General features: G+C 37.9%; 1 protein-coding gene across 1 annotated transcript; it reads left to right on the forward strand.

The window, feature by feature from the left end:
- The first annotated feature begins 56,197 nt into the window (after positions 1-56,197).
- Positions 56,198-121,551, forward strand: mmp2 (matrix metallopeptidase 2). Its single transcript, XM_039762925.1, has 13 exons — positions 56,198-56,953; positions 59,346-59,572; positions 61,551-61,699; positions 64,203-64,331; positions 64,972-65,145; positions 74,995-75,168; positions 86,193-86,366; positions 91,157-91,312; positions 93,028-93,154; positions 110,098-110,234; positions 113,093-113,252; positions 118,259-118,368; positions 120,804-121,551. Exons 1-13 carry the CDS (start codon positions 56,792-56,794, stop codon positions 120,905-120,907), a joined length of 1,983 nt encoding a protein of 660 aa, XP_039618859.1. The 5' UTR covers positions 56,198-56,791; the 3' UTR covers positions 120,908-121,551.
- The last annotated feature ends 345 nt before the right edge of the window (positions 121,552-121,896 follow it).

Raw genomic sequence — 121,896 nt, forward strand, 5'->3', positions numbered from 1 at the left:
GCCCAAAGGATTTTATAGTATAGAAAATAAAGGTCAATATATACCATTTGATAAAACAAATATGGATCATACATACAAAAATAGTATTGGCAAAGAAAATGAAAACAAAGCAGATACTATATACAGTATAGAGGGTGTTCAAACTGCATATAGATAATGACCAAGAGCATAATTCAGATTCAGGACACAATTTCTACACAGCAGCATCCTTACCTATTGTTTCACCTAACATACTCTAATTCCACACATTCACAAATCTTTTAAGAAAATGACCTAAAAATTTTCACAAATTTTGATTTAATTTTTTTTTAGAATAATGTAAGGAGATAAATACAGTGATCCCTCTCTATGTCGCGCTTCGACTTTTGCGGCTTCACTCCATCGCGGATTTTAAATGTAAGCATATCTAAATATATATCACGGATTTTTCACTGGTTCGCGGATTTCTGCGGACAGTGGGTCTTTTAATTTATGGTACATGCTTCCTCAGTTTGTTTGCCCAGTTGATTTTATATAAGGGATGCTATTGGCGGATGGCTTAGAAGCTACCCAATCAGAGCATGTATTACGTATTAACTAAAACTCCTCAATGATATACGATATGCTTCCTGCGCGGTGCTTGATTGTTTGCTTTTCTATGTCTTTCTCACTCTCTCTGCCTGACGGAGGGGGTGTGAGCAGAGGGGCTGTTTGCACAGAGGCTGTTTGCCTAGAGGATACAGACGCTCCTCTACAAAATGCCGCTTTATCACGGTGCTTCAGCATACTTAAAAGCACAAAAGCACGTATTGATTTTTTGATTGTTTGTTTTTCTTAGCGAGCGCTCTCTCTCTCTCTCTCTGAAATTCTCTGCTCCTGACAGCGCTCCTTTGAAGAGGAAAATATGTTTGCATTCTTTTAATTGTGAGAAAGAACTGTCATCTCTGTCTTGTCATGGAGTACAGTTTAAACTTTTGACTAAAGGGTGTTATTTCATGTCAGAGGGCTCTAATAATGTTAACAGTGTGGGAGAGTTTATAAGGGCTTAAAATATATAAAAATAACCATACAAACATATGGTTTCTACTTTGCGGATTTTCATCTATCGCGGGGGGTTCTGGAACGCAACCCCCACTATCGAGGAAGGATTACTGTATTCAATTCTTCCAAAAACAACAACTTTTGGCTGTCATGTCTCAGTCCAGGTTCCTACTCTGGCTGGGGTTCATATTTATGTTTTATGTCTGCTTTTGATTCTTTTAATTTTTATTAATACTACTTTTATTGTGCGTTACTTTTTGTTGTTGTCTATATATGTAGTCTGTCTGTGTTATGTTCCATGTGTTTTGTGGGTGGTTCCCCCAAGAGGTGGGGCCACCTGCCAATCACTGCTAGTAACTGCCCTCTACCTCTAAAATCTGGAGGGTCTCCCGCCAGTTCTCTCTGGTTCATTTCAGACCTGCCTGGAACTGGTGAGTTTATTTGTGCTTTGTTTTTGGTGTTTTGGTAAATTACTGGATTTTCAACCCGCTTCGTTTGTTTTTGACCTTACTCTGGATCCTGCATTGGGGCCTTGTTCACATGGATTGCCTTTTGTGCTTTACAGAGCTTGCACCAGCAAAACTAGGATGTCATCGAAGACCAGAGCTTCAGCATTTTCTTCTGAATTAATTTCAATTACAGTTTCATTGCCTCCCTGGATTAAAGCTTTTCTCCAGAAGCACGTCTTTTTGTCTCATCATGGGTTGTGTTTAAAAAGCCAACGCTATTGTATATCTGCATATGTGCAACAGAGCTAATCAAATACAAAGCAAAAGGAAGTGTGATTTTTAGTGCATACTGAGGTGCTGTTGTTCAGAATATGATATAAGGAGAAGGATTAATAAAGGATGGTGTTAATAACTTTTACTGTTTCCAGTTGATAGGCATTTATTTAAGTTGAGTATAGGATGAGGTGGTTATAATTGCATACTTTGATGCCAATGCAGCATCATGATTTGTAAAAATCTTAAATCAACATCAAATGAATCAACTTTGGATCATCTTTCTAACATTTTTATACTGATACTGGTGCTGTCTCCTACAATAATACATAGACCTGCAGCAATTTATCTCTGTGAACCACACACACCCAATCACAGGCCCCCAGTTGCAGAGACTTTTCACAGTCCCTGGTACTAGGGTGTTGTACTGTGTTAGCCATTATGGATGTGGTGAGAAGTCAAGCAAAATTACCCCTTTTATTGGCTAACTAAAAAGATTACAATATGCAAGCTTTTGAGGCTAATCAGGCCCCTTCTGTGTAATTTATAATTGTAATTGATTACAAACTGCATGAAGATGGGGGCTCAGTTGCCTCAAAAGCTTGCATATTGTAATCTTTCTAGTTAGCCAATAAAAGGGATCATTTAGCTTAACTTCTCATCACAGTCCATGGCTAATTCTAAATGTTTTTGTCCTGTTTCATCAGGAATTGGCTAAGGCCCTGTGCTTTGCCCATTCTTTTGCAAATTATTAGAGTCACTAAGTAAATGAATGCACCTGTCTTTGGGATTCATGAGGGAAAACAGAATGCCCAGCAAAAACAGAAGCATTCATAAGAAAAACATACCAGCTCTGTAAAGACAATGACACATAAGGTGATATTGAAATAGTGGAATTTCACAGTTCAGAATGATAAACGAATTTAAACGTTTTTTTGTTTGTTTTTCACTTTTTTTCACACAAAATTTGGAGAATCAGATGATGTCCAAAAAGTTAATGCTGAGTCTAATTAAACTGATACCCTAAATGTTGCTTTAATGAAGTGAAACTACAATTAGGAAAAGGACCATAGAGACACATCTAAAACTAACTTTCAGAACCTAGCAAACACATAATGTTATAAACAGCCCAGACTGGAGTGAGCAAACACTTACTGTTTCAACTGAGCTGAAGGTGAATATTTAATATAAAGCACAACACCTTTTGACTTCTTATGTATTTGACGACCAAAGTGATTTAGCATCTGCTGGCGCTGCAGTCAGTCAGTGGTATCTTCAAACAATACGTAGCTTTTCACTCCAACAGTGTCTCTCTGTTTTACTTATTCTGTATATTAAGGTGTGATTTACCTTCTGTTGTTGATCTTAGCCATTTTGTATCATCTTTGCATATAATACGCTACCATGGCTGTTCATTTGTCTGTCCAGGATTTAAAATCACCTGTAGCTCGCAAACAGTTTGACCTATTGACCTGAAATTTGGTACACATATACTATGTGATATCTGCTATCTGCTTTTGGGGTAATGATTGACCTCCAAGGTTACTCCTCATTTGATTTTTATGTTATTATAAATCAACTTTCGGCAGTGGCCAGCAGGGCGGCCATGCGGTGCATGCGTATGGGCGCCATTCTCATCCCTACTACCTTCATTGTCACTTCCCGTACCTCTTCATATCTTAAATCATTCTTGAGGCAGATTGAACACTTAAGTGCCAGGTTAAGTGAAAAAGTAAAGAAAACATACTAAGTAATTGCAACACAAACAATGACTTCATCAGTTTTAACACGAAAAGATGCCAAGGTGCTCTGGACTATAGCAGATACATTCTGCAGTGCAATCAATAATGTGTGGGAAAAATCTCTTTGGAAGGACATGACCTGTTTTGACAGAGAAGGAGTGATACCAACAATGGCAAGAATACAGAGAGTAGTAGGGTTGCAGCACACTACCCAAGACTGGAAAATGACGGCAGATCTGGGAGAACAATTAAAGTTCCCTTCAAATATCGAAGAGACATCTCCTAGGCCTGACATAGTCTTCTGGTCAGATTCAACAAGGTACATTCTCATAGTCAAGTTTATAGTACAATGGGAAATACAGATGTAAAAGGGCAATATATGAAGACCTCAGCAGCAACTGACATTCTGAAGGCTGGGAATTGAAGTGTGGGAGGTGTGGTGTTGGGGTTTTGCAGGAAAGTCTCTCTGCAAGGTCTTTGCCACACTCGACATTACAGGACTAATGAAGGGAAGAGATATCAGCATCATCATGGAAAGAGCCGAGAAAGCATCACAATGACTTTGGATGAATAGAGCAGATCTCTAGATTGGGTCTAGGGCACATGTTGGGCAGTGGGTAAAATTTTCTCAATATGTTAAGTGGAAGCATTGTGATATGAACTGAGGAGACAACATTTATAGTAAATTCTTGGAGGACAGTACCAAAAATTCATAAGGCCTTTCATTCCCATGGAAGTGATCTCTGTGACTTTCCCAGAGGGAGTTCCTTCATGCAGGCATTAAAGACCCCTTCTAGCCAGTCTATATTATAGCTTAGAACTGGGAGTTGAGAGTCAACACGAAGGGCTGAGGCAATTATAAAAAGAGAGGCTGGTAAATAGGAAGCGTTGTGGTGGTTTACTGGAGGTAAAAGCATATTTATGTGGTGGAAAAATGGAACAGTCAGCCTATGTGCTAGCTAGGAAGCACTAAATGTTAAGGTAGGCCTGAAAAGTCATCATAACATATCATTTTCAAACTCACTCGATACGGTTCAGTGCTGTGTAAGGCCAGACCCTTCACTATCAGCATAGAGCGTCAGGCAGTAACTCTCTCTGGACTGGGTGGTAGTCGATTGCAAGGCCAACATACACACATGCACAAGGAGGATTTAAAGTTACCAGTTAGCCCAGCCTGTATATTTGAGGATATTTTTGGGAGGTTGGAGATTGTGGGTCCCTTACAGGTACTGGGTGAACGTGTAAAATCCACACAGAAAACAACCAGTTCAATAATCTGAACTCAGGTGCTGAAACCATGAGGCACCTGTGGTAATAACTATTATCCTGTCATTGTAGCACCAGGTCTTTTTGATTGTCCTGATTGTTCATAATCTTATGTATAAACTGACTTTCTTATTTGTATCTTTTGCTTTCTTTGTTTTCATTCAGGGTTAGTAAAGAGCACCCCCTAAAGTTCACAAATGCTAAAGCAGAAAACATTAAACTAGAGGAGTGCTGTGTGTGGAGGATGCATCCGTCTATTTTCTCTTCTGTTATGTACCATGTAATAAAATACAATCATTTAACAGCAGAAAGCCTGAGTGATTTTGTATTAATTATCTTTTCTATCTGATACTATACTTTTTTATTATTGCATCACAGTGATGGTAGGATCTCATATGTATTACTGTTAAATGACAATTCTTTTATGACTTTGTAAATGTTGAGTATTTTTCCTGTGAATCATTGCCTTCCAGTACTTATGAGTGCTCCACATCCTAGTGAAAGGTGAGCAACAGCCAAGGAAATACTTAAGTTACTATATGTGGGCAATGGACAACGTGCTTCTGAGTCTGACTATAAAGATATTTTTCTGTTCAATTATTAATACATAGTTAATTTTACAAACAATTAGGATAATTAGACATCCTTCCATTTAGTGTTGAATAATTCCTAAAGACAGTTTTGGATTGAAATGTCTTTCATAATGTATACATTTTTATTGTAAACAAAATAATATAAGTATGTGTTTGAAGGTAAAGATTTTCCTACTTTATGAGTAAAAAAGACAACTTTCTATAATTACTATAAAGAAACCTTCTCAATCAAATGTATTTCTTAATCCAATTCAGGGAGATAATGCTTATCCTGGGAGGACTGACCACAAGGCAGGAACCAACAATGGACGGGATGCCAGTATTTTGCAGGGCACACTCACGTTCACACAGGGAAAATTTAAGTTCTCCAATCTAAAATGCATACCTTTGGGATATGTAAGCTTGGTATGGACATTGCTCAGGCTGAGCCTTGAACCCTGACTAAAATGCTGTGAGGCAGAACTGCTAAATATACCAACATGCTCTCCAACATCTTCATTAGTCTTTACTCTATGCAATTACAACTCTAGTAGAAAACATCCCATAAGAATTTCTGTAAATACCACAGGATTCTTGTTGTTTGTTATAATAGCTCTATTTTCTTCTTCTTCTGTAAAGTATGAATTTCCCCATGGGAACAAATAAAGTTCTATCTATCTATCTATCTATCTATCTATCTGGCCAAAGGTATGTGGAAATCCCTCCAAATTACATGAGTACAGTTGTTTCATTGTTAACAGATGCATAAAATGAAGCACAAAGCCTTGGAATCCCCAATGACACACATTTGCAGTATAAGGGATTGTACTGAAGAGAACAGTGATTATAAACATGGCACTGTCATAGGATGCCACCTTTGCCACAAATCAATACATAAAAGGTCAACTGTGAGTGCCATTATTGTGAAGTAGAAGTGTTTAGGAGCAACAACAGCTCAGAAGTGGTTGACCACACAAACTCACAAAGCAAGGCCACCCAGTTCTAAAGCAGGTAAAAATGACCTATCATCTGTAGAATCACTCACAACTGAGGTTCTAACCTCTGGAAGCAGCATCAACATAACTGTGCAAATGTGTTTCTATGGCCAAGCAGACACCTACACAAGCCAAAGATCATCTTGTGCAATGCCAAGCATTGGCTGGAGTTGCATAAAGCAGGCCACCATTGAACTCTGGAGCAGTGGGAGCGTGTTCTCTAGAGTGATGAATCACACTTTACTGTCTGGCTGTCTGATGGACAAATCAGGGTTTGGTGGCTGCTAGGAGAACACTACTTCATGGACTTCATAGTATCTACTTTAATGTTTCATGGGGGATGGATGATGGTTTTGGGCTGATTATCATGGTTTGGGCCAGGCTCCTTGGTTCCAGTGAAGGGTATTGCTAATGCTATAGCATAGAAAGATATTTTACGCAATTGTGTGGTTCCAACTTTGTAGTAACAATTTGTGAAAGGTAATTTCTGTTCCAGCATGACCTTGCACCTGTGCACAAAGGCAGATCCAAAAAGACATGTAGGAAACCTAGTGGTTAGCACAGAGCCCTGACATAAACACTGTTGAGCAACTTTGTGGTGAATTGAGAGCCAGGTTTCCATGTCCAATATCAGTACCTATAACCCCACTAAATGCTTGTTTTAGCTAAATAGGCACAAATTCCCCCACACACACTCCAAATTTTGTGGAAAGCCTTTCCAGTATAGTGGGCTGGGGTTGAGTGTTGGGCATATTAATGCCCATCGTTTCTGAATGTGATATCCAACATCAGGTGTGATGATCAAGTGTCCACAGACTTTAGGCCATATAGTGTATCTTACAGTTAGATAATGGTGGGATTTGTATGTGAGATGTAATGGAGATGTAGGCCCACCTCAGACTTTACTACAGCATGAACTGTAACATGTAAAAAAGGAAGGAAAAGAAAAAAGAAAAACAAACTTGAACTGAGGTATTATAATTATATAATGAAACCTGCTGCCAGGGGAACATTCTTGAATAATTAACTTAATTTTCTTTTGTTTCTATGTGTTTCTAAGTTTTTTACATTTCCATTTCTTATTATATTTATCATTATTGCACTGATGTCATGACATTGCTGTGTTCTGAATTTGTTTTCCTATGAGTGCTGTCATTTTCTGTGTTTATTTGTTTCTATGGGCATTCATAAACTGTGACATCATTATATAAAGGATAACGATGCACATGTCACAGCATTCAAATTTAAATATGATAGAGGAAATACTTCTCAAATGACTAGTGCTTGAGCAATTAACAAAAAAATGCATTTAGGGAAAGATTTAACTTTTGACTTTTGCTTTCTTTTTGACTTTGATTATGTCCTTAAAAGATTTTGGTGAATGATTTTAAAAATTCTGTTGCTGCACCTTAAACCTCTGCAACACTTTATCTGTAAATCTGAGCAATAGGACATACTTGTGACCCCCTTGAATGTGACATACAATACAATACTGTACAATTTATTTAATCACACAAGAAGTGCCACAATGGGCTTTAAAAGGCCCTGCCTCTTGACAGCCCCCCAGCCTTGACTCTCTAAGAAGACAAGGAAAAACTCCCAAAAAACCTTGCAGGGAAAAAATGGAAGAAACCTTGGGAAACGCAGTTCAAAGAGAGACCCCTTTCCAGGTAGGTTAGGCGTGCAGTGGGTGTCAAAAAGAAGGGGGGCAGTACAATACAATACACAGAACAGAACACAAGTAATCCTCAATGCAGTATAAAAATAAAAATATTACAAGTATGGAGCAGAATTTAACAGTAGATGATATCACATAATATGACTTGGATTTGTTTAGAGTCCTGGAGACCTCAACCATCAAGCTGCCTCCCCCATTTGGCCATTCCACAGGTGATATAGCACTAATCTGGTGAAAGGACCCCTCTTTCCCACGATTCCTGTGATCCTCCATCAGGGATGACTTTACCTTAGGCAGGCAAAACAACTTGGCAGGTGGGTCGTGGCACCAAGTGCCACATTTGAGTACCAAGAAGAGAAACAGAATAGGTGAGGGTTAGTAACAAGTTCTAACTATCATGTTACTTATGTTTTAGTGCTAATGACTAACAACAGAGATGCAGTCTGTACAGTCAATCAGCAGCTCTAGTCAGGGTGTACTAAACTGATTTGAAAGTTCAGACTGAAGGGGCATCTCTTATAGTAGCAGGCAGACCATTCCACAGTTTAGGGGCATCTCCAATGTGTCATCACAGAAATACTGAAACATGCACACCAGTCAGGAAGCATAACCCAGAGCTGAGAGTTTGACTGCCGCAGTCATCAGTCTTTTGTTAAATGCAGCCAGCACTCCATGAGTATAGTCGATCTATTGTACTAGCTAGGCCTAAGGGCTAAAGCTTTTTCACTGTAAGTTTATTTTTGTATGTAAAAAGAAAACTTGGTGTTCTGCACAGTTGAGTTCCTGGTGTCCAGTCAGCTCACCAAATCAGATATCAATAGATAGACTTTGTATCTCACTATCATTGTGAAATGGCTGTTTATTAAAACAGGCCTAATGTAGAGAACATCTGTTTCGATTTATGAACCTCTGTTTACAGAATATGCCTACATCCCTTCTTTCTTTTTCATCTGACATTCTAGCCCTTACTTTCCTCTTTCTTCGTGCTTCTCGTTGCCTTTCTTTGTCAGACAGTCCAGCCCTGTATTGGACAACGTGATGCAAAGACATACGCAACAAGATTTATTATTTTATGCCAGCCACTTGCTTTTTGTTCATAGGACATTCTGACCCTCTTGTGGATGCTGGATGATATTATGCCCATGGACGGCAGACAGATGGATGTTTATCAATTTATCTATAGAGAGATAAGTCCACTATATCATCATGCATGGCATATGTGTATTATGTAAATGTAAGTTATTAAGTGAATGTGTCAAAAGTTTATGGTAGATCAGAGAGCTATATCATAAAAATGTTTAAAATTATTTCTTTCTTAGCCAAATCTATTTCAGCAATATGATCTATTTAAAACCACTGTCGGCTCACCTTTGCAGAATTTGTGCAAGAAGAACTTTGTCTCCAGCAATGTGGTAAATTTCATTTGAGCTGTGTTTTTTTATTCTCCTAGGCACTTTGGGTATAATGCATGCCTGTCATCTGCTCTGTTGTCAGTCCAGCATGTTTGATTTTACAGTTCAGTGGTGCCTGTCTAGACTGACCTGTCTGTGGGCACCTTGGATTGCATTCCCTGCAACACAATCCAGATCTACTGTCTCTCCAAAATTGCATGTAAGTTAATGGCACAGGCATAGACAATATAAAACAAAAGCATAAATCACAAGTCTCATTATAGCAAGATTATTATGTAGTCCTGTTGTATCTGTTATTATAAAATAAACTTCAAAAAGCAAATATTTGTCATGAATTAGTAGCCCTAGTTTATTATCAATCTGAAGAAAATAAGATAAAATATAATGGTTTTGCTATTTTGTAATAATTACTGAAACATTCATGTATCTTTAATAGAATTACAAAGACAAGAGGCCTTCCTTAATGACAAGATGATCCCTGTGTTAGAGAACTGGCCTAGAAGTGGCCTGCATTTTATCCTGAAATAAATATTTCAAAAATAAACAAATGCAGTTCTTTATGAGCAAGCCAAGGATTCCATAACATGAACTGTCATGAAGGATCTGGTTTCAGGTTTGTCAGGATGAGTGGAGTAAGGGAAGGACTGGTCCTCCAATGAAGTGTGACAGATAGAGGACACTGTCGTCCCCTTGAACCCTCAGAACAGACGCCACACACCAGGTAAAAGTACAATTATTAAATTTATTCGGACAATACAGTGCACAAAGCACCCTCCACTCCACAATACTCATAAACAATACAATAATAGTAACAATAATCAATCCTCCATACCCAGACACGTTGTTCCCTTCCTCCCAACTCAGCTCCCCCATCTGGGATCTCCCACAGTCCTTTATAGCCCTCGACCCTGAAGTGTTTCTCTCTCTCTGTCCATGTGACTGGCAACACTTCCAGGTCAGATAAAAACTCCTTTTCTTCAACCCGGAAGTACATCATTTCTTCGGTCCACGTGACTGGGACATACTTTCGGGCTGTAGGGAAAATAGTCCTTCATCCTCCCTGCAGCGTCCTCTGGCGGCCCCCATGGTATCCAGCAGGGCTGTGGATAAACACTCCATTGTCCATGATTCCCTGCTGGCATTCGGGGCACCTCCATGCTACAGGGAGGGCTCCATCTTGCAGCCTGGGGGTATTGGCCGGGATGAATGGCCGGCCATATACCACAGAAGCAACTGTTATGTTACAGCCAGGGTGTGTTCTCTAGCTTGTATTTATTTTCATGTTTTGTACCTTTATTGCTTATTTTAAAGTCTTTTTTCTAATGTAAATTAGCTATTTATGTATTATTAACTATTTTCAAATATGAGGAAATAGGGTCACAAAAAGGTTTGGAGCAGCCACCCGTTTAATTTTTCCTGGCTGTGGGAGTACATTGTGTACAGATATGTGTCCAAAACAAAACTGACTTAAGGAGGTAAAGATGGTGGTTTGAAGGGAGAACAGAGGAAGTGAGATCATCAGGGCCAGAACCGGAAGTGAGATCATCAGGGTTGGAACCGGAAGACCCATCATTGGGTCCAGATACGCTTCTTCATTGGAAAGAAACACTACTTTTCCCTGATGGCAACATGAATTAGATGATCTACAAGTCTCCGACTTAAAGTTTAAAGCCGAACTATATCTAAATATTCTGTCATATTACTGATGTCCATATATTTGATCTCTTTTCACTTTTCCATTATTTCACTGAGTAATAATTTCCATTTGTTAGCACTACTGCGATCTTTACTATCAGTTTTTTCAGACATTTGAATTTTAGTATTTTCGTCTCGTGAGACCTGAAATTTCTCTTGCAGGAGTTGAAATTTTTTCCAAGAGTCTCGTTCCAGGATTTCCTTTTATATATTCTATATATCACTCTAAAGCAACAAGTAAACAATTTGTAACTATGTATGTATTGTCACACATGTGTGTCCAGGGGTCCCCTGACAAGCTCGACTGAGGTAAGCACTACCTCCCTGAAGCTATCAGTATCCTCTCCTTTTTCCACAGCCCCAGGAAGCTGCCAAATGAGAGCACACACACCCAGCTTTGATGTCCACAACAAGCACTGCACCTTCCATTCATTTTGGCATAAAAAGTGGTGACATAAATAGGTGACATTTCAGAACCGATTAGGACCCAAGCACAATATAACTGAGAGAACAAAAGATGTAGAGATGACACTTGGCTGACTTGGCATCAGCCTCTTTTCTGTTGTGCCTCCCACAAATCATTTGGTTTTTTTATTGAACATTTATGTTCCAGTTACACAGGGTTACTGATATCTTAACATTTCTCTCTGCTGCCCACAGCCTCTTCGCCACCAGTCACGGTATAATTAGATATTTATATAAACCTTTACTTTGAAAATTATTTTTCATGTCAGTCCTTGAAACAATTTATGTTTACCACTAGACAGAGAAATATTACACTTTCTACAATAGATTGAGGTTTTTATGTGGCAATTCATACATCTTCAACTGCCTTCTGTTGCAGTTCCTCCATAAAGGTTTATATGTTTTTATTTATTTATTCTTTTTTGTTGTTATTTTTTTTTATTCTTGCATTTCACACCTGAAATAAACTAAATATGATACCTTTTCATACCATTTTCTTGCAGTTCTGGGTCATGGAGTGAAGTCAATGCATTTTCTGGCAGCCTTGGGACCTTAGTTAGTCTAATGGAGTCAAGGACCCCTTTAAGAATCTGATGAAAGATAATGGACCCCTCCCCTACTTTATTTATCGAGATTTGATTGTCTCAATCATTTATCAAATTCACAAAGTATTATTAAACTTTAAAGTAAATAATCTAAAAAAAAACTCATTTTTTATGCAAAAAGTAATGGCCACTCATTATAATTACGAAATACAATCCTCTTGAGCAAATTATCACAGATCTAGTACTACTACGTTTTCTACTATCATTACTACTACATCTACTCTAAATCAACAGTACTGGGCTGAACACTGAATATAAATGTTAATTCTTATCTGACTCTCACGGACCCCCTGAAACCCATCCATGGACCCCCACGGACTTCAGGTTAAGAACCCCTGGTCTAAAGTATGGTGTGGTCATCCTGTTTATAAATGTATGTTTTTCATTTAGACATGGCTGTTGCATTTTTAGAGTCGCAACCGTACTGCTACCTTTCGTCACATTTTATGTGAAATATGTTGAATTTTTTGTAATATAAATTATCAGACTCTTACATTAACACATTTGAAACTTTGAAATTATGAAAAAGTACACAAATACTGTTAATGATATTTAAATAACAGAAAAGATGCCCTTTTAAGTTTGTTTGTCCACTTATTGTAATTGTCTTATTTCAACAACTTAGAAAATGTACACAGCAGAGTAACTTAGTAAACTGATTTGGAAGCTGGAGCATTTTCTGTTATTTATTTGTTTCATCAAAGACACCATATTTTTTTTTGTTTTTAAATATTTTGTCACAGTGGTATGTGTGACATGTGACAGAGGTTTGCTGAGCCTGCCATGCCGCAGCTTGTGTAGGCAGCATATGCAGACAGAAGCTCTGCTGCCATTTCAGTTGTTCGTGCTGACTACTGACGATCTATTTTGCCAACAGCAACAGGAACAGCTATCGATACTGTAAGCTAATCAGTAATTGAAATTGTGCAGAATGTTTTTCTGTCTGTTTTAAGGATAGGTGACATGCAAGACAGAGAGTTACTTTGAGCAGAAAAGATTGTAATCTTTGCTGATCCACCCATTTTCTAAACCCTATTTGAGCCTATCCCGTTAAACAACGGGCAGGAACATCTGTTGGATGGTGCATCTGAACACACACACAGTTTAATTTAGAATCACTAGTTCACCTAGCATATATGTCTTTGGACTGGAGGAAGAAACCGAAGCACCCAGAAAACTAACATGCAAACAGCATACAGGGAACACCTGGGCCACAATCCCTGGACTCCTTATTAAAAGGCAACAGCACTACCACTGTGCCACCATGGAACATTTTCAATGAGTATTAAATTATTTACATTAACTGTGGCCTTCAAAAATTAATGAAAAAATACCCATCATCTCAGACTTATTTTAGTACCATAGCGCATCTGTAGGCCCTCCTGATCACCTTTTAAACTCTGTCCATGCCCCCAGGTTTTTTGCTTTTATTCAGGGGGCTTATAAAATTATAAAGTGTTTTCAAGGACAGCACAGCGGAGCTGGAATTCCTGCCAGGATAGGTCCCCCAGCCCATCACCTGGCTGGGAGGCCAGGAGAAAGTAACGGCACAAGACATCCTGTCTTTACCATGAAGTTGTCAGGAGGAGCCAAAAATATGTGTAGTGCGTCAAGATCCTGGCAGAAGTGGATAAAGGACCCTTACTCCTCTAGGAGGACAACATAATGCAGCGGTTGTGGGAAACTCCATACCCTTGACGGCAGCATCCCTGGGCCCTGGTACCCAAATGGACACCCACAGGGCATGCTGGGAACTGTAGTGTCATGGAGCAGCCCAGTTGGGATCCATGGGTGCCATCAGGGGGTGCGGCAGGGACTTATGACCCAGCTTTCGGGGAGTTTTGTTTCACCTGGACGTGCTTCCAACAGGATATGCCCTAGCACTGGAAGTACTCCCGGGTCTTGGATAAAAGGAGTTACTCTGCCTCACCTATTTCGAGTCGGGTGGAAGAAGGACAAACGCCTGGGAGAAGTGGAGGAGAAGGAAAGAAGAGAAAAAGGATTGTGCTTGTGCTTGTCTTAAGGTTATTTTACCCAAAAGAATCCTTTGTTATAGTAATTTATTATAATAAACCTTCGATTTAAACCCGGGACTTGTGTCTGTGCAGTTGTGTCTGGGGTTTAAGGAGCTGCACTGTCCTCTAGTGGTCACACTAAGTAGCACAGTGGCATTCCTAAAATTCTGGACTAAAATTCTAAGTGTCTTTGACACCTTTCACTTAAAATAATTAATCAAAATCTTATCTGTATACAAAAGCATTTATAAACAAGGTACAATTTTCTTTAACAAAAGAAAAGGAATAAAGTGTCTTTGTGTAAGTCACAGCTTAACTCACATTTTAAACATCAGACGTTCTGTTCCTTTCTCCAACAACTGTGCATATTTCACTTTGCATCTGCTACTCTGTTACACTTGTACACTCAGAAGCAAATGAAATAACTTTATTATGTTTCCACAGTTGTCAACTACAGATATTGATGCTAAATGGGATGCGTATTTCTAGGCGACTGGACCCTGGTACGCCAGTGGATACTCAATGAAGATGGCGTTTCAATTTGCTCCAGGCAGATGCCAGCTCACATGTGCAGACAAGTTCAAGGAAACTGCAGTGAGCAGTTGTTATAAGGCACCAAATGTGTTCATTTCCTCACCACCTTTTGTACGAAGCAAAATAAACCATTTAGTTGCTTGACATGTGCTACCAATAAGTGGCATAATTAATGTCAGAGCAGCGGGATACCAAGAGAGGAAATTCAGGAGCAATCACACTTGCACACCCACACATGCATACATACACACACATACATACACTCACACAGAAAAAAGAGAAATCTTAGGGGGGCTTCTTAGGTTCAAAGTTACTTGGAGGAAACAGCCCAGACATGCTGGATTCTGGAACCTGCTTTTCTTTCATAAAAAATATCGATAACACTACTTCCATTTTAATGAAAGCCAAATCACGTGGAGAGGAAGACTGAGCACATTTGTGTAAAGCCAATGGGGTATTTCCACCCTTTCAACATAACTGCTGCCTTTGTAGTTTCAAGGGGCTCATACTGTTCTCCGTCAGTAGTGCAGCAACTTTGGAAGAATTTAATCTATCTTTTTTTAGAGGAAAAAAAAATCACAAAAACAGAGCAAAGAAAATTTCCAGGGAGTGCTGCCCATAGCTTTGGATGCTGAAGAGCAAAACCCCTTCAGAATTCAAATGAGAATAGTGTAATTGGTTTATTTAATTTGTTCAGCTATGACTGCTGCTAACTTTCTCTGATCGGTCCATTAATAACAGCCTAACCCTCCTGAGCCACTGTTAACACTTTGTGGCCATTTGCATAAAGTTAACTGAAGTTACAGCAGAGATCAAGACTGACCATAACCCCAGAGGGCCTGGTGTACATTAACAAGGCAGGCATACTACTGACTTGTCCAGAATGTACAGTAGTTTGGTATCCACTGGCGGCAACAAGTAAGAAAACTGGTAGGAAAGCAGCCTACTGGGACAAGGCCATGGGTCAGTCAAACAGGCAGACAACAGGTCGTAACCCCAATTCAGAAAATGAAGCACCTAATTCAGACAAGACACAATGTTGGAATAATGTTAGGACAAGAGATCCCACAATGAATCACATCACTGATAACCGTGTGTAAAAATGGTAAACATCATGGTGTCACCCATGCAGGTCTGTCATGATCATGAACATTTTATTGCAAATTAATTTTTGTAAAAATAATTGCAGTTAACAATTTGTCTTTTTCAATTTTTTACTCAATGTAATGTAAGTAGGACAAGTCAATTCCATAAATTTGTTTAATATGGACAAGCCACCAACTCAACAGGCTGAGGTTTCTAACTTTCCATTATAGCTGGAAAGACACCTACTGGTTCATTGGTACAAAAGATAAAGGAGCATGGATGGAACAAAGTATATCGAAAGACACAAAAACTAAAAATTCAAGTGTAGCCGGTTGATATGTGAGGTGTCAAATGTGCAGCATCCATTCTCCTGTTCTTCTCTCTCTTCCTCCAGTTCTACCCTGTTATGCTGGAGTTTCCTATTTAATTGTTATTTGTATTTTTCTTTTCCTGTGTGCGTTTTTCTATCATAGAATTGTTGATTATGGAGTAAGTTTTTAGGTTTGACTTTTGTTTGGCTTTATTAAAATAATATTATTCCGTTTTATCACCATGTTTTACTCTAACAGTCATTGCCATATATTTATATATTTCCCAGAATCATATGGCATGTGATGTCATCTAAGCGATGGGATGAAAAGTCATTGCAAATGCACTGTGCCTATCTGAAATTGCAAAACAAATCTGTGCTTCTTTTTAACATAATCTATGACCAAATGGCTACATTTCTGTTACTGTTCATTAAATCAACCGAGTCTAAAGTCCCCAAGTAACCAGAAGTAGATGGCTTTGCCTTTTATTTTGGTAATCATTTATCAGTTCTAGAAATTGGAAGACATAGATGAAAAAATTCATTAAAACTAGGGGGCTCTGCCCCCTGCTCACTTCGCTCACCAACCCCAATGTGGGTGCTACGCACTAGCCGCTTTGCAGATCTGCCGCTCAGGTAAGGTGAAGCGGATGTACAATTTAAACAGATTGTTATTTTCATGAGAATTGTTACATATGTATAATTGAACTAAGTATGTTATATTATAGCGAGTAATTAACCATAGAAAAAAAGAGTAAAACGTAATAAATTGAAAGAAAAGTATGTTTCATGTTGCGTTAGAGGTATTCGTTGCGTTATACATTTTTTGGCTTTGAAATTAACACGCAAATACATTTTAAACTTACACTTTTACTGTAAAACTTCAGTAAAAACAATTTTTTGAATTAAATTTTCATCAATATCACATTGAATTTTGCTTCCATGTTTGGACTTACATCGTGACAACGCAACATATAACTGCCCGTGAGTGAATATCATTTTTTACTCTCTAATAAATAAACTGACTTTTTCAAATGTTTGTCCCTGGGATTTGTTAATTGTCATAGCAAAAGCTATTCTAAAGGGAAACTGTAAACGTTTTAATACGAATGACATATCAAGTTCTCCTTTGGTGCCTAATGTTATCTGCAGAAGATGTACTACATTTCCTTTCTTTTCGCCTGTTAAAATTTTACATGTCAGAATTGTTCGACCAATTTTGAACACAACTAATCTTGTCCTATTGCATAGCCCATCACTCAGACATAAATTACACAATAACATTACGATACATCCTTCTATCAACAGTAATTCGGCCGGTGTTAACAGTTGTAGATATTCTACGGGATATTGTAAGTTGATGTTTTCATCTTGTGCACCATCACCACCAACTGTTTCAGCATAGTCCAGGGGTCTTCAATCACGGTCCTGGAGAGCCGCAGTGGCTGCAGGTTTTTGCTCCAACCCAGTTGCTTAATAAAAAGCACTTATTGCTAAAGTAACACTTCTGCTTCACTTTAGTGATTTTGAGCCCTTATTGCTTAATTTTGTCTTAAACAGCTATTTTAATTGCTCCTTATTATCAATAACATGCAAATGACAAGAGAGAGCAGCATTTCTCCATTTAGCTTATTTACATTTACACCTGTGTGTATTTATCTGCACTATTGGGTTTAATTAAATACTGGAAGAAAAATGAAGAGAAAAAAGTGAAGGACTGAGAATTACTCGTCCATTTTAGCCTTCAGATCATTTGCATGATACAAAGGGAAAGAAAATCTAGGATATGAGAATGACCTGACATTGCAGAGTTAATTAATTTCATAGCTTGTTTGTGCTTTATTGGCAATTGGCTTTCTAATTAAGCAACCAGGTCAGAACAAAAACCTGCAGCCACTGCGGCTCTCCAGGACTGGGATTGAGGACCCCTGGCATAGTCTATTGATATGCATTGACCAATTTTCTGTGTAATCGATCGTCAATTTTTTCATAAATTTGTTTGACTTCATTGTTTCTCTGTGCTAGGATTGCCTTGTGTACTCATTTCTTCTGTTGATAACCCTTCGGGATGAAATTGTTCATTAAGCTTTGGACATAAAAAGTCTTCTTTTATTGGGAAATTAAAGTGAGGAAGACGTAAATATTTATAAGAGCCGAGAGCGCAGGAACTGTGTCTGACAAAAGCATTCACACGAATGAGAGGTGTGTGTGGCCCATGGGCATGTTTGAAAATGGTTGTGAGGAGGACAGGACTTGAAACAATCTCTTGGCAATAATCTTGTCTCACAGGACTTGAAAATATCTCTTGGAAATAGTTTTGTCTCGTCTCAAGATTTTCTTTTATAATAGAGAGACATTATTTTTTTAATTACCTCAACCCATATAATTCAGTATTAATATCAAGGCACAGGAGACAATCCAGAAATGAGTGCCAGTCTATCACAGTGAGTCTGTCCATATCATTAAATGTGACATCTTAATTAACTACTGTATTCCTATATTATATCATAAAAACAAGATAAAACGGTTTGTGGCATAAAATGTCATGTTATTTTCTAACCCACTTATTCCAGCCCAGGGTCGTACTGGGGGCTACAGCCTATCCCAGCTAGTATAAGGCACAAAGCAGGAACAATCCCTGGATAGGGTGCCAGTCCATCACAAGGCAGTTTGTGCAATGAAATGAAGCACAGTATTAAGCATGTAATGAAATGTAGATGGTTCTCAGTTCTATTTAAGCCAAACTAAATGAAGTGACTTAACTCTTGAGGTTTGTTTCTATTTTTTGTTTTACGTTTTCTAATAATGTTGATCAGTGAAATACACCAAAGCATTTTTTTCGCAGCGAATTTGCTAAGTTCACTGGTGACCGTGTGCGCTGAACGTTTCCTTGAAATTGCACAATGCAACCAGTTTTGGCAAGCTTTTTTTCCAGTGACCCGTGATACTCTGCATGTCCAGTGTGACATCGCAGAACTGTAGCAGCCAATGTTGTATGGGAAAGGGTATTTAACGCTGATCCCTTGCATCACAGGCTCAGAGTCTTCCAGTAGAAGCAAGTCCTAAGCTGCAGAACAGAGAGCAGAGGCTTATACCCAGATGCGGTCAATGTGCAACTCTTCCTCTTTCACACCCTCCAGTACCCAACCTGTTAGAGTAAAGTGCCAGTCTTCCATCAAACAGCCTAAAGCAAACAACACCAGCAATGAACCAAATCTGAACAAGGTACTCGTCCATCGGAATCAGAATCCGAATCAGGATTCAGTTTATTGGCCAGGTACACTAATGTATACTAGGAATTTGTCTTGATAGTATTGGTGTAACATACAAGCACAACACAGAATACAAAAGATAAATAGAAGAAGATAAAACATCCATCCATCCATTTTCTAACCCGCTGAATCCAAATACAGGGTCACGGGGGTCTGCTGGAGCCAATCCCAGCCAACACAGGGCACAAGGCAGGAACCAATCCTGGGCAGGGTGCCAACCCACCGCAGGACACACACAAACACACCAATCACACACTAGGGCCAATTTAGAATCGCCAATCCACCCACCCTGCATGTCTTTGGATTGCGGGAGGAAACCCACGCAGACACGGGGAGAACATGCAAACTCCACGCAGGGAGGACCCGGGAAGCGAACCTGGGTCTCCTAACTGCGAGGCAGCAGCGCTACCACTGCGCCACCGTGCCACCCAAGATAAAGTATAAAATGATAAAATATGATGCAGCATACAAGGGCAATGCAAAAAATAAAGGGATAGTAGGATTAAAATATCCAGGCAGTCTAGTGTGCGGGTATACATGGATACTGAGTAAAAGGTCTGACCTGAATAATAAGAATAACTGCACATGGATTAAAACTCTTTAGGTGATGTGTTGTTTTAGCTTTCACTGCACGAAGACATTTGTTGGAGGGAAGTCTTTGGAATAGGTGTTGCCCTGGGTGAGTCAGATCAGTAATGATCTCTGCAGGTCCTGGACTCATACAGGACTTGAATGTGAGATAAGGTACAGCCTATGATCTTTTCACAGGCTCTGATGATGTGCTGTAGATTGGCCTTAGTCTGAACATAGGCAGTGCCAAACAGACAGTTATAGACGAGGTCAGAAAGGATTTGATGATGGCTGTGTAGAATTGGACCAATATTGCTTGAAGAAGACTGAATTTCCTCGGCTGATGGAAAAAGAACATTCTCTGAAGGGCTTTCTTAATAAAACATGTGATGTTATGGTCCCACTTATGGTTTTGTGACAACACAGTCCCCAAAAATGTAAAACATAAAAGATTCTGTCATACCAACATCTGAGCCATTTATAAAAAGTGATAGGTGAGCAGGCAACTGTTTCCAGAAATCAATGATCATCTTCTGAGTTTTTGGAATGTTAAGGACCAAATTATTATGGCTGTACCGCAATGCCAGACTTTCTACCTCTTGTCTGTATGTGGACTCATCATTGTTTGAAATGAGGCCTATTAGTGTGATGTCATCTGCATATTTAAGAAGTCTGACAGACAAATCGCCAGAGGTAGAGTAATTTGTATGAAGTGAGAAGTGTAGTGGGGAAAGGACACATCTCTGCGACACACCAGTACTAAGGGTACATGGTAGGACTCCATCATGAGGACACACATAGAGCTCATTTAGCATCACAAATTAACCTTGGATTTGAACTAAGGCTACTGCCAAATAAAGTAGCAGCACAAAGAACTGTGCCACCATGAATATTTTCTTTTTACCAAATCCAGGATCAACAGTGAAAATCTACTTTACCTCTGCCAGTGTCAGAAGAAGAAGAAGGACAACAACATTTATTTCTTTAGCTCATTTTCATACATACAATGTAGCTCAAAGTGCTGTACTAGATGTCAAAGAGAAAGTTACAAGAAAAGAAAAACAAGTAAGATTAGGCAAGAATATTAATGAACAAGTGACAAAGAAAAAACAAATCTGTATGATGGTATACAACAGATACAGTATGTAACTAGTAGGAGAGTAGCATCCTTATATACAATATACAAGTCTCTAAAGATAAATCCAATGATAAGATCAGATGGCTGGGAGAACAAAAAAAAAACTCTGGTTAAGCTGGAGAAAAAAGCAAAATCTGTAGGGGTTCCAAGGTCAAAAGATTGTCCGCCCCTGCTGGACATTCCACCAAAAATAAATGTTCTGAAGTCATCCCTGTATGTTTCCAGCCTTCATATGAGAGGATTTGATGAAGTCTGTCTTGTGGAAAGCTGGACCACCTACCTTCATTCCAGTATCATAGGTGGCTGCACGATACCTTGTTCAGGTGGTGGTGGTGCCACAAAAATGTGTCACTATGCTCCTCTCCAAATTGACTCATTATGGTTGAGTTTGTACGGGTAGACTTTGCAAGTGGCTGGAATCCTATTTAGGCTTAGTTCAAGCCTTCACCAGATGCAGCCAAGATATGCTTTAAATTCATAAAACCCTGAATTGGAAAAAGTAAGTTAAAAAATTAATGGAATGATGAAAATGGGAAGTCCAACAATACAGCCTATCGGGCAATGCTGCACTTTGGGACAGATTCACAAGGCCCTGAAGTGGAAAAAGAAAGCCCATTAAAATGAGTCCTAAAAATGGCAAGTCTAATAAGGTACAATCCAATAGAACCCAAAGAGTCATTCCAAACCAACAAGTGTACATTAATAGGATGAGCTGAATGTAACAAAAACAGCATCAACAATTAGACAATTTATTTTTAAGGCCTTATTTTTAATCTGTTCAGTTGCACACACAAAGACAGTGCTCACAGGGTAATAAAATCTGCCAAAATTAACAGAAACCAACCCACCAGATATTTATAGCATTAACCATAAATGTCGAAGCCACATGTGTTATCCCCACCAATCAAAATACAATAATGGTCTACTTACATGACCAATGAAGAAATAAGTTCTCATCTGCTTACAGCAGCTGGAGGCTGAACGGAGACCAACAGTTTATTGAATTTAAATAGGTGCATGTTAATGGGAACTAAATTGGACAGAACAAACCAAGGAATCTTTTTTGAAATGTTATTTTTACATGTGTTCTTGCTTACACACATGCAAGAGAAGAAAACAAAAGAACCAAAAAAAGTAAAATAGTATATTTGTCCATAATCAGATGTGCCAATTTAACCCTGGAATTTTGGTCTGCCACATTGTGCCTAAGAGTCCCAGCATTTACTGAAGGTAAGCTGAGGGTGTATTACCCAAAACAAATGTACAATATTAAAAAAAAAAAAAACAGTCTTGCTCATAGTCCTACTGTTTTCACAAACTCCAGAATAATAAATCTTGCATTCATGACTTTTTATGTCTCTTTCAAAAACATCCTCCCACTGTTGCATTTTGAAAAGTGCCCTGCAGGTTCAAATGGCTAAGCTAATGGAAGTGTAAATGGATTCAGTAAACAAGTCTGTCTCCAGCCATCCATCCATCTATTTTCTTACTTGCTTATTCAGTTCTCAGTTACTGTCAGCTTTCCCATGATTGATACATGACTCTAAATCTGTTTTTATTCAAATGATTAGACAAGATTGGTTTATAAAAACAGGCCTGTCAAAATGTACTTTTATTTTAATGCCCATTAATATCTGAATACTTGTGTTATCTTTTCTCATAGCAGTCAGTGCTGTAAGGAGAGCAGCATGGTGACACAGTGGTGACTGTAAAAGTGGTGACGTTATAAGGCAGGTTAACATATTTCAATTGTATAATCTGTTTTTCATTTCTGCCCATCCACCAGTTTTCCAACTTATTTAGTCCATTACAAGCCCATGAACAACCATAACCAACCACGGAAGACCATATTTATATACACATTATTATCAGCCTTGTCCAAATTCCTTCAGAATATGTAAGGAAGCTGGAATACCATGAGAAAACACAGACAGACACATGGATAGTGTGCGGACAGTGACCAGACCTGGACTAAACTTTGTGCTACACTTTTACTTTTCCATCTCAACTCACTTTAATGTACTTACTGTATATGTTTCAAGAAAGCTGAAACTAATCTTGGTCACTAAAAATGTTAGCCAACACAGTGTCCACCTGCCTAAAAATATGGCAGATCTATTCCAAGCTGTGTATATATAAATTGTGTATAGTACACAGTACACGATAGACAAATTAATGTACCCAAAACTAGCGTGTTTATCTCAAGAAATGGACCAGAATGTACCTTTACTTGGAAAATTATTACGAACACTTGTACACCTGCTTGTCCATGCCATTATCTAATCAGCCAATCATGTGGCAGCAGTGCAATGCAAAAAATCATTCATATGCAAGACAGAAGATAATGATGATGATCACATCAAACACTAGAATGGAGGAAGAAAAAGTCACCTCAGTGATTTTGACTGTGGAATAATTGTTGGTGCCATGGAGCACCTGGAACACACCCGGGTGCATTATGAAAGGGGCTGCCTCACTCCATTCGAGGAGGCGGAGTCGGGAGGTAGAAGACAGAGCTTGTGGAAGAGGAATGGAGGTGGCAGAAGAGAAGGAGAAAGAAAGGACTGAGTATCTGTGAGCTGTACTTGTGGTGATTTATGCAGTGTGTGTGTGCTGTAAAACAGAGCAGAAATTAAAAGCATGTGTTTGGACTTCCGTGTGTCCTGGTGTCTGTCTGTAGTCAGGCTAGTTTACCACAATATATATATATATATCTACACAGCAGAACCTCGGGTCACGACCAGAATTCCTTCCAAAACTCTGGTCACAACCCGATTTGGTCGTGACCCGAATTAATTTACCCCATAGGATTGTATGTAAATACAATTAATCTGTTCGGACCGTATTAACTGTATGTAAATATATTTTTTTTAAAGATTTTTAAGCACAAAAATAGTTAATTACACCATAGAATGCACAGTGTAATAGTAAACTAAATGTAAAAACATTAAATAACACTGAGAAAACCTTGAACAGAGAAAACTAACATTGCAAGAGTTCGCGCTACAGCCTTACGAACCGCTCACTGTAAACACTTTTTTTTAATGAGTTTTAAGCACAGGGAAAAATAAACATTTTAAAAATCCTTAATTTATAAAAAAACTAACCATAAACAGCCAAGAACACCAACCTTGCATGAGTCGAGTTCTGGCATAAAGGAAGTGAGGAGGAATTGGGTGGAGAAGAGATTACAGTTTTGAGGTAAAGTCCCTCTGCGTGATGCATGTCTGACCGAGAACAATGTACTGTACAGGGAGAGACTGAACACGTGCATAAATCACCGGCACGTACAAACCAGAAGGGAAATGAAACAGAGCACAAAGAGTTCACAGCGAATGCACAGAGAGAGACTGAACACATGCAGAAACCATCGGCACATACGAACCAGAAGGGAAACTGGCTTGTTCGTCACCCGAGTGTGTGGTTGTAAACAGATGCAAAAGTTTGGCAAACTTTTTGGCCATAACTCGATTTGTACGTGTTCTAAGACGTTCGTGACCCAAAGTTCCACTGTATATGTATATCTGTCTGACTGTCTGTATGTCTGTCTGCTTTTCACAAGATAACTACTTAATGGATTTACTTTGGGTTTTTTTCTATAATTTGACCTCAGTGATTTTGACTGTGGAGTAATTGTTGATGCCAGATGTGCTGGTTTGAGTATTTTTTGTAACTGCTGATTTCCTGAGAGTTTCATGCACATCAGTTTCTAGAATTTACTAAGAATGGTGTGACAAACAAAATTGATTGATGTGAGATGTTAGAGGAGAATAGACAGCCCAGTTTGATCAGACAGAAGAGCTATGTTAACTCAGATAACCACTCAGAACAACTGCCATGAGCAGAAAAACATCTAAGAATGCGCACCACACCTTGGGCATGATGGGCTACAACAGCAGAAGACCACATCTGCTTCCACTGCTGTCAGCCAAGAACAGAAATCTGAGGCTTCAGTGGACACAGACTCGTCAGAACTGGAAAGGTGAAGACCGGAAAACATACCCTGGTCTGATAAATCTCAATCTCTGCTGAAGCACACAGATGGTAGGCTCAGGATTTGATGACAAAGGCATAAATCCATACACCCAACCTACCTTGTGTTAACAGTCAAGGCTGGTGGTGGTGGTGTAATGGCGGGGAAAATGTTTTTTTAGCAAACTATGGACATGCTAATACCAATCAATCATTACCTGAATGCCAGAGCCTATTTGAGCATTGTTGCTGACCGGGTGCATCCCTTCATGCCACAATTTACCCATCATCTAATGGCTACTTCAAGCATGATAATGCACTATGTCATCTTAAACTGGTTTTGTGAACATAACAGTGACTTCATTGTGCTTCAGTGGCCTTCCCAGTCACCGGATCTGAACCTTTCAGATGTGGTAGAATGAGAGATTTGCAGCATAAATGTGCAGATGACAAATCTGGGCCAGACATCATCATGGACCAGAATCTCAAAGGAATGTGTCCAACATCTTGTGCAATCCATGCCACGAATAACTGATGCCATTTTGAGAGCAAATGTAGACTCTTCCCAATATTAGTATAGCTGCTCAGTGACTGTATGACAATTTTTTCATACATCTACTCAGAAAAATATTTGGGTGCAGACAAGCTAATGGGACACAAAAAATGGAAAACCAAAATGAAGGGCGCAATGAAAGACTTCTCAGGAAATTTTCAGAAAAAGACTCAAGGCAGAGAAATTCTTTCATAGCAGAGAGCAGTTGCAGTGTGTTAAATGAAGTGAATTCCAGCACGTCTGCCGGTGAAATCCTAACCCACATTTTCACATGCTGTATAATGCCATCCGAAACTGCACATTTTCTCAATGTAATAGTTATCTTTGTGATTATATGTTACAAATTGCTCCTTACTATTATAAAAGATTTCATGCAGGTGGCAAATCAAGGAGGGAGATTAAAGGGCAAAATGATTTGAATCACTTTCTAAATAACATTTAAACACCATCCGTGCAAACATCCCAATTTATAAGCCTTGAAATATATCATTATTGGGATAATACCATAGATGAATTACTTTGCATACACTTCCAGTCAGGGGGTGACCCAGCAATATCCAAGATGACACCTCTCTGAAGCCTGAAGAATTCGTTTTCATTTTCCAACTCAGCTCGTCTAATCAACATGCCTTATTGTGACAAAGAGTTCATTGTTGCTGTTCAAATTGCTATTACCACCAAGCCCAGCGATTAAGAAAAGAGAGCCAGAGTCAGCGAACAGGAACTTCAGCCTGGTAACATGAAATTTAAAATGAAGTACATAAATTAAATGTATCATTATATAGGGAAATTAATAACATTGACAAATCACATTGTCATTTTTTACAACCATTAAAAATGTGATTGCAACAGGCCTAAAATATGAATTAAGTTAATTGCACATTTTGCACGATGCTTCTACAAGACATGTTATAATAAACCATGAGAACAACAAATAGCATTTCTAGGTATGTAATATAAAGTTACAGTGCAGTAATGCAACTGAACATCTGAGGGAAAAGCATTGGAATTATCTTACATTATTACATTTTTCATTAATTTTTGAAGTACTGTAAAAGTACTACACACATGCTAAATTATCTCTGCTGCACATTAACAACATACATCAACTATTTTATTCTACTGAATGTGTTTTAAGTGGTAGTTAGTGCTACTGCCTGACAGTCCTGGGTGCACAACCTGCTCTGTGGTGCTGCCTGTGAGGAGTTTTCATTTTTTCCCTGTGTCTGTGTGGGGTTTTATCTGGGTGTTCTCGTGTTTATTGGAAATGCTAAAGATGCAGGGGTTAGGCTAATGGAAAACTCTAAAATGGCAAATAATGAGTGAGGGTGAGTTTACTCTGCAATGGACTGTTGGTTCTCAACATTGGTTCTCAATGCTGTCAAGAGAGTCATATGGCCTCCCAACAACCCAGAACTGGATAAGCAGGCCACATAATGAATTACAGAATTTTAATATTAAAAAGCAATTTTCCTCACATGTTGGATATTAAAAGTAATATTCCTAACACGTGGATGATGCTATCAGTCAATGCAGATTGATGCTACCACTGTCTCCTGGATAACTGACTACATAACTGGTGGACTGTTATTTGGTGTGGCTTAACATCTGTGTTTTGGACTGGGTCATGAGAGGCAAACGGGTTCCACGGAGAATTGTACTGCCTCCCTTCCTGTTTACTTCTAAAGTCTGTACACTTACACTTACACTTTGTACACAAAGTTAGATGCAATACTGAATCAGCTCAGTTACAGCAATTTTCTGGGGACACCACCTAAGTTGGGTGTATCAGTGGTGGACAGGAGAATGAATACAGGGTACTAGTGAAGGACTTTGTTGGATGGTGGAAAAACAAGCACTTGCAGCTCAACATCAAAAAGACAAAGGAGATAATCATTGACTTCAGGAAGGTCAAGCCTACTCTGCCCCCAGTTCTCTCTGATGTTGAAGATGTAGAGGTGGTGAAGACATAAAATACCTCAGGATGCATCTGAACGACAAGCTTGAGTGGAATACCAGCACAGAGGCTGTATACAGGAAGGGTCAGAGTCACCTCTGTTTTATGAGTAGGCTGAGGTCATTTGGTCCATGACGGCTACTCTTATATGTTTTCTACCAGTCTGTAGTGGCCAGTGTCATTTTTTTATGTGATAGTGGGCTGGGAAAATTGCATTAGCACAACTGATGCCAACAGACTAAATAAACTGTTTCAGTCTTGGGAGTCTGGCCAGAGGTCACTCAGAATGCTGCTTACTATCCTGGAGAATACCTCTCAGCCCCTGTATGAGGTTTTGGCTAAACAGAGGAGCACCTTCAGTAGTAGACTAAGGCAACTGCGGTGCTCCAAGGAGAGCTATGTGAGATTGTTTCTCCTCTCACGTATCAGGCTCTATAAAGAGTCACCTCTCGGAAGAGGTGGTCTTGTTCCCTGTGTGCTGAATGGTACTGAACTGATCTAGCAGACATCTTAACAGATAATGACGCTATGTCCAATATTGTGTGCCAATGACTGACATCCTGTACTGTGAAATTGTTACAGATAAGTATGTGCAATTCGAATCACATTACACTTAGTAAATATACACATTTTGTTAATCTACCTATCGATAAATCTTGTTATATGTGTATTTTTGCTTTGTTAACATTATGAGAATTTTTGTTATATGAATATTTGTTGGGGTTTTTTTTGTCTGCTGCTGTAATCCTGCAATTTCCTTTGGGATTCTATCTATCTGTATATCTGTAATAGAAGAAAAAAATAATGATTGAAATTATTCATACATTCGCTAAATTGATTTGTGCTGTTGTTCTATACTTTGCATATTGTCTTATGCAAAACAGTTAATAGCACTATGTTAATCTTTATTCATACATAAATATATTTATCCATCCATTTTCCAACCCGCTGAATCCGAACACAGGGTCATGGGGGTCTGCTGGAGCCAATCCCAGGACACAAGGCAGGAACCAATCCTGGGCAGGGTGTCAACCCACCACAGGACACACACAAACGGGCCAATTTAAAATCACCAATCCACCTAAGCTGCATGTCTTTGGACTGTGGGAGGAAACCCATGCAGACACGGAGAGAACATGCAAACTCCACGCAGGGAGGACCCGGGAAGCGAACCCGGGTCTCTTAACTGTGAGGCAGCAGTGCTACCTAAATATATTTATATATATGTATATATACTAGATGTCCCCCGTGGCTCCACCCATTTAGTAGTGAAACAGGACAAACTTTAAAAATCAATAAAAAAATGTAATTCTGGCCAAGCGTAAAGTAGGTACGCTCCAATTTTATACTTTGTTACTGTATCTGATCATGTTCAGGTCAATGTCAATTTTATTTATATAGCACATTTAAAACAACATAGGAATGCTGTGGCCAAAGTGCTTTACAATAATAGAATAAAAGAAAAACATACAATTAACATGAATAACATAAATAGAAATAAAATAAATGAACATAAATAAAATACATAATAAATAGAAGTAATGTTATATAATCACAATGAGGAAACCATCAGTATTACTGAAGGTCACGGAAAGCAAGTGAATAGAAATGAGTCTTTAATCTTGTTTTGAACAGTTCAATTGTAGGCGACTCCTTTATGTGATGAGGTAAAGAGTGCCACAGATGAGGAGCAGCAGCTGCAAAAGCTCTGTCCTCCTTAGTTTTACACTTGGTACAAAGGGACAACAAGAGACAACTGACAAGAAGATCTAAGCACTCTAGGATGGCTGGTGTAAAACACACAATTCGGATAAATAGGCAGGAGCAAGCCCATGTAAAGATTTAAAAACTAGCAACAAGATTTTAAAACCAATTCGAAAACTGACAGTCAGCCAGTGTAAAGAAGCTAATATTGGAGAGACAGAGTCAAACTTTCTTGCCCCAACCAGAAAGTGAGCAGCATTCTGGACCAACAGTAACCTGCGTATCAGGGATTTGCTAATCCCAGAATACAACTAGCTGCAGTAATCAAGGCGACAAAAGATAAAAGCATGAGTAGCTTTCCCAAGATCCCTAGAAGATAAAAAGGCTTGATCTTACCTAATAGACAACACTGGAAAAAGCAACTCTTGACTACAGAATTAACCTGTTTCTCAAAAGAGAGGTTACTGACAAAATAACACCAAGATTGTGGACTTGAGGTTTGCAAAAGACAGAGAAAGAGCCAAGAAGTCCAAGACCAGTTTGGGCTTTAGCTGATGGACCCACTATAAGCACCTCCATTTTATTTTGATTCAGATCAAGAAAATTATTAGACATCCAGGATCTTAATTCAGACAGACGGTTGTGGAGTTGATTTATTGCAGAGTTTCAGACGGGAATATAAACCTGTGTATCATGAGCATAGCAGTGAAAAGAAATGTTAAATTTCCTAAAAATAGGGTGAAGGTATATAGAGAATAAGATAGGACCCAAAATGGATCCCTGAGGAACACCACATTTAAGAGGAGCAGTAGACGAAAAAGAGGAATTTAAAGTCACTAAAAAGTGTCTACCAGTTAGATATGACCTGAACCAGTTAAGAGCAGCCCCTTTAATCCCAACAAGATGTTCAAGCTGCAAGAGCAATATCTCATGGTCAATAGTGTCAAAGGCAGCAGACAGGTCCAGGAGGATAAGGACTGCAGCACCACCTGAGTCAGTAATAATAGACAGAAATGTATCCAATACACCACAACAAATCAGATCAGATGTGTGTGCAGAACCGGTACTGGTGGATATCTGTTTGGTTCTATAAAAATAGAAATAGATGTGCACAGTCTGAAATCACCACTGAAAGTGCTCGAAAAGACGGCTTTGTGAAAAAATCAACATTAGTTTAAATTCAAAGGAAGGGGATATAATTTTTTCCCAGTGCCTGCCTGGTTTTCCTCCACGTGCTCCGTTTCCTCTCAAAATCCAAAGACCTGATAGTTGGGGGCCCAAGCGTGTATGTAAGTGACTGTATGTTTATTCTGGTGTCCCTGCATTGTACCCAATGACTGCTGGCATAGGCTGTAGCTGCCTCACATCTTGCCCTGGATAAGTGGGTTAGGAAGATGCATAGATGGATGGATTGGTTTTCATTTTTATTTATTTATATCAATAAAATATTAACAAAGAAAAAACAATCTTTATATTAAATGAAAGTACTGCATGTTTCATGTCCACCAGGATTATCCGTGTTCTAGCTAAAAACAAATTATAGATCACAAATTAAAACAAGGGAAAAAAGAGTCTGGTAACGTACCAGACTAAAATGAACAATAACATTTATATTTAATTTCTGTTGTTTTTAAGCCACTTATAAACCAGATTCTTAAAAGTAGATAACATGCTGCAATTGGTGATTATCAGTGTTTCAAGATGAGAAACAAAACATACAACAAAAATGCCTGGTAATCCCACAAGTAAATTAAATGTTTCTGCTCACTTATTATCATGGTGTAATAGCCATAAAGCTAAGAGGTTTTTTTTTCCACTATTTAAAGACAAGCATTGGGTGCTTATAGAACCTTTACACATTAATCATTATAAAGAACAAAAAATAAGTGCTGTTTGAAAGTATCACAGACTGCAGGGGCTGTACGAAAGTCAGGGCATAAATGTAAATGACAGCAGATGTTACTTTGTGTTTTGTCAGATTAGTAATCATTAATGGACAACCACTCTTAATTGACATTATCAAGGAACACTGATTTATAAGACAAGAGTAAAATACTGATTTTACAATAAAAAACAGTAGATGACTCTAGGGCTACACGCTTCTCTAAACCAAAATTTTCAAAGATCAACCTTTTATTGGCTTAAGTGTCAGCTTGGATAAAGCATTGCAGGTTCTCGGAAAAATAATCATGACTGTGTTGTTACTAGAGGATTGGATATTGGGTCAGCAGATGTATTTTGGATGGGTGCTGCTTCTTAAATGATTTAGCACTCTGATCTGAGTACATCAAAAGCAATTTCATACATCAGTGACAATCAGTAACCAATTTCTCTGCAATCTTTATTTTGCATTACATGTTGTCATTATCCAACAGCAAATGAAATATTTCACTCAGATATGTGTGTACAGTATATGTGTATGCATGTACAGTATATATATATATATATAATGTACATAGATGAGTAAATATACATATATATGTTTACAGTAACTAGGTGTAAATATTTATATATACACTTTATTGGATAATATACATATATATATAAAGTTATACATGTAAATAAATACATACTAATGAACATTCTACACATCTAGTGTTTGCATATATAATATATACTTTATATACAGTATGTGTATATAGATTTATAACTGAGTATTAGACTTCATATGGATGCATGTATAATATATATGGTTTTAATACATATATACATACATACATATTGTTCTCACACACATTAATCAGATATTTATAAATACACATTTAAAACTGTCTTCAAGAAGTACAAAAATAATGCATTGAATTTTACTTACTGATATTAGTCTTGTTATTCAACCATATTTGAATAACACAAAACACTTGTATTCCACTGGAATTGTGGGATTAATCTTACTGAGACTTAAAACATACAGATGGTCAGACAGAAAAAATTAGAAAAATATGAAAAATTACTACATTCTGCTTGTATAATATGAAATATGATTCATCTACTATGAAGATTATAGCTTGATGTATTACTGTACTTAGGAAGGAGACAAAGTTAATTTCTTTTTAGGCCAAATGTTGATATGAGGCCCAAGGAAGAATAATAATTCTTTTGAGAACCGCATAAATGAGGCCCCAGCCGGCGACTTTTTTGTGGTGCTTTAATGAGAAAGGTTTCTTCATGCTAACCCATTATGCTGTTGTGTGAAGTGCAATGAAGTGAAATGAAATTCCTCAGAAATAGGCATTAATACACTAATACGGAATGTGTGAAAGAAGAATTTTCACTTTCTTTATATATACTATATATAATTTTTTTGCAAGTCTATTACCATAGAATGGGTAATAATGAATGTTAAATGTTAAAGCATTCTTGAAGAAACACATAAAGGTTTTAATGCAAAATATTTAGAGATTAGGGTAGTGTTGTAGGTACTGGCCAGATTGGCACCTGCCTTGTGCCCAGCACTGCTGTGATAGGCTCTGGACCTTATGACCCAGAGCCGCATTCAGTAACCAATGAGAAAAATTAGTATTAGTTAGAAAAAAGTCAGCCTTGTGACCATGAATTGGATTAAGCAGGATTCATAATGAACAAATGAATGAAAAAATCAGGCTTCTGACACTATAAAGTAAACTGTTTTTAAAAGTGTGAATGAAAAATGAGATTGATTTGTATTGGATTAAGAGGAAAGGGCAGTATGGCTGAAAATGGTACAGGGTACAAGTAAATAATGCTTGCTTGAAAACATTCTTAAACAGATGGCTGAATAGTGTCAAGCTCATCTATGTTTCTTATACATTTATATATAATTAAGAAATTATATTATTGCTCAAAGTTTTTAATCTTAACAGACTGCACTAAATATATAAGTGAAGGTACAGAACAGGTTTCCTAGCTTACCGAGTGCATCTAATTAGGCATTAATTTGTTATTTTGATGGCATAATGTACATTTAATTTTTGTAATTATTTTATGCCATTATGTTTTTGCCCAAAGCATCTTACTGATCTCACATATTTCTACCTCCAGAGAACTCAGCTGATCAGATTCAGTGGTGAGGACAGAGCTCGCCACCTTAGGATTTGCAGTACAACATCTTAGCCATTAGGGGGCACACTGCATGTTCTCTCACTGTCTCTGTGAGTTTTTTTTTTCCAATGATAATCTTGTCTCCATCCACATCCTGAAGACGTTCACCTTAGAATAAGTAGTAATTATAATTATATATAATATAATTATATAAAATATAATTTAATAATATAGACTGGCATTGCCTTGTGTTAGTGCTACCAGGGTAGGCTCCAGCCCCCCACCCCAGGTCTAAACTGGATTGAGCATGTTTGATATCTAGCAGTTTAGGATATGAAAAAGAAAGGAGAAACTGAGATGGCGAGCATGGCTGACCTTAAGGAAAAAAATCCATGTTGTTGCTGTAATGAATGTACACTATCTTGGCAGATCTGTTTTGGTAACTCCTAAACCTCACATGTCTAGCATTGTGTTTACGACAAGGAAAAGACAGAAAAATATAAACATCAGTGATGGTAGAGAGCTCTTGGGTTGAAAACTGGAGAAGATTACAGGTACCATGATTTTCACCAAAGCCTAAAGATTGTTATTCTGGACATCAGGGCTAACCATGGAGCATACCGGGCATGGAGCATAACATACTGTAGCATTTCTGTATCCCATTCAGTACGTGTCCTTTTCCCTAGTCCTTAATTAATAGATCATTTAATTAGTAACCCCAAATAGGAGAAAAATAAGCTTCTACAAGTGACAAATGAACAGAAATTCATCCATCCATTTTCCATCCAAATCAAGGTCATAGAAACATGTCAGAATCTAGTGCCAAATCTTGTACAAACTATGTAATAAAGTTCTCTTTGAGTGTTATTATCTTTATATCACAGAATTAGTGCTTTATTACAATATAGGATATCACTCATAACAATAAGCCCAGCGTACTATTATAATGCGTACAAATGCTTAGGATTTACAGCATTTCCATTTCCAGGAAAAGCTAGTGACCAGGAGGTAGCGAGGGGTCCGCATGTGGTAAAGAGATTATCAAGCGTAGCCCCAATCCCATATTGGATCCATCTGTTGGGTCCTTAGATGCATAGTCTCCAGCAATGTATTGTACTTCCGATCAAATCAAATTACTATGGCACTGTGTTCTCCTGTAAAGTAGATTAACTGGATTTACCTGGACCATAACATGCAGCTGTAGTCTCTCACTCCTGCACTGCATTAAAGGATTCTGTAAAGTTGTGAAGAAAGAGTTGATAAATTTGGGGGCTCATAGGATCAACTCTTTTTGCAGACTAGGGAATTCTTTTTAACTATCTTCACACTAAAAGCAAATCTCAGAAGAGGGTACAAGCCCAGATTACTATAAATGATTCTGGATGTAAACTGAATGTAAAATTTGAAGTATGACAAATTAAAACCTTATTTCCAGTCTGATTTGTCCAACAGCAGTCTAATGATAAGATACATAAAGCACTCTCCACAGAATTGAACGCAGCCTGACCAGCAGATGAAGTAACACTGAATCAGTGCAGGCACACGCCTAGAGGGTACTACTGGATTGTACAGATTTTACAAACAGGAAGCACCATGGCGCAGCAGATAGAAATACTGCTGTGCAGCTCCAAGGACCTTTGGATAACTTCTGGCTTAATTATTGTCTGTGTGGAGTTTATAGGTTCTCACTGTGCTCTCAAAAATCCTATTTGAGTATTTCATTGTTCTGCCGCATATCAAGGATAATTAATATTATTTATTTATTTAGCAGAAGCTTTTATCCAGGGTCACTTATAAAGCAAATTATAATATATTGTCACGTGTGTGTGCTTGGAAAACATCTTAAGGGTTCTGTTGATAGTAATGTCCCATCAAAGCAGGGTTGGCACTGTTATATGATGTCTTCTCCCTCTGCGGAACAGAAGATTGACGGCCATTTCCACTTCTGGTGTCCACCCTCCTGAACCCTCCTCTTCCTTCCTGAAACCTATAAGACTGGAATCTGTGCCATTTTTACCAGTTTTCTGTTGGACCTGCATCTGAAAAGATATTTCTATTATGTTTGTGTAAAAGATTGAGTATTCCTTTTGCCCCAAACCATTTTCTGTGTCGGTTCTCTCCTCTTACAACATACAAAAATGAAGGTAGAAGCATCAAAGCAACACCGAGCAAGTTAAAAAAGCAAGCACAAGGGAATTGGACTACTACATTATTACACCCACAACTAGCCTAAGACAAGCATGAGTATCTTAAACTCTTTGTGAGTATGACAGCAGCTATCCTGCTAAAGAGATGCTAAGCAGAGCTATAATATTTAATGAAAAGGTGCATTTTTAAAAAATGCCTAAACAAATGTAAATTGGGTGCAGTGCAAATAAAGGGAGATCATTCCACAGCTTTGGAGTAAGAATGGATAAACACTGTGTAGTCTTGGCACGTCTGGCAAAAGGAGGAACGGTCAGTAATCAGGCAGAGGGACAAATGGAGAGACCAAGGATTGGTGATATTGAAGAGCAGACCTGATCAGATCACTGTAAGTCAGGGCAAGAGTTTTCAACTGGATCCTTACAGCAGCAGGAAGCCAGTGGAGAGACTGAAGCAGATGAGTAGTAGGAATGAAATGGGGAACCGAGAACACCAGACAAGCAACTGCATTCTGAAAGAGCTGGAGAGGTCTGAGAGCAACATAACACACAAAATGTTTATTTATAAAGCACATTTTCATACAAAATATGAAGCTCAAAGTGTTTTACAGGATGAAGGAAGAGAAAAAAAATATAAAAATAAAATTAGGCAATACAGTACTTATTAACATAGAATAAAAGTAAGGTCCAATTGCCAGGGAGGACAGAAAAAAACAAAATCTGCAGGGGTTCCAGGCCATGAGATCACCCAGCCCCATTCTACCAAACATAATTGATCTCAATCAGTCCTCATGGTTTTAGGTGTTCACGTGGAAGAATTAGACGATGATGGTCATGTGGACCTCTGTCCTTCAATCCATCAACATAGGGACTGCACGGTGCATCAGCAGCTGAAGGAATCTCACCAGGAGATAGTTTCAATAGCAGAGCAGAGAGAGAACCAGTGTCTGAACAAGGAGTTGCAGGGCATAATTAGTGAGGAAGTGTTGAATCCACTGGATATTATGAAGAAAGAAACATCAGGACTGGGTCATTGAAGATATATGTTCGATGAATGAAAGTGATGAGTCCAGAATCACACCAAGATTCCTGACTGTGACTGATGGTGAAAGGGTGACATCTTCAAGGGCAATGCTAAAAGACAAATCTGAGGAAGGAGAATCAGAGGGCAAGTACAAGATATCTGACTTTGAAAGGTTAAGTTTAAAAATATGCGCTTGTTAAGTTTCCTTTGCATCTAGTACTTCTAGGATTTGCACAGAGTTCAATACATGCTGAACGTTAATGAATGAATAAAGATGTTATTATAGCTTTTCAACATAATTGGAATTCGGTGATCTTTACATTTTGAACACTGGTTAATGCATAAAGCTTAGAAAAAAAAAGAAAGAAAAGAAGAAGCAGCACTGATTCACAAGTAATGCAGTCTATTGCAGTGATTTGTTAATATGAGGTCAAGTTAATTAAAAGCAAGAAGAGGTAAAGGAAGGCAAACACTTTGTTTTATATTGTATAGTACTCTTCCTTACTAAACAAATTTCTGTGACTCTAAAATGTCAAGGTGGCCAGTTTAATTCCTGTCTTTGCCTCACAGCATGACCTTGAGCGAGTCACTTAACCTGACTGCAAACCAGTTATAAAATATTCATGTAAAGAACTGTACTTTGTCCCGTATTATGTCACCTTGGAATGGCATTCATTATGTTATAAGGCTATTTAGTTTGTTTGCTTTAATGATATAGCAAAACAGCTTACATAGTTCTGAGGACCACAGAGAAATATGCAATCAGAAACTTTACACAAGGGATGTCTGCTTACAAGCAAGCGTATAAAATCCTCATAGGCTGTTAAACAGAAACTTAAAGGTGAAACCTAAACAAGCAGCTTTGTGGTTTAGAGTTCATCACGCTAGCCTGATGCCTTTAGTGAGGATGTGTAACTATGGGAAACAGTGCAGCTAAGCAGTCTTGGCGATGTATCTAAACTTGCAAAATATGCGAAAAGGAAAACAAAAGTGATTTCATCTCAGATAACCCTAAGTGGAGACATATTGGGCACTACCATGCTCTCATATTTGAGTATGTAATTCTAAATACAGTATGCATTTATAGGCTCCAACTACTCCGTGACCTACCTCGATGGATGAATCTGCAGTATGCTAAGGAAACTACTTTATCCTTAAAAAAAAACTGAAAACCATTCAGTTGTCTTAGAGCAGGGGTGTCGAACTCCAGTCCTGGAGGGCCGCAGTGGCTGCAGGTTTTCATTCTAACCATCTTCTTAATTAGTGACCAGTTTTTGATGCTAATTAACTTCTTTAGCCTTAGCTTTAATTAGCTTGACTCGGGCACCTTAGTCGTTTTTTCCTTAATTAGCAGCCAAACAATAATGAGACATAAAACAAGCAGGACATGACCAGCTCACCTGCACCCATCAAACAAAATCTGAAAATAAAGATGAAGGTCTCAGTAAGGTTGATCACTGAGGTTACCAAAACATTTTAGGAGTTCTTAGAAAAAAAACAGAATATCAACAGTTTTGGAAATGTCTGCTGTGGCAAAAAGAGAGCAGCAACAAGCCATGGAATTGAATAAAGGGTTTAATTAACAGCAAGAATCAGCTTCTCATTAAGGAACTGGTTGGAGTTTGAAGCCACAATTTAGCTGGTCATCTGTTGGCTCCTTTGATGTCTCATTTCTGTTTGGCTGTCATTTAATAAAGAAAAGAATCAATTCAGAAGACTTAATCCTTAAAAACACAGCTATTAAAATAGAGGGAAAATAAGTTCATTAGCAGTGAAAACTGGACACTGATTAGGAAAAGGGTTAGAAAGAAAAGCTGCACCCACTGCGGCCCTCCAGACCTGGAGTTTAACACCCGTGTCTTAGAGACTAAATGGCCACTAGATGGCAGGATTCCTTGCCTGTGGAAGTACTATTCCAGAAGTAGCTCTTTGAAATTCACTAAAATGAATTATTACATTTACAGTATATAGCGATTTTCTGTCCTTCTCAAAGCATTTTACATAGACAGTAGGGAATCACTTCTACTAGCACCAATGTATAGCATCCACCTGGATGATGTGACGGCAGCCATTCATGCACCGGTACTCTTACCACACATTAGCTATTAGGATGGCGCCATTTATTTTTATAGCACATTGTCTCCATCATGGCACTGGTTCATTGGGATCCACATGCAGACCACTGGGTAAGTGCCCCCTCCTGACCTCACCAATACTGCTTCCAGCAGCAACAGAAGCTTTTTCGAGACAGTCCATGCTGTCTGTTTATGAGTCATATGTGTGCCTAAATAGAGTGGATTACCTAAAGGCAGAAAACTGTAGGGCTTTCAGCTATGATTTTAAATATTTATTAAAGATCAATTTTAATATAAAATTATAATAATTTGGAAATTGCTTCCACATTAGCGACCAATATAACTATAGCCATTAAACCAGGAAAAATATTCTACAGTATAGGGTGTTTTCTAAATAAAACCATTTAATGCCAACAAGTACATTGTGACTATTTACTGTAGGTCATTTGTGATTAATTGTGATTACAACAACAAATTGTTAATTAAACATTGCCCAGCTGTGCTTTTAAAACACAAAATGTTCATTGTTATTTATAATTAATAAAAAAACAGTCTAGATTACAAATGCCCCCCACCCATGAACATGCTGGTTGAATTTTGTTCTCTTAAATACATGATATTTACCGGATACCTTAAGCTGATATCATCAAGGCAATCCATACATTTTTCCAATGAGTAGCCATGCTTTTTCTCTAATTCTCCTTCAACTTATTCAGACCTCACTTAAGTGTCAAATCTTTTTAACATTAGTTTTCATTCTCAAAACCTAATTCCAAATGGCTTAACACATTTTCAGCCAAAAGCCTGACTCACTTACAGCTGCCATTTAAGCAGCTATCAAATACATCAAGCATGTGCTTAAATATTTAAAGGTAACCAAAAGCAATTTAAAATATCCATGCATATTTCATGACATGGCTAAGGATAGCGTAAAGAGTTTAAGATCTTTCACTCAAAGCAAATATATTGCATAGGTATACTATACGATATGAAAAAAGGTGTGCAAAATGGCAAAATTGACCGACATCTTTGATTTCCAATATATACACAATGTTCAATGATTAGTAAATGATGATTGCCATTGGAACATAAAGAAAACAAAAGTTAAAAAGAAGGAACATGAATATATACAGTATATTGTACTGTATATAAATGAATTTTAACATAACATATTATACCCGAGCCTGCGTAATCCAATTCATGGTCATGTTTAAAGTTAATATGCTAATACTCTAAACAGAAACTGAATAAACAGTGACTTGTAAACCTCATGTGCAGGGTGAACCTGTCTGACAAAATCACAATTCCTTAAATTAGTCTAAAGGCATATAATCTTATCAAAGAATTCGAGGAAGACCAAGCCAAGATTTTAACACAATGTTTTAAAAAGTCTAAAAGTGACTAATGTTAGCTGTCAACATATTATTACATGGTTATATTACATATACGCTAAACACTGATTAGCCATTCTACAATGTAGACCTGCTCAATAAGTGACAACTTTGTGTGTTCAGACAATTGCTATTTAGTGGAAGTAGTGCCAGTAAAACACACGTGTGTGTGTGTGCAGTGCAGTGAGTGAATGGCCCAGACTGAAATTGACCTTTATTGTGCCATATCAATCGATATCAGAGTTCACCAGAGCTTGTCAAGAATAGCAACCCTGATAGAGTCTTCACACATGAAATTGTCACTCATCTATTGAGAATGACAAAGTACCAAGAAACATTTAGTAAAAACAGGTCCAGAAATCATGTAATGGCCAATGAAAGCTGATAAAGCTTCTGCAAAACTAACTGAAGGGCTATGATGATTGAACCAATGGCTAAATGCAACACTATGCATAACAATTCTCTGCCACAAGTGTGATGTTTGCAGCCAACAATCTACACAAGGAAAAAACTAAGAGGTGAGATTGCCGTGAGCAAGGAGGATAGAGGGTTGTAGCCACATTTCTGGCTGATCCACACTTCACTTAAGAATGTATCGACTAATCATTTCAGGAGTTAATCTTGCAGGCACAGGGTAATAGTGTAATAATGCAGGATGTATTTCATGTCACACATACGGCATGTTCTGTTGAAACAAATGGAAGAATGTCAGTTTCATCCCATCATGGCCCTACTGTAGTTCTCTACCAATTTACTTTTATAGTATGAATACTGTATGTTTTCTATCTAAAATAACTAGGAAAATTCCAAGAAGAAAATAGTGAATACAGCTTAACGCAGTGACCTCCATAGTCAACAGATTATTTACAGTACATTGGCCATTAACAGAATGTTCGCTTCCCGGGTCCTCCCTGAGTGGAGTTTGCATGTTCTCCCCGTGTCTGCGTGGGTTTCCTCCGCGTTCTCCGGTTTCCTCCCACAGTCCAAAGACATGCAGATTAGGTGCATTGGCGATTCTAAACTGCCCCTAGTGTGTGCTTGGTGTGTGTGTGTGTGTGTGCGCCCTGCGGTGCGCTGGCGCCCTGCCCGGGGTTTGTTTCCTGCCTTGTGCCCTGTGTTGGCTGGGATTGGCTCCAACAGACCCAGTGACCCTGTAGTTAGGATGTAGCGGGTTGGATAATGGATAGATGGATGGATTAACAGAATGAGACTGAACAAATCATTTTAAGGAGAGATCTACTAACAACTAATTCACAACAACTGTTAAACAAATTGGAAGTCCCATTTGTCCATCTTTAAACTCACTTAAGAGCCTGTGCCCATCAGCAAGATAAAAAAACCACCACTCAGACAGTCCATCTTACAGCTGTTATGTTACAACACATTTTCGGTTCAGAGTTGCACAAATGATACTCATAATAGTTTTTAAAGCATACAACACCCAAGGTTTATTTCCTTCCTTATTTTCATTTTCTTTTTTATTGTTATTTTTGTTGTTTTTGAGTTATTATTTTTCATGTACCTTTTGTATTTATGTAGATGTTATTAACTTTGTCATGTTTATTAATTATTTAATATTAATGTTCTGTATATCTAAGTTGTTTTCTAATGTTCCTTGTATTGTTTGGCTAAAACCCCAAGACCCTGACATCACTGCTGCTGGAACCGCCCTCTGCTTTTATATGCTGATGGAACAGCTGGTCCCAGCAGAGGCTCATGGAGTGTTGTAGGAGTTGTTTTTTAAGTCTTGTTTGCTCTTTTTTTTTGCCTTTTTAAATATTTTGCTTCTGTTCTTGGATTACTGCTTCTGGATTTTGTATTGGGGCAAATTCACCTTGGATTGACCTTTTTGGGCAAATCATTTTTACTCTTTTGGCCTTGTTTTTTTCTAATTTTGAGTGTTCTTTTTGCTTTTCTGGAATAAACTATTTATACACATTTTTGTTTTGGATTTATATAATTCTAGCTAGAGGTTTTATGGTTCCTATTGTGTGAAGGTCATTTTTGTGAATGTTGGACATTTAAAGTATATTTTGAACTTCTAATGCCAGAGCACCTTTGTTGGCCAGTGCAGGCCAGAGTCTGCCTGTGGTGGGGATATACCTGGAAAGGTTGGTGAGGAGCATGGCCTGCTTTGTGGGACTTTTAGGAAGCCTCACAACCCCTTTTTGCCATGTCTGTGATTGCTGTATACAAACAAGGCCATGCACCTGTATACCAACTCTCCACATCACAGGCCCATTTTCAGAACAGCAATCAATAAAACAAACCCAAGGACACACTGGAAAACATGCAAACCATTCATATCCTATGACTGGCCTGAATCTGAACCCGTACCTGAAGGTGAGAGCGGGCAGCAGTACCCAATGTGACAACTGGACATTTATGTACTATACATCCATTTAGTCTGCGGTGGGTTGGCACCCTGCCCGGGATTGGGTTCCTGCCTTGTGCCCTGTGTTGGCTGGGATTGGATCCAGCAGACCCCCGCGACCCTGTGTTCGGGTTCAGCGGGTTGGAAAATGGATGGATGGACATCCATTTACTGAAACTGTTTATTTCAAATTTAAGGAAAAGGAGAGTCAGATCCCATACCAGCAATGTTGGATGCAAAGCAGTAATCAAAACTAGACATTATTCCAAGTTTATTGCAAGGAACATTTACATACACCCACAAAAACTCAGAGCAGGAAAATATGGAACTATGAATTAACCTAATAGCTACATATTTGGAATGTGTTGGAAGAACCACTGCAGCAGAGCATGCAAACTTCATACTGATGCTTAACAAGCCAGGATTGCAAATCAGCTTCCTTAAGCTGTAAGGCCCCAGCATTAACTATTGTCTGCCATATTCTCCGATCAGCCACAGCATTAAAAACACTGAGAGGTGAACTGAATAGTATTGGCTGTTTATTTACAATGGCACCTGTCAAGGGGTGAGATATATTAGGCCACAAGTGAATAGGACGTTCTTGAAGGGCAAGTTTAAGGATCTGAGCAACTTTGACAAAAGCCAAATTCTGATGACTAGATGACTGGGACACAGCATTTCCAAAATGGCAGGTCTTGTGAGGTGTTTTCCCAGTATGGTTATTACCAATCAAAAATTGTGCAAGGAAGGACAGCTGGTGAACAAGTGACAAGGCCAAGGGCTCCCAAGGTTAATTAATGTGTGTGGGAAGCAAAGGCTAGCCCATCTGATCTGATCTCACAGAAAACGTTCTTTAGCACAAATTGCTTCAAAAACATAATGCTGGCCATGACAGAAAGGTGTCAGAACACACTTTTCACTGGAGCTTGCTGTGTATATGGGGCTGTGTAGTCGCAGACCAGTTAGAGTGCCCATGCTAAGTCCTATCTACCTCCAAAAGTACCTACAATGGGCACATTAGCATCGGAACTGGACCATGAAGCAATGGAAGAAGGTGGCCTGATCCAATGAATCACACTTTCCTTTCTATAATTTGGATGGCCAGGTTCATATTCATTATTTACCTAGAGAAGAGATGGTAGCAGGATGCATTACAGGAAGAAGGCAGTGGGATGTTCTTGGCAATGTTCTGCTAGGAAAACTTGGGTTCTGGTATTTACATGGATCTTACTTTGACACTTACCACCTAACTAAAGATTTTTGCAGACTAAGCACACCCCTTCATGGCAATGGTATTCCCAGATGACAGTGACCTCTTTCAAGGATAATGTGTCCTGCCACACTGCAAAAATTGTTCAGAAATGGTTTACGGAAAATGACAAAGAGTTCAATTTCTTGACCAAGCCTCCAAAATTTCCCTCCTTTCAATTCAATTGAACATTTGTGGGATGTACTGGAAAAATAAGTCTGATCTATGGAGGCCCCATCTCACAACTTACAGGATTTAAAGGATTTGCTGCAAACCTTCTGGTGCTAGATACCTTTAGGGGTCTTGTGGAGTTCATGCTTCGACAGGTCAGAGGTGTTTTGTCGGCATGAGAAGGACCTACACACTGCTAGGCAGGTGGTTTTAATTTTGTGGATGATTGGTGTATACTTTTTGCAATACACTTAATCTTGAATTGGGTGAATGGCTGCATTTGTTTTAGCATTAAAATTCCAAAACAGTAAACACATATAGTTTTCCCAGTAGCAGCATCTTAGTTTATGTTTCTCAAATTTGGAGTTGCTGTACTGGTAATGAACAGTGCAAATGTTGAACTTCATTTTCTGTTCTTAGGCAGTTATGAAGCAAACACCAAAACTGGAATTTGTTTAAAAATGTAGTTGAGGCCATTATGGGTTGCTAGTCCATCTCAGAGCATATTTACCGCACACACCAACGCTCCAATTTAGAATCAACAATTAATCTAAAAGTGAAGTGTTTCTGAGGAAGATGGAAATACAAAGTTTCAGTGGAAAAGTCATATGGGCAAGGGAAGTCAGGTCAGGTCAGGCTGGGGAACATGCACTGGTACAGCGAGTTGCCGCAACCACCACACGATAAAACAGCTCAGGATGTTGTTTGGCAACCCCCCAGGGCACACGGTCCAGTCGCATGACCATCTATATGCCGCAGCCAGGTGCATAATTCACACAGACAGTGACTGGGCCAGGATTCTGTATCTGGACTTTTTTAAATTTGGAATCCACCTTTGGCAAAGAATTTCCTTGCTCTCTATTGTGCTAGTGGTTTCCATGAAATGTTAATGTTGTTTTTGCACCAATTTGTAATGCAGTATTAAATAAAATATGTTGATGATAATGGACTTATGTTTAATAATTTATTCTTACATTCATTTATGATAATATAATGTGTTTTATCATGCATGTGGTAACAAACTACTTAGTAAAATGAAGTTAAGTTTTTAAATGATTCATTGTTCCAGATACTGTCACATCTTTATTTAGCAGCCATCATTTGCCCACTGCTACAGTGCACAATCTGTTGGCATGAATGCAGCCCTGCATTGATCAGCCTCATCTTGTGCTCTTGAGTGAGCTCAGTCCACGACTTGTACTTACAACATCCTACTAAAGCCAAAGTCACATTTTCCGACTTCTAGTTGTTGGGTGTGTCAGACCTGAAGACTGCCATTGCTGACCTCAACACTGGACTAAAAACCACTGGACCCGTCACATTTACCAACTGTGTGTTGACCTTCCAGCCAAGCAGGGCTTGCCCCTTTTTCTGACAGCCAATAGCATGTTGCCTTATAGAGCTGTACAAAGGGTTAACAGCTACAGCAAGTTCAGTGACAATCTTGACCCTTTTTTTTTATTCTTCTTCTATTTGCAAAGTCCAAAACTCCTGTATTCATTATTCCTCATTGCTGCATTCTATGCATTGTATTTTCAAATGAGCACTCATTGGTTGTCAGCTCTCACACACACAGAGCCTGCCTTGTAACTAAAGACAAAATCAGACCTGGATTGTGTCACTGGGCATGACACATTATATGACTGCCCTTCACAGGAGCATACCACCAACTGTCTCCAACTCACTAAGATTATGTAAATGAAGACCAACAAATAAGCTCTACTAATCTGATGATTTTCTCACATTGTTGAAGTAACAGATCTTGACATCAAAGCTATTAATTCCATCCACCATGCAATCATCTTATTCAGATGAAGGTCACAGGGCATAAGCTTATCTTGCCTGTACTGGGTGCAAGGCAGGAACCAACCAACTGGACACCAGAGGCATTTCCAATTTTTGGGGACCCTAAGCTGTGAATCTATTTCACAGGGCCTAAAGGAGTGGCACGGCTCACTTATGCCTAGAAAGAACAGTCCCTTTCAGATCTACCAGGCAGCAATGAGTGATAATAACCAGCAAAGTTAAGAATGAGATGTAAACAGAAATTCTAGCATGTCAGGACATTTGGCCACAACTCATGGTCTTCAGTTATTTTGTATGGAGGTCTATGAGGTCTACTGATCCTGCTGAAGTGTACTCTGCCCATCTACATTGCCAATGAGAAAATCACAAATCACACAGCCACAGAGACAAACAAACTAAGCAGTACAGAACAGGAGTTCACAGTTTCAACTGCTGTTCAGCCACTGTTAACAGCTTCACCATCTGTGTTCCTGAGCAAGTTAATACACCTTCTTGAGCAGTCAACACCAGAAGAATCTTTTGTGAGTGAAAAAACAGCAGGAGACCAGGAGGTTCCAGTCCAAGCCCAAATAAACCACTGGCTCTTTCAAAATCCTTAAAATAATTTAACGCCCCTGTGTCTGTCACTAAATGCTGTGCAGTTCATGATTTCAAATCAATGAGACCCCCACCACAGTGCTAAGCACAGCCGCTGATCCCCCATTCCCTCACTTCACATGCCCATTAAAGGAGATTCTTCTTAAATCCAATCGACTCAAGAAGGTTCAAAATAATTGGCACTCTATCTAATAACCTGGCAGCACAAAAGGTATGTACAATATATTGGCTGGAAAACAATAAGGGAAACCCTGCCGTCTGCAGGAAAGCCAGCAGTCAGCAAAATAAGATAAAAGAGCAATTTGCATACAAATCAGAGTTTAGCACTCCTGTCTTTCCTCTCCTGTTTTCTACCACATTTATATACCCAAAGACAGGCTTTTAAAGACAAAAATTAACTTTTACACATTAGAATGAAAGCATGCATGTTCATTTAATAGAAGCTGTTCCCTCAAATCAAGCGAGTGGGTATCATGACAGTTAATAAAGCTGTTTTCTGTAACACAGTTATAGCTGTAAACAGGCTTGGTAAGACACGAGCTGCCACCTTTTTATTTTGTTCTTTCAATAGTGATATTTATGAATACAATTATATTAGTTTTTAGGCTTACTGTGCAGTCATATGTATCAGTTACATCCTCTCATATTCTGTTATTTCATTGCCCATTGTTCAATATTTCCAGGCAACATAAATTCATAAATTAATTTATCTGTTTCTTATTATTATTACAGCCTGAGGGAGAAGAAAATCAACTGAATAAAAAGACTGCAGACATAAAATTGCATTAATAAAATTTACCACTAGAGGGTGACAAAAGTGAATATTTGCCAGGTTTGATTCTTTATTTTTAATTTTAGCTTTAAGTCACTATACATGTACGGAGTACAGTGAAATTTTTATTTGCATGTGCTGATCAACATGAAAGGTGTTGTCACTCACTGACATCATGATTAGTGAGTAGAGCATTACCTCAGAATTAGACTTCCTACCATTTCCCAGCCACTTTTTTCAGTCCAAGTGTCACAGGGAGTCGGAGCCTTCCTGGCACTATAGGGTGCAGTGAAGAGGACACTACTTGTCCAATGCATCTCATACTCACTCATTCACTGACAAAAGGATTATTTTTTAATGGGTCTTTAATCTTGCATTCAAACAAGTCAAAATGGGGAGGACAACAAAATTGCAAATACAGTAGACGGGCCCAGGAGCTGTGCCCTGGTCTTTAAGAGATTTCAGTTTTTTTCTTTGTAAAAACATGCTTTCACTTTGTTATTATAAGTTATTGAGCATATACTGATGGACAAAAATGACAAATTATCAATTAAAAGTCAAACGCAGTGAATTTTGCAGGAATTGGAGGGCCCTGAATACTTTCCGAATCCATTGGAAGTCTTTTGATTAGATGAGCCCCTTGTGCTGCTCTGAAGGACATTACAATGTCATGTCAGGATCAGAGTTGCACAAAGCCAATCAATCAATCAATCAATCAGTTGGTTTCTAAGGCTCCAGTTTACAGGACTTAAACTTTACAATATCAGTTTAACACTGGCTTACACCATTAGGATCTTCTAAGTGTGTTTTGTAGAGAATGAGCCAGTGAATAAGCTGGGTTTTGAGTTATTTGTATTTTATGTGTTTATTTATTATAATTTATGTCGTCTGAGATGAAATATAGGGGGAGTGACAGTGATACACCTGCAAAGACTGAGGCTCAGATCCTTGGCCTATCTACTGTATTTGCAGTTTCTATGTTCCCAACATTTTGACTTGTGTGAATGCTAGATTAACTTCCTCTTATAAATTGTCAGTGTGGAGCTTGCATGTTCTCCTCTTGACTATGTTGGATTTACTCCGACTAAATGACAACTATAAATTAGCCCATTATGAGTTAGTGTGTGCATGTGTGAGAGTGTTCTGTGATGGACTGGGACTCTCACCTTGAACCCACTTCTATTCAGGATAGACACTCACTTGATGTGACCCTAAACTAGATAAGCAAACTAGAAAATGGATGGGCACAACTCTATAACGATGGCTTTATAGTAGCACAAGCAGATATGAAAGTCATAAGAAAGTGTTGCCTATCCCACAGCTTCAGGTCTAAAATAGGAACCATCCTTCTATGAGGCCCATACGGGCCATACAGCACACAACCCTGGACAAGGACCCCTGTTCATCCCAAGTTAGTTGACGTAAACTCACACTCATTAACAAAGATCCAGTTAGTTTTAGCAATCTTATAATGGAAAAAAATAGTTAAGAAACTTAATGCATGAATGAGTGAGTTCTGGTCATAGCCATACGTTAACTCTTCTTAAGAGTTTGCTGGCTTAGTAGATTTAATTAGAAGTGATGATAAACAAAGAGTGTGACATTGCACTTTAAGTCTAAAGCGCAGCAAACAGCTCAGGCTCATTTCTATCTTTGTATTCATTTGCTAAAATTAAGGAAAAGAGTAAAGTCTTGGAAAGCCTTGTGATAGGATGGAGTCCTGTCACAGGTAGGTTCCTGTCTTATATTCAGTGCTGCCAGTATGAGCTTTGGCCTCCAGGGGCCATAATATTGAACTAGCAAGGTTCAGTAAATGGCCTGATGGATGCCTTTAAAAGAAAGCAAAGTGAGAAAAACATCAACCCTTAGTTAAATGTCTTTGAACAGTAAAACCAAACAAAAACGATCTGGAATTATACAATAATTAAAGATAAATAATGAGCTTATTTAATTAATTAAAGGCATTTCTAATCAGGTATAAGGAAATTGGTTGAAACGAAAACCTTCAACTACAAGGTCCCCTAAAGGGTCCTTTAAAAAACAGTAAATCAGAGCAACAGGTTTCTATCGTATCCACTAGGTGGTGCCAAAATTCCAAAAAATTGGGCTTGAAAAAATCTAAACTGCATTTTTAAATGGCTCGTATTGCAAGCTCAAGAGGAGTTAGTGTTGCTGCTTAGTGTTGCCACTTGTCTGGGTGGAGTGTGTCCATTCTCCTTGTGTGTCGATGGGTTTATTCCCACATTACCAAAGACATGATAGTTAGGATAATTGGACATTCCAAACTGGCCCTAGGTGTGCATTGATTGGTCCCTTACCCGCATAGGGCTGCTCCTTGTCTTGTGTCCAGTGTTGCCGCAGTAGCGTCCAGGCCCCTTGTGACCCACAGCTGGGTTTTGAGAAAGTTATGTTATATTTAAAGTTCACATTTACTATAGAGAGTACAGGAAAATTCTTGGTTGCGTGTCTGGCCAACAGGAAAAAATAAAACCACTGGCCAGTTATCAATATCACTGAAGTCATTTGATTATTTAAGCATTGAAAAGAGAAGCAAATCTTTTAATATACTGTAAATAAATGAACCCTACAAAATGGCCTGAAAAGCAGCTAAGTAATATCACTACCTAAAAAGAGGTAATGGGTGCATCAGTGAGATACTGGAAAAGCTTTGGAATGCACTATGTCATTCATCACATGGACAGGCCCAATTGCAATCCTGCTTTTGTGGCTCTCATACTATGTCTAGTAGGAATCCTGCCCTGGCCGTGGTTCTTATCATGTTTTACACTATGTTTTTCTTGATCATTCTTGATTCTTCTATTTATGTTAATTATGTGCATCATTCTTTATTTTTGATTTTGTCTAAGTATGCAAAGCTACCTTTGCTATGTTCTATGTGATTTTTTTTTGGATGGTCTCCTAAGAGAGGGCGAGCCACCTGATAATCACCACCGGGAACTACTCTCCACCCTATAAATCTGGAAGGTCTTCCACAGTTTCTTGCGGTTAATTTTCAATATGCTTAGGAGTGGTGAGTTCTTCTGTTCTTTGTGAATTTAATTTGATTACTGGATTTTTGACACATCGCCCTACATTTTGGTTGTATAGGACTGTGTTATGGTTTTCGGTAAGTCCTATCGTATTTGTGCGCCGTGGAGCTTGATTGTTATTGAAGAAGATTTCTTTCTGAAGAATCTTTTATTTTATAAAGATTCTATGAGGCTCTTTTGTGTCTAGTTGGTGTTTTTGATAAGAGCTCCCCCTCTAGTGGGCATTTTTGGAAGTTGACATGCTTTAAGACTCCTAGTTCATTAGAGTTGCTGCTGGAAAAGGGCTCTCCATAACCTCTGACCAGGAAAACACAAGTATACAAAATGATGGACAAATGGATGGATTGCTTTAGAAATTTAGCATCTTTAAGATTACTACCAGAAACATCAACATATTCCAGAAATGAATATTCACTCTAGGCTCCAGTGCTCTCCTACACAATTCTTTCACCATGGGATGTTTTGTCATTGTCTCTCACACTTTTTGTATGATCATTATTGTTATGTGTACAGAGTTCAGTGAAATTGTCTTAATCAACACATTGCCACTAACTGGCCAATGATTAGTGAATAGAGCTACCTTACCTTGAAATTGCTGTCTTGCCTCAAAACATCTCATTAATATTTCTTTTTGCAAAAGTGTGAAAAACATTATGTATTTCTATTGACAACATAAACAAGTGCTATAAAACTACTAGTAACTAAATTATCCTCCTGTAAATGTTACACGTTTATCTACACTGGAGAGTAAGTGCATCACACATTGAAAGAGTTAACATTCCAGTAATATTTATCATAAAATCAAATGCTTAAAAAATAAAAATGTATAAAAAATGTATTTATCATAAGAACAGGGCATATTGTATTCCATATGTATATGTTGATTAGTACATGGTAGTAAGAATTTTACTGCACTCTGTATAGGTGACAATAATAACCCTATAAACTTACACAAGTACTGTACATGCACTAAATAAATGATGGTTCATGGGGCCAATATTGTCACAAGTAGAATTAACGTTTTACTTGCATGGGCTAATCAACATGGTCAACCACAGAAGTTTTTAAACAATATGCAAACTCTGAGAAAACAAAAGGAAGACTTTACAAAAAACTTGTACTTAAACGATAAATACATTTGGGATTAGATTTTGGGTTTGATTCAGCTTTGTTTTCTGACTTTAAGTCTTTAGAAACCTTGTTAGACAACATGCCCAGAGTCAGAGGCCAGTCTCTAACAAATTCCTTGCAGTCCAGACTCGTAGAGATTCCAGCCATAATAAGACTTTGCTACCAGATGACCTGATAAATCCCAATGCTTCCATCTGTGTGACTAGTTTGACTTTTGCATATAATTAAAATTGCTAAACTCTTTAATTTCAGTATGCTATTTGACATTTTGATTTCAGATAGAGAAAAGATAATTGTCACATTTATTCATAATACACCTAAACACATAAAAAGCGTTTGACATTACGCCCAGGAGTCTGCACAGTATTGAATAAATAAGGCCATTGTGTCTTCTGTTAACACTTCATTCTGCATTAACTGACATGCTAATCCTCCATTTATTATTCTGGGGGCACATGATTACAATTTTATTTTTAAACTCTTCTAAAAGGACAACTCCAATGTTTTTTGCCTTTCTGTCTTGGTTCGTAAAATTTTCCTTTACAAACTACACCAAATCTCCACTAGGTGGCAGATTACAACCACGTAAGAGAACTTTGAATCTCGCAGACTGCAAAAATAGCATTAAGCTGTATCGGCCGTTTATAACTAACTTCGGAATTTAAAATTAATACAAAACCAGGACCATTTACTTATCATTACACACAAAATACGGCATTCCTCGTTTCTAAGATATATAATAATTACTGCTCTTTCACTACAACTGTACTTACCTGGTTAAGTTGTGGCCGATTCTGAATGCTATGTTCTGGACCTTAAGCTGTTTTTAATGGAACTGCTAAATCAAAAATTTCAATATTTAGCACATTTCCAAAAAAAAAAAAACATACTATTCCTATATTCACTTAATTCGATTCTGGGTGCTGGGTACCATTTCAACACAGGGGCCATTTACACTTGAAGGGCCAATTTGGAAATGTCCTTTAACCTAACACACATGTCTTTGAAAAGGTTGAAGAAAAAGTCGAAAGCCCGGAGAAAAACCTATGAAGACACAGGGAGAACATGCAAACTCTACACCATCAACAACCAAGCATGGGGGATCAATCTATGACTCGTATGAAATCAGGTAATAATAACCTAACATTCTTCAACAGAATTATCTGGGGCATATCACAGCTTCCACTAACACACACATATGGCTCATTTAGAATCAACAACTATCATAACTACTTCATCAATGGCGATATGGCACAAGTTTTGGAGGAAAATTAACAAAATACACAGAGGACAAAGCAAACTCCGCACAGATAATGATTAGATATCATACTTGAACCTGTGAAGCTGGTCTTGTCAGGTGACAGCATTAGCCTGAATTGAGCAGTGCCCATTGGAATGGCAGTGAAAATCCTTAATGTGACTTCTAAGAATTTTTTTTGTTTTTTTTATAGACAGGCTGATTCTGCAACCGCTGCTAGAAAGTTCAGCAATGAATGCTAAGGTAGATACTGTAGCTAGAAATGTCTTGATGGTTGTGTAAGTAAAAAGGTGTTCATTCTATGCTACCTGACATCAGTATGAAAAGGTTAATGGTGTTATCATCCCTGCAACTCCAAAACTTAATTTTGACTGTTGCTTTTTTGTGTAGTTTATATGAGACATACTGTATCGCAATGATGGTGGTCATGTTTTAACTAAATTTAATTTAATTTCACATGAGGGTGGCCTAATTAATTTTTTACACAGGGTTCATCAAGTTCTGTTTACACCATTGGATCAGGTTTATGGTCATGTACAGCATGGGGCAATAAAATTCTCATTCTTGTTGTCTTCAGGACAGTAAGTGATGTAATACAAACTGAAACAACCCACAAATGAACAAAATGGCATATATAGAATATAACACACACATATACTGTATAGTATATATACTGTATATACAATTATGTACCATTTATATATATACAGCAGTAAAGAAAATGGATGGGCTTTCATCCCATCTGTGATGGATAATGCTCCCTACCCCAGCTGGGAGGCCGTTACAGTGGATGGTTCAGGTGGATGAATGGATGTCCAAGCTGGCATGGTGAGTGTTCCCTTTCCCAGTTGTGATAGCATAATGGAAGGATGGAGTGAGATTGTCTCATGGGGACGTGTTCTTCCCCAATACATTGAGTGGCAGCATCCCTCTGTTGGGATTCCCATCTGCACAATGGCAGGGCTGTCTGGGAGTTGTACTCCCGTCGGGTGGCCCATCTGGGTTCCTAGGGTGCTACCACAGAGGCTTTCCTGTATAAATGAAGCTCCGCCTGACTTGGAAATGCTTCCTGGGTGCAATATTATGGCACCAGAAGTAATCCTGGGTCCAACAGAAACGAAGCCACTTCACCTCAGACAATGAGTTGGGAGTCAGGAGAGGAGGAGGACAAAGCCTGCCTGAAAAGGAATGAAGAAGGAAAGGGAGAAGAAATGTTCTTGTCATGATTTTGATAAGATGAAGTCTGGTGAAGGTATTTTGTCAATAAAAATAACGATTTTAATAGTTAATTAACATGAATGGTTCTCTAATGTGCTTTAAAAGCACTGAATTAGCTCTAATCATTTTTATTTTTTTTATTTAGCACCTTTCAAAATAAAGTTTTACAATACATTTACTTTATTTTTACTTTTTATCTAGTGCCTTTCACAATAATTAGTTTATTATAAACTTACCTTATTTTCTGTTTTTGTATAGTGCCTTTCACAATAAATAGTTTAATTATTAATTTATTTTATTTTCAGTTGTTATATATTACCTTTCCTAATAAATAGTTTTTATTATAAAGTAACTTTATTGTCAGTTTTTATATATTACCTTTCCTGATAAATAGTTTTCTTATAAACTTATTTTATTGTGAATTTTTATGTAGTGTCTTTCACAATACTTAGTTTTATATTTTATATAGTGCCTTTCACATTTATTAGTTTTATTATAAACTTATCTTATTTTCAGTTTCTATATGTATTTTCCTTCTAAGGCAGTGAGTTTTGTGTATGTCCTCAAGATGTGGCAGTTGAGCTTTGGTCATGTTCTTTACCACTTACATCACCCTCCATAGTGCGTTACAGTCTTGAGCTGAGCAGGTGCTATATACCAGGATGAGACACAGCCAGTGAGGATGGGCTTTACTTGGCACCTGCAGACGTTCTTGAGCACAGATGGACAAATGTGAGCTGTCCCCAGACATCTGAAGTACTTGAGACACTGGAGCACCTTCTTGATGATAGCCACAATGTGTTGTAACCACTTCATCTGATCAGAAATGGTTAGCCCTAGAAATCTAAAGGATCTCAGCTTCTTAACAGTATCCCCTCAGCAGCTCCTTAGTTTTGCTCACACTAAGATGAAGTTCTTCTCCTGATACTATTGAGTCAGCAGGCAACCTCTTTCCTATAAGCTACTGTGTCTCACCAGGCCTGTGATGGGGGTGCCAGGAGAATATTTAAATGATGTAGAAGAAGCTGTGTTTGGCTACACGGTCAAGGGTGAACAAGGAGCCTCCAGCTATTAATACGTCATCTTGGGTTGAGAATTTTGAATATGTATGCAAGGGAAGCAAGTGCCAAAATAAGAAAAAATCATAATTTTACTGATTTACTGGGCACCAATCACTCCCCTAAACTTGCTGCCGTGTCCCTAACAAATAATACAGCACTGGGCTCAGTCTAGTGCCATGTGGGTGTGCCTGCTAAGGCTCAGAATGGATGATTGATGCTAATAATCCACATGTACAGGGGGTCTACCAGTTTGGAAGTTAAAACTCCAGTTAGAGTGTGGCAGAGTTAGTCTCAAACTTAGGATCAGTATACATCTGCATCTATCACAGTGCCGGAAAGTGATGAAGTGTTGCATGTTTGTCCTCTTGCATTGTAATGAACTCCATTATTTCTAGTTGTGTGGAGCACCTGTACTTAGCCAATCAGTAGCCCACCAACAGAGATATGAGGTAAACTTTGCTTAAAAGAAAATTGCACTTTCTTCCAGTCAAACTCCCTAAGGCTAAAAGTAAACTCTTTAATTACAACACGCAAATCCATTCCTTTTGCGTCACAGAGCAACTTTTTTCCCCAAGATCCGATTTTGATTCATGGTGTATCATGAATGTGATTTGGCAAGAAAAGTTAAAGTTATTAATTTCTGATAGTAAATGTATTTATTTATTATTATACATTTGACTTAGTTTTATTATCCATGACAGGATCAGGAAACTAAAAGGAAAATGCTGAAACTGAAACATTTTCTGTAATGTGGGTGAGGAATTTTATTAAACTGGTATCTGTTACTTACCTGGAAGTTGAGGGCTGGAAAAGTTAACTGTGTTGTTTTGGGCTGACCGTTTGTAATGATGGACGAAATAAGTGCATCTGAATCCATCCATCCAATATATTACCCAACCTGCTATATCCTAACTACAGGGTCACGGGGTCTGCTGGAGCCAATCCCAGCCAACACAGGGTGCAAGGCAGGAAACAAATCCCGGGCAGGGGCAGGGCGCACACACACACACTAGGTACAATTTAGAATCGCCAATGCACCAAACCTGCATGTCTTTGGACCGTGGGAGGAAACCCACGCACACACGGGGAGAACATGCAAACTCCACGCAGAGCGCCACCCGCATCTTAATCTTCTGGGTATATTTGTCATCATCTGGTGTAAACATGTCAAAGCCTACTTTTCATCATAATACCTAAATGATTACATAGGCAGCAGCAGCACCACCCATGTTCTTGAGTAAACTGCCTTCTGTTTGGAACTTGCATGGTCCAAATGTGCGCGCGTGAGGTTCCGCCCATCGCCACAGTTAAGTAGCTGAATGGCTCAAAACTGACCCCATGTGAGTTCGCATCTGGGTCTACTCCGAGAAAGATTGGTTTCCTGTTGCTGTTTTGACAAGGTCTTGCCAACAAAGTATCCATTTCACCATGACCATATGCTAAAGTAGTGTTAGAAAATGCTGAAAACGTCTTCCCATTCTCAACATTTAGAATCAAAACAAAGTTTATTGTAAAGCTAACACTATATATATATATATAACGACCATTATTATTTTGGATTATTTTGCCCTAGGCAGCGTCTAATCATCACAAAGTCCGAATTTGTATCACAAGTGATATGCTTCATGGCAATTTCGTTGTAAAATCTCATCCCAGCCGTTTTCAGTGACTTTTCTTGGGCAGCCTTCCCTTTTTGGGGGGTGAGATCGAGACTGCGCAGTGTAGTATAAACTACACTGAGGTAGCCTACAAAGGAATTGCTAATGCAAGCAAAAACAGCAATTTAGCAAAGAGGCAGGATGTGGAGATAAGAGAAGCCGAGTGACTCCAAAGAGCGCAGTACTGTGGAAGAAAAACAAAAGAGAAGCCAAGGAAGACAGACCCTGAGAAGGCGCACACGGAGATCGTCCTGTGTCTGAAAGTTGAAAAGAACATAGAAGAGAGAGAAAGAGAAAAATAAAACGTTTTTAAAATTAAAGTAAAAAGAGGCTGTGTCCAAACGTATTTAGTGCATCAATATTTGCAGAAAGAAGACGCGACTGCGAAAAATAAACCGATATTATAAAATTACGAAAGTCAAAAGTGTAATCATCTCTGAAAAACAGAAGACCAGCGCAAATTCTGGCGAGATAAAGACACTAGCGGAGACGCTCAAGTACGGACCAGAAAGATGAGAAGTCGGGTTTCGCACGCTTGGAGTCCATTTGGGCTTTTGTTTAATGTAGTGCTACTTCTTTACATCGCTGTTCGGAGAAGTTCAGCGGCGCCCAGTCCAATCATAAAGTTCCCGGGGGATGACAGCACACCGAAAACGGACAAAGAAGTGGCGTTGGTAAGTCTGTAATGTTTGCGCTCACCACAAGAAGGGCTGCAGACGGACCTTGCGTTTTTAAGTTGTTTAGTTTTACAGAGTTCTACAACTTGGCACTGACTGGCTTATGCTTGGCGACGTATTTTCGCGTTAAAATCGTCATTCTTCGTTGGTTACTCTTTTATTGCAGGCGTCTTAAGGTAACACTTAAACTGGAGCGAATGTTGTGCAGTGCTGATTGTCACAGAAGTTAAAGGACAAGTACAAAGTCTTGCTGAAAGGCGTCAGTGTCCGTCATAATGTTTTTCGTGGCGAACTTATCTTTTTAACACTTTTTGTATAACGCGGACGTCTTTCCTTGATTTAAATCGTTTCGAAATCTGCGTCCATTGATCATTTGATATTCTTCTCAATGTTTTCTTACTTTTGGTCAATGTCTTTTACCATAATTTGTTTCTTCCTTTCACTAACACGTCTTTGCATTTTTTTTTTCTGGTACCTTCTACTTTTGATGCCAGACTTTTAATTTCTTTTCTTTTTAATATACTGTATATTTTCTCAAGATCTCGATTCCTAACAGCATTATTAAATCCAGTATCACCTCACAGCTTTTTATACACCATCCTTCATTAACATTTATTTTTTTTAATTTGGACGAGATGTAATAATAAAAGAAATACAAGTTTGTATTTAAAAAGAAAGCGGACTGAAACCATTAAATCACATATTAGTAGTGCACACTCAAATCTTAAGAGACTGAGTTTGAATTCTCTCTCTGTGTGGAGTATTCATGTTCTCCTCAGTGTCGCAATCTCCAGTTTCCTCCCACATCACAGAGACTTCCATGTTATGCAAAGTGACGAATTCCAACGGGCCTTTACAAGTGAGAACGGCCTGTGACGAACTGGCCTCCCATCCAAGGATCTTGCTTTGTGTGCTTTCCTCCCGTTATATATTCCAGTTTCAGAAAATGTGGTTATGCATATTTTTAATGTATTCAACGGTTGGTATGTTAATAATACACAACCGGTAGTTAAACTTGCAATTTTCTTGAAACACATACTGCAAACAAGTTATTCAAATTGCCCGAGCTTCTGAGTTAAGACTATCCATCTTGGACTGATATGTGCCACTCCTTGGGATTCTGCTTAAATAAATCCACCTTCCAAGAAATTCTAGCATGTGGTTTCTAAACCAGCCAATGGTCACACCCAGCATGTAAACAATGCAGTAAGCTTATTTACCTTATTCCACATTAAAACTTGCAGCATTCCAGGAAACTGCTGACTGAACGCATTTTCAGTCAAATGTGATTATAAAAGGCTTAAACATGCAGTATATGCGTCTGATTTTCTTCAGTAGTAATTTAGGGATGAATGAGTTGCTCAGTTTGAGACTTTGATATTTTTTTTTATCACAAACATACAACCTAACAATGGTGTTTTTTTTTTGTTGTTTTAGAATTAGCTTTGTTTTATCATACAAAGAGAAACTGGGAAGGTTTATGAGTATAAGTATCATGAAAGCTGTATGGTATTACTTGGGCAAAGCTAAATGCCTTCATCAGTCAAATGTTACGTGATTAAAACGTACACTAAAAGGGAACTAGATATCCTACAACAATCGTAACGGTAGCTTTTACCAAATATCAACTGTAAAAGTAATCTGGATCAGTGCCTGTATCAACAGTAGGTGTGGCACATCTGTCTAAACCTGCTCCAGAAGAGATGCCAGATGGAGACGCAGGCAAGGGAGTCCTTTAAATCATTCAAAGGATTTAAGCATAATGGATGGATGGTGGGGAATGCACAATACATGACTATACATTCCCCATCTCTATAACTGCTGGCAGCAGAAGATGGCTTTTGAGGCCAATACAGGGTGCAATTTGGCAGGAGCTGCTAGAAGGTGCTGTGGCCAGACATAGTCCTACAAAACCCCTGTGGATCAGAGCTTCAGAGAAGACCAGAAGTGACCTTGGAGGTGCTTCAGGGATCCAATTTAAAATAGGCCATTGGCCACTGCTCCAGTGAACTTGGGCATCAGATGGAGAGTGGATGAGAATTCAACCTGCAGAGGAGCAAAAAGAAGGGTCGAAGGTATAGACAGAAGTATAGACAGCAAAGAAAAGTCTTTATTTTGTTTTATTTTCTCTTTTGTCAAATATTTGCCTCCAAAGTCCTGTACCTTTTATGTTATTTCCTTTAACTGTAATGAACATGATTAATTTAATTCTATTTTTAGTTTCTTTGACGTTTTTTCGGTTTGGGAACTTCAACAGCACCCCACAGGCCACAAAACGTACATCAGTTTTGCAATAAGTGGGTCATTCTGCCTCTGAGGAAATTTTCATCACCTAGGACTTTTGTATCCTCCTGTTTTCTGATGTTATCATCTGCATTTTGTTTTACAGCATTACCTGAATAAGTTCTATGGATGTCCCCAAGACAGATGTAATCTAATGGTGCTGAAGGACACTTTAAAGCAGATGCAAAAGTTTTTTGCCCTACCAGAGACTGGAGAGATTGACCAAAAGACAGTGGACATCATGAAAAAGCCAAGATGTGGTGTCCCAGATGTGGCAAATTACAACTTCTTTCCACGCAAACCAAAATGGGAGAAAAATTTAATCACATACAGGTTGGTGGTCAAACTCTGCTGTTCTCCTTAAGTTTTACAAGCCTGAAAGCAGTAAGCATCAGTTAAATGTCATTAAGTATAATGAAATTCTCAAAAAAAATAAAATAAAATGGCAGGCTTACATGAAGATCTTTCACTAATTAAACACACAATTTAGGAAAACCTTGGCCTTTCTACTGTACCATTCTCTGGCTCCAGCTTTTCCTTTGTTCATTGAGTAATATCATTATTTCTAGCTCCTTCTGTTTTGTCACTTCTATCTAAAGGAGGCTTTTGTGTTCTGAATTTGATTGTTTGTACACCAGTTCTGATATATATGCATGACTAGACTAGCTTGCCCTGTACATCCTTGCTACCAGCTTCTACTTGTTTTCAAATACAACTTTGCTTGTCTCCCAGTTGCTTGTCATCCATTTATCAGATTTAAATTTAGAGCTATCATTGTACACATATTGAGAAACATCCTTTATAGACCTTTCTACTACCTAAGGCACAGATCATGACATAGTTTGGGTGTTTTTATAATCATAAACACCTCTGTTGTACGACTGCACATAGCCCTGCCAAGGTGTGACATATGCATTGTTTAAAATCAGTATAATCATTTACTATTTTATAACAATTCCAATATTAGCCCCAAAGCGCTGATATTTACTGGGCTTTATATTGCTATTTCTCTCATTATCATAGGACTGTATATTAAGTGTTTTGAGCATGGGGAAATGCTCTAGAAATAACATTATTACTGTTCACATTTATATTTATACATAGTTTTTATTTTTTCTGCATTCACAAGACAATACACTTAGAAGTAATACTTGGGAATGTCAGTCCTTTTACACAGAGTTCTGTTATTTTAAATGTTGGTAACACTTTAGTTTAGGTACTGCAAAAAACATATATTTCTCATTTACTCTTACAGTATGTAACAAGACCTCAACAAAGACTTCTTCAGATCTTCATATCACTTACAAAACCTGACTTTGGAGACGTCTGAGGTAGCTTAACTGAGACACATTTCTGAGTTCAAATTAGCACATATTTTTGCCATTATGCCAAAATGCCACACTGCACTTATATTATTAACCTACCTACTGATAAGTGTTATGAAGACCAAAAGAAGCCTTTGTTAAGGTGTTGTTACATAAGAGTACATGAATAATAGATGCATTTTTGCAGTATCTAAACTGAAATGTTACCTACATTTTTATAACAAGCCAGTTTGACCTTGTTTCCTATGCACAGACTATGCAACAAACACTTTAAGAGTGTCGGTATTAAAAGATTTAAAGTCCCAAAAGACAAGAAATATTAAAGCACCATCAGTAATCCTTTTCAGTTCCTTATTAACTTTCAAGTCCTTGTACCCATTTTAAAATCAGATGTCCTCAGCATTTTAGTTTATTTAGATCACATGGAATAGAGTATTTGCTGTTGCATGATAAATATATATATATATATATATATATATATATATATATATATATATAAGCACGTACGGGACATGTTTCGCCCTAATTCTGGGCTCATCAGGCATACACACTCACTGCACCCCCTCTTGGGAATCGAACCTCGGACGTCAGCGGCGAAGCCTCTTGCGTTGCGCCACGGTGTGTGGTTCGTTTATTTGACAGTATGTAGATCGGGGTAATTACATTCAAGGCATTCGTAGTCTGATTGTATGGGTGGTTACCTACCAGGGCAAAACACGTGTCGCATACTCTTTGCATTGTTTGACAGTAAACCTATTTCAACCATTCTATGATTGGCTTCTCGCAACTGAAAGAGGGCAGCATGGCGGACGTTAGCCAACTTGCTGACCAACCACAAGCGTTACCTGGTAGGTAACCACCCATACAATCAGATTGTGATTCAGACTACAAATGCCTTGAATATACAGTCTATATATAATTATATATATATATAATATATATATACAGTATACTATATATAAGTTTTACTTTTTTATACTGTTCAGGATTTTGGGCCACACTCCTGATTTGGCCGAGGATGTGGTTGATGATGCATTTGCACGTGCTTTCCAAGTATGGAGTGATGTCACACCTCTCAAATTTTCTCGGATTATGGATGGAGAAGCAGATATTATGATCAATTTTGGACGTTGGGGTAAGTTGTGTTTTCATTCACCTTCCTACCCTATTTTTATAAATTCATAAACAAACATATACAGTATGGTGCAAACCTGCAAATAGTAGTTTTAGCATGCAAGTGTTATCCCTTTTTTTAAAAGATATCTCAAGTAGAACTTGCTTACCACTGCCTTTTATTATAATACTCCTCTACAAAAGAAACCGGTCTGGCCTTTTCTCTCTCTGTCTCTCTTATGTGAAATTTGTCCCTACTTGTAAAGGTGGACAGTTGGGTTGATTAAAATCTTTTTCAGAGTCGGTGGTGTCGGTTGGCCATAGGCTCCAGCTCCCTCCAGTGTCCACTTCAGTTATTCTCCATAATGATTATATGTCTGACTGTACATATGCGTAAGCCTATTTACTTTAACAGTAGCTGTGATTTCTGTTTGTCAGATTGGTGTAATTAACGCATTTGCTTTAGTTAAAAAAAAAAAACCACTTAAAAAACTCCCACAACAGCAATGTGTGATATTAAGCAAGTAATACAACCTGTCGGGTGTAAAAATTATTATAACAGGTCTGCTGTGCATGCTACAGGTTGATCTGCTCCTGGACACCAGCCTAATACATCATAGATTGAATAAAGTGAAAAACATAGCCTGCTAAGCTAATTCAACATTCCTTTTCATCCTAAACCTGAAAAATGTTTTAACCAGATAGGCAGCATGACTTAGTGGCTGATAAACTGGACAGTAAAGCACAAGGCTAACACTTTGGTCTGTAGGTAGTCATTTGATTTGTCAGTACTGTACTTTTAAAAAAAAAACAACATTGTAATGGGTTTGCACAATGCCTAACATTGGTGGACCTTCCATGGATTTAAGTGGATTTATGACTTCTTTACTTCCCACAAGTGGAACACAAAACGATTAGCCTGCTGAGGTACAGTAACCTTTTTGTAGTCCAAGAAGGTACTATCATTCATCATCAATTCAGATGTCATGCTGGTGTGTAGTTATATGATCATTTAGTGCTGGATATTCCCTTTTTGTTTTCTTGTTAATCATTTGAGGTTAAGTGAGAATATAAGCCTTCTGTCAGTACAATTTGACCAGAGCCACCAATAGCACTGTTTACAATTAGAATAAAAATGCACTTCAGGTGGTGAGGGGACATAATAACATGGTCAAACAAAGAAATAGGTCAGTAAGCTGAAAATAATGAGAACAGGAAACAGAAGAAGGCATAGTTAAAAAAAAAAAAAAGTAAAAATTCCAAAAACATAACCTTGGCTTAAGTCAGACTGGAAAAAATCTAACAATGCAGTCAAGAGAGCCAAAATTAAGATTACTAACAAAGCATGACAATCAAGATTTAGACTCAATAACATACTGCCAAACCACTGTCAGAAACCTATCTAAATAATTTTACAAAGTAAAATAAAACAGGTTTTAGGTGACAGCTGTGTAATTTCCATTGTCAAGTAATGACAGGCAGGAGGAAACACATGAATAATAGGAGACACAGCATGCACAGAAGACCGTCAAAACCATTGTGTTGTGATGTCTCAACACTGCTCGTAAATATGTTCACTCCTTCACCCTGTTCCCACTGCATTCCCCCTTGTCCTCCAACTCAATTTCCAGTAAAGACACTAGAGCATTATATTTTATTACATCTGTCAGGAGTAAATAAAAGCATTTTATTTTTTTTTTATTTTTCGTTTTATATATTTATTTATTTATTTTCACCATTATTTTAGTTATGTTAACTTTTCAAGGCACCACCATTTTGTATTCTTGCTTGTGTGGTGTGTGAAACATGGTAAGAAACACTATTTTTAAAATTAAAATAACAATTCAAATTACTCAAACCATGACAAATCCTTGCGATGGGCTGGCGCCCTGCCCAGGGTTTGTTTCCTGCCTTGCGCCCTGTGTTAGCTGGGATTGGCTCCAGCAGACCCCCGTGACCCTGTAGTTAGGATATAGCGGGCTGAATAATGGATGGATGGATAACAAATCCTCCCCAGTCTGACAGAGCACCAGAAGTGTAACAAAACTTAAGAGAACAGAAATGAAGCACTGTGAACCGATAAATTAACAACTGACTCAAGCATATTTAAATGGATTTTGACAGTTTGTTGACCATGAATTTAGTAAACTCCCTTAAACCTGACAATCAGTCTCTTGACTATTTTATGTTTTCATTAAGGCAACATATGGAATGTAATCTATCCTGCTTGATTTAACTGAAATTAGTCTGTCAGGATAAATGAAAGAATCCCAGGGACCCTAGACAACCGAGATTAATCCCTTTTTGTTATAAACTGACTTCCAGTTAACATGCAATGTGGAATTCAAGCAGTTTGGGTGACTATAATTTTTCTTTAGTGCAGAAAATTACAGTCATGGTTATTTTCTGTACTCTCAGCCATTATATATTAGCAACTAAATAATTATAGGTATTAGACAAATTATGTAGTACATATTTTAATGTGAGGTAACTTTTGCCATTAACAATTGTTTGGTTTTCCACAGAACATGGTGATGGATATCCTTTTGATGGGAAGGATGGCCTTTTGGCACATGCTTTTGCACCTGGACATGGAATTGGTGGAGACTCTCATTTTGATGATGATGAATACTGGACTCTTGGAGATGGCCCAGGTAATGTGAATTTTATGGGCATTGAAGGCTGAAGTTTGCACACTGAAAATCTCAATGGGGAGAACTGAAGCATGCTGCTTCTTTCTTCTAAAAGTATCTGCTCTCTGGAGAGAGGCTAATAGATACCATTCCTGTCATCCAGTGTTTTTCCATCACACAGATTTTTTTCTTCATCCTAGGACTGTTGAGTGGTCAGTGAATGGATGTAATATTATGATTCAGGCTCACCCTTTTTGAGTTGTTCATATCAAATGCAAATGTTTTCATTGATGCTCAACAGTGCACTGCACGTGATAAACTCTGCCAACAATAAGCCTATTGTAGCGTCCAACATGTTTTTGTTCCTTAAAGAACAAAAGAAGATGGCACATTTCCTGAAAGGATTGATTTGTTCTTTGAGAGTGCCAGTTATGATTAGAATGCCTCATTTGGTTTCTTTCCATTGTATTGTTTGGGCATCAAGAAGCTGAATTCTCAGATTAGAACCACATATTTTAGAAAATACTTTTAATAAGCTTGTCTTAATGATACATGATTTACCAACTAAAAATATATTTTGATTTTGTCAAATGAATAGAAGAAAATGATTGATAAATCAAGAAACCAATCTTTAATACTTTTGCAATATTCTTACTTGCAGTGGTGAAAGTAAAATTTGGTAATGCTGATGGAGAGTTCTGCAAGTTCCCATTTTCATTCATGGGAAAAGAATACAACAGCTGTACATCTGAGGGTCGTGAGGATGGGTTTCTTTGGTGCTCCACCACTTACAACTTTGATGACGATCAAAAGTATGGATTTTGTCCCCATGAATGTAAGTTTCTTTTTATCACTTAAGACAGAAAATCCTTCTGCTTTTTTAGGAGTTACTGGGAATAAAATTACTGTATGATCCCTACAGAATAATACGATTCCTACCTGAATCAATATATATATAAAATGCTAATGTCTGTCCATTTGTCACATGATTACTTGTGAACTAATGGGTCTACAACCTTGACTAGGGTCTTAATCAAAGGTTTATGACCAGATATGTTGCAGAAATTCAAAAATATATAGGTAGCGTCAACCTGGTGCACACTTTACTGGTGGGCAGAAAACTGTATTGCAGTTAAAGTATGGTCCCCACAAGCCCATTCATTGATAATACCTTAGGACATGGTGCATATGTGTTAAGAATTCATAATTAAGTATAAGTTCTTTTGTTTGTAAACAGTGGGTGGAGAATTTACTGTTGTTTACATCTAGCCTTTTGTAGCATTTTATTTTAGGACCATAGGTCCACATGTTTCACTAGCAAGCAAATATTTTTGGGTCATTCCATGACAAATCAACCAATGGCCCACGCACTTCGGACTCAAAAACTTCTGGAAGAATTTTCAGGAGAACCCATGTTAGTCATTACAGCATTCTTGATTTGAATTCTTTGCCCAGTTTTTATATGTAAAAAGTATGCTCATTCTCCCTGTGTTGTCTGGATTTTCTTCCAAGTATTCCAATTTTATACCTGCATCCCCACAGATGTGCGTGTTTAATTGGAAACATCACATTTGCTCTTTCTGAATATGAGTGTTAGTGTTGGTCAGTGCACAAGTCAGGCCTATGATCCACATGTGTCTTGTTCTAGGCTGTTTGCTGCCTTACACCCAGTTCTAATAGGATGGACTGCAGCCTTCCATATCCCTGAATTGTGTGAAAAGTTAATGTTATATTTATAAGGTGTGGCAAGCTGGCATAGTGGCTAATGCTTTTGCCTCACAAATTCAAAATCAAATCTTTGAATCCCATGTTTTTTCACTGACTCTATGGGTTTCCACTTTATCCTTATTTCTGCATAGGTTTTGCCACAGGGTATATCAGTTTTTAGTTTTGCAATAGACTCCAACCCCATATATATAAATTTCTAGCCTGTCATGTTTACTAAAAGCTTAAGTTTTTCCAGGCTGTTTATTATAATCTCCAAGCTTTCTCCATTTTTGTGAATGGAGTGTTTCAAACTTCATGTCATTGACTGGTTGTTAACCACAGTGACTGCTAACACACAATGATATTAATGGGTTTGCTTAAATATACTCTATTTTCACACATTGTTTAAACCACACTTAACAGTTTCACAGGTTGCCATCTAGCAGCCAGTAGTGAGTTTCCACAATATTTAATAGGGATTTTTATTTTTTAGAGGAAGCAATTGATGATTTTTACTTGATTTTTTTTTTTATCAGTTGGAACATTATAGTTGAACATTTTGGATTGGATATGAAATGTTTGTAGATTGTGCTAATGCCTGGATTCATCAAGACATTGTTTTTTTTGTCTTCAGGACAAATAGCCTGTACTAGTTATTTATGAATAAAGTATTTGGACAGATCTCTTGAAATGAATGACGTTAAAAGATGGACATTTTTTTTACCAAGGCCTTTGAACCCATGTGAACCTGTGATTGCTGTTTCATTGACATTATTAATTTCTGATGAGTCTTTTTTTGTTTGTTTAAAAAAACTATACATGTAATTGTTACCATATCTGACAGGATGCCAAAGCCTATAAATTTTAGGTTCTGGTAACTCATGCCCTGTGACAGCTAAAAGGAAAACAGCTAACAGCTAGATGTAATTCAGCTATGATGTAGGCTTTCTATTTCCCATGGACATTGCTACAGATTGCAATTTTTTCTTTTTGTTTCTTTTGTTTTTGCAAGATATTGTTCTGAAACATTTCTGTGTGCTTTGCTATTAAAACAAACTCACATCTGGTCTGCGTCAAATATGCCTGGACAGATCTTTGTTGGCTGCAATGAGTTTAAATTTGGGCAGGTTAGCATATGTTTTGATGAAATAAATTCATGTTTGTCAGACAAAAAAAAGTCTGAATATTCTGACAGCCAGCCAATCAATGGACAGCATTAGATTCATATGCCCTGGATACTGCCAACAAGTTCTACTGATACATGAAAAAGACCTTTATTGATTATACACTGAAGGCAGAGATGGTGATAGGGAGAATACAAAGTATCAAAGAGCAATAAATCCTGCCTACCTCAACCTGACATAAATTTAGATGCTAGCACCTTCTAGGAAAACCAAACCTCAGGGCTTTAAGCAGCCTTGGGAGAGGCCAAAGATGCAAGGAAATGTCTGAGCCTGCTGCTCTCTGGGATGGATAACAGGATTTGCTGTACATCTATTTGTCTGGCCTTTAACAGGTCCTTCAACTATCCTGCGCCAGTCTGATACCATAAAATGTAAGAACATAAGAATTTTGACAAATGAGAGGAGACCATTCAGCCCATCAAGCTAATAGCTGTCTTAATACAAACCATCCAGAAACTTTTATAAAAGTTGTCAATGTTTCTGCTTCAGATGCAGTACATGAACTGATAGTTGGTGCCAGATTTCCACATTTGTTTGCATGTAGAAGAGCTTCCTTTGTATGAAGATAGCCCTACTTCACACTGCATTCTTCCCTTTTGTTCTGAAGTACATGATTTGGCTATTCTGGCGAATACTAAAGAGATGGGATATACCCTTTAATCCTGGGGTGTATCTGGTTAATACACAGCTTTAAGTCCACCTGGCACCAGACATATTTGGACAAGTCCCAATAATATGCAAATTGAAACTTGCAGTCAGTCCAATAACCTACTGTATTTTCGGAATCTGGGATAAAACCATATAATTGCCAAACCAATTATAGAAACCAAATAATAATAATAATTATTATTATATACAGTAAATGGGCACTGCTTCTAACCCGATGCCCAAGGAAATAATACAGCAACAATTATATCCACAACCAATTAAATTAATTCAGATATTAATTTGTAATAAGCAATACACATTTTTACTGCCCACTGTAATAGACTTCTTTCAGCCTACCCAGAGCAAACCTACAAGATATAAATCCATCCATCCATTATCCAACCCGCTATATGCTAACTACTGGGTTATGGGGGTCTGCTGGAGCCAATCTCCGCCAACACCGGGCGCAAGGCAGGAAACAAACCCCAGGCAGGGCGCCAGCCCACCGCAGAGCGAAGATATAAATCAGCAAGTCAAATACAGTATTTGTCAAAGAGCTTAGATATTTATGTCACAGCCATCAGAACTACCACTGAGAGTTTATCTTAAACAGCCTTTTGCACATCCTCTGCCTTGTCTATACTGTGACACTCCCAAACCTGGGCAACCTTCCTTTATTCATTGTATTGCCACTTTCAGTTGCTTGTGGGTCCCCTTTGCACTTTACCCCAGTGCCAGCCTTGCTAGACAGCACAACAACAACACAAATAGCCATCAAAAAGTATATGAAGGATGACTGGTGCATGTGTCAGCAGTCTTAGTAGCATTTTGGAATAACACCAAGCTCTTAAAAATGTCTTTAAAGCAAGCATAGACTAATGTAGTTCAAAGAAAACAAGGCATACTGGATTTGCCAAGTTCTAAATAAGAATGGTGCTTTCTGCTGACAGTGGCAAAAAGTCCACTGCCTCATGAGAAGTAAACTGCCCCAGAAAACTGCTTAAACATCCTAGTGATGAAGAATACTTGGATATGAACTAAACTGGCTGCTAGGAGTCCTCTCTTAACGTTAGCAGAGAAATAGAGAGCTTTTTTTAGCACAGACAAAACCAAGTGATGAAGCCAGTAGTTTGAGGGAACCCACACAGTGCTAACTGCCACTATACATGCTGTTTTTTTTTCTCCTCTTCATTTTTGACTCAAACCTTTTCTTTCATAGAGTTATGGAATTGTGTTTACAAAGAAGATTTTTGGTTTGCATGCCTATTATAAATCCTGACACAACCCAAGTAGCTCAATTATATACAGTATGTTCTTAAAGTTCTGATCTTTTTAAAATTTCAAAGAGTACTACTTCTAGGGTAAATACTTATCATTTGTTTTTACTTGTGTCTCCTTTATAATATTATTGTATTAGTACTTTCTTTTTTTAATAATACAGTAATAATAATGGACACAGGGCAGCACAGTGGCGCAGTGGGTAGCGCTTCTGCCTCGCAGTTAGGAGACCCAGGTTCGTTTCCTGGGTCCTCCCTGCCTGGAGGTTGCATGTTCTCCCCGTGTCTGCGTGGGTTTCCTCTGGGTACTCCGGTTTCCTCCAGTAGTCCAAAGACATGCAGGTTAGGTGCATTGGCAATCCTAAATTGTCCCTAGTGTGTGCTTGGTGTGTGAGTGTGTGCCCTGTGGTGGGCTGGCACCCTGCCCTGGGTTTGTTTCCTCCCTTGTGCCCTATGTTGGCTGGGATTGGCTCCAGCAGACCCCCGTGACCCTGTAGTTAGGATATAGCGGGTTGGTTGATGGATGGATAATGGACACTTAATAAGTCAAAGATTTTTCACTTGTTTACTTTTGTTCACACCCTCCATCTTTAGAAGTTTTATTTTTTTCTCTTTATTAATTTTTTAAGACACATCACGGTAGTACAAACCAATTGAACATACAATAAATCATTCAATAATTCACATTACATTCAACTCAGGTTCAACATAATCCCCAGAGCTTTTAGAGAACTAAGATAACTCATTTTGTAAATGTCACTCAAAGATATCTAAGCATTTAAAGGGTTAACTGAGGCCTAGCACTCTTAATGGCAGCATTAATAAACTCTTGCCAAGTTCAAAAAGGTGAGGACATTTCCTTGTATACAATTTTTTTTTTTTTTCCAAACTTTACATGGAAGAGGGCGTCTTTTTCTTGTATTGGCAGGATTTTGTTCAGTTGACTAAAATATGGCAAGTGAGCAATGTTGTATAAGATCCCTCAACAGGGTTGTAGATATGCAATTCTCTCCCATCCAGGAGTATTTTAGACACTGCTCTAAGTGGATTGGGGGCTGCCCTGGTCCTAATACCGAGTAACAGGTAGGCTAAACGTTCTCCAGTGTAGTTCAGTATCATGTGAGCCAGTCCAAAACATGTAGCTGAGCAAGATGGGTGCCAGACAACATTACTCCTAATTAGGGTTTTGGCCTGGGTACATTGTAGATACACTAAATTGAAGCAATTGCATAAAGATTAGAATTTTTTGTTGAATTATAACGTGCTTTGCACAGATTAGAACTGTATTTTGTCAATACCGATCTGTTTTCCTTCTTCATACTGTTTGTACTTTCCTCACTTCTTTGAAATTTAATTTTAATTTAGTTTTACATTAACTGGATATTTCTTTTGGTTTTAAAGTCACTTATTTATTATTAATTTCTATCCTGAAATGTGCTATATAAAATATTTTTGAAAGTATTGTGAATTGAGGAGTTTTGAGACTTCTTATTTAACATGATTTAGGATAAGTTAAATTTTTTCAAAGTTGGGTGGAATTGCGGCATAATGAATAGTGTTGCCAATTCACAGCAGTTGGCCCCAATTTAATTCTGTCCCTGGTTGCTTTCTTGTGTAGAGCTTAGCTGTTCTGCCAGTGTTTTGTGTGGAGCAAAATCTCCTGCCATACTGTAAGGACAGATGAGGTTGATGGTACATTTTAAATTGCTCCATTGTGAATGAGTGTGGATCTGAATGTGATAGTGCCCTGTGATAGACTAATATTTTGTTCAGCACTGGCTTCTGGCAGGATAGGGTCCAGTTCCTTATAATCCCAAGCTAGACAAAACTGACTAAAACAATAAACAAATTATATGGTTGCTTGATCTTTATCTCTGCTTTTCCTAATCTCTTTTTCTTTTTTCTCTTCCCTGGTCCACCCTCCCTTCCTTTATTCTTCCTTATTCATACTGCATCTGTCTCCTCCACCTCATTCTCACTTACTAAACACTATTTTTTTGACTCAACAGCTGAATGTTGTTTTTTTGTGTGGAACAGTGCAGACTGTGGGGTAATTTTTAAGGAATTGGGTGGTTGCTTTTTCAAGAGTGCATTCAAGAACAAAAAACGGGCTGACTAAAAAATATAACTACAGTCAAAACATCTCGTGATTTTTTTTCAATGTACAACCACAGGCACTTCCTGAATGAATTAATGCAGCTTGCACTAGAAATGGAAAAGTCATTTAGTTTAGTTTTTCAGCCAAATCTAGAGGTCTAGCACTAACTGTTCAAATGTGATCCTTTCTTGTATTTTTATATCTGCAAATAAAATTAAAGTAAGTCTTCTTTGTCCATTAATGCAACAAAAATCAGATTCTGCCTGATTTGATTTGCTAACTGCACGTTTTAGGCACAAAAATTCCTAAAAAAAGGCACAAAGTGGTACGCTGACCTAAGCTTTGAAAATTTGTTACTATGGATCCTGCTCAAATATGGGTTCATAACAATAGACACACACAGCATTCCTTCACAGAATACATAGCTACTTGTACCCATATATTCTTGTCATAATAGATCATCATCATTGAAGAGCTATTTACACAGGTACGATCAACCACATCAGAGACGCGTAAGCCATTTATGTGCAAAGGTTATCAGTTATTTCAATGTTGCTGTTCTAGAAGAGAAGATGGATTAAAAATGATGATGTAGTTCTTTTTAACGACATGCCACTGTTTTATTTGGCCATTCTGTAGTAATACTGTCTGATGGCACTATACAGTTACAGATTTGTAATACAACTGCTTATGTTTCTTGCAGTCTGAGCACAAGCTGGAAACAGGAGTTGAACCAACAACAATGAAGATTAGGGTACAGGTTTTTTACAGTAGATCACAGTGCCTTTTACAATTGTGAACAAATCTAGTCAACAATAAAATTTATTTATATAGTACATTTTCATACAAATAATGAAGCTCAGTGTGCTTTACATGATGAAGAAAGGGAAAAAAAGACAATAAGTAAGAATTAAAATTAGACAAAACTCATTAACATAGAATAAAAGTAAGGTCCGATGGCCAGGGAGGACAGAAAAAACGAAAAAAGTCCAGACGGCTGGAGAAAAAATAAAATCTGCAGGGGTTCCAGACCATGAGACCGCCCAGCCCTCTCTGGTCAAGTTTGTTATGTACTTTGTGAACCACTGCAGCGTCACAGAAAGTTGCTGTTTATACAATAATCACCAGGCAGGAATCAACTTTTGGACAGAGTGCCAGTTCATCTAAAGATATACCCTCACTCTCACAATTGTTCATACACGGGGATGGTCAACCGTCAAACTAACACATACACAACTGTAATGTTGCAGGAAACTAGAGTAGGAGAAATATTCAGAGGCACAGGTAAAACATAAAGTCCACAAAGACAATGAGCAGGCTGAGATTTAAACCCAGGTTCCTGAAGAGGTGAGGCAGCTTTGATGACCACTGCACTATACTGTCTGATATACTTTATTGTGTGCATGACATGGCAATCTGGGTCAGTTGAGGACTTAGTTAACTGTTTTAAAAATTGGGTCATTTTTTATTTTTTCTTTAAATTCATGTCATCAAAGAAATAAATGTATCATTTTTGTTTAATAGATATGTTTGTAATGAGGAGTCCTGCTTAGAGTAACAGTAATGATACAATGTAATTACATTTACTATTAAAGGAATACTCCATCCAAAAATGATTTTTTTTTAAATGTTAGCTGTAGTGGTGGCCGAGAAAAATGTTTAGTCTCATGTAATTCGTAAACAGAATTACATATTGAATGTTCAAACCCAATGGGGGCCCTGCCGTGGCCAATTCTGGACAATAGCGAATGATATGAAAAACGTCCATGAGCAAAGAAAAAAAATTATCCCAAAACTCATTATCACTCAATCATATTATCCACATATCTGATATCCATTTGTATGGTCAAAATATGAAAAATAGTACCTTTTTTGCTTAAACATTATTATCCATTACTTCTTGGAAAGGCAGCATTCATGGTACACAGGAAAGATGTCATTCCCACAATGGTGTGCGCTTGAAGTGAAGACTGCACTCTTGACCAATGAATGGGGGGGAAAGAGACACAGATTTCAGTATGTTTGGATGAGGTCCCAAACACTAAAGAATGACATTGCATTTTTCTGACCATGTCTCTTCACCCAGTCCTTTCTCATTACAAAGACCTTATGTTTCATTGTGAGGCAGAATGCCTTTTGAAAAACAGGATAATTAGAGAAACAAAACTAATGAACTCTGTCAATGAAGACAGCAGAATTAAGACTGTGTCAGAAACAAATGCAAAGTAAATCTGTTTTGAGGAAATTAAACATATTGATGCATCCAAAGCCGAAATTCAAAAGTTAGAAATTAAATTAAAAGGACAAAATAGAAATCCAAGATTCCAAAAATACAACAAAAACCCAAGAAACAATGAACTGGAGAAAAGAAAAGACTTGCTAAAAACAAGAAAGCCAATTATTAGTCAGTTAATCAATAAGGTAAAAATACAGAAAATAAAAAATGTAAGTTTACAACGGCCAAAATTCTTTGTCCTTGAACAAAACAAAAAGGTTTACAAGCTAAAAATCAAAATTGAATTGTCAGAGACCAGAATATATACAAGCAATTGAAGGACAAAGTGAGTGGAGAACATAGCTAGTGTTTAAGTGATGCTGTGGTAGAAAGTACATTAAACAGTCCTCAGGCTGTAATCTAACTAAATGTAAGAAAAGAAAGAATGTGATTAACCAAACAAAGGAAACTAACAAAAATATAATTAAAACAGAATATCTTATAAAAATAGCAGAACTCAAAATTCCAGGACAAGTCTCACAATAGGCCAGGACAGGCATAAAGAATCACATCCTTGAAGAAGAAAACAATCTTCATCAAATTCCTAAATTTCTAATGGTCATTGGAAACTGTAATAGTGCCTTGAGTTCCTAATCGTCAACTAGTTAGCTTTAGATTACTTGAGTGAGCTTGGACCATAGCACACAATTAATTGTTAAGGACTGCCCAATAATATGTATTATGCTTAATAGTATATACTCTGTTTTATGTTGTATTGTTATTCTGTCTGTGGCCATTATGGTTTTGTGATTATTTCCACAGCTTTGAAGTTCCAGGTATCATAAATCAGTGGGAGTAAGAAGGAAAATAATGCATGCTGCTTATGGGTTCATATTTTTATGTGACATGAAGTAGCTGACTGATTGAGGTGGGAACTCTAAAAACATCTTTAGAAAGGTCCTTATGATATACTGTGAAATGTTCATCTATTAAGCCCTTCAAGGCTAGAAAACCAAATAAATTAACTAAAAAGATCTAACAGCTAACAACATTAAAAAAATTAAAGATCAAGAAATATGGAAGACAAAAACCAAAAAGAAACATTTACAAAATAAGTAGAAGTAGAACTATTACAAGAAAGTTTCTAGTACACAAGTGAAAGTATATCAAGCAATTTTGAGCCATCAGAGAAGTCAAAAACCTTTTTTGCCTGTTTTTGTTCTTACTTGGGGGTAATGTTAGTGTCATATTCTGTTGGATCTGGAGAAAACCTGGAGACCCCAGACTGATGTAAGCCCATTGGAAATCTTGGTGGCAGGGTTTCTTTTACAGTATGTTTCAGCAGGTAGTGGAAAGTGAAATCTTCATATACTGTATTATCTTTGTTTCCTATAATATTATATTTCTTTCCTATGCCAATTGTATGTAAGGTTGTATGAGAGTTCAGATCGGTATTTCGTATTTTTTATAGTACACCCATTTTTGATATAGGTTTAGCTTTATTATTTGATGATTGTATTATTATTATTAACTAATTGTCATCATTTTACAACAGTGTTGTTTACTCTGGGAGGAAATGGAGAAGGAGCACCCTGCAAGTTCCCATTCACCTTCGAAGGCACAACATATAATAGCTGCACAACAGAGGGGAGAAGTGATGGCTACCGTTGGTGCTCTACAACGGAGGATTATGACCGTGATAAGACTTATGGATTCTGTCCAGAAACAGGTAGGATATGACATATTTTTCTTATATATGCAAATTATTTTGAAAGAATTTAGCGTTTTAAAGTATGAAATGTATTACATTAATTTGCAGTTTCTTTTGCAGCAGATAGCAGCCTTAAGCTATCCAGTTGATTGCAATACTACATCTAAATTATCTATCATTATTAATAAAATTAGGGTATGAGTCTCTTGTGTGGCTTGATCAGTGTTATATTTGATCCTGTACTCGTGAGGTTAACAACGTTCTACTAGAACAACTAGACTTTTTATCAATTGTATTGAATTAGGACAAATACAATGATTATGAAGCATCTTTATAAAGGAATAGTACAATGTGAAATCATTAAGGGGGAAGATGAAGGTAAAACCTGGTGTTTTCCAATGTAGATGGTTGAAAGATGTTGCATAATGGAAATGAAGAAATTGTCAGGTGAAGAAAAAGATGTTTTTTTCTTTTTTCTTTTTTTAAACTGTTTGCAAACATCTAAAAGAAGAAAGACATAACTTTTATATATGATGGGTGACCCAGTGCTTAGGGCTTCTGTTTCCAGGGTTAGAATCTTAAGCCTGGTCACTATATAAAAAGTTTTCACATTATCCTTGTGTCTACATATGTTTTACTAAGTGTGCAATTATTTTTCTACAAAGTGGCAAAGATGTGTAAGAATGTGTTATGTTAATTGATGATTTTTATATTGGCACCATGTAAGAGTGGATGTGATCATGATTGGGCCCTGCAACTGGTTTACACTTCATGCAATGTAGATTCCTGCCATGTGCCTGGTTCTGTTGGACATTGTCACTAAATTTGATTTACCATGTTTGAGAAAGCTATAAGGTTATAGAAGTACAGCATGTGCAATACTCTTCCAGCCTGCTACAGTGGCTACTGTACATTAACATAGGCAAATCATGTAAGCCACAAAATTTACACTTATTACTTATCATGGAAATTATGCAATTGGAATTATTCTAAGTAGGATGATAATGAGGAGTGTACGGTGGCGCAGTGATAGTGCTGCTGCCTCGCAATTAGAAGACCCGGGTTCGCTTCCCGGGTCCTCCCTGCGTGGAGTTTGTATGTTCTCCCGTGTCTGCGTGGGTTTCCTCCAGGTACTCCAGTTTCCTCCCACAGTCCAAAGACATGCAGGTTAGGTGCATTGGCGATCTTAAATTGTTCCTAGTGTGTGTTTGTTGTGTGTGTGTGTGTGCCCTGCGTTGGGCTGGCGCCAGGGTTTGTTTCCTGCCATGCGCCCTGTGTTGGTTGGGATTGGCTCCAGCAGACCCCCGTGACCCTGTAGTTAGGATATAGCGGGTTGGATGATGGATTGTATGCATGGGAACTGTGGAACAGTCACGTTTTACATAAAGCCCACAATGGTAAATTTGGAATTACACCTAAAGTAATATATAATAGGAAAAGAATGACCCAGATAAACTGGGAAAAAAAGTCATCGACTTACGACCTATGTGTCTTAAGACCATTCGATTTACCACCTCTACTGTATCTCACAAGTCACAGGAAAGCTGCAGTTTTTGCTATGCCAGCTTCATCTGCCGTGACTCATTCATCTCGACCTTCAACTATGTTCAGTTACATGTGTCTTACAATTACAGGAAAAAAACGCAACTGATCTCGATACAAAAACGAAAGTGATCGAGCAGTCTGAGGGAGGTAAGAAAGCAAATGTGATCGCATATGACTTTAAGTTATCCCATTGTAACCAGTTTTTACCACATGTGCTGTGGCTTTGAATCTGGTTAACCTCCTAAGCTTCTGTGTTGTGACTTGCGATGTGCAACTTTGTGCACACTGAACTCCTTTATTTGTTAATGTTCATTATTAAGAGGCTGAAATGTTAAAACAGAAAACATATGAGTGTTCAATCTCTGCCGGTACAATTTCTCCTCTCACAGTTAACTCAGTGAACACTGGCAGAAGCTCATACTGATGATGTAATATAACGCAGACAAAGAAATGATTTGTGAAGCTGTTAAAGGCTTGGCACCCATGCAAGCAAAGTAATAACGAAACAAAATAATAAAATAAATAATTTTACAAAGGAAATGATAGAAAATCTACAGTGTTCTAAGAATGATGATTAAAAAGGATATAAAACAAACAATATGACTTAAGGGACTTATTATACAGTACTATACATATCGTCAGGTTTGAATACATATACCAGTCCATCTTGAGTCCAGATCAATTTATGACCGGTCTGTCAATACATGGTCGTAAGTCGGCAACTAACTGTATATTACACCTCCGATAAAAAAAAATAGTTTAACTAGTAAAGAAATTGTATTGTAAGCTTATAGACCTAAGCTTATGCATGAGAAATTTCATGGATAAAATATAACCAAAATCATGCTTGTACTTTGCACTTGCCACTGCTCATCTGCTATTCTGGATCAAACTCTGGCTCTGGCACGTTCAGTTTTGCCATGGATTAAACAGTTAGGTGACCTAGCATCCTTGTTATCTTTGTAATTAGTACCATTACCATACTGTACCAGGCTGGCACAACAAACCCCAGTACCCTCTACCTCTCCTAGGTTTTCTGTCTTGGCAAAAGGCATACCTACATCTCACATTTGTATGCCAGAGTTCTGGTTCACCGGTATTGTTGACTCCTACTTATTCCTAACCTGAGATTAAAATGGAGATGTGCTTCACTAAGGGCTGCAAATTACAGAAATGAAAAGTGAGTTTGAACATTTTACTGTGCAGTGACGTTAGTGGCCCTCAAGATAACTACATTGCTAGTTGCTCATCCTATAGACCTTTATTGGCTCAGACAATTAGATTACTTGTATGTCCAGGCTACAAAAAGGTTCAGAGCAAGAAGGCGTTGGTTTTAACCTAAGTGAGGAACAAGCCATGGCATTGGTGAATCTCCCTTTGATTTAAAATGTGTAGTATTTGCCTTTTGCAACATTGACAATGCAAGTGTTAGTATTCACTGGGTAAAAACTTATCTTAATTGTAAAAGGAGAGAATATAGGGAAGGGTTTGACCTGGGCATCACAAATATATATAATATGTATTTTGTAGAGACTAAAAAGTTCATTAAATTTATAAACAGAGACTTTTCAAGAACGGAAAGAATAGCTGTGCTATATTCAAAGTATAAAGATTGAATAGAAAATGTTTGGTGTTGGCAAAGGTGTTTTTGAATTGAAACTGGAGAAACCTCCATGGTTTGGGCTTGTTGGGAGGATCGCAGTCATAAAAAAATTTCCATTGTATGCATACGGGTATAAGAGGAGCTCTGCATTGGCACAGTGCAGTTTCCATTGTATAAATCTGGCTCCTCTGAGTCCCTAAGGGTATAGTGTAATGGCGAGTGCTCATCTGTTTCAAATTGAAATTGCTCAGACTCAGGGTTTCTGATTTTACATTTGTGTGGGGATTTTTGCCAGAAGAGAGCTGCAAAATACATAAACAAAGTGGTAAAATAAAAATAAGAATAAGCCTGTTTATATACCCCACATCGTCTGTACATATTGTATATACGTCTTGATTTTACCTATTGTAGACTTTTTGTACCATAAATACAAATAATTAGTGTTCTAGTTGCTTGAACTGTACATTCTTTTTAGGTGATGCAGAGGCATTTTCACTAGGAATAATGGACATTTTTTTTTAAATGAAAGGGAAGTGCCCTTCAAGATCATTTGGTTAACTAACAAATAATTTGCCATACTATCTAATTCACATGGTTTTAAAGACAGCTAAATATATATTTCTACTACATTGCAATGTGGAGACAGAGCCAGTGGCACAAAAATGAAAATACAGCATTTCTTTCACCATAGACTTAAATGCAGTGCCTTAACCGATATGGAGGGAACTCTTGTAAATATTTGCCATCTTGACAAGTTATATATTTGGATTTTTAGTGGGGTTATGTAAGGGTTCATGCAATTCTTTATTGGGGCAATTTTTAAGTTTTCTTGAGTATATAATGCAAATACTGCGATGCATGTGAAGCTGTAGTGATGTCTTGTTGAGCATTATTTATTCAGCTAATAACTTAATATTCTCAAAACAACGTAATCCATTCATAGTCACAGTTGGGTAGGGAATAATCTGGCAATGTTGCATTTAAGCCAGGAAAAACCCAGGATAGGCCACTAGTCCTTTGCAGGGCCCACACATGTATACACCTGCACTTGGGACCAATTTAAGATCACTAATCTACCAAATATTCCAGATATTTATAGATTTATTAGGGTTATTATAATGACATTGTAGGGTGGCGCAGTGGATAGTGCTGCTGCCTTGCAGTTAGGTGACCCAGGTTCGCTTCCCTGGTCCTCCCTGCGTGGAGTTTGTATGTTCTCCCCATGGCTGTGTGGGTTTCCTCCGGGTGCAGGTTAGGTGCATTGGCGATCCTACATTGTCCCGTGTGTGTGTTTCAGTGTGTTTGAGGTTTGCTTCCTGCCTTGCGCCCTCTGTTGGCTGGGATTGGCTCCAGCAGACCCCCGTGACCCTGTAGTTAGGATATAGCGGGTTGGATAATGGATGGATGGATAATGACATGTAGAGGGTATTTTTAGAAATTCTCACTTACATGTGCAAATCAACATTTAACACATTACCAGTCTTGCATCATGATTTTGGAGGTAAGCTGGAGTATCCAGGGGAAAAGCCCATGCACAAATTTGGAGAACATGCCAACTACACATAGACAGTGATCGGACATTGTATTTGAACCTAGGACCCTAACCATTACACTGTTGTGCCAACTTGCTTTCAAATTATGATGCAGTTGTTGAAAAAGTTGGCAAATTAGGTGGCATACTCAGGGTCACACAGTACATTAATGGGTGGAACTGGACTGGTAATCTTCTAGTTTACATGTAAACATATTAGCTGCATGGCCTGACTTTCAGTATTCATTCTGTTGTACAGTTCCTTTCTTAGTTGTTACCCTCTTAAAAAGTTTTCAGACAACACAATACATTAATCCTGGCAAATCAGCTTAACAAGTAAATATAACAAAACACAAAATGTTACTATTGTAATTAACTAGCTGTGATGCAAGTAACCTACACTTTTGTGACTATAGCAGCTTTATTCTGGTGTCTGTGAATAATTGTTTTGTATAGATTAGGATTGAAATAAATATGGCAAAAGAGGATTTAAATAAGGTTAGCCAAAGAAACTCTTCAGGTATTTTTCAGAAATGCTGTAACCATTTCAGCAAAAGCTGTAACATTTTAACAGTGAGAATTTAAAATTGGCATTATAGGCAATTAATGCCAAGTAATGTTTAATTAGGGGATTCTAGAATGGCCTACTTTATAACGGACAGAGAGAGAGAGAGTGGAAGCCCAAACCCAGTCCAGCATGACAAGACTAGGATACTGGAAAAGAGGACATAGTATAAAGACCAATTGTAAGAATATTAATATTTAGAACACAAGACAGAGAAAACCAAGGTGTTACTATTACTACTATGCTATCTACAAAGTAGAGAATAACTGTGCTATCTTTAACAAAATGTATCATAGATTTTATACAAATTATGTTACTGTAATGCCCCTTTATATATTATTTAACAATAAGACAAGTCTGTTTAGTACCATAAGGTACAGTAGATTATTTAAGGAGATTTTTAAATTTATTTTAATTATAATTATTATTGCAAAATGTTATGGCTGGAGTATCATGTTGTCTTCTATTTGCAGCACTTTGCTTATTTAACCTTGTGTCATGTTACAAATTTAGGTATGAAGAAATAACCTCATTTTGTCTTAAAAAAACACAAGGCATCTTACTCATCAGCTTGGTACATCTATAACTTGGAATTTCTGAAAAGCCAGCACTTTTCATGCTGTGTTTCTGGAATGTTTGTTTCCTTTCTGAAGCAAAGATCACATAGGTACCCTTAATCATAAGAAGCTAACACAGCCATTCGTGCTCAGCTGCTATAAAAGTTCACAAACAGTCAGATCATTTATGGAGTGCAACAGGATGTCAACCAGATGTTCTCTGTCTGCGTGGATCTTTTTTAGTGTTTTGAAAATAATGCATGACTCATACAAAGCCCACATTTTTCAACCGTAAAGCTGTGTCACTGAGGCTACTGTTACCTTGAAAAACAAAACATGACCGGGTTGCAGAACATTGTTGTATATACAGTATATATATTATGTATGTGTGTGTGTGTGTGTGTGTGTTTTTATATTTATATATATATACAGTATATATATATATATATATATATATATATATATATATATATATAACCCCAGTTCCAAAAAAGTTGTGACACTGTAAAATGCAAATAAAAACAGAATTCAATGATTTTCAGATCTCATAAACCCATATTTTATTCACAATATAAAACATATCAGATGTTGAAAGTGAGACATTTTGCTATTTCATGAAAAATAGAAGTTCATTTTGAATTTGATGGCAGCAACACGTCTCACAGAGGCTGGGTTTGGGGCAACAAAAGGCTGGAAATGTAAGTGGTACTAAAAAGAAACAGCTGGAGGAACATTTTGCAACTAATTAGGTTTATTGGTAAGAGGTCAGTAACATGACCTACAAAAATAGCATCTTAGAGAGGCAGAGTATCTCAGAAGTAAAGATGGAATGAGGTTCACCAATCTGAAAAACTGCATCTAAAATTGTGGAACAATTACAGAATAATGTTCCTTAACTTAAAATTGTGACGACTTTGATCATCTAATCATCTACAGCACATAATTTCATCAAAAGATTCTGAGAATCTGGAGGAATCTCTGTGCACAAGGGACAAGGCCAAAAATCAATATTGGATGTGTGTGATTTTTGGGCCTTCAGGCAGCACTGCATTAAAAACAGCCATGATTCTGTCTTAGAAATCACTGCATGGGATCAGGAACACTTCCAGAAATCAAGGTCTGTTAACACAGTTCGCCGTGCCATCCACAAATGCAAGTTAAAGCTCTGTCATGAAAAGAAGAAGCCATATGTGAACATGATCCAGAAAAGCTGCCGTCTTCTCTGGGTCAAAGCTCATTTAAAATGGACTGAAGCAAAGTGGAAAACTGTGGTCAGACAAATCAAAATTTGAACTTCTTTTTGGAAAACATGAACGCTGTGTCCTCTGGACTAAAGAGGAGAGGGACCATCCGGCTTATTATCAGCGCTCAGTTCAAAAGCCTGCATCTCTGATAGTATGGGGGTGCATTAGTGCCTATGGAATTGGCAGCTTGCACATATGGAAAGGCACCATCAATGCTGAAAGGTATATACAGGTGCTAGAGCAACATATGCTTCCATCTAGATGACGTCTCTTTCAGAGAAGGCCTTGCATATTTCAGCAAGACAATGCTAAACCACATACTGCATCTATTACAACTGCATGGCTTCAAAGTAGGAGAGTCCAGGTGCTGAACTGGCCTACCTGTAGTCCAGACCCTGATACAAAATAAAACATTTTGCACATCATGAAATGAAAAATACGACAAAGAAGACATGGGACTGTTGAGCACCTAGAATCCTATACCAGACAAGAATGGGACAGCATTTCTCTCCCAAAAGTCAAGCAACTGGTCTTCTCAGTTTTTCAGACGTCTACAGACTGTTTTAAAAGTAGAGGGATGCTATACAGTGGTAAACATGGCCCTGTCCCAACTTTTTTAAGCGGTGTTGCTGCCATCAAATTCAAAATTACCTTATTGTTTGCTTTAAATCATACATTTTCTCAGTTTAAACATTGTTTTCTTTGTTCTATACTAGGGGGCTCTACCTTCTGAACACTTCACTCGCCAACCCCTGTGCGGGCGCTATGCGCTAGCCACTCGCATATGGGGAAGCGGATGTACAATTTTAACAGATTTTTATTTTCATGGGAATTGTTACATATGCATAATAGACCTAATTATTTTACTTAACAATGAGTAATTAGCCATAGTTGAAAATAGTAAAATGTAATAAATTGAAAGAAAATTATGTTTCATGTTGCATTAGAGGTATTTGTTGTGTTGTATGTTTTTGTTCAGTTTGGCTTTGAAATTACCACGCAAATATTTTTTTAAACTTACACTTTTACTGTAAAACATCAGTAAAAACAATATTTGGCATTAACTTTCCGTCAATATCGCTTTGAATCATAATTTCGTGTTTGGAGTTGCATCGTGATAAAGCAATGTATAACTGCCCGTGAGTGAATATCATTTCTTTCTCTCTAATAAATAAATTGACTTTTTCAAATCTTTGTCCCTGTGATTTGTTAATTGTCATAGCAAAAGTTAGTCTAACGGGAAACTGTAAACGTTTTAATACAAATAACATATCAAGAGTTCCTTTGGTTGGTATCGTAATGTTTTCCACGGAAGATGTACTATATTACCTTTCTTGTCACCTGGACAGTTGTAGATATTCTTCAGGATATTGTAAGGTGATGTTTTCATCTTCCACACGATCACCACCAACTGTTTCAGCATAGTCTATTAATACGCATTTAATCAATTTGCTATGTAACCAATCAACATTTTTGGAGTTAATTCGTTTGACTTCATTGTTTCTTGGTGCTAGGATTGCCTGTGTACTAATTTTTTCTGTTGATAACCCTTCGTGATGAAATTCTTAAATAAGATTTGGACATAATACATCTTGCTTAATTGGGAACTTAAAGTGAGGAAAACATTAAAATTTACAAGAGCTGTGAGAGCAGGAACTGTGTCTGTCAAAAGCATTCACACGAATGAGAGGTGTGAGGACCATGCGCTTGGTTGAATATGGCTGAGAGGAGGGTATGACTGAAAAAAATCTCATGGCCAAAGTCTCGTCTCACGGGACTTGAAAAAAAGTCTTGTCTCATCCCAGGATTATATTTATATATATATATATATATATATATATATATATATATATATATATATATATATATATATATACACACACAAGAGGGCTGCACAGTGGTTCAAGTCCCAGTTCTCCCTGCATAGAATTTGTTTGTTCTCCCCGTGCCTTCATGGGTTTATCCTGAGTGTTCAATTGTTCTAGCACACTCAAGAATATGCAGGTTAGTTGTATTGGCGATGTTAAATAATTTAATTGGCTGTGTGTATTTATCCTGCAATGGGTAGACACCGTTTCCAAAGATTGTTCCTGCTTTGCACCCAGTGCATGCTAGGATAAGCTCCAGCATCCCTTGACCCTGCTCTGTGTGAGTGAATTTAGAAAATAGAGGCATATATTTTACATAAATAAGGAGAGAAAATATAAATGTAATTTAATCAAGCCTTTTGCATCCAATTCAAAGTCATAGGGGGCTGAAGCCTATCCTGATACGACTGTGTGCAAAGCAGGAAACAGCCCTGGAGAGTGCTGGATCTGTGATGCACACATCCACAGTGACACTCACACTGGGGCCAATTTAGAGTTGCCACTTAGCCTACTGTAGCATGCCTATGGGAGTGTGGGTGGAAAACTGGAGTTCCCAGAGAGAACAAACATATATATGTGTGTGTATGTTTTGAAAGTTTGCCTAAGTTTTTCTGCAAGTAGTTTAGCTTTCCTCCCCATTCCTTGAGACAAACTTATTAGCTTACTTGGTGATTCCAAACTGGCTGTTACACATGAGTGCAGCTATGTCTTTAAAAGTACAATCTAATGAACTAGAGGCTATCCATGGGTGGATCTATCCCCTGTACTGGATTTTACTGGTTCACTGATGGATGGCTTGATCTATGTATATAGTTGCCTCCTTGCAGTTTCAGAACCATGGACTCATGTCTGTTTTTTACATGTTCTATCAACATCTGCATATGTTTTCTGCCAACATAACATTGATCTATTTTGATTAAGTGTGGTAGACATATTAGCGTCTCTTGTAACAGACCTATGTCTTATCTAGGGTTGTTACCTGTCTTGTAAACATTACTGATAATTTTTTTGCATACTTTAATTTAAAATAATGGAAGAATATAGACATTACTTCCAGCAACTGATTTAATCAAAACTTGAATATTTATACTGAATAATATAATGTGTTGACTTCATTCAAGTGGGCAGCATGATACCACTTCTCCCCGTGTCCACGTGGGTTTCCTCCAGGTGCTCCGGTTTCCTTCCATAGTCCAAAGATATGCAGGTGAGGTGCATTGGCGATCCTAAAAATTGTCCTTAGTGTGTGCTTGGTGTGTGGATGTGTGTGTTTTACCTGTGGTGGAGTGGCGCCCTGCCCGGGGATTGTTCCTGCCTTGTGCCCTGTGTTGGCTGGTATTGGCTCCAGCAGACCCCATGACCCTGTGTTAGGATATAGCGGGTTGGAGAATGACTGACTGACTTAATTCAAGGGTGGCAAGGTACTGCATAGTTAGCACTGCTGCATGGGAGCCACGGAGTTCTGAGTTCATATCCAAGGCCAGGCATTCTTTGTGTGAGTGCGCCCTTTTTATTGGATGAGAGTTTCCGGTTTTCTCCCACTTCCCAATATTAAGTGAAATGCCATGTCAGAATTAATTGAAGAAGTGTGGATGTGCAGTGGATTGGCACCCTATTCAGGATTGATCCATATTTTACATCTGATGCTGCCAGGATAAGGTCTGGACCATTATAACCAGGTCAACAATTCATCAATTTTCTGAACTTATTAAAAAGTTAAGTTTTAAAATGTTTGGAAGTGGGGTGGGAAATTTCAATTCCAGGAACTACAGTAAAAAGGCAGGAATCAACCACAAACAGAATACTAGTCCATCAATGAGCATAATATGAATTGTGATTTGTATAGATACATCTTAGCCTCTTGGCTAAGATCTGCATACACTTTGTTCCATCCTTTTCTCTTGTCAATGTCAATAAGTAGCACAGTCTCGGTTCATGAGGAGCATCCCCATATCTTAATGAGTGTAACTTGTATCCTTGGCAGGAGGAATAATAATGACTGGGTGATACATCCTACTGGGATTGTGCCAAGCTTTGTTTTTTGTAAAAGTTAAGCTAAAAGTTTAAACACACTATCTTTTTCATGTCATTTTTTTCACTTACCTATTATCTGTTTTATATCCATATAGCTATGTCAACAGTGGGTGGAAACTCTGATGGGGCTCCTTGTGTCTTCCCTTTCACCTTCCTTGGTAACAAATATGACTCCTGTACAACATCAGGCCGCAGTGATGACAAGATGTGGTGTGCAACTTCTCATAGCTATGATGATGATCGCAAATGGGGCTTTTGTCCTGACCAAGGTACAACAGAATATAACCTTTATTGTGAGCACTTTTTTTTCCACACTTTTGCCTACTCGGCTGCTGTACTCTAGAAAGAGTAGGAAACCCTCTGAAATAGTGTTCTGGGTATGTCTTGACTGTCTGGAAAAAAGCATCTTATCTCAATAATTCTCATTTGTACAGGTACATGGGAATTCTTATGTGAAAAATCACTCAGTTGGTCTATAGATATATGCAAAAATAGAACATGTATATATGTGCAATGTACGTATATCTGTTCAACAGAAACATAGTTTAGGGATATAAAAATATATACATACTGTATATAAAGAGAACACTTTTAAAAAAAAAAAAAAAAGGTGCTAAAGTACATAACAAATATATTAAAGCATCTCAAAGTACTTCACAATAATCATAGCCAAAGAAAGTAAAAAAAAAAAAAAAAACTTAAGTGAAAGTAATATGAACTGTCATCAGGATAATTGGGGAGCTTTTTTTTTCTTAAAATTTAAGTTAACAACATTTACTGAGATGTGTGAGCCGAAACGGGTAGGGACAGGTCTTTTCGAGAGTGGCAACAATGTGTTAAATTTTCATTGCTTTTAATTATGGAAAGATATACTTAATTAAAATAATAGTTTCTGTCTTTGCTCAAGTGTAGATATGGAAGTAGTTCACATCTCCACATCTCTGAAGTAGAAAGCAAATTGCTGCAGTGAAAGGCATATAAATTGTAGCAAAGACATGACAGGAAAATGATTTCCTTAACAACTACATTAATATTACTGCTAGATTTTTTCATTAAACAAATATGTTGCGTTTATCTATGTTGTGTCCTGCAGAGAAATACAAAGTCCCTGCTTATAGCTGTAAAAGTACAATCTGCATATAGTCACATCACTAAACTGTCAAAGTTATCCCAACTGTGAGAGGTCTTATTGTGAGCACTGAAGAGTCAGCCATGCTCGAGAGAGCTAGTGGAACTGTTAACATTATTAAAAAATGGATTTATAGTAATCAGACAAAAGGAGGTAAAGTCGTCAAAAAACAGAAAAAGGAGTCAAATCAGTATTTTCAGTTTGTTTGAATATAGTGTACATCAATAAAGATAATCCATAAAGATTTGGAAGCAGAAAGAGTAAATGAGGATATGATTGACATATAAGCATCTAACAGAACATAAATATAAGTGAAGAGATTAGGTAACATTGCTTTTTAATCTTGAATATCACCTAGTCTGTGAAATATTGCCCTTAGCTATATATTAAAGTCTTTGTTCATGGAACCAAGTTTATGGCTTGCCAAGCCTATTCTTTTTGTGAAATGAACTTTGTTTTCAACAGAGAAGTAATCAATCATTATCTGTAGATGATCATGCAAAAGATGTGTGCTATTTTTTACATAAATAATTTTTAAGCCCATATTGGTGAAACAGTGGTCAAACTAGACAACCCATGCTTCGATTGCTATCACTTTGAAATCTGTACATATAACAAATACGTGTTCTGTATATTATGTATGATTATGAATATTATGTATAATATATATGCAGTATTTCAGAACAAAGTGGCAATGAATAGCAATATGCACAAGAGGAAAAGCCTTTCCAACCAGCTGTGCTGGGCTGGAAAGCAAACAGAATCACTCTTTCACAGAAAAGGTCATTAAAGCAGAAAAATATTTATAAAGCATCTAGAGTACATGGTAAAATAAAACCTGACATGATGATGTTCCAGTTAAAACTACCTTATAGTGGCCAGTGTTTTCCTTTTTCTGTAACCCTATTCCATTTTTTCACATGCTTATTAACATTACGCCCAAAATTAGTTGACATGTAAAATGCAGAGAAACAATGATGCTGGGCACATAGCTGTATTCCCCAATTTACCAAGCATGGATTTTACAAGTGTTGCTCAGAAAACTCTCAAATACTTACCTTATAAAAAAAAAAAAAAGTACAGGTTTCAAGGAGTGTTAGTCAGTGGACCCACTCAAGCAACAGCAGTAAAAAAGAGAACAGGGAAATGTTAGCAAATAGATTTTCCCAAATCTTACCTTTATACATCAATGTACTTTAATTTGTTTGTCACAATCAGTCCTGGCCCGGTTCCAAAATTTGCAGTCTTAAATTCCACTTCTAATAACAACACTGTGTTAAGAAATTACCTCTAAAAATAAATGAAAGACCCTTTAATCATTGATCATCTTTGAGCAAGATTTATTGCTGACACACAATCATGGCAATTGCACAAGGTGTACACACTGTGCATTATGCAGGTTTCTTATTCTGTCTTTGCTGAGGTGGTGTTTACTTCTGTGATGGTGTGTGTAGGCTCCATGCTACCTGTAGCCTCTAGAACCCACCAACATTGATAACATAACCAAGGATAAGCTGGGCAAATGAGGATACTCGCATAGCAAAGGGTTAGGTGTAACAGTGTTCATGTGCTTTTATTGCAACAATTAAGAACAGTGTTAAAATAGTGTCATGCAATCTTCATTAACAAATAAATAATCCTTTAAAAAGAAGTGATGGTCCATGAGTTAAATTCCAGAATTAAAACGAGAGTGAAACCAACACAATCATTGGGACCTTAATGTTCTGTTAGGTAAGCCCAGCACATTTTCCTGTTTGTCTCCCTCCCTGGCTCACCCATTGCTCGCTCAGCTGGCAGAAACACCAGTAGCTGTGGGCCTCACCACCCAACACCTGTCGCCTAAAGGATCTCCAGCCAGACTGCCCCGGATCAGTTATCCGACCATCATCCTTCACACTGACTTGTCGTACCTCAGATCCCTGTACCCAACCTATCACAAAAAGTCTGTGGGGACGAACCATCAATAGAGTACTGATACTTCACTCCTCTGCAGGGCCAACAACCCACTGCCTCTCCCACACTGGCAAGCAGGCTGATCTTGCCTCTCCACCAAATGTTGTTCTCACAGCTCTTTGTTTCTGTTCCCTCTGTTCTTTCTCTTTCTCTGAACCAGTTCTGTCCCATGCAGGCTCCTCTTATACTGCCTCTCCTAATGGGGCACAGGTGTGAGACTGTGCTCTCTCAACAGCCATATTGAGACATCTGAGTGACACTCGCACTTGCATGTGCATAGTCAATCACCCAGGCAACTCCATCATCCCTGGAGCAAAGTGCATTCGTACAACCCCCCGATTGGAGCCTGCGCTTCATGGGCTACAATTATTTATGTAAAATACGCCGAAAGCCATGGACCATGTATCGCATACCTGCCTCAAGAAGGCCCCAGTTGTACAGAAAGGCTCAATCCTTGTCAGAACCCAGTGCAACTGGTGGCCCAGGTCTGTTGGGTGGTCCTACACTGCACTAAAACCCAACAAATAATAAAAGCACTAAAACCAACCGTTTCTTAAAAAAAAAAAAAACTCAAGCCCCCTTGTAAAAACATGACAGTAAAAGTCAAAATGTTAATAAAACCCACCATTCAATGAATGGTCCATTAAAAAGTTAAAATCTTATAACATCTTCTTCAGGCTTACATTTGTGGGTTCTTTAAAATTTGGCACCTTACCTACTTGCTGTTCCTAATTCCAATCATCAGTCCTCACCACCTTGGCTCATCCCACCGCTCCCACCAAATGTGACGGTGAGGACACTCACATAGCAAAGTGTAGATATAACAGTGCTTGTGTGCTTTTGTTAAAACAATCAAAAACAGTGTTCAAATAGTACAGTGCAATCTTCACAAAAAATAATCCATTAAAAACAGTGACAGTCTGTGAGTTAAAATCCAGAATTAAAATTAGAATAAAACCAACACATCTGATCTGTAATGTTCCGTTAGGCAACCCCAGCGCATGTCCCTCTTCATCTCCCTGGCTCACTCATTGCTCGCTCAGTCGGTGGAGACATTACCCAGGATCGGTTATCCGACTGTCATCCTTCATGCTACCTTGCCATACCTCAGATCCATGGGGTTGGACTACACCTCAATCACACCCACTCTAACACCAAAATTCAGTGGGAACAAACTGCCATTAGTACCGATATTTGCTCCTCTGCAGGGCCAACAACCGCACTACTTCTCCCACACTGGCTGGCGGGCTTTCCTTACCTCTCCAGTCGATACTGTTCTCACAGCTCTCTGTTTCCACTCTCTCTGTTCTTTCTCTTTCTCTGTCCCATACAGGCTCCTCTTATACTGCCTCTCTTAATGGAGTTCAGATGTGAGACGGCGCTCCCTCCACAGCAATAATGAGGCACCTGACTGACACTCGCACTTTCACGTACGTGCTCAATCAACAAGGTGCTTCCATCATCCCTGGAGCAGAGCGTGATCACGCACACTTACACCCCAATTGTAACCTGCACGTCGCAGGCCATGCTTAATTATTTAAAATATTCACAAAGCCACTGACCATCTAGCCCAATATCATTTATCATAAGGAAAAATAACCTTTAAATAGCCAGGTTAATTATCGTCGCTCATGGTTTAAAGCTCTTACTGTATCTGCTTCTCAGAACTTTGACTTTTAAAACAAAAAAATAACAAACATCACATGTTAAATTGTGTGTTATAAGTCAATAAATGAGTCGATTTACACATACTTTCTTAAACTTTTCTAAAATGTCCCCATGCTGCACAATATTTGGAGGTTAAACGTTGTAAGACAAATTCTCAACCAGCAACAAGTGTAGTAAATGGTTGTTTATAGTCAGTCCTATTTACTTGTGTCGTCTTTAAGGGTTCATTTATTTTTTAATAGGAATGATCTCTAAGAACAGTGTAATTGTCATGCTACACATTATCTTTCTTTGTCTCTCCTTATCCAGGCTACAGTATTTTCTTGGTTGCTGCCCATGAGTTTGGCCACGCATTAGGCCTGGAGCACTCGCAGGACCCAGGGGCATTAATGGCTCCAATCTACACCTACACCAAGAACTTCAAGCTGTCATATGATGACATCAAAGGAATCCAAGAGTTATACGGTAAAACAATAAAAGCGAGTGGCAACTCGCAGGCTGGTGTATCAGATTTATGTTGAAGTCAATTTTGTCAGCTACCAAAAGAACAATATGAAAATGTCAAAAATAACAATACCAGAGTGTTTGTAATTCTATAAAGCATGTGATCTTAAAGAATAAGCAGTTGAAGATGATTAGACTGGACATGGGGGTCATTTGGTGGAATGGTCTAAGGAATGCAATTTAAACTCTTGTTCTCGATTACACTGGTAGTCCTGCATAATGTTCCCCCTTTGTCTGCTTTACTTTCCACTGGAGAGTCTAGTTTTTTGTTTTATGCAACTCTGGAATTTCTCATCTGTCCCAGGGTGAGTAAATGAGTGTCAACTTTTTAAATTTATAGGCATTCATCCAGGGCTGGTTCGGCCTTTTTCTAAAATAATACAGCGATGGCCACAGGTTGAATTTTAAAAATATTTTGTGAACTTTATTTTTATGTGTGACGAGTGACTGCCTAGACAGGTTTCCACTCTGTAAGGATTCCACACAAACACAAAAAGTTAGAAAACCTTTGCCTTCATTAGACTAATGTAATGCACAAGGTAATAAAGCAACTAAAACCAAACATACTTGACCTCAACACAAATAAACCAACCATACATTTTCACATTTGTAAACGGAAGAAACCTTACTCTTTTGCTTATATTTCACCATATCAGATTTATGTCTTTTTCACAGTGTACATTTTATCAGAAGTAAAATGCTATGTATTTTCTTAGTTAATATAGTTTGTAATTAAAATTGGATTTGCTAATAATCTATTCATAAATATCACTTGCCTTTGGACTTATCTCAAAATACAAAACATCTTCACACTTTAGAATAGTAAAACTATATTAAATGATCTGCGGTTGGCTGGCGCCCTGCCCAGGGTTTGTTTCCTGCCTTGCACCCTGTGTCGGCTGGGATTGGCTCCAGCAGATCCCCATGACCCTGTAGTTAGGATATAGCGGATTGGATAATGGATGGATGTATTAAATGATATGCTGTATATGCACTGAATGCCACTTACTATTAACTTATACCCCTACCCTTAATCTCTACTGTGTATGTTATTTACACTTAAACTGATAATCTCAGAAATATATTCAATAGAGATTCTGTTTTATAAGTATTACAGTACCATCCACAGTAAGTTACAGGCACAATGATAGACTTCAAGCACACTTTTAGTACAGTTAATATACAATATTTGTGTGTATTACAATGCAACAAAATTTGTTTCTACTGCCTCTTATCTCCAGAATCCTGAATTCAATATCCAGCCCAGTCTGTTCCACACTTTGAGGAGGTTTGCACATTCTGTCTTTGTCTGTTCTTCTCAGAAGGTGAGGATGTGCAGGTGGCGACTCTTAATTTGCCATACCCCGTGATGGACTAGTGTTCCTCACAGGAAGAGTTCCCACATTATACTCAGTGGCCCCAGGATAGGTACCATCTCTCTGCAATCCTGAATTAGATAAGCTGGTAAGAAAATGAATGGATGGATCAAAGTGATTAAAGATAAAGGGGTTAAAATGGAGATGCCAGAAACAGATAACTAATTGTAACCTTAATTTTAAAAACATTCTTGTAGTATCTTGGGAAAAACGTAATTACTGGAAAAAAGACACTAAAAAAATGTTAAGCTCACAGAGAAGGAATATGCTCAGAAGATGTTCTGAATTTGTCTCCTTTAGGATTCCCGACAGATAAACCACTTCCACCCACCCAAGGTCCTGTGACTCCCATGGACCTATGTCAGGAGGATATTGTCTTTCAAGCAGTGGCTCAGATCCGTGGAGAAACATTTTTCTTCAAGGATCGGTAAGAAAATTTTGTTTTGTTTGCTTTTTTAAATTGCTACTCGATAAACAAAGCTGTGTTTAGTTGGTATCTGGGATCAGTTGCCATTCAGTTTTTCTCTGCAGATCATCTCTACTTAGTTTCATATTAAAAGTTACAAATGAATGAGTGTGAGTATGGGTTTGGCCCGTGATGCACTGACATCCCATTCAAGTTTGATTTAATATGGTTAATGCTTCTGATAAATTATGCATCCCTGTGACTTTGTTGTGGAAAATAGGTCTTGATTACTGAATGGATCAAGGAGTATGTAAATTACAAAAACAATCATGTGCTGATTGTCTCTGAGTATGCTGTATTTACCACTGTATACAGTATCTCCTATGAATCTATGTACTGCTACTAATTTAAACACTCCCTAAACAATGCAGGCTCAGTCAGTTTCTAGTTTCTAGTGCCTGGTGAACTTATTTATTTAGATCTATTCTATTTGTGGCAGTGGCCTCAATCATTTGTTAATAATGGTCATTCTTCATTTTTCGAATTGTGCCTTCACTTGAAAAATTTTTCAGTTCCTGTTTCTACTTCAAGTTACCAAATACTGTACTCCTTTTCTGCTGTTTACCAAAATCACATCAACAAATCTTCTTTAAATAATTACCTCAAAAAAAACTGTAGTATTGGCTTTCCATAAAAAGTTAATCATTTTATTAACCTCAGAAGGTCAGCTCATGATGGCCAAGAAAGAGAAAATGAAAAATCACAGCTGAATGGAATCATCATTGCCACGTCTGTATGTAGAAACTTGTAGATGTGAGAGAGAATGAGAAAGAAGTCAGGACTGGTAAGGTCAAGATGTGGAGGGGACTGAGTGAAAAGAGTAGTCCAGCAATTTTAGAATGTTAAGGTAGATATTCAATTGCTAATAGCAATATCTGTTTGGAAGATTTTCTCTTGGGAAAATACATGCATATTGCAGAGCGACGGGTGCTGAGCAGGCTCCTGTCAATCACGGAGAATCCATTGCATCCACTGAACAGTGTCATCTCCAGACAGAGGAGCAGCTTCAGCAACAGACTGCTGTCATTGTCCTGCTCCACTGACAGACTGAGGAGATCGTTCCTCCCCCACACTATGCGACTCTTCAATTCCACCCATGGGAGTAAATGTTAACATTATACAAAGTTATTGTCTGTTTTACCTGCATTTTTATTACTCTTTAATTTAATATTGTTTTTTATCAGTATGCTGCTGCTGGAGTATGTGAATCTCCCCTTGGGGTTAATAAAGTATCTATCTGTGTGTCTCTATCTAAATGATAGTCACAGGGTACCACAAACAGCTGAAATGACAAGTTGGCATTTTTTTTTTCTTTTTCATACATTTCAGATTTCTATAAAAACACTGAATCTGTATCACATGTGTAGGAAAAAAAACAAAATTGAGCAACAATACAAACAAATGTTTGCTATGGTAGCTATCTGTTTAATCTTCCAATGTAAAATGTAACTTAACGGTGATGGTGACAACATAATTTTAATTATAATGACAATCAACGTAGAGCCATAAACTATAACTATATACATTAAATTTAGGTCACTGAAATAAACTGAATAGCTCAGTATAATTACAGTATCGAAGTATAATGAATATCCTTAAACATTTACACATGATCCCCGTTTCCTTACCCACTTTTGCATAGAGCACAGCATCTGGTATTTGGACAAGGAGTTTTTCAATGAGAAGCAGTCTTGAAAGAAGTCTATATAGTAAGCAAGATATGAACATGAAGACTTCCATCAGTCAAATCATAGGTGGTGATGAAAAAAAATAGGAAGATATTTTTCAAGCTTTACTGCAAGTTTAAATGCGACCCATATTGAGAGATACTTATACTTTTGACTAAAACAGCCCTTAGCAATTCATTCAAATCGTAGGGCTTCAGTTTTGTTGCTGTGTTGATTGATAAATTTTGTTTTGCTGCATCTGTGTGTTCTGCACTATTCCAGTTAGAGGATTATTATTATTATTGATGTTGTTGCTAGTTTATTACTGTTTTATGCTCCATAGCTGCAGTGTTATTTGTAACTTTGTTTCTCAATTTCAACAGAAAACATCTGCACCTATTATACATCTTACCCTTTGAAGGAATATTTAAATTTTTAGTCAAGTATTTATGATTTAAACCAAACAATTCTTTAAATCACTCTTGTCTTTATTTCCTGAGTGAAGCTAGACTTTACAATGAAAATACAATGATGCAGTTTGGCTGAATGAAACTGATATGGTTTGCTAGTCAGCTATTTGTATGCTGTAGAGTATGCTTTACAATATAAATTCAGTCATCAGTACTTTCAAAAACGTATTACCTTCAAATTAAAGATGAAGCAAAGCATTATATGTAAAATTAAAGGAATCAGCTAAATCACGCCAACTGCATCATTAACCAGTCTCATATTGGAGAAATATTTGTAAATTGCTTTATTGTGGCATAATATAAAAGCATTGCTTGAGACAAATAATTATGTATAGTTTTGTGTGAAACGACTTTGACTAATTGACTTTTCCCAGGCAGATGATGAAATACTATACCTCTCTTATGTGTCTGTTTCATTCTTATTCTTCTTTATTCAAACGGAATATAAATTTATTTTTAAAACTGATTTAAATAGGTTGAAAGATCAAAGGATTGGAAAATGTAGTTAACAAGAGAAAGATAAATTATGTCATTAACTGATTTGTATTTTTTTCTGTGCTAAGCTCATATAATGTAATGCTACACTCTAAGTTGACAGTGGTTTCTCAGTTATTTTATTTAACAGATTTTACTTTTTGTAAAGTACGCGTATTACAAAACAAAATGATTAAAAAAAGTGTCCAGCCATCAGCAATATGATGATAATGGCTTACTCTCTTGGTGATGACTAATACTGTATGAAGCCCAGTGCAATGTGGCCAAAGAAGTATTTATTCCTAGGCAACTGAATTCACAAAGGAGTTCCAAGGAAAACATCATAATAAGTATACTTACAATCTACAGACAGGCAAAAATACGTTTTTAAATAAACCGTTTACTCAGGAAATAATTTAATGGGGCCCCAAATGATTTATGGTGAAAAGCCCAGTCATTTATTTTATTTATAGCTTTATAAACCATGAGCAGAGAGCTTCTATAGGAAGTGTTAATAATATATAATCCCTCAAGTCTAATATTGTACTTTGCAGTAACTAACTATAAATAAAGCTTAATGAAAACAAAGTACCTCAGTGGATTCCCTCTGTAGAAGTCTTACAATAATATTCTAGATAGAAAATAATGCCAAAATAAAGCGTATAGTCAAACTAACCAAGCCAAACAATAAAATATTAATATAGATTAATACAGAATGCTCTCCTTTTGTAAATCCTGACCGAAAGCCAGTGTCAGTAACCTTACAAAATGTGAAAATTACCTTAGCTACAATAAAACTATCTATCCACCCAATTTCTAAACCTATTTTATCCATCACAGAGTTGTAGACTGCCCCAGGAGTATAAGAAGGTACGCAGAAACCTACCCTCGAAAGCATACCACACTGTAATGCACTCATACTAAGCTAATCCATTGTCATCAATTAAAGTAATCTATGTGTCATTTCAATGAGAGGAAACTAGGATACCTAACAAAAACCCACAGGATTAGAGAGTGAATATACTTACCTTGGCAGTGACATTCATGTCTCTGGTGACTCTTCCTATGAAGTCAGTAGACGGATTGGGAGAGCATGGGGGTTCGTGAGGTCACTGGAAAAGGGTGTGTGGCGTTCTCCTTATATCTATGCAAAAGGACAAAGTTCCAAGTCTTTAGAGTCCTGGTGCTTCCTGTCTTGCTATATGGTTGCGAGACGTGGACGCTATCCAGTGACCTGAGACAAAGACTGGACTCCTTTGGTACTGTGTCTCTCCGGAAAATCCTTGGGTACCGTTAGTTTGGCTTTGTGTCGAATGAGCGGTTGCTCATGGAGTCCCAAATGAGGCACATTACTTGCATTGTGAGGGAGCGTCAGTTACGGCACTACCACCATGTTGCGCGTTTCCCAGAGGGTGATCCAGCTTGTAAGATCCTCATTGTTGGGGACCCAAGTGGCTGGACCAGGCTAAGGGGTCACCCAGGTAACACCGGGCTGCAGCAGATACAGGGTCATTTCCCGAGGATGGGATTGGACCACGTGTCTGCCTGGGGGGTTGCAAACCGAGATCCTGAGTTGTTTCGTTGTGTAGTGGGTGCAGCAACGCCAAGTCCATGCTCCCTAACTTGACTTGACTTGTATTTATCTGAAGGCATCTGTTGTAGTATGAGGAACCAGGAAGAAAAACCCATTCATCTTGTGTTTTCATCACGGTAGTGCCACATTGTCAAACCAATATTGCTCTCCAGAAGTACATTCATTTATTGGTATGGTATTTTTAGCTGGTTGACTCACTATAGTCTACATTTAATTCAGTGCATTCTTTTGTAGTGCCTTTGTCAAAACATACATTTTGGAGCACCTACACATTTATGCTACTATAAAACAGTAACAAACACAAATAGTATGGCCATGTTTTGCCATAATTCCATATTTTTTATTTATATCCTAAAGGGAAAAAGAACAGTTCAGAGACATAAGTTTTAAAAGATAGATTAATGGAAAAGGCAACATCTACCTTGTGTTAGAGTTTAGTAAAGTCAACATTCAGGCTAAGTTTAAAGTTGACAGTATTTTGTTGCTGTCCACACTCAGATAGGTTAACTCATTCTTGTTATCAGCAACACCCCCACCAGCCGTTCTTGGGGAATATCCAGATGTCCCCATGGTAGTCAAGAGATATATTGTAGGTCTTCCAACATATTGGTCATTGTCAACCCCCACAAGAACCCCCTCCCCCACCAAGTTCACCTCCAAGGAAGGTGCCCTAGTAGCATCCCAAATATATGCCCAAACTACCTCACATGGCATCTCAACTAGTTGACTCTCTACTGTCTATTGCCAAGCACTTCAACCTTTTATGGGAGTCATTCCAGCAACCTTGTGCAATAAATACATTTTTGCTGCTCATTCTCACAGTCACTTTCCATTAGTTACTGCATGAGTTCATGGCCCTTGGATGGAGATATAGACCAACTGCTGAATTGACAGCTTCATCCAATTCACCTACATAGTCTGGTAGTGCCTTTGTAGAAATGCATCTGCTGCACTGATATGTTTCACGATTTTACAATCGTATTTATTCTCATTTTGGAATAACACTGCATTGTACTTGAAGTTCTTCATCTGAAGGATGCTCAATCTTTAGCTTCAAGTAAGATCACATTTTTTCCAGGAAGGGACCACAACCTCTGATTTACAATTGCTAATTCTCATCTCAATCACATCACACTTAGCTAAGTGCCATTCTGTTATTCACTAGTAATCAAAGTCTGATGAGGCCATGTAATTAGAGACGTAGCTGTTAGGCTGTCCATGAAAATCATGAATAGTTGAGGACACTATATGAACCCTGTCTAGAGTCCAGCTTCCACACTTAACAGTCTAAATGTAATAGTAAGTATATTAACACACATTCTGCTGTACAAATATAGCAACTGAATGGCAGTAGCCCCAGAACCCCATACTTTTGTAGAAAGATGCTGTGGGGTACATGGTCAAAGTTCTTTCCAAATCCATATGTATGCAGGATTAACAAATGCCCAACACCTTCAAATATTTGTTCAACGACAAATCGTTGGTCCACTGTTCAAAGGCCAGAACATACATTGCACATTATGAAGATGAGGTTCAGGTATTGGTGGAGTTGACATAGGTTTTGTAAGTGGTCTAAGGAGTGTTTCTCCATTGGTAATTAGAAAACATCCTCTTGCCCCTTTTTCTAGAAAAGTGGTCTACTATCCAAGTTTGCCAGTCCCAAGGCACTGCTCCTGCTTTCCACACAATACCCAGCCCTTTATCCTTTCAACTACATAGCCTTTTAATCACCCCAGTGATTTTAATTACAGAGATAGACCCTAGTCCCCAACTAATGCTTCTGGTACTGCCTTCCACCAGGTGGTGTATCCAAAAGGAGTTAATTAAGGTGCTAATAACCCTCTGCTGAGGATCACACTTGGTTTACCAGAACCTGCTTGATGTTGTTTGAAAGTCATTTTCCATGGTGTCACCCATAAAGAGGCTACCATTTTTATGCCTCTCAGTAACATCAGGAGTTAATCTGTTAATATTTCAAAGAAGGCCAGTTGTTCAAGTTGATAGCTTCCTTTACTACAGCTGTCCATCACTAGGGTCCATGGATTGCTGCCACAAAAGACACTAATAGCCGTCTTGCTATAGCTCCTTACAACTTCTTCAACTACTAAGGTCTTGAACAATGTCCATTCAGATTACATATCTCTAACTTCTGTTGAGATATGGGATTATCTCTTCCTGAAGGAGTAGCTGAGCTCATTCTGTACAGTGGCATATTAAGAAAAGCTAATCATCAAGTCTTCATGAGTTCATAGCTCAGCATCCTTCTTTACTCAAGTGTTGATTATGTGTTGATTATTGTTCCATGTATTTCTGTTACTCCACATTTGGCTGTTGAAGTATCTTTAGTAGGACTACAAAGTCAAGCATGAATCCAATGTCTCTTAGAAGGCTGGCTACTCTGAATAGTTGATCAGTGCATACACGTAAGAAGTTAAAGATTTTAATCTTTGCAATTCAGAGTCGCATTGAGGCAACCTTCTTGTCCATCAGAGTAAACATGAACTTTACTGCAACCAGGATGGACAGAGAATTACTACCTTGTGCTGTGTGATGCAAGATATGATCATGACTTCTCTAAACAGACCAAATCGCATTTGTGAAATTTCCACCAATTTACAGAACCTAAATGCTTTACCTCAGTGAAACCGCAAATTAATGAGACAATTGAAGAAATGTCTTCAGGTTTGATTGAAAAATACAGAGGAATGTCACCCACATAGTGTACAAATCAAAATGAATGATAGTTTCAAATTGAATCTCCTAATAGTATTATAAAGAGAAAACAGTATATGTCCCAGTACAGAGCCCTGAGGGATACCATATCTGCCTTCATGCAGGAATGATAGAGTACTGTCATTAGAGCTGTGTACATATTGAAAATAGTTTGATATGTATGAGCAGTGCCTGACTGCCTAAAATAATGATCAAGCCTCTGTAAGAGAATGAAATGTCTGACACTTTCAAGAGCAGTGCTTACATACAAAGGCATACTTGTTTTTACATTTTGCAGTTAACGATATTAGTATATTACTAACAATACAAGTTAAGGCCCTTTCTGCATCATGACCAATAAAGGCAAACCGCAATATTACAGAAAAAATGTTTATTTTGATATTGAAAATGCAAGGTTATTTTTCATGCACTTTAAAAAGAAAATGTATGTCTGAAATTTGTCACAGACAGTTACTAAATTAGTTTAAAGTTGTTCTAAATATGTTTTATACATTTAAAATTCCTTCCTTCTTAATACAGAATCCTAGCTTCTCGGTATGCTTGTAACAGACAATAGGCTGAACTGCTTCATAAAAATGTTTTTTGTTAAATAATAATGTACACTAGGCCTTTGGGATTGAATCCATAATCTTGGACAACTATAAAGTGCTTAACACTGACATTTATACAATTGTGGTAAATGTCATGTGTCACACACCCCAGTCATCTACCTAGCAACATCATTGAAACTGTCTGCAACTCAAAATGATAACAACCATGCGGGAACAACATGGTGTCAAGGGGAGAAAAATTAAGACATTTTAGAAGAGCATTATTTATTTTTGCAATTATTAAAAATGATTTGAAATATAAAATTATTATGACCAGTGGATTCCTTGGTCTCTGAAATCCCAGGAACAATGTTAAAAAAAAATTAGGAGACCAGAGAACAGTCAAAAAAAGTTTTTCAGACACACCACCCACACTCCCATTTGTTAAGATCTGGGGCTTTTTGAGTGTTTCTGATACAATTTTAGGGATTTTTTTGGACTTTCTTCATTTTTCTATTCGCTTTCTAAAGCTCATGCTGCTGTGTTCAAGAGCAAAATCATTTGCATCTGCAGCATGTCAGCTGCATTGCTGTACCATAGTCGTGACTGCTGTGTGTGATATTCATGCAGTACAGTACACTCCCAAAATTCGCGAGGGTTACGTTCCTAGAGCACCCGCGAATTGTGAAAAACCACAAATTTTGGATGTGGTTAAGAAAATGCCTATTTTTATAGTTTAAACCCTAAATATGCCCCCAAAGCACTTTAATTAACTCAGATTAATATATTGCCTAAAAAAAAGAATGTAAAGGTAAACCTGTATACTGTACTGCTAACTCTCCTGCAGTGCTAGAATGTAAAATACAGATGTTACCGCTCTATGTACTGTAATTCATGTAAGCGCATAAGGTGCAGGGCGTTTCGGCGGCTGCCACTTACTTGGGGGTGGATGCATCCCTTGACACCAAATACTTTTTTGCTGCACTTTAAGTAAACGTCACAATTCACAAAGGAAAAGTGAAACTTTAATGGAACACATTTCTTTCATGCAAAGAGCATCACGACTACTGCAACACTGATCATTTTACACACTGCTAATTAACTGTAAAAACAATTTAAAAATTACTGGAACAATATGTGCAAAATTCACTGCTTTTTGCAGATGATGTTGTCCTGTTTGCTTCATCAGGCCATAATCTTCAGCTCTCTCTGAATCGGTTCGCAGCTGAGTGTGAAGCGGCTGGGATGGGAATTGGCACCTCCAAATCCGAGACCATGGTCCTCAGCCGGAAAAGGGTGGAGTGCCCGCTTAGGGTTGGGAGAGAGATCCTGCCCCAAGTGGAGGAGTTCAAGTATCTCGGGGTCTTGTTCACGAGTGAAGGAAGAATGGAGCGTGAGATCGACAGGCGGATCAGTGCGGTGTCCGCGGTGATGCGGGCTCTGCATCGGTCTGTCGTGGTGAAAAAGGAGCTGAGCCATAACGCAAAGCTCTCAATTTACTAGTCGATCTACATTTCTACCCTCACCTATGGTCATGAGCTATGGGTAGTGACCGAAAGAACAAGATCGCGAATACAGGCGGCTGAAATGAGTTTCCTCCGCAGGGTGTCTGGGCTTTCTCTTAAAGATAGGGTGAGAAGCTCGGTCATCTGGGAGGAGCTCAGAGTAGAGCCCCTGCTCCTCTGCATCGAGAGGAGTCAGATGAGGTGGCTCGGGCATCTGATCAGGATGCCTCCTGGATGCCTCCCTGGTGAGGTGTTCTGGGCACGTCCAACCGGGAGGAGGCCCCGGGGAAGACCCAGGACACGCTGGAGGGACTATGTCTCCCGGCTGGCCTGGGAACGCCTTGGGTTTTCTCCCGGAAGAGCTAGAAGAAGTGGCCAGGGAGAGGGAAGTCTGGGCCTCTCTGCTCAAGTTGCTGCCCCCGCGACCTGACTTCAGATAAGAGGAAGAGGATGGATGGATGGACAATATGTACAAAGTGCAACTAACGCCATGAATGAAACTCAGTAAATCACTGAGCCAACTGCGCTTGAACTGGCTGCACTCAAGCACACAGAGGTAAGCGCTGATGCTGGCAGGCTAGTCTAGTGCAGCGGCTTAATCCCAGGGGTACTGCTGCAGGGTGTCATGCTTTTGTCACAGAATTGCACAGAAACACAGGAGATTGTAGAGACTGGAACTTTATTCAAACACTTCAAACAAACATGTCTCTTTCAGAAGTAAAACAAGCTCAGTATGCAGTTAGTTCTCGATTAAAGAATAGACAAACATCATAGGGGAGCACAACGGGAGCGGGACCCCCAACAGGAGCAGAGGATGTCGGGGGGAGGAGAGAGAAACAAAGCAATCAGCCAAAAAGGACAGTTGCTGTTCATGCTTTTAAGTATGCGTAGCATCACGCAAGAAGCATATCACGTGACAGAGCAGCCGACAAGTAAGGGAGCAGTGTGAAAGTAGATAGATAGATACTTTATTAATCCCAAGGGGAAAGTCACATAATCCAGCAGCAGTATACTGATACAAAAAACAATATTAAATTAAAGAGTAATAAAAAATGTATGTAAAAGCAGACAATAACTTTAAGTAATGTTAGCATTTACTCCCCCAGGTGGAATTGAAGAGTCGCATAGTGTGGGGGAGGAACGATCTCCTCAGTCTGTCCGTGGAGCAAGACAGTGACAAAAGTTGTCACTGAAGCTACTCCTCTGCCTGGAGATGACACTGTTCAGTGGATGCAGTGGATTCTTCATGATTGACAGGAGTTTGCTTAATGCCCGTTTAGGAGCTCCAATAAGTATCTGGTGTAGAGATTATTGTTTAATTCTGTTGATTTAGAATGACATGAGGCCAGATTGTATTTATTTGTGTGTTTCACTGTCCTGCTGACCCACTAAAGCAGTTCTCTTTGCCTTGACATATCTGATATTTGGAATCTTGTTTTCATTGATATGTTTTCTACATTTTCTTGAAAAGTATTAAATAATTTTTTAGGATACTTAAAAGGACCTTTTTGACTTTGGGTGTTAAATGTAAAGTAATAAATGTAATAATAGAAAGAAGTTAGTATTATGCGTAAACCAACTTCCTATAATGCCCTCTGATACCTGGTACTTATAAATTATAAGAACAATTTTACAATAGAGGTTGAAGCATATATGTGCATGGTCCCATGTTACACTTAATGACAGCAATATCAAGCAGGCAATGATAGCTATTTTTTCCCATAATTTAATTGTAGATGCCGTATCCTACATTCTGGGCGCAGAAACATTTAACTGTATAGCCCAGCAATGTTTGATTAGTGTCTATGAGTAGTCTTTTCTCTTGTGGAAAATAAGAGTATGGCTGCTACTGATCATAATTTTTTTCCGTAATGAATTCTCTAATTAAAAAAACAATTGAGTAGAGAAGATGATTGTGTACTGTAAAAGTCTGTATAAAGCCATATACTGTACTGCATAATCTTCGCAGAAGACTTTAGGTGAGCAGCACTAAGTCATGTACATATAGGTGCCAATTATGTTTTGCTTAGAAAGATAGCAAAGTAATTAAAAATTAGTTACATTTATTGATATTCATTGCAGATGCAAACTTTACTAAAGATACGAAGAGGCTCATATGTGAACAAAGAATAGTGACAGCAAAATGCACAAAAAGATTCTTCCACAGTATGCCAATATAAAAAATAGGAAAGTAGAGTAGAATGGAGATGGATTACAGATAACTTTATAATTGAATATAGTTATGCTCTCAATTAAGAACAATTTTAAAAATTTACCTTAATCAGTTTTATTCAGACTCTGGTGCCTGTCAAACAGTTGTGAAATGTGAAAGAGTTTGGAAAAGTTGATTATAGACTGGTAAAACATGCCAACTGTGAAATCTTACCATGTGCTGCCATGATGCTGCAATGGCTGTCACTGCTTCTCTCCACAAGGTTTGATTTCCAGTCCTCTCACGGAATATGTGTAGTTTTCACATTTCTCTGATTGTGTGTCAGTAATCCTCAAGTAGTTCTGCCCAAAGACAAGACTGGTAGATTAACTGGCAGTTACAAATAGGCCTTAGTATGAGTGTGCCTTGTTATGGACTGGTATCCCTTCTAGTGTTTAAGATCTTGATTTACTGTATCTACTCACCAGTCTTTGCCTAAAAGGACTTGCAGTTTTCAAAATATATCTAAATACTGTTTATCATTGTTGATTTACTGGTTACCATTACTTTGCAATAGGAAGCCCTGTCTGCACAGCATATTGTAAATTGATCAAAGACATTGGGCAAGCCCACGGTAAACATATTTAAAAACAGAAATGTAGTTTTTGTCCAATAGACCTTTTTGTTTATCTGCCTACTCTAATGCTCACTTTTGTTGTACGTCTTCTAGAAGAAGATCTCAGACTGACTGTGAATGTCTTATTTGCCATTCCACTAAGTTTTTTAAAAGCAGGATTTCCCATCCACTTTTACACAGCATTGCCGATTTCTAATTACCAGCAACCTTTTAATCCTTTGGTAATTATCAGTTAAGTGAGGGTGAATTTAAATATCACAAGGGGGTCGTCTTTAAATAACTATTCATCTCCACACTTTCCTATTCATAATGAGAACTGTATTCATAATCATAAACTCTAAATGGAAACATTTTTCAGTACTACTGTATTTCAATGTAATAGTGATAATGTGTTTATGTTACAAGTTGCATATCCTGTTCAGAAAACTATTGTTATAAATTTCACATTCTTTGTCTCAAGTTGCATTTCAGCTATTTACTTTAATAGATGTTACTTTAATTAAAATCTCTTCTTAAATTCAGTGAACACTTTTTAAAATGTTTCATACATGATGGATTGAAGTAGATTATTTCCAACATTCTATTTCTTTCTGGAAGAAAATGAATATTACAGCTGTGACAAAAGCATAAAAGCACACTTACAAGAAATGCCCTTTGTTTAAATATTCATGTGCTCTCCACAGTATTGTGAAGTTTCTTTCCAGAAACAAAAATGTGAATTAGAACAGATGTCTGTACTGTTGACCTACCAAAAGGCCTGGAAAGAACTGACAGTTTGACAAGTTGTCTATTATTAAGAAAGGATAAGGGAAAAACAGCCTGAGGTTTTAGCTTTGCTTTGTTATGATAAAACAGTGGTTCATCAGAACGCAATATTGGCTTTTCCTAGAGATACAATAAAAAGTGACATGAAGCAATATCTAGATATTCCTTTTGTTGTTTAAATATTTGGTGACATACTATAGCACCCGGCCTAATGATCATAGTTGTTTTCACTATCAGCACATAAAATTACAGTTAAGCATGAGGGTATTAAAGGGGTAAGGGTAAGTATCAGTTTGAAATTACAAATGAAAGAAAACTGCATATAAAACTGCATTAAAGCGTATATCTAAACTAGTACAGCAACAACAATATTTTAATTGTCTTTACCTGTTCTTACTCTGGGTGGATTGTTGCCTCCAAATTAACTTCCTTTGATAGAGCCAGTTTCCTATCAAGTGAATTGTATATGTTCAGCCTAAGTGTTTGTTTATTTCAAGAAATGCAGTAGAGACAGTAAATTATTAATAATAAAAAGTTTACAAAGACTTTGTGCTCAGATTGGAAGGCTGAAGTCCAGTCAAACACTTTTTTTAATTTTTAGAGGTGACAGAGATTAGCAAACATCTAGTTAAGTAGAATTAAAATTAATTAGTCAATAAGTAGGTCAGAGGTCTGTTACATGTGAAGCCAAACAATTTTTTGTTAAAACCAAAATGCAAAACAACGCCAAAATCTAAAAGTATCATAAGCAGCTTTGTTTATGTTCAATCATGGCAAGGTCTTAATGTTCAAATACTGTACTCTGTTGAGTTCTCTCCCAGTGTAATTATGCAAACATCACAAGTTGCTTGGGTGCAGCATGCTGTGTCCACAGCCACAAAATAACAGGGCCCATTGAGAAACACAGATAACAAAAAATATTTTTAAAAAGAGAAAAAAAAATTAATAATGTCTGCAAACAAGACAAACTACACAGATGTTTCTTGCATTCCTAATAACCGAACATCCATGGTGGTGGTTGAATCCCTAACCTCGTGAGTCCTGATTCTAGTTTACTAAGATGCACTGTCATCATCTATAGTGCTTCTCTTGACAGTAAATCAATTAGAAAAAATTACGGGTTCCATTAATGGAATGATTTAGAGAAGCCAAATTAAATAATGCAGACTAAACACTGAGGTGGTTACTGTTAGTATTTTATAGGAGAACTGCTTGGAATACTTAGCCAATATAGACAAGCCAGGAAAAGGAGTTGCATCATCAAGCTTTTTGATACTTGCCTGTTTGTTTTTGTTTTTGTTGTTTTTTTTTTTGCATTTAGGAAACAATTGCTATAATAGGATCATTATCGTTCATCCTGTTGGTTAGTTATCACAAAAAAAGGCAGCTAGTGCTTGGGAAAGAAAAGTTAGATTAAAAATCTGATAGAAACTAGAGCAACTGTGTAATAGTTCAAATTCTTTTAGCACAGAAACACATTTTGCAGCTGCAACACAAAGAACCAAGCCAGACACCATTAAATCAACAGGGAAGAGGATCCATAGAAAAGAGTTTGCTGTATGTGTGTAGTTAACATGAAAGCCATCAGAATAAAAAGATACAGGGAAGTTGAAAAGGTAAAAGGACATGGGCAACCATAGAAAATGGTTGCAACAAAAAGGATGGCAACATTTTTTTGGTATTTATTTTCTCTGAACCACACAATTAAATAACATTGACAGAAATCAATAATACTAAGTAAACGTAAACAGTATTTCTGCCTGATAAAACAGGAATAACAGAAATTAAACCCCATATAACATTTAAATTCTCGATTATAAAATTCCAATTTTATTTACAATAAGCATGTCTGTAGGTGATATATACCAATAAATTGACGAAGTCCACGACAGCACAGAGGCTGCTGTGTGGCTTGTTATTTTCACATATAAATATTGGGACATTTCTGGGTTAACTTTTCCAGCAGTGCTGGCAGATTCCCGCTTTCATCCTTTCAGCCCATTGAAATGTTGGATAAACATCCTGGTATTCTGAATCATGTTTACATAACTTGCTAAAGTTACATTGTGCATATTAACTGCATCAGAATAAAAATAATTTCTCTTGCCTCTATACATAAAAAAAACAAACTTGGATACGTTTAATTTAGAATTATTAAATGTGACCACATTATCTTGTACAAAGGTAGGTGAGGTTAAGTGATACAGAGAACACCATGATATGCTGCTGTAGTGTGAAGCTGTAGCCACCAGCAAAAGGTTTGAGCAGAAGAGTAATGAGAATGGAGAATAAACATTTATAGTGAAGCAGTGAAAAAATTAATGTTGGCATCACTGACTGCTAGACTGGTATCTACATTAAACTAAGTACAATAAAAAAAGAAAATGAAAGGCCCTACATTGCCCTGTTTTAGTCTTGCTCTCAGCATTCATAATCAGTAGACAAACTAATGTGTAATTACTGACATTTTCATTTTTCCTGATGTTTCTGTCAAAAATAAATAACATCTACACAATTAAGCAGTGATGATTTATGTACACACCCTGTATAAAAACATAGGGTGGAGTGGTGTCTCTGAGGCTAGCGAATCCTGCAAAACCAATTCCTTCATCTTGAGTATGACATTAATCTCCATCCAGCCCTGCAAGCAGGTCCTCCAACTTGCAGGGAAAACATGGGGGTTGGTGGGAGAATTGGCACTCCAGCCACAGTAAAAAAAACCTTACATTGTTCCAGTGTGGTGCTGAGGTGTCACCCAATGCCCTCGGGTCTCAATCTAGGTGGTTCAGCATGTGGTGGGTGCGGCAACGTGCTATCAGCGCATGCTCCCAACCTCTCCCCTCTCCTGTATACCAAGGATGTGTTACTGTGAGACTCCTTTTTTAAACAGTTTTGTTTTTCTTATGCTATTTTACATCTTATTGGTTAAAAAATGTACATTTGTGTAAATGAGGAGGAGATGAGCCATGTCAACTTCATACTTTGTCACATGTTAACAAAGAAAGACACTGTAGAACCTTTATTTTCAAAATAATGGTTGTGTTGTATCACTTTACTTCAAGAATGTCTCACACTGGATGTTTCAGATCTTAACTGGCAAAACGCACCATTCGTATTCTAAGGGGATAATATGGAAAATAGAAGCTTCTCAGTTGAAATTTTTATATGAATGCACCATCCAGATTTTACGCAATAGTATAAAAATCCAGGAATAACTTAGATACCCAAATTTACACAGTTTTTACATGAAGATGACCACTCATTTCTATAAAATAAAAAATTGTCAATTGGTTTCTTGATAATATGATTTTTGTAGCAATGTAATACTTTTTGTACTTTTTTATTTTCACAAAAAGAGAGTAAATCTTTAAAAGATTTTTTGTGTCGATAAAGAATCAAATCAACAGAAACTCTCCATTACTCTCCAAATTTAAACCTGAAATTCACATGAAAATTATAAACTATTTAACTATAAAAATGTGACTGCAGCAATTACTTAATGCAGCAAAACTGTTCATTGCAATGAAACTTTTTGCCTAATAAACTGATAAGCACAACTGGTGAGATACCAATGATTTAGATTAGAAAGTTTGTGGAGACTTCACCTCCAAACCTGATACTACAAACAGAAATTATTTCAATAATATATAAGAATTGTTCATTAGAAGGGGCAACACAGGGTGCAGTGATAGTACTGCTGCATCATAACAAGGAGGCCAAGGTTCACATTCTGAGTACTCCCTACATGGAGTATGCCTTTTCTGTGTGTCCGTGGGGGTTTCCTCCAGCTGCTGTGGTTTCCTCCCACAATCCAAAAATATGCAGGTTAAGTGAACTGGCAAATCTAAATTGGCCCCTGTGTGTGTGTGTGTGTGTTGACCCAGAGATGGAATTGCACCCTATCCACAGACTGTTACTGCCTTGTATCAGATTCTTGCTGGGATAGGCTCCAGTTTCCCTGCAACCCTGCTCTGGATAAGTGAGTATTGAAGATGGATGGATTTTATTTAGAAGGACAAAAAGATGAGAAAAAAAAGTGGAAGTCTTAACCATGTTTCTTGTAAGCGCCGATTTCTGTGTCTTTCTTAGGGAGTTCAAGGTATTCCTCTGGGCTTAAATATTATGCCGCATTCTAATTCATTAGGCTTCTCTAAATTAGGGTCCCAGGCCAGCATGGTATTTTTGTAGATGTTTCTAATCCACTAACAACGCAAGAACTAAAGAAAGCACACATTTTTGCTTCTTTATGTCTTTTGTGGAGTAATTGCCTGCAGTTTGTAGTTTGCTTTGCCCGCGTGCAAGCAGTGATGAAAAACAGATGTACAAATGAATCAGACTTTTGTAATTGTTACTGTAAAATGCCTTCATTTCCCCTAGATTCCTTTGGAGGACCAGTAATCCCAGATCTAAGCCTACAGGGCCTATGCTTGTTGCCACTTTCTGGAGTGACCTGCCAGACAAACTGGATGCAGCATACGAGAATCCACTAGAAGAAAAAACAGTCTTCTTTTCAGGTATTTCACCCAGTTAAGGTGGGGGATGGTTGCAGACTGCACACATATGGACAGGCTTTCACCTCCAGACGTAAATACATGCCTTGGCGCATACATTCACATTATGACAGTTAATGCCAGACACCAGCCTTATATATAGCAAGTTAAAGGCAATTATGAACTGTGGAAGCACTTAGTGTAATACAAGTTTACCAAGTAATCAATGTCAGTTTTCTGTCTCACTTTCATATGACGGTTAACTTTTTTATAACAAGGTAGGGCCTTGAATCTGGACATCACTGCTGGTGGCAAAGAATAACACTGCTAGCATCAGAGGCTTAGACTTAAGACACCCAGCACCTGAAAAGAATGAATCATCTATATAGCAGACTAGGTGTAATATACACTGAACACACAGAAAGATGTTTGTAAGTATAGTTAAGGCTATAGTTGTTAGTGGTAATATGGAATATAATTGTAAGCATTTTATGTTGACCATGCAGTAAAGTGGTATAGCAATTAAAATGCCTGCAAAGTTTAACCATAGGGATGAAAGCCTTCTAAGTGGAATTTTCCTACCCTCCTTGAGTCCACATATATTTTTTTGTTTTCCTTGGAACTCTGGGCTCCTCCCCTACTTTAAAGATGTGCCATCCAGATGGATTATGAGATATTCGATGTCCACAGTAATGAAAGCTATTTTTAACAAAGATTTTTAAAAAGTCATCCTTTTACAAGTAACCAAACTTAGCTATATTTTTATTAAACAAGTAGAAAACCTTGTAATTTTAATATCCTAGCTGAATAGGTCTTGATATGAGTACTTTTTGTAGCCCTACAAGCATTATTATTAGTGCTTTCACTGCCTCATATTGATTCTCTTTCAATTTTTTAAAGGAAAATGTGCATTTTGAATGTATTCTCACAATCCCAGAAATAAGATGTGCAAAAAAAAGGATGAATGGCTGAATTTACTTTCTGTTATGTCCCTAATGTGATGATTTATGTTGGGTTATTAGGAAATCAAGAAGTATCAAGAACAGGTGCTATTTTTTTATTGGTTGCAGCTGTTATAAAAAACACATTTAGCGAGTAACACGTCAGTTTATCAAATTCAATGTACTTCTATGGAGCAAACCAGATGCATCGTCCAGATCTAAACAGTAGTGTGGAGAGCCGCTCGCGTACTGAAGAGTCTATAGTTGAAAGTTGAAGCTGCCGTTGCTGTACTTTGTATATAAGAGCCAAAACCAATGGTATTTACTTATTTACCTTTATTTATTTACTTACTTCCTACAGCGTAAAGTCACAAGTAGACTGCAGAGCTTCCCATGTACATATACAAAGTACAGTGATGGCAAAAGTGCAGCGTGCATTCTTGCTCTGATGTACTGTAGAACCGTCATCATCATCTGAGTTCACCTCTGATATAGCGCGTCTTTATGTGAAAACAGCAGTGTCAAAAGCGCGGTGGGGGGGATAAGTGGAATCATCAATGCGACTGAGAGAATAAAACTGAATAAAAAAAACAAAGCTAACCTTTACAAGTCTCATTAATTTACACCTGCTGTTACAGAATGATATCAAATGTGTTTTTATTCTAAAATAGTAAGAATAAGAGCAGCTCACTTCTCAGAACTGACTCATCCAGGGTCGAACCCATGAAGCTTTGGTTACCAGTCAACAGTTGATACCATTGCGCCACTGAAGCGGTCATAGCAAATGTGTGTCCATGTCGCACCCTAACGCGGGTTCTTTTTCTGCAGTTATATTTTTGAATGGAAGCACATTTGTTCTGTTATAGTTGTACCTTTTGTGAAAGTGTTTCTTTGATATTTGGAATTCAGGCTTCACACATTATACACTTCATGTCTACATTTTGTCAATTATTACTAAAACATGAAAAACGTTTCTGTTTTAACGATGTGTTTACAATAGATCGTTGTAGACATGGAACATGCAGAAATGCATGTGTTCCAAATAACGGTATAGTATTTATAAAAGGGGTCATTTTTCTTGACTTCTCACTCTATACATAACTCTAAGTAACTGACATGCAGGTAAACAGACTTGAGCCGAGAAAACTGTGCGGGTGGGGGATGTGATAACAAGCTGTTTGCTGTTTGCACACATTTACAGGACAAAAGAAGCTGACAGAGAGGTGCGAAGTGATTTATGGTGGGAACGGACCTATGAGTTTTTTCATAGGCTGTGGTAATTCTAGTGTTAAAGAAGTGGTTCTTGAAATGTTTCAGGACAAGGACCCCTTTGCTAATATTTAAAAGTAGTGTATACCGCCTACAGCATTCCACATACCTCTTAGCATAATGTCCACACTACAATTACTACTATTTCTATATTTGCATTTTTGTGTATGTCACTGATATTTTAACTGACAAATTGCATATTATAAAAAGTTGTTTCTTAATTACAATTTAATGTGAGCAGTACAGTTTCTTTTGATGAGGTAGTAAATTCTAGAGCAAAGCTGGAGAGCTACTTTCTCATGTCGGGCAACATTTAACTGGTTACCTTTTTATTTTCTGTATCAAAACTGTAAAGTTTGTGTAAATGACAGTAGACACTTCAGAAAGATGTAATGCAAGTAAAAGGATATATTCAGTCACACATTTTTTTATCAGAAATCAAAATAATTTAGAGATTAAGGATGCATAGTGATGCCACAAATAGCATACTTACAAATAAACAAGAGGTAATTGTTATGCATTTTCAAAGCATGATAAATAAGGTGATTTGAGAATACGATGTCATCGCTATGACACAAGTTGGTAAGGTGAGGAATTTTTGTGATATTTTAAGTTAGTTTATGTGGACAATCAACAATATTTATTATATAACCAAGACTCTACTTTCCTTAGGAAATCAGTACTGGATTTACTCTGCAAGCACATTAGAGAGAGGGCACCCCAAGAAACTTTCCACTCTGGGTCTGCCAGCTGACCTACAAAAAGTTGATGCTGCATTTTCATTTGGGAAGAATAAGAAGACATATATCTTTGCAGAAGATAAGTTCTGGAGGTGAGTTTTTGGCTGTCCAGCTCATCTTTGACAGATAATCTTATCTGCTTTTTATAATAAATTCTGCTCGAACTGTTGCATTTTCAAATTAGTTAATCAGATGTCTGAAAAATGTACAAAATACCGCCAACTTTGAATATTACAAATTTTAGCAGTTTTGTAGTTGGTCATTTTAAATAATGTTAAACAAAATACCAGTTAACCAGTGGGGCACGTTAGTTAACCCTGTCCCCTCACAGGTCCAGAGCCCCAAGTCTCAATTCCAGCCCAGGGAGTGTTTGTGTGGACTTTACAAGGTTTTCTGGTGTTTCTCTCATATCCCAAAGATGCATATGTTAGGTTAATTGACCACTCTAAACTAGCCCTGTATAAGTAAGTGGTATGAATTTGTAAAAAGAAAAGTGTGCATGTGATAGACTAGTGCCCTGCCTTGCAATCGATATTACTGGATAAGTTCCTGGCCACGTAATGAAATTGGAATGAACAACTTACCTAACTTCTATGTCTTTTTAGAGATAGGAAAATCCACATGGACATGGGAAGTAGGAATGTGTGATATGTATCGATCATGATAATATTTTAATTGCTGTCACTCACTTTGCAAAAAACAATCATAAAACACGCCTTGAGAGTCCATGCATTCATGTCTCATGTAGCCTAACAGGTCAGACTACTGTGAGTATGTCGTCAGCACACCACAAGTTAAGCTAGCCTAGCTGATTAAAAATAAGTGAGGAAACAGTGGCAGGGCATAATACAGCCTCACAAGCTACGTCATTAGATTTAATTGCAAGACATGGATCATGGCTTTGAAAAAACTGATGTTGCTTAAAAGACAACAAACTCCAGAGCCCCGTAGGTGTCAGGCAAAAAACGAAATCAGTTGGAACAAATTATTAATCCGTTCAAACGATCTATGTAATTATTTTTATTTCCATAAGAAGCATATGGCTGTTGGGCGGGTTTTATTGTGCAAGCTATCTTGGTTGTGGGTCCTCAATTCCAAAGGACATTTTTTCTTTTATTATTTAAAACACTTGCACAGATGCCTACCTCCTCATCCCGTTTCATCCTGCCCCTATGGCTTCAGAATTTGGAGCAGGTGATGACACAAGGGAGGGAGCAAAAAAGAAAAAAGTCTTTTAGCAGCAATTTACAAAAAACACAGACATTCAGAGAAGGCAAGTCTGCACACTGCCATTGAAAAAGAGATCAAGAGCTTCTTGATGAAACCTGAGGTGGACAGTGATGGTAATCCACTTGAATGGTGGAAAGTACATTTCCGTAGATTGGGGAAACTTAAATGTTGTACCATGTAACTGTGCTGCTCTAAAGCCATGATGCTGTTGACAGAATGCCCTCAGTAGAATTTTACAATTGTTTTATTTTTTTTCTGTTAATTTTGTGCAATATCAGACAGAACTTGAAGTAAGTAATTTGTTTAAAAGTGTAGGCTTGGATGTTTTTGCATCTTGTTGGTAAAATGCTATAGTTTTTTTTCCTGTGCAGTATTTGACAGGACTTTTATACTATAGTATGTTAGATTTTTATTCTTGCTCATATGCTACACAATTCATGTTTATCCAGACTATAATGTTCATGCCCTGTAGTTCAATTATGATTGGTATTTTATTCCCTTTCTTCATGTCTTGTTTACATTAATAGTAAATGTCTGTTTAAAATGTCAGTCAGTCAGTCATTCTCCAACCTGCTATATCCTAACACAGGGTCACGGGGGTCTGCTGGAGCCAATCCCAGCGCACAAGGCAGGAAACAAATCCCGGGCAGGACACACACACACCAAGCACAATTTAGGATCGCCAATGCACCTGCATGTCTTTGGACTGTGGGAGGAAACCCACGCAGACACGGGGAGAACATGCAAACTCCACGCAGGGAGTACCCGGGAAGTGAACCCGGGTCTCCTAACTGCGAGGCAGCAGCACGACCCACTGCGCCACCATGCCTCCCTTCTGTTTAAAATGCTCTCATTATAATTGTTTTGTTTTTCTTAGTGCAATTTTTTGTGTAAATCCTATAGACCACTTTGAAATGGTTTACCCATACTTACACTCTTTGATCCCAGTAACACTTTGAGTGGTGATTTTAATGTTTTGTGTTATTTTACTTCAGTTTTAAGTAAATAAATAGGACCTGTTTTCCTTAACAGATGTTTCCATTAATCTCATTAGTGAGCAACAATTAATATCCTATTAACAAGACCAAGCTAGAGCTAGAAGACTTTTACAAACACATTTTTAAAGGATGCAAAATATCATCTAATTATCGATATCATCAAAGTACCAGAAAATATTGAGATATAATTTTTTGCTAATATCACACACCCTTAATGGCGGTAGCATGTACAGACTCCACCTAGACAATATGCAAATGCAGGACTCAAAACCAGAATGATGATATGAGGCAACAGCATTATCCACTACTCCACTATACCACCCCAGAAAATTTGTAATACTATAAACAGTCTGAATTAGCATAATCCATTTCAATTTGGGTTATCATAAGAGATGCAATAATTTAGTTCATGAGGTAGTAATACATAATAAACAATAGCTGTGTCAAATATTTGAAACATTAAAATGTGTGCTTCAGTTTAAAAGCTTAAAGTCTAAACATTCTTGATTGAAGTAGAAATTCATAATTTTTCCCCATTTCATATAGGCCCATAGAGAACTATCTGCCTAGTAAAGGATCAAAAATCAGAAATATCATATTTGTAATCATCCATCCATCCATTTTCTAACCCGCTGAATCCGAATACAGGGTCATGGGGGTCTGCTGGAGCCAATCCCAGCCAACACAGGGCACAAGGCAGGAACCAATCCTGGGCAGGGTGCCAACCCACCACAGGACAGACACAAACACACCAAGCCCAATTTAGAATCACCAATCCACCTAACCTGCATGTCTTCGGATTGTGGGAGGAAACCCACGCAGACACGGGGAGAACATGCAAACTCCACGCAGGGAGGACCCGGGAAGCGAACCCGGGTCTCCTAACTGCGAGGCAGCAGCACTACCACTGCGCCACCGTGCCGCCCTATTTGTAATCACTAACCTTCAAACCAGTAACCCTTATGCTTATATTTAAAATTTGGCATTTTTAACCTTCTGGGAGTAGCTTTTAGAGAGCTGGACTACTGGTAAATAATCAAATATCAAAAATATCATATGTCTGATCAGCAACCTTGAAATACCATAAATCGACACTCGAAATGCTTATATTACCAACCACCGTACCTACATTTCCAATCACCATTTTTTAATGTACAGCATTTTGAAAAGGAGTTTTTTTTTACCTCTCTTATCCCATTAGGGAGTGAACCTCTGGGGTTAGTTGATGTGACATGCACAACTTCACGTCTTTCTGATTATTTTTTGCTAAAGACACCTATTAGTTTACTCTTTATCATAAGAGTGTGATTTCTTGCATAAAATACGGTCCAAAAATATCCTACAAATGAAGGTTTTAATGGTCTAAAGAGTCAAAAATATGGGGGAATCCCAAAAGCTCAACATTTTGCATAACTAGACATCAAGACAAGTCAAATGGTTTATTATATGGGAAGATTTTATTGTGAGTCAGGAGGTGCAGGACAAAACAAACAATTTTAAAAGTATATATCAGTATTTTTATGACCACAATATTTTATGAGTTAATAAATGTTGTGGGGAACAGCCCGGACACAGACAGGTAGACATGGTTCTTGAAGCACCACACACGTTTATTTACAATATTTACAAAGGTAAAACAAACCCAAACACAAACCTAGTGTCGCAGCACCAAAGTCCAGGCCTCTTCACAGTGCCTCTCTCTGTCTTCTGACTGCCTACACTCCTCTCCTCCGAGCTCCGCCCACTTCCACCCAACTCCAGCCCTTGATTGGAGGGAGGCGGCCCCTTTTATACACACCCAGACGTGCTCCAGGTGCCTCCCGATTAGCTTTCGCTGGCACTCCTAAGTGTGGCGGAAGTACCGCCGTGCACCCGGAAGCACTCCGCGTGTCCCTGTTCTTCTTCCCCCGCAGCACTTCCGGGTGCCAGGGGTCCTCAGGCATTGGGGCGCCCCCTGGTGGTGACCACGGGCCTCTATAGGGTTGAGCTTCTAAGCTCTGTTCCCGTGGTTCCCAAAGACACCAGGGCGGTCACCCCCTCATGGTCTGGAGGAGGTGTAATCCCTCCTCTGGTCCTTCTGAGCATCCCAGCTGGGTACCACCCCCAGCCGCTCACCACTATGTGTAAAGTATTAAACATTACTAATACTGAAGATAAATATGAGATAATTCAAGTCTATTCTGTCCTTCCATACAAAACAGTAGGATCCCTGCTTCACTGTGTAATTGTGGGCAGCTTTCTCAACCTAAATTCAACTACTTGATCAAGAAAAAATCAATACATAAAATAGCTAGCTCAAGTAAAATGAATCTTTTATCACCTGGGCTCTACCAGAAAATGCACAAGTATTCATTAAGCTCTATGACTGTTCAGTTTTTTCATCTGGATATGATTTTACTTTTAATGCTCTGTGGGGAAGGTCAAACTAGAGTCAGAATTTCAGAGGGCTTGGCACCACTTATGTAGATTGTTCTCTGCTACTCAGTCACTTTTTAATCATTAGCAGTACTAGCGGTGTACCTATAATGTGACAATAATGAGGTAAAAAGTAATTAGCTGCATGCTTCTAATAATACAGTGTTGGTCATGGTGGATGCGTATTTAATTCCATAGTTGATCTTGAACCAATTTAAGGAGCCTCAGCTACAAGCAAGCCACATACTACGCCACTACCGAGATGCTTTGGGTTTCCTTTTGTTGAAATACCTTGTATTTTTTCCTCCAGTAAACGCTCAATAGTTCTTTTATTAACGTCTGCCACGGATATTGAGTAGACTACACAGTGACACGACGTATTGCTGCTACAACACTTTGTGTAAAGAATCTGTTTCCTACTGCTAATGTATTTGTTTTGCTTTTCTTTTCTGCAGATATAATGAAGCAAAGAAAAAGATGGATCCAGGCTTCCCCAAGCTGATTGCTGATGCCTGGAATGGAGTGCCAGATAGCTTAGATGCAGCCTTGGAGTTTCAGGGCAGTGGTAAGCTGAGTACTGGGCAAGATTCATGGGCTGCATAGAGACGGGATCACTGCTGTCTGCTCCCCAACTTCCTGGAGCCATGGTTGTCAGTGGTTTCAAAGAAGGCAGCCAGGCTCTTATTAGATCTGGCACATTGCCTCCAGAAACAAATTCTGAAGTTGCCTTGTATAGCTTGGTCTTTTTGCAAGCAAAACACAAACATGGACCAAATATATATGCACAAGGTGAATGAAACTGATGTGGGTCTTTGCAGAGTGTTCTGGATGCATTCACCAAAATATATTTCCCCTCTTATGCATGATGATAGCATACAGAGTCCATCTGTATTACTTGACAAAGATGCCTGTGTCTGCTTGTTAAATAAGAAGCTAAAATGCACACCTCAATGATTCCAGGCCTCGGTGCTTTTAAAGGGGCAACTTAAAACTTTATACTCCAATGTTCAGCACACTAACACAGAGTTCTGCAGAAAAATGGGTTTTGAGCACCTTTTTCGGATAATATACATTGAAGCCATTTAATCTTCTATTCAGCTTCTCTTTAAATCCATGTACTGTACAGTTTTAAATGCACATGAAATAAAACAATTAAATATTTCAAGTAGTTTAGATAAAGCGCAAAGATGCATTTAGATTCAACAGCTCAACAAGTAACAAGAAACATAGGCTGACCCGCCTTTTAAGGTGACCAACTTTTAAGTTGACCACTTCTTAAGGCAATTCAATATGTTGATCAATTTGATATTTTATACAAGCTCATTAATTTGGTTATATTGCATTTGAGCGGTATTACTTTAATACCCGGTAGTTTCTGTTATTTTTGTGATGAAATGTAAACTTTTTTTCTATATTGAGGTCGCCCTTTTGAACCCCCCTGATATTTACTACGCGGTGTGGCATTTGTACTCCATCAACATTAATTATTTCCAGAGACATAATTTTGTCTATTTTTCCATCGCGCACAAAAGCAAGGGAACGATGGGAGCACCAGAACTCTGCTCACATCATGTCGTACCGCAAGCTGCAAGTAGTAAGTCTGTGATAAGCGGAATACCGCTACGCTTTCCACTCACGGGAGGGAAGGACAATCCCGACCGCTTTTATATAGAAGGATCTGAGACAAACGCAGTAATTTTTTTTTTTTAAATTACCGGTACTCTTATCTTATCAGTTCTCTCCTAGGGCAGCAGTTTTTGAGAAGCCCTGTCACAGTATCTGCACTGTTTATAAATTAAAATAAATATTTTTGTGAGAAGCAGAAGTTATGAAAACTATGATTAAATGTTTGAGCCAAGTAAACAAAGAAAATCATTAGCAAAGTTTGGGCTTGAAACTTTTTACGTATAGTCTACCTTCTAAATTATCATCAACTGTTGTTTTCATGGGCAATTAACTATACTAATATAACAGAGATAAAGTGGGTGTAGAGACATCACCACATCCAAATTAAGAAAGAGCAATTGCAGCTTCCTATGCCAAATAATTTTTCCTTTCACTCAGCAAGACAGGCTGCGATTTTGTCCCCGCCAAAGTAAGCGTCAAAATGGAAAACATAACAGTTTAGAAAATTTTGAGTGGACAACCTGGGATGGGCAAAGGCAATCTCATTATATTAATTTTAGAAATTAGATCAAATCGAAAATAAATAGGAATTTTAAGAGGAGGAGGATACATTGAAGTTAAGGTGGGACAGATGAAGTGACATCATCAGCCCCACACTAAGTAAGGTAAGTAAAATTACTGAGTTTTACGTGCCTGGAAAAAAAAGAGCTTATATAAGTTTGAAACAAGGGCAGGATGACCATTAACAGACGCAGTGCAAACCGGTTATGTTGGTATCAAAAGTGGTAAACCCTGTTTGTCACATGGTATCTTTAATGCAAACAGAAGAGAAATAAGAGCAGCTTTCCACTTTAATGAAGGCCATCTGGCATTTCTGCTGAATGGGAAGACTGAGAATAAAAAGGTTATGGGTTTAAGCAGGTGGGGCATTTACCCATTATGCTATGGTTTTTAAAAAATGACTGCAACAAAGTTACTTACCGTTTTATAACTAATGAATGTATAGCATGTTTTACTAAAGCATTATAAGGCCAGAGTCAGCCAAGAGTAAAATCAGGAAGCACTTTCTTTAAGTTTAGGATTTTTCTTTTTTCCATGCCAGGAGCATTGTGTAACTTGTTTCCAGTAATTATTGTTTAATCGGACAGCTGATTTTGGGAAACAGCAGGTGGGTGTGGACCCCATCTGTTTACAATAAGAATTGCAATAAATAGTTAAGCTAGTTAGAAATTCTTGAATTCATGCCCTACCTGGACATATGATTTAGCTTCATTTATTAATTGTGTTTGTTCTGAAATCATTGATGTTGTTTATACCTTTGTAAACAGCTGAAATATTGACATTCACCAATGTTTTTTCTTCTTTTAACTGCAGGATTTAGTTACTTCTTCAAGGACTGGTACTATCTTAAATTGGACGACCGGACTCTGAAGATTGTTAAAGTAGGCAATGTGAAAACAGACTGGTTAGGCTGCTGAAAAGTGTAAAATACACTGTGCTATTCAATTCCTTCTACATATCTTTAGACCATCGTTAAGAACTTGCTGGTAAATAAAACCAAATGAATGGTCCAGTCTGGAACTGGTACCTGCACACTACCAAAGAACTAGCAAAAACATAGCAGCAGAAGAACCAGCAATTATAAGAAATCCAAGATAAAAACCATCAAGCCACTTTATACGTCAGTTACAATTGTGTTTCTGCCCAAGGCTCACGCGAGTCAGGAGCACAGTGCTATTTGTATTTTAGCAGCAGTGAGTCTCACTTTCCTAGGGTTCTAGGTCTTTTGTTTTCAATGAAAGGTGGTTTTATAGCACTTTGGATTTTATAATAAATGCCTTTATAGGAAATGTTATTGTGGTCAAAAATGTCATGACAGTTGAGGTTCATGTCATTATGTCTTATACAGTATTTTACTAACAGTACGGAATGGTTTATGGCACAGGCTGCCTAAGGAATAATTGTAGTCAAACAAAGAAGTCATGACAAGCAGCTGCTCGGTAGTCTTTTTGTTTCATCTTTTTTGGCACCTTGACAATAAGTAGATTTGTGTTACTTGCTTTCATGCACTTTCCAGTATGCTTCCTCAAAAAAGATTTAATAAAATTTTGTAAACTACAAACAGTGTCACAGTTCATTTTAATCATGTTTAATCTTTCCTCACTTTACTTGTATCTTGCGCACACTAAATTGATGTTTTTTGGTAATTTACAATGCCCCCTTGTGGATACTCAGATTTAAGAAAATATAATTTTGTTGGTTTGTATTCAGTTTATCACTGCTGCTGGTTATGAGATGCAAATTAATACAAAAACACACACACACACACACATATATATATATATATATATATACTGTATATATATATATATATATATAGCTCAGTGGATTTGGCATTTTGTTACTCTTTTTTTTATTTATTTTAAAGCTGTAGTGTATGCATCTTAAAATGAGTCCAATGGTACAG

The sequence above is a fragment of the Polypterus senegalus genome, chromosome 9 (assembly GCF_016835505.1).
Source record: "Polypterus senegalus isolate Bchr_013 chromosome 9, ASM1683550v1, whole genome shotgun sequence".
NCBI lineage: Eukaryota > Metazoa > Chordata > Cladistia > Polypteriformes > Polypteridae > Polypterus > Polypterus senegalus.

Excerpts from the sequence above, each read along its gene's own strand:
- mmp2 (XM_039762925.1), top strand. The coding sequence starts at position 56,792 with ATGAGAAGTCGGGTTTCGCACGCTTGGAGTCCATTTGGGCTTTTGTTT. Across the intron at positions 75,169-86,192 it reads TGGATTCTGTCCAGAAACAG|CTATGTCAACAGTGGGTGGA; the intron begins GTAGGATATGAC and ends ATATCCATATAG. Across the intron at positions 118,369-120,803 it reads CTTGGAGTTTCAGGGCAGTG|GATTTAGTTACTTCTTCAAG; the intron begins GTAAGCTGAGTA and ends TTTTAACTGCAG.